Genomic DNA, 144,179 nt, shown 5'->3' on the forward strand with positions numbered 1-144,179 from the left:
ATTCTCTTGGTCTTTGCTTATTTAGTGGCTACACCTTTAATCTCCTTTGTAGGTTTCCCCTTTTCTTCTTGATTTATTAATGGTGGAATACTCCAAAGTTGAGAATGTCTTTAAAAATCTGTTCTTTGCTATCTGTGTTCTCTCTTGGTGAACTCATACAGTCTCAGGGTTTGAAATACCATTTGTATTCTGAAAATTCCAAATATGTCTTCAGATCTCTCATCCTAAATTACAGACAGATATACAACAGCCTCCTCATCTCCATTTGCATTTCAAATAGATATCTCAAACTTAATATGTCCTAATCTCTTCCCCAAACCTGGCTTTTCCCTCTCTCTTCCCCTTTGGTGTTAATGGCAACTCCCTTTTTCCAGTGTTAAATATCAGAAACCTTGGGGTCACCCCTTTACTTCTGTCTTCCTCCTACATCCCAAATATGTTTCTTCAGAAAATACTGATGGATCATCATATATATTTAGAAGCCAACTACTTATGCTACTACTGCAGTCCAAGCCATTATTATACCCCACCTGTACTTCCCCAATAGCTTCCAAATATTTGTCCACAGAAAGTCATTTCTGAACACAGTAGCCTTAGGGATCTTGTTTTATCAGGATAATGTCACCCCTCTGCTCTAAATCTTCCAAAGGCACTATTGTCTAAGATTACAAGCCAGTGTTTTTATAAAAGCCAATAAGACCTTACATGATATGAATGCTTTTGCTTCAAATGGTACTACTTTCCCTCTTTTTCACTCTCTTCTGGCCTTGTTAGCTTCTTAACCCCTATGGACCACTCCAATTTCAGAGTCCCTGTGCTAACAGTTCCTGATGTCTGGAATGCTCTTCTTCAGATATGTGCAAGTCTCACTCCCTTAATTCAAATTGTGAAGAAACTATTTGTCGTAGTCTGTTCAGGCTGCTATAAAAATACCATATATCAAGTTGTTTGTAAACCACAGGAATTTATTTCTCTCAGTTCTAGATGCTGGAAGTCCAAAATTATGGTGTCAGCATGGTCAGGTTCTGGTGCAGGCCCTCATCTGGATTATAGACTACCCACATTGCGTTGTGCCCTCATTTATCAGAATGAGGGTGAGAGAGTTCTCGAGGGTCTCTTTCATAGGACCCTAATCCCATCCATGAGGCCTCTACACTCATGATCTAATCACCTCCCAAATTCCCACCTCCCAATCCCATCACATGGTGGGGTGAGGATTTCAACACATGAATTTTGGGAGAACACAGAGATTGAACATAGTGACCTGTTCGGAAGCCACTGACATAATCGAGGCTAAAAATAAAGAAGGTTGACTTAAGCAAGGGCAGTGGAATTGGAAAGAGAGGGTTGATTTTTAGATACTGTGCAATACATCATACATCATTTCTTATTTTAGTGTGCATGGTACAGAGAGTAGAGGAAAAAATCAAATTAACCTTCATGAGAGCCTGACCATGTTGGTTTTTGCTTGTAATATGCAAACCTTGTGTCTGTTAAAGGGACTGGCCCATAGTTCACTCTCCAATAAACATTTGATAAATAAGTTATCATATCAATTTTAACACACTAACTTTTCATAAAATAAAATAGGTCTGGTCAAGCCCTAAATCATATAAATAGACTCTTGTATCACCACGACTCTAAACAAGATCTCAAAACAGTAGGTACTTAACAGTCCTTATAAATAATGATGAAAATTCTTTACTAATTTTCTCTCTAGATTTAGTATGATAAGCAATCTGGAGTCACTATGTTGAAGAGCATCTTAATCTACTCTAACACTGAAAATTATCATACCCCTTTTGAGTGCTTTGTTGAAAGGACTGTACATGTGACCCTGACCATTATTTACCCTAATGATTCTAGCATTGATTACCCACTCGGTACACAGCAGATTCCTTCATTTTCTATCCACAGGAACTTTTGCACCAGGGTGTTTCCCTGCTCTGTGATACAGGCAGGGAAGCTAGGCTAAGCTCATGGTTGCTGCCTTGATGCTTTGGTGGAGGAGGAGATTGGCTCCCCTGATATTAGGGTATTTTTAGCACCTTCCATTTTCCTTCCTTTCCCTGGTTTTAATTAGCATTGGTGATTTAAGGCTGACTACATTTTTCATCCAAGTTTTTCTTTCAAGTCACTGATCAATAACTCATTAATGAAGCCAGAAAAAAGAGAACAGAGCGTTCTGAAATGTCCACTACCACTCCCAAAAGCAAACAAATAAACACGCCAGTTGCTGCACTGAGGAAATCATTCAGCTAGCTAAATCATGCAGCTGCTCCGAGAAAGGATAACTGATTTAGTGAGAAGGGTGCTAACATCCCTAAATATTCAATTCGATTCATAATATTTAAAAGATAGCTTTAATGGCTATTAGTATTTGCATTATCATTTTCAATTTAACTTTCATGAAATGTTATACAGTCTTAATAATACAGTTTTCAAGTTATAGTTCATCTTAAGAGCCATTAATTCACCCTTCTCTAAATAGAGTTCTTTAGAAGACCATTACGTTTTGAATCTCCAAAGGAACAGAGCAGTGTGTGATGCATATCCTCAGTATTCATGCAGAGACTAGAGAAGGTCATTTACACTTGTGTGCCAGACATTTCAAAAATAAAGCGAAAACGTGGAACAATACAGGGCATTGACCACTAGGTGGCAGAAGTGCTCCTTCAGCTCTTCTGCTTCTCCTGGTGTGGGCTGTAATTAGGTCAGTGTAAGTTAAAGTAGGGCTGAGAGATGAATAAAGTAGATTTTCTCCTCTGGAACACACTGCAGTTTAATTTCACTTCTTTCTACATTGTGCGATGAAGGTGGATTTAACTTTTAAAGGCAAAGAGACAAACCTCTGCCAGGATAAATGAAAAGACTCAGGGAGGGCAACTGGCACAAATCATAAAAGGAAGGAAATGCTTTCTGGCTGTTTTCCTAATTTTGATATTCGTGTCATCGTCAGAAATCATTTTCAGAGGTAAAGTGCTATATGTATTATATAAGGAGGGGGGTGACTTCTGAATCCTAAAGGGGCATGCTTGTGGGTGTAGATGTTAAAAATTTCTCCTACTGGTAGCATTAAATAAAATAAAACTATTTTATCCTTGAAGCTGTTTTTCTAATTTTGCCAGCAGCCAGAAGCATTTTAATCTGAAGGGAAAACTCCACACCCCAACACAGATTTCCCTTTCCTGCTTGAATGAGTCACTAAGGAGGGAAGTGGTCCTGAAGGTGAAAGTTGAAACTGGGTGTTCTATTGAATGTTGTGTGTCAGGGGCTCTGGGGAGGACAGGAGCCCCTCAAAAATGGGATAAGGCACTGTGTGTTGAGCAGCCCCAGTAGTTATCAGGCCACAATTGGGTAGCTTCATTATCAAAGAGCATCAGGGGTCGCTTAGGTAGAAATGGTGAGGAAAGGAGAAGAACAATCACAGGAAGATTTCTCCTTTCCCAAACTGCTGGTCATGGCCTTGAATAAGCAAAAGTCAGATTTTTTTAAAAAGAAAATAAAGGCAAATAAGATATAAGAAGAGGCGTAAATAGTCATGTTTCCTGATTTTAAATTCTCTAGAGGTTGAGAGCATTCAGCTAATTTAGACTGTATTTTTTTTTTTTCCTTTGAATTACTGGTCATCTCACAGCAATGAGAGGAGGAGAGATTGGCAGCCTTTAAGCTGCTCCAGAGGTAATTGAGGAAATAAGCTCAGATATGCTAAGATTCTTCAAGTAATTCTTGGATTTTATAGAAAATGTTTAGGGTTGGACTTGAGAGTGCTTTCTCCTGACACCTCTTCAACATTGCCCTGTTGCTAATGTCTTTGTGTTTGTTACCCAAAGATTTGTTCAAACATATTGAAACTGGAAATCCACCTGGTTAGCAATACCTACTGTTTGTGCAGGCTGTTTTCCATCTGTAGCCACAGATGATATGACTACAGACTTTGTGTGCAATTCAGGGTTATTATGTTTGCCTACGGAATCATAGACAATCACATTAAAGCTATGTGCAAACATGGTACATGACTAAATTCTCCATTCTTGAAATGATGTTCTGTGTATGTCTCAATATTGTAAGAAAGGAATATGAATGGAAGAGAGCAGAGAAGAAGGCAAAAAAATAAAGAACCTGAAAAAGAGACTCTTGAAATCTTGTTTCAAGGGCACAGTCACTGTATTGTAGCTTCTTATTCCACTTACACTGTTTCATTTGCTGACAGACACTAGTCAGATATGGGAAAACTAAATATTGATAGAATGGAAACAGAAAAGACAGGTGATGAATCGTAATTATACGATTATAAAGACAGTGGACTGATCCCTTATGTATATCTCAGAAATCAGATAGATATTTTATCAAGGTCTGGAATTTGGAGACAAATGTTTGAAAAAGATTCTGTTAGTTAATCAAAATTTGTTGAAAGGATACAGTGTAACTAAGAAAGTAAACACACCCTCCTACATAGGTACACACACACAGATTGGGTTTTAATTGAAACCTGTTAGAAATCTTCATTTACAGTCACATCATATCAATGTCAGATTCCTTGTTTTTGTTTTACACTGTAATCATGTAAGATGTGACCATTTGGGGAAATTGGGTTAACGGTACATGAGACCTTTGTACTGCCCCTGCAACTTTCTGCAAATCTCTATTTTAAAATAAAAAGTTTAAAAAATAAAAAAAAAATTGTTTTAGAATACAATTATAAAACGAACTTTGGGAAGCACATATTTGGTTCATTTGTCAACCTCATGAGAATAGTCTAACTATTCAGTCTTTTTGAAGCATAAACTGTAATCTCACCAAGTTTATAAATCAGGAATATTTGGAAGCAGCATGAACAGTCATTGGATGTGGTATAGACAGGATCAAATTCTTCTCTAAGAATATTTCCAGTGACCTGTTGTTTAGATGCACAGCATGAATCAGAATCCAAGACACTGATCTAGGAGTAAAGAGTCACAACTGGGCTTTGGCTATCACCCTATTGTTATCCTCCCATGTCTGTTCTCGTGGATGTTTCTGCAGACCCTTCACTGTTATCCATTTCATTTAATTACTCATTTCCATGTCCTGAGTCTGTGAAAAAGCAAATGAATAGTAATTCTATTTATTTTAAATTCTCAGACTGAGAAATGCCTAGCATGTAGTGGATATTTGATCAATATTGGTTGAACTAATGAATAAATAGCTAGTTATGACATGCAAAGCTATCAAAGTTCTATATACAGAACTAGAACTAAATCCCAAGTTTCTAATTTCTCTGTCCCATAGGTGGTCATTGTTTGTTTTGATGTTGTTGTTTTTGTTTTGTATTTATCAGAAAACATTGCCTAGTGTTTTTGTTTTGTTTTGCACAGACTTTTTTTTTTTAACATGTTAATTTCTTTTTTTTTTTTTAATTTATTTATTTGTGGCTGTGTTGGGTCTTCGTTTCTGTGCGAGGGCTTTCTCTAGTTGTGGCAAGCGGGGGCCACTCTTCATCGCGGTGCGCAGGCATATCACTATCGCGGCCTCTCCTGTTGTGGAGCACAGGCTCCAGACGCGCAGGCTCAGTAGTTGTGGCTCACGGGCCTAGTCGCTCCGCGGCATGTGGGATCTTCCCAGACCAGGGCTCGAACCCGTGTCCCCTGCATTGGCAGGCAGATTCTCAACCACTGCGCCACCAAGGAAGCCCTGCACAGACATTTTTAATATATGTATTCTTTATCCCTCTTTGGAGAAGTATAGTCGGTTGTCCATAGTGTGAAATATTCTCAAACTCAAACTTCTTTTTATTAACTAGGTTAATCCCCCAAAACTTTTACAGTGTCAATTCTGCCACTAGTTACATAAAGGTAATCTTTAATTTGTATTCATTCTGCAGAAGTATGTTACTCAGTTTGAGATATGATGTATTTCTTATTTCTTTTATTCAAGCAAAATTTTGGAAAAAAATAACTTATGATCTCTATATAACCATCATTATAACAATACAATTAGATGTGTATGTCAATTGATTACAATGGGAAACTTCTGTTATTTACTGGTAGAAGAAATTATGATATTCTTTATTGATCCAAATTACAGAATGTTGTCTTCTGTAGAAACACAGTTATTGAATAACCTAGGTCTTTATTAGGCTATAGGGTATAAATATAAATACATATATTTTAGCAAATTTTTAATAACTGTGTTTATATTATTTTAGAGTAGTACATATATACTTAATTACAATGAGGCTCATTTAAATTTCTCTTTTTATGCAAAGCTTTTGCAAATATATTATATATACACTAAAGACAAATATACAGTTTGATGAATTGTCATACACTGAGCACATCTGGGGGATCAGAATCCAGTCAGGAAAAAAAATCACCCCTTAAGCTTCATCATGCTCCTTTTCAGGTATTATTCACCAACCTAGAGGTAATCACTACCCTGACTTCTGACTTCATAGATTAGCTTTGTCTCATTTTAAATTTTATATAATTGGAATCATACAGTATGTATTGATACTTCTAGGACTGTAGTTTCTTTCACTCGACATTTATTTTTGTGGTTCATCTGGGTTGTTGTGTAGTTGTAGTAGTTGTAAATTATTCATTCTCCGTGCTGTGTAGTGTTTCATTGCATAAATATAATACAAATTATTTGTTCATTTTATGTCAATATTTTCCAGCTTGGGAATATTAAATATAGTGCTGTATAAACATACTTATACATGTCCTTTGTGAAGATTATACAGGCTTATATTTGGAAAGTTTATATGCAGAAATGTTGGATAAAATATGTACATTTCCATTTTTTGACATACTAAAAAGAACTTAAAATAGATGCATAAACATAATTTTATTAGTGGTACATAAATATTAAAATTTATCTATGTCTTTGCCAACACTTGTTATTCTCTGTCCTTTCCATTGTAATGATTCTGTTTTTACCTCTCTTTCCATAGAAATAGCGATCAAACCAGGAGATGTTTACAACCATATAGACAGTAGAAGCAGTTAGTTGACTCAAAATCATTTATTTGTTTTATTTCAGTTAGTTGGCCAATTTTTTTAACCTATATATTAACCTGGCATATTCTTTAGGGTATCACTGTAACTGCAAAAAGAAGAGTATAATTATGAATATTCTTTATTTCAGAAATCAGAAAAGACCTTAAATAAGGAAGGCAGTGTTTGACCTTATAACCTTCAATATGTGAACATCAAATTAAAGAGCAAATGAACAATTCCCTTGTTATTAAAATAATCATGGTTAAAAAAAAGGTTGTAACACAAAGTCCAAAAAAATGTTCATTATGCTTTTACCACTTCTGTTAAATTAGGCCCCAAGAGTGAAATCTGTATGAGGCATACTAAAGCATTTGCCAATCATGAAACAGAAAAATTTTTGCCAGAAGATTCTGGGAAAACTAGATATCAACCTGAAAATTATATATCCTGCAGAATGTGTCAAATACAAATATCTTATTTATATTAAATTAATGAAAACATTTTTTTCTTATATAAAATTTATCTTATGATTTCTTTCATAAAATCACTAAATACCTCCCAAATTCTATAATTATAATTGAAGCTACTCCTTTTACTTTTTAGTGTGATCAATAAATTTTATTTGATATGTTTTCAATAGATTGTTACATGGCCAAAAATGTGATATTTATAAAGCTATTCAGCATGCCAACACAGTTCTCTTCAGTCAAAATTGGCAAAAGATATTATAACAGTCATGAGTGATCTAAATTACAGATATTGTTTCTTATATAAGCACAGGCACTTGATTAATAAAAGGTTTTGATTATTAGAGTATCAGGGCAAAATCTTTAATATGTATGTTGAGAGAGCTTTTGGCGAGTTTTTATGGAAATAATTCCAAATGACTTCCTTCCAGTTGATTCATTGTATATTATGGAAATATAAAGTCCCATATTTAAGTAATTAAATTTCAAACGTCTCATGTTCCATAATTTAATTAATATTTAGTCAGAATTTATTACATTCAAGTAACTGTGCAAAGTGTTATCTGTGCAAGGGATAATCTTTCCTGAGAAAATAATATTAATTTTAAAAAGGATTGGTACCATACCTAAAACAATTGTCCTTTTATTTATTTAATGTCAGTTTCTACTGCTTTGTTAAGAATTGTAAATCATTCCATGACTTTATCTTTTTATATTTTTAAGCACTTAAAATATTTGGATCTGTCATTAATTTTTAGACACAATTATTTTATATATTTAGAAAATTGGAAATTACAGTGAGGATTTATGGAAACACAATGAATACTTAGAACACTGTCCTACAAAGCTATAAGGAAAGGTTTTGTGGTTTTTGGGGGGTTTTGGGCAAAGTTTTTAGGGAAGTTGTAAATAACAGGCAATATTTATTATCCTTTGCAGATTCAAGTAAGGGACAAAGTTAAGTGCTCAGTGTGGGAAGCAGTGATCTTGGTTGGTCCTTTCAGCTGAATCTAAACCCACTATCTAAAATCACTGTCAGTATCAATGCCTTCCAAAAAGCAGATTTATAATATAAAATATTTTTGAAGAAAAACTGCTGATTCATTTCATAGCTTCAGAACAAATTCGGAGAATTTCAGTAAATCTCTCATCTTTCTTCCCCTGTGTTTTCTCTGATAACATGTCCAATATCAGGAGACTGAACTTCTTATTGCTTACTAAGTTAGCACTTTAATGGAAATTATGTGTAATTAAAATAACATATACTTTTTTTAGTGGGGAGAGAATTATCTCTTTCTCTACAAATTCTTATAGTACAAATGATTATCAGCATGAGCATGTGTGAGTGCGCACGCATGCGCACATGTGTGTGTGTGTGTGTAAAAGGAAGGTGAAACAGCAGGGGGCAAAGGGCCTAAAGAAAACGATCTGTTCTCAGTGAAAAATGTCAAAGGGTTGGACATTATCAACCATTTTATCCAAAGAGCAAAAGTACATTTATGCGTTTACTATCTATCACCTTTCATGTCTCTTCTTTACCATTTTTATAAATAAGATATTACAGCTTTAAATTACTGATTGAAGGAACACTTTTTTGACCATTGAAATTTCAGGAATTTGGTTCTCCTATTTCAATGAAGTGTGGTCACTCTAACAAATGTCTCCTATGTAGGTTTCAGTGTTCCTTTGAGATTAGAAAAAGCTTTGGCAGACAAACATCAAATGAAATATGATATCCAGGCAGTCAATCTTGTCTGACCTTCATTCCCACATGGTCATGATGATTATTAAACAATTAGGCCTTTGTTTTACAACAAAGCATTTTCTTAAAAATACAGGTTTACTGCATCTCTATATTGGTCAAATTTTAAACTATTTATCAATGACGTTTTGACTTTCATATTTTTGAGCAATTTTGGTCATAATCTGGTCTACCACAATTCTCTTTCTCTGGCTCTGTCTCTCTCCCTCTCCCTCTCCCTCTCTAATTGTACACTGCAATTCTCAAAGTTCTTCTAGATTGACTAAAATCACAAGCTCAAGAGGTCAGTTCAGATAATTCAGTCAATGCTTTACTCTTTTATATGTATTTTTATAAACTCTGAAGCAAGTATTTTCACTGAATTTTATGTTCTGGGTTATTAGAAACTAGAAACCATAGAATACAAATGACAGAGTATTATGGAAAACCATTTATATTAGAAAAATAGAGAAATTAATGTAAATTTAGATTGCAACAACTATTAATATGGTATGAAATAAGAATTAAATTTGCTATACTGCTTACTTGGAGTGGCCCACTTCTAACTAAAATTTCATAATTCTGATAATATGTTCACTCTACTTCATAGATTAGGGAAATTCAAATATAAGATGTGAGAACCACTAACTTAGATAAACACTTTGATTTGATATTGCAATACTAAGGATTAAAGAAATGCAGATCCAAGAGACAATTTCTGGTATATTATTTCATGCACATGTACTTGCATTAGTATTTCAGTTTCATCTTTCAACCTTTTTTTCTGCTTTTGATATTAATTAAAAAAAATGCTGATAAGCATTGCTTTAGAAGGACATGTGTAAGGAATGTTCTCATCATAAGGACATTTTTTTTTCTTTTATTTTGTATCTATATGAAATGATGGATGTTCACTAAACTTACGGTGGTAATCATTTCATGATATATAAGTCAAATCATTATGCTGTATAACAAACTTATACAGTGCTGTATGTCAATTATATCTCAATAAAACTGTAAAAAATAACCCAGTTACTCTCTATAATCCACAAAAATCTTAGGAGTTGTCAGTATTAGATATCAATGGAATTGAAAGTAAAGGTGAACCTAAACACTGAATAATTGAAAGTCTGTCTAAAAAGCAACTCAGTTGTTAGGTATATATACCACTCTGTGCAATACCTAGGCAGCAGATTAGAGTTCTTTTGCAGGAGAGCGTAAAACAGCCAGTCAATAGGCAAATTACAGTCCAGGGTACTGTGGTGATAACAAAGTGGTTAAGGGACGCTTACATATTGAATCACGAGATCCTCAGATGTTTTAATCCACAGAGTTCCCAGAACTTTGTCAGTTTAGCTTAACATGTTACCACATCTAATATGGGATAAGTCTTCTTTGGGAAACCTAAACACACCAAGAGCTAAAATCTATAGACACTGAAGTCAGGGAATCCCTGGTGAAATGGCTTATCCAGATCTTACTACCATGAAATTCACATTTGGCAATCCTTATTTATGCATGTAGAGCTTCTGATAACTTTTGTTTAGACCTTTTCTGGATATTGTTATATAAAACATATATAGACATATATAGGCAGGGAATATCATATTTAATGGAAAAACAGGTAAACAGTAATTGTTCTTTTAGAAAACACATTTAAACATCATTTGCTTATATTTATTTTATTAATATCCTAGTATTAGTATGCTTAAAGAAGATGAAGGAGGAAGGAAGAGGAGAGGAAAGAGAAGAGAACAAGGAAAATAAAATAACAGCAACCCTTTTCGGACAATGTGATAGGAATATTTTATCTTATTATTTGCTCACGTCAAGAGTAGATGTTAAAATCATATCAAGTTTTGCTTGAGCCAGTATCTTTAAAAAGCCACACACCTGATAAAATGGGACATCTCATAGTAAGGGTTATACAGAGTGGAAGTTTTTTCAAAGTAGTAATTTATAACTTTTGGACAAACTTTTTTTTTTTTCAAATACAGATTTAGGTGTATTTTCAAATACATGCAGTACTCTGGTGGAAATAAAAGCTTCACTAATAAAGAAGTAAACACATTTGATAGCTATCTCTATTACCATTAAATTTGTGATATAAAACACTTTGATCTAATTAGTTAAAAAGTTTAACGCAAGCAACATTTCTGTAATTTAGCAAGACATGAATTAATTTTTTAATGGTTATGATTTTTATTTTAACAATAACCTATTTTTGTTTGTTTTCTTTTAAATATATTTATGAGAACTAAGAGGTGGCTTTTAAGGTATCGTACTTATGAACACAGTATCTATACTATTTATACTAGAAAATTCTTGAAATAGGTTTTATTATGTCTGAACAACCTTCTAGGCACATTAGGATATATTAATCAGAAAAGAACATAATGATTATGGATGACTTACCTTTCATCTGAACTTGTTCTTACTATGGCCATGTAACTTTCTAATTTTGATGGACTATATGTTAAGTTTGAGTGAACAATTTCAATTTCAGTATACTGAGAAATAGCATGGATTGCTACATAAATATGACCCTGGGTAAATAACTTATTGATTATTACTTCCCAATTTCTCTGACATGAAACTTAATATACTACTGCAAAGGACAAGCTAAATTGATCAAGTTTTTGTTGTTGTTATTGTTGTTTTGTGTTTTGTGGGGGTTTTTTTGTTTGTTTTTTTAGTAGTAAGAAATATACACTGAATACTTACTATACCTTTGGGTTATGAAATAGAAACTGCCATTTATTTAATACTTAACACTTTATAAAACTCCTCTTACACATATCTTTTAATTGTTAGGTACATTATGAAAAGACTGTTTCCCTTTAGTGGTTCTACTCTCTTGAGAAGAAAATGTTGGTATTATTGATATTATTTAGAGAAGAGGGCACTTTGGGTGTTTAGATATCAGAGTTAAGTCCCAAAGAATCTTGTATGGTGATTTCATGAGAATAAAATTGGCCATGTAACATATATACAATAAATTATAGCAGAGATATAGAAACAAAGAGAAATAAAATACTTTTTAAGAATCTTCATTAATTTCCATACAAGAAGTGATTTAAAGGGAACACTAAACTACAAGAATAATGTATACATTTCAGTTAAGGGAAAGAAAGATAGCTGTTCATGGCATAGAATCAACACCGATTCTTGGTATATAGATGACATGTTCTTTACTGGCTCCTTTTTTGCCATGTTGCTTTCTATGGATTCCATACACAGCTATGATGTATGGAACTGGAGAGCAGAAGGTGAGCCTTATTGTGTGAATAAAAATGTGCCTTTGGTTACAAGTACAGGAAAGAGTAAGATGTCAGTTCCCTCTGAGATGAGGAAGAATGCCAGTTGAATAATTTCATGGACTCTTTTTGTGTCCAAAAGGTTTCATATCATGCCTTTCTGTGTCACTTCAGGGAAACTAAGAGACATTAAACTTTGTTGAATTCTCTTTTTTTGAATAGCTATGTTAACTGTACATTTGAAACTCCAGATTGTACCATGATCTACATAGATAACTCTAGACTTCTTAAGGCAAGAAAAATTCCTTCACTTATTTCAAAAGATCCCATTATAACCCCTATAAAAACAGTTCAAGCCCTGAAGCATGAAATTTGATTGCCAACTCATCTACTTACATTGCTCCCTACACAGTATCATGATAATGTATCCTTGAATTTTAGTGAGAGATTTATTTCCACTACAGATTAAAAACCAGCTATTCCCTTCAGAAACACATTTGCCACTATCTTTTTAGATTAGAGAGAACTTTGTTACTAGCATTTAATGTTCCTGCATCTGCATACAAGTTTGTTTATGCATTTGGAAACCAGGAATACCACAATTATACTTTCTGGAATTTGTAAAACTCCACGGAACACAGAGCTATTTGTAGAACTGCACAGCATCCCCAAGAAACATATGAATATCATATTTGTGCAGCAAAAATGGATCTTTTGTATTGTGTCCACATTGATAAGTCTACTCTGGTCCTAGTCATGAAAATCTAAGCCTGCAGATGCAAATTCAGATATATATGGTTTAAACTGGGACTAGTTTGCCTACCTTCTTCACTAGAGGAAAAAAAACCTTTTTTTTTTTTTTTCAAGTGTAAGAATAGAAGCCATTGTTAATGGTGCACACACCCAGAATAATCAGCCACCTTGAATTTGTAGCAGAAGAGATTTGTATTTGCCCACAGGAAGAGATTGGAAGTTTTCAAGACTCTGTATTTCTCCATTACTGATAATTGGTGAATAATTTGGTAGAAAGTTAAAAGACAAACACATATCACTGACACTAAATCTTGAATTATTAGAATGACTTTATATTGACTCGGTCACATATCAAAGTGTTTATAAAAGTAAATTATGATAGTAAATTGATATAGCAAATTGATAGCATGTCTGCAGATAAGAAAAATAGAATTAAACAAAGGAAACGTTGAATTTGGTACTCTGACTGTACACCTTTACAAGATACAAAACTGCAAAGAAAATGTGACCTTTACTCAGTAAGTTTGCTATTGATTGTATTACACATGAAATAGTTCCAAAATTTTTTTTTGTATTTATCGTAAGATTAAGAAAATGAGTAAATATACTGATGCTCTTGAGAAACAGCACTTTCACTATGGGAGAAAGACAAATACATATGTCGAATGTGGGGGCAGGGGGAGGGCACTGTACTTTTAGATTAGAATTTGAACTACCTGTTCCAATTCCATATTACAAAATTCAACACCTATTCATGATAAAAACTCTCAGAAGACCAGACATAGAAGGGAATGTCCTTAACTTGAAAAATGGTATCTAGGAAACACAGCAAATTTATTCTTAACTGTTAAAGGTTGAATGTTTCCCAGGAATATCAGGAACAAGGCAGGGTTTTTCCTAGAGTTCCTAGTTACTGGAATAAAAACAAACAAGAAACCTAAATAAAACCCTGAAAATTAAAGAGGAAAATTTATAAGCAACATGATATTGCCAGTAGAATATTTTGAATTTGTAAAAAGATACCAGAATTAAAAAATTATTTTAGCAAGGTTATAGGATGCAAAGTAAAAACATAAAAATCAGTTATATCTCTGAACTCTAGACATGAATAATTAGAAAATAAAATAAAATTAAAACAATTTCATTTACAATAGCATCAAGAAGTATGAAATACTTAGGAATAAATTTGACAAAATATGTGAAAGACCTGTACCCTGAAAATTACAAAACACAGCTGAGGCAAATCAAAACTAAATAAATGCAGAGTTATACCATATAAATGGATTGGAAGGCTCAATATTATTATAATATAAATTCTTCTCAAATTTATCTATAGATTCAGTGCTATCTAATTACAAAATCACAGTGGATTTTTCAATAGAAATTGAGAAGTTAATTCTAACTATATTTGCAAATACAAAAGACCTACAAGTCAAAGTATATTTAGAAAATAACTGAGTTGAAGGACTTATACTTCAGAATTTATAATTTACTATAAAACAACAGTAATAAATGCAGTATGATATTTACATAAAGATAAATGAATAGATCAATGGAACAGAATTAGACTGATACATATATACCAATTGATTTTTGACAAAGATGCCAAGGTATTCAGTGGGGAAAGGATAATCTTTCAACTAGAAATGCTGGAATGGTATTTGGTCACAGTGCCACATAGTTACCACTGGACAGATCTGAGAGAAAGAAAATATGAATTATAAAATAAGGTAAGATCTATGATAAAGACAAAAACTATACTCCTGAACCCTGCTTATAGAAACAGAATAAAATATTGCTGGTAACAAAGTGAAAGAACGTTGAATCAAAGATTTTAAAAAGTGAGATGTGAAACTCTTCTTCATACTTCTTTGGTATTTAGAAAGGAGTATTACAAAAAGGAGTTAAACATAGATTAAGAGAAATAGAAGCAAATCTGGACTTTAAAAGTAGACAGAATAATAAATAATTTTGCAGTCAATTGCTAGTTCATTAAATACAAAGTCAACTTATAGCATATATTATGCAGTATCTTACAGCTTCTTCCACAGTTATTTTAAGTCTGTATTTCAGTAGAAGCTCAGAGCCTATTGCTAAATTCTTGAGCGCCTAAGGGCATATTTTGTGCACCATGTCTGTTGTTTTTCATAGTTTTGATAGGGATTTTAAAAGTATATATAGGCTTTTTCGTAGTTTTGATAGAGCTCTTCATTAACTCTAGGAGAGAAAGTTGTCTTTGTTTTTTCTGAGTTAAATTCATAGCGTACTCAGAGACTGAATACATTGATACTGCATGCAATGTCTTAGAACAGGGGAAGGGAGGCATTAATTACAAGAAAGTGTAATTCTAAATAAAATAATTTCTTTGTCACTATTTTAAAATGACTACTGAAGAGTAGTTCCTAACACAACTTCTCCAGAAGTTATGCTAAAATCCCTGTGAAGATAGACAAAAAATAAAATAAAACTGAACAGTGAAGAGACTTTTATTTCTGGGAAGATGGAGTAGATATCTTTTCCCTTTTATTCCCACTATATAGATAAAATGCCTGAACATTGTGTATAAAACAAACAAGATTTTGAAAGGCAGGGAGAAGAAAATAACCAGCTAGGACTTCAGAATCTGAGGAACAACCTGGGGGAATTTCCCTGGATTTTCCTTTTTTCTCATATAGCCCATAGCAATTCCTGGAGAAGCCGACGACCTGGAAATGCTAACAGTTACAGACAAAAGAAAAAAAGCTCCTAGGGAACCCTGCTGTCTTTAGGCACACAAATCTTTAAAAAAAAAAAAAAAACTGCTCCACTCCAGATAAACAATATAAAATAACTGTGGCACACCACCTGCACCAGAAGACAGAGAATCCAGACTTCCACTGTCACTAGGTTGTAGCTTCCATTCCAGAGTGGTGTCAGGGAAGGAAGAGTGGAAATCAAGAACATTCATCACCAAGCAAGGGTTCTCCCTCTGCAGCATCAGGGGAGACTATCTGGAGAGCCTGGAAGTCCCCACCTGGAGGTAGTGAGGTACTTCACACCATCCTCCCTGAGGCGGTATCAGAGGTAGCCTAGTGCAGAGTCAGGATTTTCATCAACTTTCAGCTGCAGTGAGTGCATTCTTCACTTCTGAAGCGTCAATGGAGCCATGTGGGAAGCAGCAACGAGACACTCATTGCACAAACAGCCAAGGTAGTATTAGTGAAGGCATTGTGAAGAGCCTGAACCTGACTCCAGGTCTAGTTGTAGCAAAGGGCCCCTTTTCCTCAGAGGCAACACGGAGAACCTGGACTTTTTCCCCCACCTGGCAGTAACAAGGTGGCAGCACCCTTCCCCAGCTGGAGCAATGCCAGAAATAGGTGGCTAAGACACAAGAGTCTCGCAGCAGATTACTTAAATTGTTCAAATTTCAGTCAAGGTCACATTATTTTTAAGAACCAGGGAGATCTCAAATAAATGAGAAAAAATAACAGATGCTGACACTAAGAAAAAAATGGAAATTAGAATTATCTCAAGGACTGTAATATCAGCTATCAATAAAATGCTTCAGTGAAAATTACAAACATATTTTAAATAAATAAAATATACAAAGCTTCAGAAAAGAAATATAAGATATAGAGAAGAATAAAATGGGAATTGAAGAACTGAAAAAATACAATAACTTAAATTTTAAAAATTCAGTGAGTAGGCTCAACAGCAAAACTGAAAAGAGGAGAGAATCATTGAACTTGATGATTTAACAATAGAAAGCACACAATCTGAATGACATGGTAAGCAAAAATACGAGTAAGCACAGTGTTTCCCTTTTCTTCTTAGAGAGTTTTTGAAATTTTGTTTGACAGTTGAAGGAAAAATCATCATAATGTCTGACGTGGTTCTAAATGTGTGTAGAAAGAAATTTTAAAAATAATTCTATTATAAATGGGGGAGGGTAAAGCCATGTAAAGAGATATCATGTTTTTATAGGTCACATGAACTGGTAAAATGGCTACAATAATAGACTGTGATAAGTCATGCATGTATAATGTAATTCTAACAAATTCTAAAATATGTTTATTCAGCTCATAGAAAAATAAAGAAAAAAGCAGTGAAATGAAAAACAAAGAGAATAATGAGAAAACATATCAATACAGATGATATTTGGGTCCATAAAACAATATTCAACACATTTAAAAGAATTGAAATCATGCAGAATTTTTCTCTTAACCACAATGGAATCAAACTGTAAATCAATAAGTGAAGGATTAACAGAAAATCCCCAAACACCTGAAAAGACTCTTCTAAATAATCCACAAGCTAAGAGAATAAAAGGGGAATAAAAACAATACATTGAACTGAATGAAGATGAAAATATAACATCAAAATTTGGGGGGGCAGAGCTGAACTAGTGCTGAGATGGAAATTTATAGCATTAAATTCTTTTTTTTTTTTTTTTAATATTTATTTATTTATTTATTTATTTTTGGCTGTGTTGGGTCTTCGTTTGTGCGCGAGGGCTTTCTGTAGTTGCAGTGAGCAGGGGCCACTCTTCATCGCGGTACGTGGGCCTCTCACTATCGCAGCCTCTCTTGTTGTGGAGCACAGGCTCCAGACGCGCAGGCTCAGCAGTTGTGGCTCACGGGCCCAGTTGCTCCGCGGCATGTGGGATCTTCCCAGACCGGGGCTTGAACCCGTGTGCCCTGCATTGGCAGGCAGACTCTCAACCACTGCACCACCAGGGAAGCCCCAGCATTAAATTCTTACTTTAGAAAAGGGGGAAAGTCTCAAGACAATGTTCTAAGTTTCTCCCTCAAGAAAGTAGGTGAGAGAGCAAAATAAACCCAAAGCAAGCAGAAGAAATGAAATAGTAAAAAACTGGTATCTATGAAACTGAAGCAGATGAAAATAGAGAAAAATCTTTAGCTCAAAATAATCTTTACACTAAAGTGGTGTATTTTGAGGTGGAATATTCTGCTACCCTCCATTAGACATATATGTCAATTAAACAAGATAATGCTTGTAAATATCCCCAAACAAGTACGGCCAAGTGCTATTTGCAAAGACGTGAAGCAATTCAATGGTAGAAGGGTAGTTTTTTGAAAAAAATGGTGCTGGAGCAGTTGTATATCCATAAGCAAAAAAATGAACCTAGACTTAAACTCACACCTCATACAATGATAACTTAAAGTGGATTATATATTTACATGTAAAATGTAAATTATAAAACTTTTAGAAGATGACAGAGGGAAAAAAATCTTTGGGACCTAGGTCTTGAAAAAGAGTTCCTAGGCTTGACACCATGTACACCATTTGTAAGTAGAAATTTGGCGGAATTAAATTTCATGACAATTAAAAACTTTTGCTCTGGAAAGATCCTGTTAAAAGATGAAAAGGCAAGCTACAGCTAGGCGAAAATATTTGCCAACTTATCTGACAAGGGACCAGTATCCAAAAAATATAAAGAATTTTCAAAACTCAATAGTAAGAACAGAAGAATAGTAGAACTCCACCATATTTTCTCTGAATTCTCTGAAAATCTAGTTAAAAATGCCTACAGTGAAACTTGATTTTAATGATTAACAATAATATATGTGCAATGCTGCAAAAATAGGTTGTTATCCAGTTCAGTTGTTTTTCTGTTTTTTCAAATAACAATAATGCTCTGTGTTACCTTTGAACAAATACTAAAATACATAAAAAGTCATTAGGAACCATTAACATAATACTTTATTTTTAATATCTGGTAGAACTGAAATATCTTTCTTGTAGCCATCCAATATAAACCCCAGAAGTAACCATAATTAAAAATTGTGTGCATTTTTGTTTCACATATGTTGTTATACATTTTGCAGGAATGTATAACATCAAATAAAAGGGTTTCCAGACTTCTATTTTAAAATATACACTGAATGGTTTGTCATAAATATAGGTTCTTCAAAAGTTATGCTAAAACTTCCATGAAGACTCACTAAAAATTAAAATTTAAAGAGTAAGTATTTCAGCTATAGTCAGCCTTCCGTTTTCAGGTGTTCCACACACAGGCGAATACAGAGGGCATTCTGGTATCCGTGGGCATCCTAGAACCAATCCACCATGGATATCAAGGGGCAACTGTAATTGATTAATCATACATATGTATAGTTACATATTTTAAATAAATTAAGCATCTTTATTTATCTTATATTTATATATGTATGTCTGTATGATATTTTTATTCAATTAATATACAATTTACCACTTCCCTGGTTAGTGCATATGGATCTACTTACTTCTTTTTACTGGCTACATGATTTTCTAATAAATGGATGTATCCTATTTTATTTATCCATCCCCTTAGCTTCTTTGCAGTGTATACAAATGGTGTTACAATAAGCATTCTAATATATTACCTCTACAAATACACTGAGGCTGAATTTTCATAAGTGATTTTGAATTTTATACCTAGTCAAGTAGATTTATTTTTTTATTTTTTATTTTTTGGCAGTGTTGGGTCTTCGTTTCTGTGCGAGGGCTTTCTCTAGTTGCGTCAAGTGGAGGCCACTCTTCATCGCGGTGCGCGGGCCTCTCACTATCGCAGCCTGTCTTGTTGCGGAGCACAGGCTCCAGACGCGCAGGCTCAACAACTGTGGCTCACGGGCCTAGTTGCTCCACATCATGTGGGATCTTCCCAGACCAGGGCTCGAACCCATGTCCCCTGCGTTGGCAGGCAGATTCTCAACCACTGTGCCACCAGGGAAGCCCTAAGTAGATTTTTAAGCATGAAAATCATAGAAATATATTTTTACATATGCTGGGTCTCACAAAACCTGCCATCCATGTGCCATGTTTAAAAATAATTTTAAAATAGTTAAAAGTAGAAAGGAGAAAGACATACCTTATTATAGATTTTTAAGACTACCTATAATTGTAATTCTTTTTAGGGAATTAAGGAATTACATTATTTAATGTTAAATTAACAACAACAATATTAGAAACAAAATTAATTTAGCAGCTTCTTGGTAAACAATTAATGGAAGAATACATTCTTAATATTTTAAAAAAATTGTCTCAAACCAAAAACCTGTATTGTATTGACTAGTAAACCGTAGAGTCATTCCCGTTAAATTCAATACAAGAATGGTATTTTTACCTTTTATCATTGGAAGTTGATACAAATTCAATAAGGAAATCAAGATATAAACATTAGAAATAGGCAAATCAATATATTGTCGATTTCAGATGGTATTTGTACAGCATGACAAACTATATCAGTTGTATCAGTTGAAAAACTGTTAAGAATTCTATCAAGTTTTTGGTTACAGAAGACAAGAATGCAATGGTTTATAATATAATGGCAATAATAACTTAGAAAATATAATGAAAAATAACTATTTACAAGAACTATTGGAGTTTAAGTGGGTCCAGTATGTAATGCCATTCTTTTCTCCACCTGACTTTTTAATATATAAGACATAAAACAAAGACATTGAATGGTTAGAGTATGAACATCAGCCTTATCACTAAGATGATGTTTAAAAAATGAGATGAGTCTGAAGGAAATTGGTCTTCTTAAAATAGTGAACCCAAGAATTAAAGAGTCTTACAACCTAAAATAGTGCTGGATCTCTGCACGCCTCCCAACATGTTGGCTTGCCCCTGTAAAACATAGTCTGGAGGATTACAGCAGAACATGCTGGCTCTATGGACAGTTCATTCCCAAGAGGCAATGGAGAAGAATTCTTGGATGATTGCACCAAGTTTCCCCTTGCAAAATCATCAGTCAGATTAAGTCACTCCTCTTCAAGTTAAGCTTAAGGGACAGAAAGGAAAAAGAAGTGAAATGCTAGTGGAGCTTCTTCCATTTGGAAGGAAACAATAGAATGTGAGGGAGAAGCAATCCAAACTAACAATAAGCAAGCATAGGAATATACTGTATAGGATAGATATGTTTTGTGTAGTAGAGATATGAAGACATCTGTAACAGTTGAGAGGAAAAAATAATTTGATTAAATGTTGAGAATTATCTAGTGTTTCTCGAGGGAAAACATTTATTATAATGCTGTTACATCCCCAGTAGGATGTCCAATAGGACATTGCTTTCAGTTAACTCTGTGGTATGTCTGGTTTAGCATTTAGTCTGCCATCTCTGAAGAATGACCTTTCTGCCACTTACATGCACTGGCTGCAAAGCAGTTTGAATCGGGCCATAGGTCAGCCCCCAACATGTGAAGTAGAATCATGAGACATTTTTGTAAATTGATCTCCAATTTTGAGTTATTTCACACTTCTGATTTAGAGATTGCATTAAGTAGTATATTTTAATAGAAACCATCATTTAAAAATAGTGTATATGCTTTTATTTTCCTCTGCCTTCCTGCAGTGCTATATGATAAAAAATTACAGGGCTTAATTATATATTTAAACTGAATGATCAGAAGGTCTTGCTTGAGCAAAGAAAAACAATTAGGGTTATATTAATCAATGGAAATATCAGTATGCTTTAAAAATTACAATTCTTGGTGGAAAGTTCAAGATAACTCTAACTTCAGCTAGTTGGAACACTTAAAAATATTGAGAAATAAATGCATCTGATTGAACTGGAGTCGTACGTCATTGACTGAGTGTGGAAGAGAAAGCAATCAATGCTTTCCACAGTTGTGGGAGTTGTTGAGTATTCTGTCTCTGACTTGGGAAATATATCTAATTAAGGGAAGTTTGCCTTAACGATTTGCCTTAGGATCACAATTAGTGGAGACCTCTAGGGACTGCGCTTTCTACTTAGGGTCTTCCAATTTGACTACATTGCTCTCCAATATAGGAAATTAATGAAAGCTTCATGAAAAAGATACATTGTCTGCTCTACTGAATCAGTTCCTTCTAAGACTATGTTTCCCTTCTTAAATATTTAAGTGCCTTTCTACATCTTAAAAGGAAAAGTTTCACAAATACTTCTATTTATATATAAAGTATGGCTTTTTCATTTTAAGTTATGACAGATGGCAGCTGTCTTTAATGGCCAATGTGAAGATTAATGATTGCCTAGAGGTTCATTTTTTATTGAAAAAATTTTTGACAGCCAACTAGGCAAACTGATTTTTCATAGAAGAAGGGCAACATGGTGTTCATCTAACTCATGTTTTCAATGGTAATGTGTGTTATATAATAGTACTTTATATAATATACATTGAAAAAATTGTGATAGGCAGCTTATAAAATGGCTCCTCGTGATCCCCATGTCTTGGTATTCACAACTTTCATTATCTGCTCTCCATGAGAGTAGACTGGGTCTACTGATACACTTTTTTTTTTTTTTAACATCGTTATTGGAGTATAATTGCTTTACAATGGTGTGTTGGTTTCTGCTTTATAACAAGGTGAATCAGTTATACATATACATATGTCCCCATATCTCTTCCCTCTTGCATCTTCCTCCCTCCCACCCTCCCTATCCCACCCCTCTAGGTGGTCACAAAGCACCGAGCTGATCTCCCTGTGCTATGCGGCTGCTTCCCACTAGGTATCTATTTCATGTTTGGTAGTGTATATATGTCCATGCCACTCTCTCACTTTGTCCCAGCTTACCCTTCCCCCTCCTCGTATCCTCAAGTCCACTCTCTAGTACGTCTGTGTCTTTATTCCTGTCTTGCCCCTAGGTTCTTCATGACCTTTTTTTTTTTTTTTTTAGATTCCATATATATGTTAGTGTACGGTATTTGTTTTTCTCTTTCTGACTTACTTCACTCTGTATGACAGACTCTAGGTCCATCCACCTCACTACAAATAACTCAATTTCGTTTCCTTTTATGGCTGAGTAATATTCCATTGTATATATGTGCCACATCTTCTTTATCCATTCATCTGTTGATGGACACTAAGGTTGTTTCCATGTCCTGGCTACTGTAAATAGAGCTGCAATGAACATTTTGGTACATGACTCTTTTTGAATTATGGTTTTCTCAGGGTATATGCCCAGTAGTGGGATTGCTGGGTCGTATGGTAGTTCTATTTTTAATTTTTTAAGGAACCTCCATAATGCTCTCCATAGTGGCTGTATCAAGTTACATTCCCACCAACAGTGCAAGAGTGTTCCCTTTTCTCCACACCCTCTCCAGCATTTATTGTTTGTAGATTTTTAGATGATGGCCATTCTGACCGGTATGAGATGATATCTCATTGTAGTTTTGACTTGCATTTCTCTAATGATTAATGACGTTGAGCATTCTTTCATGTGTTTGTTGGCAATCTGTATATCTTCTTTGGAGAAATGTCTATTTAGGACTTCTGCCCATTTTTGGATTGGGATGTTTGTTTTTTTTTGATATTGAGTTGCATGAGCTGCTTATAAATTTTGGAGATTAATCCTTTGTCAGTTGCTTCAATTGCAAATGTTTTCTCCCGTTCTGAGGGTTGTCTTTTCATCTTGTTTATGGTTTCTTTTGCTGTGCAAAAGCTTTTAAGTTTCATTAGGTCCCATTTGTTTATTTTTGTTTTTATTTCCATTTCTCTAGGAGGTGGGTCAAAAAGAATCTTGCTGTGATTTATGTCATAGAGTGCTCTGCCTATGTTTTCCTCTAAGAGTTTGGTAGTGTCTGGCCTTACATTTAGGTCTTTAATCCATTTTGAGTTTATTTTTGTGTATGGTGTTAGGGAGTGTGCTAATTTCATTCTTTTACATGTAGCTGCCCAGTTTTCCCAGCACCACTTATTGAAGAGGCTGTCTTTTCTCCACTGTATATTCTTGCCTCCTTTATCAAAGAGAAGGTGACCATATGTGCATGGGTTTAACTCTGGGATTTCTATCCTGTTCCATTGACCTATATTTCTGTTTTTGTGCCAGTACCATACTGTCTTGATTACTGTAGCTTTGTAATATAGTCTGAAGTCAGGGAGCCTGAATCCTCCAGCTCTGTTTTTCTTTCTCAAGATTGCTTTGACTATTTGGGGTCTTTTGTGATGAACAAATTGTGAAATTTTTTGTTCTACTTCTGTGAAAAATGCCAGTGGTATTTTGATAGGGATTGCGTAGAATTTGTAGATTGCTTTGGGTAGTATAGTCATTTTCGCAATGTTGATTCTTCCAATCCAAGAACATGGTATATCTCTCAATCTATTTGTATCATCTTTAATTTCTTTCATCAGTGTCTTATAATTTTCTGCCTACAGGTCTTTTGTCTCCTTAGGTAGGTTTGTTCCTAGATCTTTTATTCTTTTTGTTGCAGTGGTAAATGGGAGTGTTTTCTTAACTTCACTTTCAGATTTTTCATCATTAGTGTATAGGAATGCAAGAGGTTTCTGTGCATTAATTTTGTATCCTGCTACTTTACCAAATTCATTGATTAGCTCTAGGAGTTTTCTGGTATCATCTTTAGGATTCTCTATGTATAGTATCATGTCACCTGCAAACAGTGACAGCCTTACTTCTTCTTTTCTGATTTGGATTCCTTTTATTTCTTTTTCTTCTCTGATTGCTGTGGCTAAAACTTCCAAAACTATGTTGAAAAGTAGTGGTGAGACTGGGCAACCTTGTCTTGTTCCTGATCTTAGTGGAAATGATTTCAGTTTTTCACCACTGAGGATGATGTTGGCTGTGGGTTTGTCATATATAGCCTTTATTATGTTGAGGTAAGTTCCCTCTATGCCTACTTTCTGGAGGGTTTTTATCATAAATGGGTGTTGAATTTTGTCAAAAGCTTTCTCTGCATCTATTGAGATGATCATATGGTTTTTCTCCTTCAGTTTGTTAATATGGTGTATCACATTGATTGATTTGTGTATATTGAAGAATCCTTGCATTACTGGGATAAACTCCACTTGATCATGGTGCATGATCCTTTTAATGTGCTGTTGGATTCTGTTTGCTAGTATTTTGTTGAGGATTTTTGCATCTATGTTCATCAGTGATATTGGCCTGTAGTTTTCTTTCTTTGTGACATCTTTGTCTGGTTTTGGTATCAGGGTGATGGTGGCCTCATAGAATGAGTTGGGGAGTGTTCCTCCCTCTGCAATATTTTGGAAGAGTTTGAGAAGGATAGGTGTTAGCTCTTCTCTAAATGTTTGATAGAATTCGCCTGTGAAGCCATCTGGTCCTGGACTTTGGTTTGTTGGAAGATTTTTAATCACAGTTTCAATTTCAGTGCTTGGGATTGGTCTGTTCATATTTTCTAATTTCTTCCTGGTTCAGTCTCGGAAGTTGTGCATTTCTAAGAATTTGTCCATTTCTTCCAGGTTGTTCATTTTATTGGCATATAGTTGCTTGTAGTAATCTCTCATGATCCTTTGTATTTCTGCAGTGTCAGTGGTTACTTATCCTTTTTCATTCTAATTCTATTGATTTGAGTCTTCTCCCTTTTTTTCTTGATGAGTCTGGCTAACGGTTTATCAATTTTGTTTATCTTCTCAAAGAACCAGATTTTAGTTTTTTTGATCTTTGCCATCGTCTCCTTCATTTCTTTTTCATTTATTTCTGATCTGATCTTTATGATTTCTTTCCTTCTGCTAACATTGGGGTTTTTTTTGTTCTTCTTTCTCTAATTTCTTCTTCTTTTTTTTTTTTAAATTGTTTCCACCCTTAGATTTTTTTTAATAATGTTTTTTTTTATCTTTAGCATTTAATGTTTATTTATTTATTTATTTATTTATTTTTGGCTGTGTTGGGTCTTCGTTTCTCTGTGAGGGCTTTCTCTAGTTATGGCAAGCGGGGGCCACTCCTCATCGTGGTGCGCAGACCTCTCACTATCGTGGCCTCTCTTGTTGCAGAGCACAGGCTCCAGACGCACAGGCTCCGTAACTGTGGCTCATGGGCTTTGTTGCTCCGCGGCATGTGGGATCTTCCCAGACCAGGGCTCGAACCCGTGTCCCCTGCATTAGCAGGCAGATTCTCAACCACTGCGCCACCAGGGAAGCCCCCTTTCTCTAATTTCTTTAGGTGTAGGGTTAAGTTGTTTATTTGAGATGTTTCTTGTTTCTTAAGGTAGGATTTTATTGCCATAAACTTCCTCTTAGCACTGCTTTTGCTGCATCCCATAGGTTTTGGGTCATCGTGTTTTCATTGTCATTTGTTTCTAGGTATATTTTGATCTCCTGTTTCATTTCTTCAGTGATCTCTTGGTTATTAAGCAGTGTATTGTTCAGCTTCCATGTGTTTCTATTTTTTACAGATTTTTTTCCTGTAATTGATATCTAGTCTTATAGCATTGTGGTTGGAAAAGATACTTGATATGATTTCAATTTTCTTAAATTTACCAAGGCTTGATTTGTGACCCAGGATATGATCTATCCTGGAGAATGTTCCAAGAGCACTTGAGAAGAATATGTATTCTGTTGTTTTTGGATGGAATGTCCTATAAGTATCAATTATGTCCATCTTGTTTAATGTATCATTTAAAGCTTGTGTTTCCTTATTTATTTTCATTTTGGATGATCTGTCCTTTGGTGAAAGTGGGGTGTTAAATTCCCCTACTATGATTGTGTTACTGTTGATTTCCCCTTTTATGGCTGTTAGTATTTGCCTTATGTATTGATGTGCTCCTATGTTGGGTGCATAAATATTTACAATTATTATATCTTCTTTTTGGATTGATCCCTTGATCTTTATGTAGTGTCCTTCCTTGTCTCTTGTAATAGTCTTTATGTTAAAATCTATTGTGTCTGATATGACAATTTCTAATCCAGCTTTTTTTTTGATTTCCATTTGCATGGAATATCTTTTTCCATCCCCTCACTTTCAGTCTGTATGTGTCCCTAGGTCTGAAGTGGGTCTCTTGTGGACATCATATATACAGGTCTTGTTTTTGTATCCATTCAGCCAGTCTATGTCTTTTGGTTGGAACATTTAATCCATTTACATTTAAGGTAATTATCAATATATATGTTCCTATTACCATTTTCCTAATTGTTTTGGGTTTGTTATGGTAGGTCTTTTCCTTCTCTTGTGTTTCCTACCTAGAGAAGTTCCTTTAGCATTTGTTGTAAAGCTAGTTTGGTGATGCTGAATTCTCTTTGCTTTTGCTTGTCTGTAAAGGTTTTAATTTCTCCGTCAAATCTCAGTGAGATCCTTCTAGGTAGAGTAATCTTGGTTGTAGGTTTTTCTCCTTCATCACTTTAAATATTTCCTGCCACTCCCATCTGGCTTGCAGAGTTTCTGCTGAAAGATCAGCTGTTAACCTTATGGGGATTCCCTTGTGTGTTATTTGTTGTTTTTCCCTTGCTGCTTTTAATATTTTTTCTTTGTATTTAATTTTTGATAGTTTGATTAATATGCGTCTTGGCGTGTTTCTCCTTGGATTTATCCTATATGGGACTCTCTGTGCTTCCTGGACTTGATTAACTATTTCCTTTCCCATATTAGGAAAGTTTTCAATTATAATCTCTTCAAATATTTTCTCAGTCCCTTTCTTTTTCTCTTCTTCTTCTGGGACCCCTATAATTCGAATATTGGTGCATTTAATGTTGTCGCAGAGGTCTCTGAGATGGTCCTCAATTCTTTTCATTCTTTTTTCTTTATTCTGCTCTGCAGTAGTTATTTCCACTGTTTTATCTTACTGGTCACTTATCCGTTCTTCTGCCTCAGTTATTCTGCTATTGATCCCTTCCAGAGAATTTTAAATTTCATTTATTGTGTTGTTCCTCACTGTTTGTTTGCTCTTTAGTTCTTCTAGGTCCTTGTTAAACGTTTCTTGTATTTTCTCCATTCTATTTCCAAGATTTTGGATCATCTTTACTATCATTATTCTCAATTCTTTTTCAGGTAGACTGCCTATTTCCTCTTCATTTGTTAGGTCTGGTGGGTTTTTGCCTTGCTCCTTCATCTGCTGTGTGTTTCTCTGTCTTCTCATTTTGCTTAACTTACTGTGTTTGGAGTCTCCTTTTCGCAGGCTGCAGGTTTGCAGTTCCTGTTGTTTTTGGTGTCTGTCCCCAGTGGCTAAGGTTTGTTCAGTAGTTTGTGTAGGCTTCCTGGTGGAGGGGACTAGTGTCTGTGTTCTGGTGGATGAGGCTGGATCTTGACTTTCTGGTGGTCAGGACTGCATCCGATGGTGTGTTTTGGGGTGTCTGTGACCTTATGATTTTAGGCAGCCTTTCTGCTAATGGGTCGAGTTGTGTTCCTGTCTTGCTAGTTGTTTGGCATAGGGTGTCCAGCACTGTAGCTTGCTGGTCATTGAGTGTAGCTGGGTCTTGACGTTAAGCCGGAGATCTCTGGGAACTTTTTGCCATTTGATATTACATGGAGCGGGGAAGTCTCTTGTGGACCACTGTCCTGAGGTTGGCTCTCCCACCTCAGAGACACAGCCCTGACACCTGGCTGGAGCACCAAGAACCTGTTATCCACAGTGCTCAGAATAAAAGGGAGAAAAAAAAAGAAAGAAGAAGATAAAATAAAATGAAATAAAATAAAGTAAAATAAAGTTATTAAAATAAAAAATAATTATTAAAAAAATTTTTTTAAGTAATAAAAAAAAAAAGAAAGAAGAAAGTAACCAAACCAAAAAACAAATCCACCAATGATAATAAGTGCTAAGAACTATAATACAAAAACCCAAAAACAACAGCAAAAAAAAAAAAAAAAAACGCATAGACAGACCGTAGGACAAATGGTAAAAGCACAGCTATACAGACAAAATCACACACAGAAGCATACATGTACACACTCACAAAAAAGGAAAAAATAAATATATATCATTGCTCCCCAAGTCCACCTCCTCAATTTGGGATGATTCATTGTCTATTCAGGTATTCCACAGATGCACAGTACATCAAGTTGATTCTGGAGATTTAATCTGCTGCTCCTGAGGCTGCTGGGAGAGATTTCCCTTTCTCTTCTTTGTTCGCACAGCTCCTGGGTTCAGCTTTGGATTTGGCCCCACCTCTGCATGTAGGTCGCCTGAGGGCATCTGTTCTTCACTCAGACAGGACGGGGTTAAAGGAGCAGCTGATTCGGGGGCTCTGGCTCACTCAGGACGGGGGGAGGGAGTGGTACGGATGTGGGGTGAGCCTGTGGCCGCAGAGGCCGGTGTGACGTTGCACCAGCGTGAGGCGCGCCGTGTGTTCTGCCGGGGAAGTTGTCCCTGGATCACGGGACCCTGGCAGTGGTGGTCCGCACCGGCTCCCAGTAGGGACGGTGTGGAGAGTGACCTGTGCTCGCACACAGGCTTCTTGGTGGCGGCAGCAGCAGCCTTAGCGTCTCATGCCCGTCTCTGGGGTCCGCGCTGATAGCCAGGGCTCGTGCCCGTCTCTGGAGCTCCTTTAAGCAGCGCTCTTAATCCCCTCTCCTTGAGCACCAGCGAACAAAGAGGCAAGAAAAAGTCTCTTGCCTCTTCAGCAGCTCCAGACATTTTCCCAGACTCCCTTCCGGCTAGCTCTGGTGCACTAGCCCCCTTCAGGCTGTGTTCATGCTGCCAACCCCAGTCCTCTCCCTGGGATCTGACCTCTGAAGCCTGAGCCTCCGCTCCCGACCCCCGCCTGCCCTGGCGGGTGAGCAGACAGGCCTCTCTGGCTGGTGAGTGCAGGTCGACACTGATCCTCTGTGCGGGAATCTCTCCGCTTTGCCCTCTGCACCCGTGTTGCTGCGCTCTCCTCCGTGGCTCCGAAGCTCTCCCCCTCCACTACCTGCAGTCTCCACCCGTGAAGGGGCTTCCTAGTGTGTGGAAACCTTTCCTCCTTCACAGCTCCCTCCCACTGGTGCAGGTCCCGTCCCTATTCTTCTGTCTCTGTTTTTTCTTTATTCTTTTGCCCTACCCAGATACATGGGGGAGTTTCTTGCCTTTTGGGAGGTCTGAGGTCTTCTGCCAGTGTTCAGAAGGTGTTCTGTAGGAGTTGTTCCACACGTAGATGTATTTCTCATGTATTTGTGGGGAGGAAGATGATCTCCACCTCTTACTCTTCCTCCATCTTGAAGCTCCTCTACTGATACACTTTTAGAAACAGAATATGGCAAAGGTGAGGGAATGTCAATTCCAAGATTATTCTATTAAAGACAGTGAGTCCCATCTTGCCTGCCATCTCTCTCTAGATCAGTGCTTGCTCACTATAGTGAAGTGAGCTGATATATCATGAATGGCCCTGTGATTTTATGGAGTAGCCCACATGTCTTGGGACTGAGGGTATCTTTCAGCTAATGACCAATGAGGCACTGAAGTCCTCTAACAGTCCACAAGGTGCTGATTCTTGCCAACAACCACGTGAATGAGCTTTGAAATCAGATCATTCCCCAGAGGTTTGAGATGTCTCCAACCCTTTTTGACAACTTGATCACAGCCTCAGAAAAGAGTCTGAGAAAGAGGAAAAAAAAAAAAAAATTGAGCCTGGATTTCTGACCCAAAGAAATTGCAAGAAATAAATGTTGGTTTAAACCATTTGGTTTTAGAGTAATTTGTTATGCAGCAATAGATAACTCATGCAAACATACATGCCTATAATATTTAAAATAGATGACATTATCCCAGAGAATAAGCAACAATGAAGGGAAAATGGTATTACTGGTATCACCAAAACTTCCTCATAATCATTTGAGTTCAGCAGCTATACTGAATATTGCTGTTCTTAGAGTGTATGCAACTATGATGTATACACTAGTGGATGCAAGTGTCATTCTATAAATATAGAAGCTTAGTAAAATTCAAACAGCTGGCTTCCCTAAAATAATATTGAGTTAGAAAATAATGAAATCAGCCTCCAGATACTTTTTGAATTAATGAGACTCTGTAAATATACAAACATTCTGGTATTCAATAAAAGAGCAATTTATAACTATTTAAAAATAAATTAAATCAGATTCTTTAGATTAATGATATAAGCCTGTTGTTTGCAGTTTATGCTGGAAGTTTTTGCCCCTTTTTTTTATTCAGATAGTCTATTTTTTAAAGCAATTTTAGGTTCACAGCAAAATTGAGTGGAAAGTCCAGAGATTTCCTGTATCTCCCCTGCCTCCACACCTGCACAACCTCTCCCATTATCAACATCCTCCACCAGAGTTGTACCTTTGTTACAACTGATGAACCTGCATTGACACATCATTGTTGCCCAGAGTCCATAGTTGACATTAGGGTTCAACAACTTTTGGTGTTGTACATTCTATGGGGATGAAGAAATGAATAATAACATGTATCCACTATTATGGTATCATAAGTTAGTTTCACTTCCCTAAAAATCCTCTGTGTTCCACCTATTTATCTCTTCCCTTCCGTAACCCCTGGCAACCAGTGATCTTTTTACTGTCTCCATAGTTTTTGTCTTTTCCAGAATGTCAGATAGTCAGAATCTTATAGTATGTAGCCTTTTCAGACTAGCTTCTTTTCACTTAGAAATATATGAAGTTTCCTCCTTGTCTTTCCATGGCTTGGTACTGCAGCTCTTTTTTAGTTTCAATAATACCCCATCATCTGGATATATCACTGTTTATTTATCCATTCAGCTACTGAAGGACTTCTGTCTAAAATTAATATAGCTCTTCTTGTTCTCTTTTGATTAGTGTTAATGTGGTATTTCTTTCTCAATTTGCTTTTAGTCTATATGTGTGTTTATATTTAAAGTGAATTTCTCATTGACAACATATATGTTGGGTCTTGTTTCTTGAATCACTCTGACAATCTTTGTCTTTTAATTGGTACATTTAGACTATTAACATTCAAAGCAATTATTGATATAGATGGACTGATATCTACCATATACACTACTGCTTTCTATTTGCTCACATTTGTTCTTTTTTTTCTATTTTTATCTTCCATTCCTTTTCTGCTTTTTGTGGTTTTAATTGAGTATTTTATATGTCTATTTCTTTCCTTTCTTAGTATAGAAGTTTTCCTTTTCTCTTTTTTTTAGTTTTTATAGTGGTTGCCTTAAAGTTTTCAATATACTTATACACTTTTACAACTAATCCAAGTCTACTTTCAAATAATACTATACTGCCTTACAGGTAGTCTAAGTACCTTGTATAATCAAATAATCCTAATTTCTCTCACTTGTATCATTGCTATCATTCATTCTGCTGATACAAAAGCATATATAAGCATACACACTCAACCACATAAGCATACATAACTAAATACATTGTTACTATTATTTTGAACAAACTGTTGTCTGTTAGATCTAGTAAGAATAAGAAATATAAAAGTTTATTTTACCTTTACTTATTCCTTCTCAGATATTCTACTTTCTTCCTTTGTTTGTTTTTTTTTATTATTTTGTTTTGTGTTGTTTAAAGAATAGTAAGTGAAGAGAGCGATGAAGCCAGAGTGAATCTATTATTAGTGATAAGCTTGATTGAACAAATTGGGTGAAGCTAGATTTTGCTGAGCTTTGCTTTGAAGGGTAATAGTTTTTATTTTATCCTGAGGTCAATACATTCATTTAAGATATTTAATAAGGAAATAATATATTGAAATTAATGTTTACTTTTCCTTTCTTTATGAAGACCCAAGTTTCTGACTTTTGTTATTCTCCTTTTCTTGAAAGAACTTCTTTTAACATTATATGCAGGGCAAGTCTACGGCAACAAATTCTCTTAGTTTTGTTTGAGAGAGTCTTTATTTCTCCTCCACTTTTGCAGAATATTTTGCAGGACACAGAGTTACAGGTTGATGGGTTTTTTCCTCAGCGCTTCAAATATTTCACTCTATTTTCTCTGTTTTTGATGACCTTGAAAGGTTTGAGGAGTTCCAGTCCAGTATTCTATGGGATGTCCCTCACTTAGTATTTGTCTGATTTTTTTCTCATGATTAGATAAGGATACTGTGTTTTAGGGAGGAAGACCATAGAGATAAAGTGCTATTTCATAACATTACGTTATATTAACCATGATCACAAGGCTGAGGTAGCCTTTGTTCACTTCCTCTACTCCAAATTACTCTTTTTCATTCCACTTTCATGCTGTATTTTTTGGATGGATGTCACTATACGTGGTTAACTAGTTATGTTCAATGCCCTTAAGAGCAGAATATTTACATAAATTATTTGGAATTCATTTGCACATGAGATATTTTAATTATGTATTTATTTACTCAATTATTTATTTATATCAATGTGGGCTTATGGATATTTATTGTATACTGAGGGTTATAAACTAATATTTCTTTGATTCAATTGCTCAGTGTGTTCTAACTTGGCCTTTAAGAGCTCCTTCATCGGTTCCTGTGTTCAATTTACATAACCCATTCATTGTGAGTTTTATTTGATTTATGTTTTCAGCAGATATTTATTGTCACTAAAAGAGGCTCCAGGCTCATCTTGTATATTTCCTGCCCCAGTTCTAGAATCAACCGTTTCTATCTGGGGCCCTATTTCCTTTTATTGAAGAATGGCATTAGAAACCAAGCTCTGGACATGAGATATGGTCTTTATTACTGGGGCATCCTTATTTCCATGTCCTTTCAGCTTACAGGTAAAGGAATCGACATATGTGTGTGGATTACCTCATGCATATACACATAGATATTTCTCTATGTAAACCATCTGTGTCTATATTTAGTTAAAGGGTTCATACTAACGTCTCCAACTCTAATTCATTAACCCATGGATCTCTCTAGTATTGTCTCCTTGCTTACATATTACCTCCCACTCCAAGAGTGAGATGCCTGGCTCCATCATTAGCCATTCATTTCTTATTTATTTTTGTTGATTTCCATATACATATATAATGGTATAAAAATTAATATGTAACCCTTGGGAAAACTATCAGCTAGAGTACAGTGCTTATGTACACTTCCTTTGCCTTTAACCTTACAGAATTCTCTCATTTCCAAAGTTACTTAGGTCAGCACCTTCACCCCCACTCCTTTCAGCAAGGTACTTTCATACATTTGTAATACAGTTAATATACTCTTGCCAATTCTACATCCCCTCCTGGAATTTCCTGACTTTGAAATGATTTTCCTTTAAATTTGAATCTATTAAGAGTAAGCTTTTGTGCTGTAAAGTTCTATGGCTTTGGATCTATGCATAGGGTCATGTATCCACCATTGCAGTATCATACAGAAACTCTGCCCAAAAACTTCCCTTGTGCTCATCTATTCAACCCTTGCCCCTCTTCCTAAAACCAAGGCTAACATTGATTTGTTGCTTTCTTTATAGTTTTGCCTTTTACAAAATGTCATATACTGTCAATTCTTGTTATTCATGGTAGTGGTGTTCTAAAAAGTCATTGCAAACACTTGATTAGTGAATACCAAACCGAACCACTGCTTCTAGGGGAAATACAAGGCTAGGTTCTTATGAGCCTTTGGTCAAAACATTTTTGTCAGCCAATCTACATACAACCTTATTTTATGTGTGTTTCAGTTTATAAAGATACATTATTTAATATATATTATTGCTTCATTAACATTGAGCTCACAGCTAACAGCTGTAACATGTCTGAGTGAACTTAATCTAACATATTTTCTCTGTAAGACACATCACAGCCTTCTTGAACATAGGAACATGAACCAGCACTTCAGTGTTACATTTGGGGGCCATTTTACATAGAGAAATCATGAATGAAGAGCACAAACATGCAAAAAAAAGTGGCACTAAATAGACCGCAGATGGGATACTTGTATACATTTTGAGAGCAAAAATAAGAAAGCAAAATGTGGCCTTGTCCAACATCAGCTGGGAATATGCATGTAAAGGGACTACGCACCTATGTTCAAATAATCACCAAATCACTGCAAGTATTGATTTCGGAGTTACAAATGAATTTTAGCAAGTAGGCAAATTAATAAATAAGGAATCTTTGAATAACAAAGATCAACTGTAATTGTAATCATATAGTATGTAGCTTTTTCAGACTACCTTCTTTCACTTAGTGATATGCATTTAAGATTCATTAATTCATTCTTTTTTTTTAATGGCTTGAGAGCTCATTTTTAAAAAATCACTGAATAATATTCCATTGTATGGATGTACCACAGTTTGTTTATCCATTTAACTTTCAAGAGACATTTTTGTTGTTTCTAATTTTGACAGTTATATGTAAGTGACTGTAAATATTCCTGCACGGGTTTTTGTGTGCACATAAGTTTTCACATCAGGTGGGTAAATTTCTAGGAGCATGATTGCTGGCTCATATGGTAAAACTGTTCAGCTTTGGAAGTGTGATGGTTAAAACTTGTCAACTTGGCTAGGCTACAGTGCCCAGTAGCTTGGTCAAACACTGTTGTTTGATGTTGTTGTGAAGGTATTTTGTAGATGTGATTAACATCTACAATCAGTTGACTTTTAGTAAAGGAAAGGAACTTGATACTGTGGGTGGGCCTCATCCAATCAGGTGAAGGCCTGAAGAGCAAAAACTAAGGTTCCCTAGAGAAAAAGGAATTCTTCCTCAAGATTGTGACTGAAAAATCCTTCCTGAGTTCTCAGCCTACTGGCCTGCCTACAGATTTTAGACTCACCACCCCCCACAATAGTATGAACCAACACTTTGAAGTAAATCTCACAATTTGTACACACACACAAACACACACACACACACACACACACACACACACACACACACACACATATATATCATATTGGTTCTGCTCTCTGGAGAATCCTGACTGATACAGTAAGAAACTGTCAAACTGTCTTCCAAAATGGCTGTACCATTTTGCATTCTTATTAGCAGTGACTGAGAGTTCTGTTGTTCCTTATTACAACAACAGTTGGTATTGCCAGTTTTTTGAATGTTAGCAATTCTATTAGGTGTGTAGTGGTACTTCATTGTTTTAAAAATTCTCTAATGAAAAATTAATATTAGCATTTCTATGATTTTTTATCATCTGTACATCTCTTTTGATGAGGTATCTCCAGATCATTTGTCCATTTTTTAATTGGGTAACCACTGCTCTTATTGTTGAGTTTTAAAAGGTCTTTGTTTATTTTGGGTATAACTTCTTTATCAGACATGAGTTTTGAAAACATTTTTACCCAGTCTGTGGTTTTTCTTTTAATTCACTTAGCAGTTTCTTCCACAGAGCAGACTCCTAAAATTTTAATAAGGTCTAACTTAACATTTTTTCTTTCATTCATATTGTTTTGATGTTATATCTTAAAACTCATCACTAAACCAAAGATCATCTAGCTTTTCTTCTACATTTTCTCCCAGATATCTTATGGTATTGTGTTTTATGTTTTAGTCTATGAGATCATTTTTTTAAATTCTGTATCTAGATTTTTTTTTTTTGCGTGACATTTTGTTTTTCCAGCACTGTTTGTTCAAAGAACTACCCTTTCTTCATTTTATTGCCTTTTCTTCTTTGTCAGGGATCAATTGATTATACTTATGAGTCTTCTTCAGAGCATTCTATTTTGTTTCATTGATCTTTGTGACTATTCATTTGTTGGTACCACTCTGTCTTGATAACTGTAGCTTTGCAGTAATTCTTAACACTGAGTTTTTTAAGTCCTTCAGCTTTGTTGTTCTATATTGTTTTGGCTCTTCTAGGTCTTTTACCCTTACTTAAAAACTTTAAATTATTTTGTGAATATCTCCAAAATGTAATCCTGACATTTCTATTGAGATTTTGTTCATTCTCTAGATCAAGGTAGTAAAAATTGATATCTTAACGATATTGAGTCTTCCAATACATGAACACTGAATATCTCTCCATTCAGTAGGTGTACTTTGAGTTCCTCCATCAGAGTTTTGTATTTTTCTGCTTAATGAACTTGTACATATTTTGCTAGACTTATAACTAAGTGATTCTTAGGTAGTATTATAAATGGTATTTTGTTTTTAGTTTAAAATTCTAATTGTTAATTGCTAATATAAAAATTTGACTTTGGTATATTAATCTTGTACTCTGAAATCTTACTATACTTGCTTAAGATCCAGAGGGCTTTTTTACACCCTAGTCTTTGGTCAATAATCATTTAATCTGTTCATAAAGACAGTTTTAGTTCTTCTACCTCACCTGTCTAACTTTTATTTTCTTTTCTTTATTTTTTCACTAGTTTGGACTTCTGGTATGATGTTAAACAGGAGTGGTGAGAGAAGACATTCTTGTCTTGTTGTAAATCTTAGGTGGAAAACATGTAGTTTCTCACCATTAAGTATGATGATAGCTCTAAGCTTTTTGTATCTCTTCTTTATCAAGTTGAGTAACTGCCCCTGTATTCTAATTTGCTTAGAGTTTTTAAAATCATGAATGGGTGTTGGATTTTGTCCTATGTACTTTCTGTGTGAATTGGAATAAATATGATTTTCCTTCTTGAATTTGTGAATTTGATGGATACATCAGTTGAATTTTGAGTGTTGAACCAGCCCACATACATGGAATAAACCCCACATGGTAGTGGTCTATAATTATTTTTATACATGGTTGAGTTCAATTTGTGAATACTTTGTTCATGGTTTTTGCATCTATGTTCATGAGGGATATTGGTCTGTGTTTCATTTCTTGCATTTTTCAAATCTCGTTTTATTTGTAGTATAATGCTGGCCTCAAAGAATAAGTTATGAAGGATTTCCTCTCCCTTTATATTCTGGAATAGATTATGGAGAAGTGGTCATTTTTTCCTTTAATGTTAGTTAGTATTCACTACTGTAACCCAATGGACTGGTGGATGTTTGCCTCTTCCCTCCCTCTCTCCCTTCCTTCCTTCCTTCCTTTTCTCTTTCTTCCTTCCTTCCTTCCTTCCTTCCTTCCTTCCTTCCTTCCTTCCTTCCTTTCTTTCTTTCTTTCTTTCTTTCTTTCTTTCTTTCTTTCTTTCTTTCTTTCTTTCTTTCTTTCTCTTTCTTTCTCTCTCCCTTCCTTCCTTCCTTCCTTCCTTCCTTCCTTCCTTCCTTTCTTTCTCTCTCTCTCTCCCCCTCTTTCTCTCTTTTCTTCTGGTTGGTGCTTTCTTTTGAAGGCTATTAATTTAATTAATTATTCAATTTCTTTGATATATATGCCTATTCAGAGTATCTGTTTCTCCTTGTATGAATTTTGGGAGTTTGTGTCTTTCAAAGAATTTGCCTATTTCATCTATCTTATCAGTTTTGTGGACATCAAGTTATTCAATTTATTTCTTTAGTAGTTCTTAGTATCAATGCAATTAGTAGTGATGAACTGTTTCATTTATTTTATATATATATATATATATATATATATATATATATATATATATATATAATTTGCATCTTCCTTCCCATATTAGTCTACTAAAATTCCATAACAAAATACCACAGTGGCTTAATCAATAGAAGTCCTGGAGTCTAGAATTCCAAGATCAGTGTTACAGCAAGGTTGATTTCCATGAGACCTCTCTTTCTGGCTTGCAGATGGCTGTCCTCTCAGTGTCCTCATGTTGTCTTTCCTCTGTCTTTACATGTGGCGAGAGATCTCTGGTGTTTCTTCCTCCTGTAAGGATACAAATCCCACTAGATTAGGGCCCTACTCTTATGACATCATTTGACTTTCATTATCTCCTTGGTAATAAGGAGGTAAGAGACATAAGGCCCTTGTCTGCAAAAATAGTCACATTGGGGGTTAGGGCTTTAACATATGAATTTGGGGGGGGTCAAAATTTAGTCCCTATTTTTCTTGGTTAACCTGGCTAGAAATTTATCAATTTTATTAATCTTTCCAAAGAAATCAGCTTTTAGTTTTGTTGATTTTCTCTGTTAATTTTTTTATTTTCAGTTATAGATTTATGTTCTAGTTTTTGTTTTCTTGTACTTGCTTTAAATTAAAATTAAGTTAAATTAAATTAATTGCACTTCTTACTCTAGTTTTCTAATGGTGACGGTTAGATTGATTTTAGATCTTCTTTTTTAATACCTACATTCAATGCTACAAATTTCTCTCTTTGCGCTGCCTTCAGTGCATTCTGTGCTTTTTTTAAAATACTGTATTTTCATTTAGTGTAAAATTTTTTTAAATGTTCATAAGACTTGTTTATTCACATGTTTTTTATAAATATTTTGCTTCATTTCTAAATATTTCCGGATTTTCTAGCTATCTTTCTGTTCCTGATTTCTAGCTTAATTCTATTGTGATCTGAGAATATATTTTGTATGACTTCTCTTCTTTTATGTTTGTTCGTTGGTTTTATGGCCCAGAATGTGATATATCTTGATGTGTACTACAAGCGATCTTGAAAATAATACATATTCTGCTGTTGTTGGAGGAATTATTCTATAAATGCCAATTAGATCACATTGGTTGATGGTGCTGTCCAAGTCAACTCTATTCTTATTTTTTGTCTGCTTGAACTATCAATTACAGAAATTATGAACTATAATAGTGGATTTATCTATTTTGTCTTGAAGTTCTATTAGTTTTTGCGTCATGTTTTTTGATGCTCTCTTGTTTGGTGCATACACAGTTTATGTTATGTCCTTTTTGGAGAACTGACTCCCTTTTCATCATGTAATGTTACTTTTTATCCCTGAAAATCCTCTTTATCTGAAATTAATAGACCTATTTCTAGTGTTGTCTGATCAGTGTTAGCATGGTTATCTTCTCCATCTCCCAGAGGGAGAGCATGTGAAGACACAGCAAAAAGGTGGCCACCTACAAGCCAGGGAGAGAAGCCTTGGAAGAATCCAACTCTGCTGACACCTTGATCTTGGAATTCTTAGTCTCCATAATTGTGGAAAGATAAATATCTGTTGTTTAAGCCACCAAGCCTATGGTTTTCATTTTGTTAGTCCTGGAAAACTAATATATTGATACATGATATTATTATTTCAAATATTATAGATCTCTGTAGGATGTGAATTCAAATTAATAACAAAATTTTAAATTATTAGTAATTTTTATCTCTATTTTACTGTCTTGCTTGCAACCTGTTATAATATTGTTTTGTCCAACTTTACAATTTTTTACATGCTTTTATTTGTAATTTATTACAGCAATTTATCGTAACCCAAGTAATTTTTTAAGTAAGATACGGAATGTGTGATTCTTCTGTACTGTTTTTCTAAATAGATCTTTCTGTTGACTTCTTAAACAAATTACATCTTGTGTCTGAAATCATTTGGAATTTATGCTGAAGCTACCCTGATTTTATAGTTAGTTTGTTGTTTGCTCTGTTTTCGCTGTAAGAATGATCATAAGCTTTTCTTCTCATGTCTTGTAAGACTATGTTATAATTTATTCACAAATGGTAAATTTTTCTTATCAATCTACATATTATGGATTCTCTTCACTGCAGAAAAAATGTTAGATCTAAAATCTAGATCATCTAGGTTTTAGATCTAGGTGATCTAACACTAAAATCATAGATCATAGCATCTGTTCCACATACAATGGTCTTTTCTCAAGAACAGTAATTGCCTCTGTGTTTACATATTCATCTCTATCTATGTCTTCCCTGTACTTCACTTTCTCTCACATTGTGTTTTTTCCCTTATCCTTGCCATGTGTGATTTTATCAAATTGGTTCACATAACTGATTTAGGTCCTTCGTGCCCTTCATGAATCTAATATTTACTTAATCCTGTTTTTGTGATAATTTTTAAAACTTTAATCATCTTCTTTTAATCCCTTCTTGTTGCCTTTTTTATCCCATTTTGTTGAAACACAATCTGAATGCTACATATTACTAATTTTTAAAATGTATCATTAGATTTTTATGAAAATTATGGCATTTATTTTGGTCTTCTAAGCCCTAGTCTCATTTTTGTTTTGTTATATTTTACAAAGGTCCCTATGACTATTCTCTGTTTTTATAGATATTTGATTAAATGTGGTAAGATTCTATTTTGAGCCCACTAGACAGGAAATATTTTAAATTAGAAGACTCCTTAAAAAGCGGAGTAAAGAGGATTGACAACCCAGAATCTCCAAAGCAAGATCATTACATTTTGTCAAATGAGGAGTAGTTATAAATATGACAGTTGTTTAGTTGGAGAATAAAGGAGATGTTGAAAAGATGTAGCTGTCTAAATATTGGCAGGGCTGTGGTTAGGAAAACTAAGATATTTTTCTGGATGCAGCTAACTGCAGATTTCATCTCAAAGTACAAGAAATCTGTGTTACAAAAAGATCTAATGCACACCGATTTAAATTGCTGAGGATATTAGTTCCCTATCATAGGTGTTCATATATAGCCAAAATGACCTATTGCCGAAGGGCTTTTTGAAACAGATGCTTTATTTTGGAGGATATTTGACTGGATGGTTTTTCCTACTATGACATTGTGTGTAAAAGGCATAAAGAAACATTAAGCAAAACTTGATTTTATCATTCATATGGCCTTAATGTTTGAAAAGAGGCATTTAAAAATTTATTTTCCTTTATTTGAAAACCCACACTTCCAAAACGCTAGAGTGTGATTCTAATGATATAGTTGATGAATGCAAATTGGATTCTAAAGTAATTATGCTTTCCAGTCCAATAAACATAAATGGCTTTAACAACTTTTCTTTTGCTCTAGATCAAAGTAAACTATATTTAACTCAGTTATTTAGAAGTAAAAGGCATGCATAAGGGATGTATGTAAAAGAAAATAATGTCTTAAAAATTGAAACTTTATTTGTTAGGCAGAGGCAGATCATTTCACATGAGCAAAACATGTAGCTGTCAGATTATTTATAAAAGTATTAACTGTTTTCCTTGTTTTCCAAATATCTCTTTCTGGTATACAATTTTTAAGTTGCTACCTGAATTTCTAATCAAACCTAATATATTTCCCCCCTCTTTATAATATTACTACCAATTTTCCAGGGTAAGACTTCTAATGTTCATTTTATAGTGACTAATTTAAAGTAAATAAAAATTATACATATCAATGAACTAACTGTTAGCAAAGTAGTTAAATTCTCTGTGCTGTACTTCCTTCCAACTTAGAAAGCATTCCCATAAGGTATCATTTGAGGTTATCCTATGAGGTATTACTTCTAGGTACTCAGAATAATTTTCCTTTTATGTCAGTACCACAAGTGGCATTTTAGCTATTTTTTTTTAACACCTTTACTGGAGTATAATTGCTTTACATTGTTGTGTTAGTTTCTGCTGTATAACAAAGTGAATCAGCTATACGTATACATATATACCCATTTTTCCTCCCTCTTGCATCTCTCTCCCACCCTCCCTATCTCAGCCCTCTAGGTGGTCACAAAGCACTGAGCTGATCTCCCTGTGCTATGCGGCTGCTTCCCACTAGCTATCTGTTTTACATTTGGTAATGTATAGGTCCATGCCATTCTCTCACTTCGTCCCAGCTTACCCTTCCCCCTCCCCTTGTCCTCAAGTCCATTCTCTATGTCTGCATCTTTATTCCTGTCCTGCCCCTAGGTTCTTCAGAACCATTTTTTTTTTTTTTTTTTTTAGATTCCATGTGTATGTGTTAGCATACAGTATGTGTTTTTCTCTTTCCGACTTACTTCACTCTGTATGACAGTCTCTAGGTCCATCCACGTCACTGCAAATAACTCAATTTCTTTTCCTTTTATGGCTGAGTAATATTCCATTGTATATATGTGCCACATCTTCTTTATCCATTCATCTGTTGATGGACACTTAGGTTGCTTCCATGTCCTGGCTATTGTAAATAGAGCTGCAGTGAACATTGTGGTACATGACTCTTTTTTGAATTATGGTTTTCTCAGGGTATATGCCCAGTAGTGGGATTGTTGGGTCGTATGGTAGTTCTATTTTTAGTGTTTTAAGGACCCTCCATACTTTTCTCCATAGTGGCTGTATCAACTTACATTCCCACCAACAGTGCAAGAGTGTTCCCTTTTCTCCACACCCTCTCCAGCATTTATTGTTTGTAGATTTTTTGACGATGGCCATCCTGACTGGTGTGAGGTGATACCTCATTGTAGTTTTGATTTGCATTTCTCTAATGATTAGTGATGTTGAGCATCCTTTCATGTGTTTGTTGGCAATCTGTATATCTTCTTTGGAGAGATGTCTATTTAGGTGTTCTGCCCATTTTTGGATTGGGTTGTTTGTTTTTTTGATATTGAGCTGCATGAGTTGCTTGTAACTTTTGGAGATTATCCTTTGTCAGTTGCTTCGTTTGCAAATATTTTCTCCCATTCTGAGGGTTGTCTTTTGGTCTTGTTTATGTTTTCCTTTGCTGTGCAAAAGCTTTTAAGTTTCATTAGGTCCCATTTGTTCATTTTTGTTTTTATTTCCATTTCTCTATGAGGTGGGTCGGAAAGGATCTTGCTGTCATCCAAAATAAAATTAAATATGAAAACACAAGCTTTAAATGATACATTAAACAAGATGGACTTAATTGATATTTATAAGACATTCCATCCCAAAACAACAGAATACACTTTCTTCACAAGTGCTCACGGAACATTCTCCAGGATGGATCATATCTTGTCTTACAAATCAGGCCTTGGTAAATTTAAGAAAATTGAAATCGTATCAAGTATCTTTTCCGACCACAATGCTATGACACTAGGTATCAATTACAGGAAAAAATCCGTTTTAGCTATTTTAATGAATAAAAAGAAGCTTCTCTCTTTGCTTTAATTTCTACCTGTATATGGTTTCAAAATGACTTAGTAGATGCTCTCATTACCCTAACTATGCCTGCATGCAAAGAAAACTTACCACACAATTCTCCAGTGAAAATTATAAAACATTGATTATATTGAAGCTGGATCTATATTATTCCATTTTGTGGATAATTAAAGTTATATTTGAACATATGTATGGTGTTTTCACTTAGCTCTAAGCATATGTATATTTGTTTGCATTTTAATTTCCTCATTTCTTAGTGAGTTAAGTTTATAGTGCTACTCAGTATAAATTCAAATGCAAAATGTTGTTCTATTTGATTAGATGTGGTTTTATATTTCTTCAAATAAAACTATTAAATGTGTTTTATTAGTTATTAAAGGTTTTGACACAAAGCATTCAGAAGGAGGACATGGTAGATTTGATTATGCATTTATCCCATGTCCACATAACCATTAATCTCAAAGCTGTACTAGAGAAAATGCCGGCATCTGGAGCATAGTAGGGACTTAGTATTTCTGTGAATAAACCGAAATGATGAAAATAAACTCCCTGATCAGCAAATTGAATGTCAGAAATTCCATATACTAATATTCTGCACTTTTTAAATATGAGAGGCCCTCAAGTCCTCAATTACAGCTTATGTACAATTAGTGGAAAATTAATTTAACAAATTTAAATAAGTTGTTAGGGTCCTCTGGAGTTTAGGAGGAGCATAAATTTTAAAGAGGCTATGAGGTGAAGGTTTCAAAAGGGAGGTTGTCTAAATGTAGACACATAGCAACCCTGGGGAACAGAACCTGATATGGTTGAAAGAGATAGAAAGCCTCCAATATAGTTCCTGATAATTATAAAAACTTGGCATCATTGGATGGGAGGAAGGGGGGCAATGTAAAGAGTCATATATCGTTAGAGTTCCAAATTATTTCACTAGATAAATGCTTAAATTTAACAAATAATGTTTATCAAGCTATATTAAATTTCATCATACTATGTTTGTGAATGTAAGAACAAGTCTAGCAAATTAAAATATATCCTTAAAAATACTATAAAATATTTGCAAATGATGGATATAGTTTCCTTGCCTTTGAAACTTTCATTTGACAAATACCTCATTTTTCAACAATGCTAAGCATAGCAGATATATATATTTTATCACCTGTAAAGTATGCTTTAGCCTTTCTTCTTTTCCCAGGGTTAAAGAAAAGCAATGTCTGTCATAAATACATATTAGTAATGCAAGTAGTTAAAGACAAAGTATGTAATTTGCATTTTTTATTCTCCTTTAGTTCTCAGGATACAAATTTATTTTGGCTTTGGGGAGTTCCACTAATGTTCATGATTTCATACTCATTAGATAAGCCAGAAGATATCATTTAAAAAATATTTATTCTTTTTTAAAGTCTGGCACTTGAGATATCTGTCTCCTAAACAAATTTAGTTTTTGCTTCTATACCACTGCACATAATATCTGTGTACACATACTTCCAATAAATATTAATTTTCACAATGTTTTTACTAACACTTATAAATGCTTCTTTCTTTTTGGACACCTTTATTGAGTGTAATTTACATAATATAAACTCACCCATGTTAATTGTAAACATCAGTGATTTTAGTAAATGTATACAGTTATACACTCTTCGCAAAAACCAGCTTTAGGACGTATCTATCACCCCCAACTTCCTCCATGCTGTTGCAGTCAATCACTGCTCCCATCCCTATCTCCAAGCAATTCTAATCTTGTTTTGTGTGTGTGTGCTCATGTGCATGCTACATTTTCCATTTTCTAGACATTTTACATAAATGAAATTATGTACCATATTGTCTTTTGTGACTAGCTTCTTTTTCTTAACATTATGTTTTTTTGAGATTCACTCATGTTTTGTGTGTATTTACACTTAGTTCAAATTTACTTGTAAGTACACATATACATCATATTTCACCCATTCACCAGTTGAAACATATTTTGCTTGTCACAGTTTTGAAGTATTATGAATATGTTGCTATGAGCATTTGCATACAGGTATTTCTGAGGACATGTTTTAATTTCTCTTGGATATATTCATTAGAGGAATTGCCAGGTCCTACAGTAAGTGTATGTTTTTCTTAAAACACACACACACACACACACACACACACACACACACACACATCAACCGCCAAACTATTTTCTCAAGTTTCTGGACCATTTTTCATCCCCAGTAGCAATGTTTGAGAGGACTGGTTTTTCTGTTTCCTCCCTGACACATGGCAAAATCAATTCTCTTTAATTTTATCTATTTCATTGGGCACACAGTGGTATCACATTGTTGTTTTAATTTCTATTTCCCCAATAACTAGGATTTTGAGCATATTTTTATGTGTTTAAACATCTCCTTTGGCTATGTGTTTATTTAAATCATTTGCATATTTACTTATTGGGTTGTTTATCTTATTGTTGAGTTGTTAAGAATTCTTTATATATTTTTGATACAAGTATTTACTTTCTGAGATTTATATTTTGAAAACATTTTCTCCCAGTCTGTGTCTTGCATTTTAATTTTTCTAACAGTGTCTTTTTAAGGTCAAACCTTGAGAAAGACAGAGAAATACAAATATCATATGATATCACTTATATGTGATCTAAGAAAATGATACAAATGAACTTATTTGCAAAACAGAAACAGACTCACAGATATAGAACACATATTTCTCACTACCAAAAGGGAAAGGTGGAGGGGAGGGATAAATTAGGAGTTTATATATAAAATAGATAATCTACTATATATAAAATAGATAATGTACAAGAACCTACTGTATAGCACAGGGAACTCTACTCAATATTCTGTAATAATCTATATGGGAAAAGAATCTGAAAAAGAATGAGTATATGTATAACTGAATCACTTTGCTGTACACCTGAAACTAACACAATACTGTAAATCAACTATACTCCAATATAAAATAAAAATTAAATTAAAAATTAAAAAAATAAACAGCCATGTCTGTGAGATATTTTTAGTAATTGTCATTTGTCCGGAAGAGACATGAATGTTTTAGTTGGCTTTGCAACATTTTATTTATTTATTTATTTATTTTTGGCTGTGTTGGGTCTTCGTTTCTGTGCCAGAGCTTTCTCTAGTTGCGGCAAGCGGGGGCCACTCTTCTTCGCGGTGCACGGGCCTGTCACTATCGAGGCCTCTCTTGTTGCGGAGCACGCGCTCCAGACGCGCAGGCTCAGTGGTTGTGGTTCACTGGCCTAGTTGCTCCGTGGCATGTGGGCTCTTCCCAGACCAGGGCTCGAACCCGTGTCCCCTGCATTGGCAGGCAGATTCTCAACCACTGCGCCACCAGGGAAGCCCTGCAACATTTTAAATTACATTCAAAACTTCTTGGCAAAGACACATATATATTGCCTTTATGATGAAGTTTATATACTTAATTATGTTTTTCTTATTTTCTCTGGTATAATATGGAGTATTATTAGTAGTGCATACACATGCTGCTTGTGGACTTGGATGTGAATATTCTTTTTCAGTGTTGAGGCAGCATGCTTGTTTTGCATTTTATAAGGCTGTTCTTAAAACAAAACAAAAATTTAAAGGATTGCATCTTTTCCCTACATTAGAAGCAATAAATTAACTTCTGTGTACGCTTTTCACCACCATAAGCATAGGCTTCGTGATTAAATAAAGTTGGATAGATTTTGTGTGATAAAAAAAATTGTTAATTTTGACAAAGTACAATTTTTCAAGATTTCCTTTTTTATGGTTCCAGCTTTTGTTTCTGTCTAAGAAAGTTTGCCTAACCCCAAAACACAAAACAAATTTATCCTATGTTTCATGCCAGAAGTTTTATGACTTTAGTTATTACATTTATGGCTATGATTTATCAATACTATGATGTAATTATTGTGAATAGACTGTGGTGAGAGTTTTTTTTTTTTTTTTTGTCATTTGTGTATCCAGCTGTTTTACCACTGCTTATTGAATATGTTATACTTTACCTATTGAATTTCCTTGGCACCTTTGTGGGAAAATCAATTGACCATATGTCTTTGGGTCAATATCTGACTCTACTATGTTCCATTTATCTATAAGTCTAGTCTTGAACTAATAACACACTGTCTTGACTACTGTGGAACCCCAAAGTACATTTTGAAATCATGTAATATAAGTCTTCCAACTTTGTACTACTTTTTCAAAATCGTTTTGGCTACTGTAGGTACTTTGGATTTCCATATAAATAAAAAAATCAGCTTGTCACTTTCTGAATAAGATCCAGGATTTTCACAGGGAATATTTTTAATCAACATATCAGTTTAGAGAAAATTGCCTTCTTAACATGACCGAGTATTCCAGTAGATGAAAAGGGTATGATTGACACCTTATGTAGATTTTCTTTATTTTTTCTTAGCATTGTTTTACAGTTTTTAGCATACGTGCATAGCACATCTTCCATTAATTTTTTATAATTTATTTTTTCTTGTTTTGTTAATAGGACTTTTGTAAAATTGTGTCTTTAGATTGTTTGGTAATTGTGTATAGAAATATAATTGATTTTTGCATATTGATTTTTATCCTGTGACTTTGCTAAATTCACTCATTAATCATACCACCTGTGAATAGACAGCTTTGCTTCCTCTTTTCCAATTGTGTGACTTTTGTATTTTTGTTCTTTTTACTTACTTATTGACTAGAACCTCCTTTCCAATGTTGGAAAGCAGTGTGACAGCAGATTTCCTTGTCTTGTTCCTGCTCTTAGCTTTCTAGTGGTTGCCATAAAGTTTACACTGTATATTTTTAACTTACATAACCTATTTATGTTATTATTGACTTACACTGGTTAAAAAACAACTTTTCCCTAGAATATCTTTGTTTGCTTAGTCTCCTCTTTCTGCTGATGTGTGGTGTGTGTGTGTGTGTGTGTGTGTGTACACTTTGCTTTAAACAGTCACATGGATTTTAAGAAATCAAGAGAAAAATAAAATTGTGTATATCAATATTTTATAACTGCTCTTATATGTACCATTTCCAGTGTTCTTCCTTGTTTCTTTTCCAGCAGTTATAAATCTAACATCATTTCCTCTCAATCTGAAGGGCTTTATTTACTATTTCTTGTAGAGCAGTTCTTCTAAACATAAATTCTCTCAGTTTATTATTTTCTTAAGTCAAGAACTGGTTTTATTTTACATTCATTTTTGAAAGATAATTTTGCTGAATGTAGAATTTCTGATTGGTAGTTTGTGTTTGTGTGTGTATCAGTTTCAATTTATCATCCCTCTCCCTTCTGTTCTCTATTGTTTCTGATGAGAAATTAGCCGTTAACAGATTGTTGTTTCCATGTGTGATGCCATTTTTCTCTTTCAGCTTTTAAGATTTTCATTTTAATCTTGGCTTTCAGCAGTTTGATTAGGTTGTGTCTATCCCTAATTCACTTTTTTTTTTTGATCCTTCATGGATTTTATTGAGCTTATTGGATTTATGAATTAAAGTTTTTATCTAAATTTTGGAAGTTTTCAGCTATTATTTTTTTCCAGTATATACTTTTAATTCTTTCTCTCTCTCCTTTCTGGGAGAGTTACTTATATGTTGGTTTGCATAATATTTTCCCACACCTCTCTGTCTCCATTCATTTTTCTTTCAACTTTTATTTCTCTCTGATTTTTGTATTAATTACTACTAATATATCTTCCAATTTAATTCAGTGATTCTTCTTCCATCTCCAAAATGCTGCTTAACACATCTAGTGAAGTTTTTGTTTTAATGATAATACATTTTGCCGCTAGAATATTGTTGCATCATTCTTAGTATATTTCCATTGGTGTTGAAAATATTTTTCCTTTAATTATTTAAAAATAATTAAAATGGTTGTTTTAAAATATTTGTGTGCTCAATTCAACATGTGCCCACACTGAGTCAGTTTCTGTTGACTATTTTTTTCTTCCTGAGTATGAGTAATGCTCTAATTTTTTTTTTTTGCTCTTCTAGTAATTTTTGGTTGAAAACTGTATATTGTAGATTATACTTTGTAGAGACTCTTCTTTGTTTTATTTTTTAAGATTATTGGTTTTTCGTTTGCCTGGACTCAAATAGCAGAATGTCTGCCTTACCTTGTGTGAGTCACTAATGTCACCATACATTATTTTTTTTAAGCCTGACTCCCTAAAGGTCTTCCCTGTGCCTCTTTTCTCTGCAAAGTAGTCAGCCACCCTGAGTCCCTAAAGCTCTGCCGATGGAGCTATATTTGCGTTGAGAAACAGTTTCAATATTGGGCAGGTTCTGTAGTTTCTCTTGAATTTTGCTTCAAAGGGCTCTCTCAGGCCCTGTCATGTGGCAGCAAGGCTACAGTTCCTACAACAGCTTAGCCAGAGTAAACACTTCTAAATTTGTTGTTTACTTTTTTTTTTTTTCAGTGCTTTGAAAAGTCCCTTTTGGACAGTTTAGTCCAGTTTTATATTTGTTTTCTTCAGAGGAGACTCGTCCAACTATCTTTGTGCTACAATTACAAGAAATAGCTCCCTGCATAAAGTTTTTAATCAATACAGTACAAATATTTTGAAGAGAATGGAAACATATTTTCATTTACAGATGTTCTGGGCTAAAGAAAGTATGGTGCTCACAGATATTAAATAATTTTGAGTTAATAAATTACTGTAATTTCCGTTCCTTAGTCTTTTTTCATGCACAATTTTATACCAAAAAGAACCTTTATAATACTAATAAAATTTCAGTTTAGTCTCTAAATAGAATTTCAAAATCACTTCATTCACACTATGTAATCTTTGCATCAATAGTGCTCTCCTCAAATTACCTAAATATTTATTTTTTCTTCAAACTTGTTTTTATCATATTGTAGTATGATGAGATATCTTTACTTTCCCATAATATTGTACAAAAATATCCCCCAAATTCTCCCATTGTTTCGATGTAAGAAAGTGTCTTTTAATCTGCAGTTTATCTAGAGAGATTCCTTGATTTGTTGCTCCTATGGTGCATAGTATATAAAGATAAAAGCTTTCCTACTCTGTGTTTATTGCCAGGAACATATAAGTGATATGTAAGTTAATCTATATCTTAAGTATTCTGAAGAAGTTTTCACAATTAACTGCAATATTTCACTGATTGGCAACTTGATAGTGTCAGAAAAATTTCCATTAGATCTTCAATAAATCTCTTAAATGTTAGGTTTACTTACTTTTGCCATAATATCAGTACCTATGTTTAGTTGGTTTCCATCTTTGAATTAAATTTAATGTATTGCAAATTAATTTTGCTTTATTCTGATAAGGAGTTATTTCCCTAAAATGTATTTTGGATACTAAATGATCAAAATCTCAAATTAAATACCTTTTTATCAGTGCATTTTTAAAAAGTTATGAATTGCTAGGAATATTTGAAAGTATGTTTCATGAAGAAGGACACAGTACTAGTATTAAAATTAAAACTAACCTTGGTTCTCCCATGAAAGGATCTTTCCAGTGAAATAATAACTTGTATGTATTGAGCCAATATTAGTCTATGAGAAATGGTTTCTCAGATGCCATGTTTCAGCTGTGATTAGATCACATCCCCAAGGAATTTGACTATAATTTTCTTCTACCAGTGTAGAGAGTAGAATAGTTATAATCTCAGTAGAAATCTATGAGACATTAAGAATTTAATCTTAGAGAACTAAAAGCAATCTGGGACCCCAGGGTTATCTAAAGATACAATCTTGGGGAAAATATTATGCTTTCACTATTAAAAGACTTAGTTATTCAGATAACTTTATATTTTAGTATATTAAGCTTATTTGGAGATTTACTTAAACAACTTATAATTAATGTCAAACTTATAAATTAATTGAAAATAAGATCTGTCTCTCAAATCCATTTAAACAAGCAAGCCGTATTTCCTGTTCTGACTTGGTGTTCCCCAAAGGCTAGTGACTGATCAATTTTAAACAGTGGTATCCACCTATCAACTGATCTTCAAACCGAGATGTAAATTGGTTTACTAGAGATCTCTGTCTCAGTGTCCTGTAGGAATCTCAAGCGCATAGTATAAAATACCTCCTTCCTGAACTATTAATGCCCAAGCTTGCAAACCAGTGATGCATTCTCCAATTCCCACTTCCGATTTATTTTCTTCATTGACTTCAGAATTATCTACCTAAAGCACAAATCTGAGCAGTAACATCAGACTGGTCACCATTCCTTGCACATTGGGTGCTTTTTTGTGTCTCCATTCTTTTATGTTATTACTTCTATCTCTACATCCCTTCTTGGCCCTCTGTATACCAGAAGACATCTCCTGTTATTCAAGACCCAGTTTAAATGTCACTTCATCTGAGATTCTGTATTATTCATGCTCTTTAAGTTTTCAAGGAAAAGACATTCTCATATTACTACCAACATTGTTAGTTTATGGTAAGCTTACCTGGAGGGTTTAGGGGCATTATTTATTTATCTGTATAGTCACCCTAAATGTTACTGTTTCCACATAGAAGGTGTATGGTTAATGAATGGAATTATCAACCTTTTTATAATCGTAAAACATTTTGGTATATTTTCTTATGTCAATTTCTATAAATCTTACCTTAGATAAACCAAGAGTAGTTTATATGATCAAATAAAATTAAAGTATAGTACTTCATTCTTAATTAATATATACTTCAAGATGCTTGAGGGATGGTACGTTCATATTTCATTAATTCTCCAACACATGTATGTCCTCATCCAGTAACTCTTCAATTTCTGCTTAAAGTTGGAGAAAGATGTTCAAGGAGGGAAATATGAAAATGACATGTGCAAAGACTATAAAAACACAGTAACTGAGCCCCAAACTTATGTAGAATAAGTGTCCTAAACCTGATTTAACTGACTTGACTGATGTATTAGTTAGGGTTTGACCAGGGAAGTATACCAGGATGAGTAATATGACAATATGGGGTTTACTATAGGGATGGAATTACATGATTGTGGAAACCATTGAAGGATTCTAATGAGGACTTACACCATTGTCTGCTGTGAGCCTAAAATTGCTGTAGCTCAAAACAGCTGACAGGCAGGATAAAGCTTGCCCTGAAGAAAAAGGAAAGCAAAAGCAAATTGGAACCTATAGGGAGAAATTGAAGCATGTGTGTGTCTTTAACTGCCTTCAACCTCAAAAATGCTAGTTTCTTCCAGAAGTTGCTGGCATCAGTTACAGTGGGGCTGCACATGTGCCATGACTTGGAGCAACTAAAGTAGGAGAATTGGGATCTAGGGTAGTGGCCCACACGACAGGGTGAATCAATATTGGCAACTTGAATAAGCTCAAGTGAAGCTTGGAGCATCATTAAGGACATTTCAGCTTCAAATTTGCAAACAGTTCTGTTGTGCCCCAACTCTAACCTAGAATCACAGAGGGAAGAGAACTGAGGGGAAATTAGTTTGGGCATAGCTAATTTCTTACCTGTTGGGAGCCTTATAAGATCTAGATTTATTGAGCAGTTTAACTTTATAAAAATTAGTACCAGATCAAAATTACATGATGGGTTCAAATACATCCAGAGTGTAATCAGAGTTTCGTGCCACTTTATTGTGGCCTAAATTCCATACTTATGTTTTCTAATGCCAAATAAGCAAAAGCACAATTTGTATTTATGTGACCAAATAAGGAGAATTACATTTGTTTTTAATAAAGATGCTATATTATTTAAGAGTAGAACAAACTGAGTATAATCTGATAATGACTTTTTTCTACAAATTGCTGATCTAAAATGTAATTTTGTATGAAAAAATATCCAGCTGTGCTGTCTTTTGTTCCCATTCTGAGAATCCTTTATTTTGTTATTATTTTAAGTGAATTACTAAGCTTAACTGTTTAAGATTGACTTTGTTTTAAAATCATCATGAACTGAAATTAAATATCTCTCAATATTATACATTTACTAACAGTTCTTTATAATCAGAGAGATCAGTTAATTGGAATATTTATTTCTACTTTGGTATAATAATAAAGATAATTTTCATTTATTGAAACAAAACATTTTGTGGGAGTGTGTAATGTACCAGTTATCTCAAAAAATAAAATCAAATTTTAATTCCTACTGTAGCCTGAAGAAACAGCAACAACAAAAACTCCATGTCTGTGTGTTGAATAATATGTCTTTCCCTAAGCTTGTTTGGTACAGTAAGCTCAAAGTGGACACAAAACAAAGACACTCAGACTGCCTCTTAATTTAAAAAGTACTAAAAATTCAGATAAGTTCTTTATATAAATGAGGATAAAAATCTTAATTTCATAATCATTGATTATTCAGGCATGTGTATGTATATTGTATATACATTTATGCTTGCAGGCATCACATATAACATACTTTTTTTCCTCCTAAAAAGTTTGAATAGTAAAATAGTAAATATTTTAAAATATTTAAATATTTAAAAATATTTAAAAATAAAATAGTAAAAATGCAGATTGTATTTTAATTTTTTCAGTTTTATTGAGCTATAATTGATGAATAGCCCTGTATACATTTAATGTGTACAGCAAAATGACCTGACTTATATATAGGGCAAAAAGATTACCACTCTTTTTAGTTAATATTCATCACTTCATACATAGTTAACAAAAAAAAAATTTTTTCCTTGTTACAAAAACTTTTAGGATCTATTCTCTTAGCAGTTTTCAGGTATAGCATACAGCAATATTAACCATACTCATCATGTAGATTCCTTTTTTCAAAGATAGCTAAAACAGTATTTCCCATTATACATTCTCTTTTAATAATACAATTTTGACAGTAGTCTCATTGTGAAGTGGTGTCTGCTTTTTCCTCTTGGATTTGGATAAGTTTGTGAACATGACAAAAATAATGCTCTGTGACTTTTAAAGCTGGGTTGTCAAAGACAAAATAGTTTCCATTTGATTCTATTGAGACACCTTTTCTTGGAACTGAGTCATTGTGCTGTGTGGAAGTCCAAGTAGACTATGGAAACGTTCACATGGAGAGAAAATAAGACACCCCCCCCTTCCCCAGACATGTGCACACAATGGCCCTGCTTGAGCTTCCAGTCTGCACCCAGTATCAATTTACCAAGTATGTAACTGAGTTTTCTTGAAAGTGGATAACCTGGTCCTCTGTTAAGTTGCTCCAGTTGAAGACAGAAAGAGATGAACCAGCCTCACTTGTCCCTGCACATACTCAGATATTTCAACAAAATAATTGTTTTTGTTTTATGTCATGATATTAGATCATAAAAGGCAATTGAGTTTCCACCCGGTTTACTTGGAACACTTGCCTTTAAAGTCCTGGGTGCCTCATGAGAAATCCAAGGCTACCATGCTGTCACGATGCTCAAGTCACATATAAGACTGTTTGTAGATGTAGACAAATTATCATCTGCTTGACAGTCCCAGATGACATCTCCAGTGGCAATCACCATAAACTATCAGACATGTAAATAAAGAAAACTCTAGATGAGTCTTGCCTCCCTCTGGCCAGTAATTGCTAACCTATGACTTCTTCCCATTGAGTCCTTACATAACAAGTTGAAGAGAGAAACCACCTTACTGTGCCCATTTTCAATTGGTGTCGCACAAAGTATGTGAGCATAATAAAATGATTGTTTTAAGCCATTAGCTTTTTGGGTAATTTTTATAATAGGTAAATAGATAGCCATAATAGACTGTGGTACCGGTAATGGAAAGCTACCTTTACAAAATCTAAGATATGATGCAGTGCTGTTGGTATGGGTCGGTAGGAAGAAGCTGAAAGGGCACTGAGGAAACCATTAGTGAAATCCTAAAGGGCATCAAAGACAGTGTTAGTAAAAGTATAAAGCACTGTGAGGAGGCTGTAAGTGAGGGTTTAAAGAAAAGAGGAAAATGTTACTGGAAGCTGGAGGAAAAGAGACCCTTTTATGAAGAGGCAGAAAGTATAAAACTGACAACTATAGTAATGTAGAAAATAGAGGATATACTAAGAACTTGATGATCTAAGGTAAAGGGATTAGATTTCCAAGCAAAGTTTTGAGTGTGCTGTCTATCATTTTCTAGCTGCCAAATATAAAATGAGAGAGGAGAAAATTTAGTATAAATATAAATGATCCTAGACTTGCTGAGTTTGTAAATGAAACTGTTTCTCATTCCTAACCTCCCCTAGAAGAAGAGTCATAAAGTAAGAAATAGCCATAGTTCATAGATCAACTCTCGGGCACTGTCAGAAAAATGTCTCATGGTAAAGATGAAACTAAGGGTGCAACTTTAAAAGTGTTTGTTAAGACCTCAAAAGTGCCTCATAGACCCTTTAACACACACAAAAGGCCTTCCAAGTATCTTAATGGCATGTTCTGTGGCCATCGCTGTTTAAAAAAAAAGGCTTTCTAAGAATCTTGAAAAGCTTATCACGTGGTAAATTCAAAGGGAGCCCCTGGTGAAAGGTTTTTGTGGATGTGGCCTTTGTCTAATGGAGTATATTATAAATGGATACCACAAAACAGAGATTCTTTTTAAAGAAATGATATCATATTGAGTCGAAGGCAAGAGAGACTATATAAAATAAAGGAAGGTTTTCACACTCCTTTAAGGAATACAGGCAGGAAGCAGGCTGAGAAAACCACTCATCTGCAACCACAGGCCATTTCTTATGGAAAAAGAAAAATGCCTCAGAGGGCAAAACCAAGATCTCAGATCATAGAGCCTAGGGCCACCACGAAATCCCAGGCATGAAGATTTAGCCCTAAATAGTTAACTGACCACATGTGCCTGGCTGGATTCAGATAATTTTACAGACCAGTAACTGTTGTGTGTCTCCTGTTTTTGAATGGGAGTGTCTATATCAGCTATTCTATGCCTGTCCCATCATTGTGTGCTGCCTATGTGGGGAACGTATAATATGTCTTTAGTTCACAGTTTATCAATTTGAGAGAAATTGTATTCAAAGAGCTCTGCACAAGGTACAGGACCTGAAGAGCCTCAGCTGTAGCTGAACCAGATTTACCTGAGGAGATCTTAAACCTTGATGGACTGATGTTGTTATAGGAGAAGGCTTAGGGGCTTTAGGGGCAGGCATTGCTATATTTTGTATGTGAGAGGGAAATGGGGAAATGGATTGTTTTAGTTAGAAGGCAGACTGACAGATTGTATTTTCCAGAGATGGTTACAATAATATCTCCTCTGCCATATGCTCATCTTATGATGTGATTTTGACATCTTTCCCTCCCACTGAGAATTGAGGTCTATATTCTCTTCCTTTTAATCCCAGGCTTGTTAGTATGGTAGCAATAGTAAGACTATGGTACATCCAAGGATGGGTCATAAAAGGTAATATGGCTTCCATCTGATTATCTTGGAACACTCGCTTTTATAGACCTGAGCAACCATGAAATATATGTTGTGAAGAAATCAAGGCCACATGGAGAGGCTGTATGTAGGTGAAGCCCTCACCTTTTACATCATTAAATTTAATTGATTTATATTTTTTATAATCATGAGTATATTTAGATTTATGTCTCATTTTATATTCAGTGCATTTATTTTTTTCTCATTTTAAGAAGAGATAAAATTTTCTTCCTTTGATTTGAAAATATTACATATTTTTTAAATCTGGTGGTTGTTTATAATTTATTAAAACTCTGGATTCCCTTGCAATTTTCAGTAATTGATTTCTTTATCTTTCTCTTGAGCCAGAGTAGACATTAAGATTCTCTTTTGTCTCATGCACCTCTTCATCTCACAATATTAATATCCTCTGTAGTTTTAGTCTACAATAGTAGGGATAAAATTTGTATTTCTTTTCCATTTTTATTCTTGCTGTTTTTAGATGACAATAATTTTTACTAAATTGTTCACTCACCCTTATCTTACATATTTAATTAAGCATTTTCTTTGATTTGTTAATATCCATTCAATAGGATATCCTCCAATAAATATTTTTGTATCATAAAATTCCTGAGGTATCTTAAATTACATATTTATTTAATATATTAGTTTAGTTTGCCATAAAAATAATAGTATAATACAGTCCTTTATCTTGTACACTTTGAAAATATTTTTCCATTGTGCTCTTGTCCTTGGTGTGGTTTATAAATCCAATAATGGGTTGATTAGAATTTTTTCCACTGTTCTAGAAAATCTTAGTTTCACTGTTATGTGTCTGGTTGTGGCTTTTTAAAAGATCTTGTCTTTATACTATGAGACTTTTTAATATGAGATGTTTCATCTTTCTCTAATATTTGGATCTGTTCAATCCTTACTGCTTCAATATTTCCTCTGCTCTGTATATATTTTAACTCCTTCTAAGATTCTTATTTTAGGGAGTTTCATGTCTTTCTATCTTATAGATACCTCAGGTTCTTATTCCTTCCATGTTTTTTATTATTTTCTGATGATTTCTAGAAGGCTTTTTAAACTTAATATTCCACTTCAATAAGATAGCACTTTTGGCTGTATTATTCAGTTATAAAATCCTTCTACTGAATTCTTTATTTCTAACACAGGTATTATATTTTTATGAAAATAATTTTCATTTGGTTTTACTTTATAATTTTCTCATCTTCATTTACCAATAATTTGTATAGTAGTTTTGCTTTCCTTTTTCAAATATTTGATTTTTCTGTATATGATACCTTTTATTCTTTAGGGGATTCACAACATCTAGATCAGAAAATAGAATACAGAAATAGAGGCTGAAGCCCCAAACTTTTGAATTTAATAACTAGGTTGAAAGTAGTCAAAGACAGACAAGCAGATGCACTGAGATTTTCTACCTCTAGATTTTCCACCCCACCCCCCAAAAAGTGAACTGCTTATCAGTTCTCTTTATCTACCTCTTCATTCAATTATGAAGTGAATGTCTCCCCTGTTAGTTAATCCTCTAGCCCTTGAGAAATGGAGGGAAGCGGGAGACAGCAGGGGCTAAAACATCAGGAGGCCCATTTTGATTTGGCTATATATATGGGGGAGGGGAGAGAGGGGCGGGCGAGGATTGACATAACATTATATTACTTTCAGGTGTACAACATAATGGTTTGATATTTGTATATATTGCAAAATGATCACCACATTCTCTACCATCTTCTCTACATTAGGGTCAATTTATATTAAGCAATACTAAGCACCAGTAAAATATATTTTCTATTCACCTCACCCAGACTATTATTTAAGTAGAAAACTGCATTTTTAAAAATAGCGTATTTCAGCCATTGCCATTATACTCTCTATTGGATTATTTTTCTCTTTAGATTTGAAGAGCAATATGCAGAAAAAGGAGAAACTAAGAGAAAACTAAGCCCTGGTACCTCATGTTTGTTTCATTGTGGACTAATTCATTCTTTAATTATCCCAGGTAATCACTCTTCTTTTAACTCTGTCCACAAATTTTTTGATACTCCTCCCTTCAAGAGGTGTAGCCTAATCCCACATCCCTTTTTTGTGGGCTTGATTTAAGGACATGCTTCTAACAAATAGAATTAACTGGAAGCAACAATGTATGCCTTTAGGGACTAGACCATAAAAGGCACTGTAGCTTTCTCCTTGCACTCCTGCTTTCTCTCTGTCTGTGTCTCTCTGTCTCTCTCTCCCTTAGATTGCTCTCTGAGAGGGTGAGTTGCCAGGTATGAGGATAGTCAAGCATCTTATGAAGAGATCCGCATTGTGATGAAATGAAGACTTTTTCTACTAGCCATATGGGTAAACCATTTTAGAAATAAAACTTTCAGCCCTAGCCAAGGCTACAAATGACTGTAGCCCTGGGTGAAGCCATGCCTGCTACTTCTGGAGAGGCCCTGAGCCAGAACCACCCAGAGAAGTTGTTCCTGAATTCCTGAACAACAGAAACTTTGGGATAATAAACGTTTTCTGTTCTAAGCCACTAAAATTTTGGGTAATTTGATAGGCAGCAATAAATACCTAATACAGCTTCTTGAAACTTAATAGGCCAGTACAATTGGGTTTAATTTCTCTATTTTTATAATATTTGTTTTTCTCACTGTTTTTTTGAATTAAGGTGAATAGTAAGAGTATGCTTAGTTCTATAAGAAACCTCCAAACTGTCCTCCAAAGTGGCTGTAGCATGTGTGATTCCACCAGCAATTAATAAAGTTTTTGTAGCTCCACACCTCACCAGGATTTGGTGCTGTCAATGTTTTGGATTTTGACCATTCTAATAGGTGGTTAGTAGTATCTCATTAATTTTCATTTCTCTAATGGCATAGAATGTTGAACCTTTTCATATGCTGTTTGCCATCCGTATATCTTCTTTAGTGAGTTGTCTAAGATTTTTTGCCTATTTACTCATTTTCTTATTGTTGAACTCTAAGAGTTCTTTGTATATTTTCTACACCAATCCTTTATCAGATAGGTCTTTGCAGATATTTTATTCCAGTCTTTGGCTTATCTTTTCATTTTCTTTGACAGATCAGATGCTTATAATGAAGTCCAGCTTATCAATTGTTTATTTCATGGATCATGCCTTACTTGTTGTATCTAAAAAGTCATCTCTGTATCTAAGTTTGTCTAGATTTTCTTCTATGTTATCTTCTTGAATTTTACATTTAGGTATTTATTCCATTTTGAGTTAATTTTTGTGAAGAGTGAAATGTCTTTTTCAGGATTCATTATTTTGCATGTGGATGCCCAGTTATTCCAGTACCATTTTTGAAAAGACTAACTTTCCTCCATTTACTGACTTTTTGTAGCAGGCCTTTTAAAAATCAGTTTTATTTAGGTATAATTTTTATGGCATGAATTTAATCAGTTTTAAGTGTAAGATTAGATGCCCTTTGACTAATCGTTGCAGTGTGGAGCTACCACCGTAATCATAATAGAGATTATCTTCATCACTTGAAACAGTTACCTGAGACCTTTTTGTAGTTAATTTCATACCCCAGTCCCAGTCTATGGCAAGTAGTGATTTTATTTCTGTCACTATAGATTTGTCTTTTTGCAAATTCCATATAAAAGGAATTATACATTATCCTCCTTGTATGTCTTTTCACTTAGAATAATTCTTGGAGATTCATCTGAGTTGAGTGAATTGATTATAGTTTGGGGCTTTTATGTATATATCTATGGGTTGACCAAAAAGTTCATTCGGGTTTTGTCATACAATGTCATGAAAAACCCAAATGAAGTTTTTGGCCAACCCAATACTCTAAATATTTGAAGACAGAACTTTCTGTGAGCATACACTCATTTTCTTCAACATACACCTACAGTGGAATTTCTGCATCACATGATAAGTAAATATAAAACTGTAAGAAATGGTAATTATCTTTTTGCATTCTTACCAACAGTGTATGAGAGTTCCTCCTCTTTCTCACTCAGCCTTACTATCTTCAGACTCTTTACTTTTAGCTATTCTGCTAGGTATGTAGAAGTATCTTACTGTGGCTTTAATTTGTATGTACCTAATGACTAATGGTGCTGCCTACCGTTTTAACGTACTTTAAGTATTTTCTTCAGTAAAATGTCCAATAGAATATTTTACCTATTTTTACTGTTTGTTCAGTTAATAAAAGCTATTGTTTTTGTTATTGAATAATTCTTTATATATTTTGAATAGAAACCCTTTATTGGATATATGATTTGCAATATTTTATTCCAGTCTCAGGAGTGATTTTGTATTTTCTTAACCATTTGTTTTGAAGAGAAGTTAATATTTTATGAAATCCAAATTTTATACACTATAATCATTTCATAGACCAAGGACTTTATTCTTCTCTCTTCTAGAAACTTTATAATTTGACCTCTTACATTCATTTCCATCATTCATTTTGAGTTAATTTTTGTCTGTAGTGTGAGTTATGGTATGAAGTTCATTCTTTTAGATATAGATATCTAATATTTTCAGAACTTTTTCTTTTCTTTTTTTTTTGTAAAGGTTACACTTTCCTCTTTTCTCATTTTTTTTGTAAAGACTACACTTTACTTGTGGAAAATAAATTGACCATATATATCTCATTTGGACTCTATAATCTGTTCCCACTTATCCATATGAGTCCCCTATACTCCAAAACCACACTGCAGGTTACTTTAAACATATGAATTATTTCTTAGCTCTTACTACTGTATTGAATATTCTTTCTTTGTAAAGCAAAAGAAAACTCAAAAAAAAAAATACTGAACTCACATATACATACATAAAGATCTGCAATGCATATTTGGAAGTGTTTAGGGAAACTACGAACTTTTTCCCCATAAATGAAGAGGGAGATGAAAAATCATTTACCAGATTTTAATGATTGAAAATATATAATCATGTAAGAACAAATATTTGGCTCATTTGTATTTCCACCAAGAGAGTTACAAAATATAAAAATCTAAGTATGATGACTGTAGTGGTTCACTGTGAATATTTATATTAGATATAAAGATCATTTTGATTTTACAAGCTCTTCAAAATTTTAGTCATACTTCTCAAAAATAATTTGTTATAAAAGTCATTAAAATATATGATGGCTTTTTTTTCACACCAAGGAAATATAATGTCACAACATCACTAACATTGAAATTTAATACTCTCAGATATTCCACTAAAATCCTACATGTTTCTTAAAAGTCACATCTCTGTTTAATATAAGTACAAAATTAAAGACTTGATTCAATGATTTCCATATATATTTGTCTTACAAAACCCCATAATTAACAGAAAGAGTAAAAGGAAAATGAGATACAATCCCATTTGGTATGTATTATATTATATTGGGATTCAGAAATCTTGGATTCTGGCCTTGTTTTCCCAATAACTAGCCAAGTTTTTTTTGTATATAAACTCTAGAGCCTTAGTTTTCTCACTGGTAAATGATAAAAATTGGACCCCATATAATATCTTAGTAATTTTTTTTTTCAAATAATGATCAGTACTCTAGTTTCAGCTCAGACATGTAGAGGGATAAAAAGAGGATAACTCCCACACTTACAAGAGAGTGAAAGAACAAATTGAAAATTAATTACTTTCCTTGAAACTATAAGAGACTGAGATCACAGGATAAACAACGCATCTGAAATCTAAAGACAGATCTGCAGGGAGACACAGAACCTGAGTATTTGCCTACTTGGCAAAGACACCCCCTATGACACTATAACCATCTAATCCAGTGAGAAGATACAGCTAGAAATTTGTAATACATTGCTAAAAGCCAGATGGGAACCCACAGACAGAGAAGAATGTACATCATTTTGCAAGCTTTTCCTTCAGGAATACCACAAAAAGCTCAAAAGAGTATTTGGGAAAACCATGAGAAAGATTCCTTCATGGTGCTAGCTAGGGAATGGGAATAGCAGCCACTATCAAATATGGCCTGGAATCCATCTCCCTAACTTCCCTATGGAAGAAAATATTTAATCTTCAGGGTGGAAGACAACAAAATTGTAGACAGAGGGCACTGGTGGGAACCCACTGCAGCTGGTGGTTGGGGAACAGAGGTATAAAACAAACAAACAAACAAAAAATCTAACTCTGGAGGAAGGAATGGCAACCTACTGGAGCCAACATATATTTGGAGGAGAGGCAGGAATGTTTCCAAAGGCCATATCCCTGAGACCCATGTTCAGAACGTCAGAGAACTCTCATCTCTTCTCCCTCTACCCTGAAAGGGACAACTACCACCACAAGTGTTGAGTACACATAGTATTGGAATACAGCTGGGATAGTGGTAAGAGCGTCTCTTGAGGAGCAACACAGAGAGGAGAAGCAAAGTCAGACAAGGATACTCAAATTCTAGCGAATTTCCAACCATGGCTAAATTTTATCTAGGTGAAAGCACACTACACAAGAAAAACTTAAAGGCCTGAAAGAGAGGCTCTCGTTGCCTCCCCCCCCCCCATATATATATACCTCATTTTTGACTGGCCTATCCTATGCGGCATTTTCAGATGCCAACTAAATGTATGTGGCATACAAACAGACAATAAAACTCACAATCTAAAGAGGCAAAACGATTATCAGAACCATAGTTAGATGTGATACAGATTTTTAAATTATTAGAAAGGCATTTAAAATAACTATGATTAGTATGTTAAAGACTCTAATGGAAAAGGTAGGCAACATGAAAAATTAGATTGGTGATTTTAGCAGAGAAATGGGAAATGTAAGAAATAATTAAATTGAAATTATAGAAAATTTTTTTTAAAAACCACACATAAAGAAAGAAAGTTAAGTATGTGTTAGATGGGCTCATCGGTAGACTTTGACTAGATTAGGAAAACAGCCTAGGAAAGATCCAGCCAGTTTGAAGATAGGTCAGTGGAATTTCCAAAGAGAGGCAGAAAACTAAATTAAAAGGAAAAAAAAGTACAAAAAAAAAAGATAAACCAAAGGATCCATGGCCTGAGGAACAATATTAATATCATGCACTCTAACATATATCTAGTTGGAACCCCAGGAATATAAGAAAGAGAGAACTGGGATGAAAATATACTTCAAGGAGTAATGGTCAAGAACATTCTAAATTAGTGACAGATACCAAGCAAAATACCCAATTTTCTCAGAGAACAAGTGTTTAGCAAGCAACACTAAGCAAACAACAAAAACCTATGTATATCACATTCAAACTGCAAATAAGAAAGATAAAAGAGAAAAATTTAAAGGCAAGTAGAAAAAAGAGACACATTGCTCAGAGATAAAGTAAGAATATATCAGACCTCTCAACTGAAAGCATGCAAACAAAAATATAATGGACTGATATTTTTAATGTGTTGAAATAAAAACTAACTTACTTTTGATGGGAATGCAAAAATGACGAAACCACATTTTCAGTTAGTCTGGCAGGTTCTTTTTCTGTCTTTACTTTCTTTTTTAAAAATGTTTTATTTTGAAATAATTATATTTTAACAAGAAGTTGCAAAGATAAAGGATAGTACAGAGAGGTTCTGTGTATCTTTCATCCAGTTACCCTAAATGGTTATATCTTACCTGCTTATAGTACTGAACTAGGAAATTGACATTAGTACAATATGTGTATATAGATCTATGTCACTTTATAATGTGTAGAGTCATGTAACCATCACCAAAATCAGGATAGAAAACTATTTCGTCCACAAAGATCTCACATCCTCCTCTCCAATATCCCTAACCCTTGAAAACCACTAGTTTGTTCTCCATCTCTATATTTGTGTCATTCAAGGATGTTATATAAATATAATAGCATGCTATGTAATATTTTGATGCAAGGTTTTTTCACTCAGCATAATGCTCTTGACATCTCTCCAAATTGTTGCTTGTATCAATAGTTTTTTGTTTTAATCACTGTTTACTATTCCATAGTATGGATTTACCAGTTTGTTAAGCCATACACACATTGTAGGGCATTTGGGTTATTTCTGTTTGACTATTACAAATAAAGCCACTATGAAAAATCACATACAGTTTTTTGTGTGCATATAAGTTTTTATATCTTTAGAATAAATGCCCAGAAGTGTGATTGCTGAGTAATATCGTAAAGTATGTGCAATTTTTTCTTCCAGAGTGGCTGTACATTTTACATTCCTACCAGCCATAAATAAAGACAAAAAAATGGAAAGACACTGGAAATTTAAGGTATATAAATCACTAACAAATTGATGAGAAAAAAGAAAAACAACTCCTGCAAAATGGAAAAAACAACTGGCAAATCAGAAAAGAAAAAAAATACAAATGGCAGTTAAACATGTGAAAATATGGTCGGCTCACTAGTAATAAGGGAGTTAGTTACAAGCCAACATATAGTAAGACATTAATTCACAATAACAAATTGGCAAGAAATTTAATATTCTCATAATGGCAAATATTGGTGAAAAGAACAAGCCATTGGAACTTCTCATATTTTTTTGCAGAATTATCTTTGGGCATCACCACTTTGAGGAGCAATTTGGCACTATCTGGTACAGTCAAAGATGAAGCTATAACACAATTCAGTGGAAGCATCACTAGGTATGTACCCTAGAGAAACTCGTACGTGAATGCATAAGGATTTAGCAGATGCTGTTGATGCCTGGCCCATGTCCCTTTGGCCTCGCTGAGTTCACCTACTGCTTCTGTAAACAGCTATTGACCTGCTACCAGACCCTAACCTTGTGTGTCTGGGTCTTCCTTCTCTATTTGAGCCCTTTCTCTGGAAACAAATGGGACCTAAATGGTGGACATGGGAGCAATCAGGAAGTGCCTGTGTGAACACTGCTGAGGGCAGCTCTCAACATAGGGAATGGGGAGCAGAAGCTAAATGCTCCAGCTTCCTTGTACTCTGGTAGAGTAATCCTGAGACATGTATCCACACAATCCCCAGTGGAATCACACCCTGGTTGCTCACGGTGGTATTTATCTTGTTAAAACATACTTTATTGCCCATTTTCTCTTTCCTGTTTTTCTTTTCCTGATTCTCATTTGTGGTGCCTGGGATACCCTGTGAAATAAATTGTCTGTCTCCAAATTCTTGGCTCAGTTGGATTTGGGAGAGGGGTACTCAAACTGAAACAGTATAAGAATGTTCATTGAAGTATGGTTTGTAATAATGAAAAATTAGAAAAAAATGAGTTTGTTTCCTCTTGTTGTTTCATACTATGGTAGCAAAAGAAATCAAGAATTTATTTTTCCATCTAGAAGAATAAAGAGTTTGTATCAACTTAATACCCTCTGAATTGGGAACATTAATTCCTAAATTTATAAGATCACCTTATATGGGGTCAATAAAAGGAATGTCATAATTTGGTATAACTGTAGAGCACACATTCAAGTGAAATACCAAGTAATGGGATTAAATGCATGCTTGGAAATAAATACAGTTATCAAGTTCTGAGTGAGTGACCATGGGAATGTCCGTTCCCAGACAATTCCAACAAGCCAAATAGATAGTAATTATTGTATTTTCTTTGGTGAATCGACAATTCAATTTTATTATACCTTGTACTAGTCTGCTTAGGCTGCCATAACAAAATATCACAGACTAGGTAGCTTAAACGACAGAAGTTTATTTTATCAGGGTTCTGGTGATTGGAAGTCCAAGATCAAGGTGCCAGCAGGGTTATCATTTGGTGAGAGCTCTCTCCTGGGGTTGCAGACAGCTGCCTTTTTGCTTTATGTTTACCTGACCTCTTCTTTGTGCATGCTCTGAGAGGGAGAGAGAGCAAGGGGTAGAAATAGAGCTCTCTGCTGACTCTTCAATAAGGATACTAATCCCATCAGATAAGAGCTCCACCCTTATGATCTCATTTAACTTTAATTACCTCCTTAGAGGTTCCATCCCTGGTCACAATAGAGGTTAGAGCTTCAACATATGAATTTTAGAGGACACAAACATTTAGTTCATAACATACTTTCTATTCTCAAGATTTCTTAAAATAAGTTACAAGGAACCCATCTCCCACCAATTACTAAGAGGCTTTTGAAATTATATACAAATAAATTATTTTTCAATCTTGATTTTGCTTCTAAGAACTTATTACAAACTGTAATCATATAGAATATAAGATTTGGATTAAAACTTTGAGATTATCCACGGTAAATACCCAACATAAATTGCTATGTGTTCTTGGCAAGGTGCCAAAATCATACTCTTATATCTAGATACAGGAAACAGTGAATTATATTTATGTGAATATTGAAAAAAACTTCTTAATATTGTCCCATAGTATATATTCTTAAAATAGTCACACATTAGACCTAGATATTCCATCTGGAAAATACTAAACATACATGTTCTCTGCTTTCACATGTAATTCATCTTCATGGTAACCTAGCCCCAGAACAACTCAGGTGCCCAAACTGAACACTGTGATATGTATATCGGCTGTCAATTAATAGGTATTTTTTTATATGATTTTCTCATAAAGAGAGTTAATACAGTATAGACACTTTTTCTCATTTTATGTCATCTCAGACATACTGCTTTTTCAAAATTGAAGTTGTGTGGTGGTTGTTGTTGTTTTGGTAAAAGAAAGAAGAGGAGGAAGAGCAGAATCAATTATATGATTTTATTATCCACTTCTCTCCTTTGGGCTGTATTGCAGCTGCTATTTTTGAATAGTAGATATAGAGTTAAGTCTGGAGAAAAGAAATTGATATAGTATGGTAAGGAAAAATTCAATGATTATCACATTGAACATCTGTACATGAGATATCATTATTGTGGCTATTACTTTATTACTTTCAGGTACTGGATTCCTGTTGTATTCAAATGTAGTTCTTCTACATATTGTTGTTATATGATCATCTCTGACTTTCTAAGATATTTCCTATTCCTCAGGGGCATAAAGATTGGAAACTACATATCCTGACCTTTGGGGTTCAGTTATATTAAGCTGGTGAGAGGCAATCTCATGAGATTGTGTAGGAGTAGAAGCCATTGTTCTCAGGTGGTAGTGGAAGGTAAATGGGTGGGCTTTGGCAGATGGTAGATATGGTTTTTTTTTTTTTCAATAGATTTTGGGTTATCCTGTTGATAACTGTCTTCTGAGGTATGGTAGGCAACTGAAATCATGAATGACTTCCTGAGATTCCTTCACTTAAGAATTTCTTGAAAGCAGACTTTTTGACCTTCATTCCCCCACCTCCCAGCAATTGTATTGGCCTCTAATTCTGTTTATTAAACCCTTTCAGATGTGAAATATTTACAGTGTCTTCAATTTTAATAACCGAATACTGACTATTTGGTAGTGTATATTTGGCATTCTCTGATGCTGATAGCAAATGCTTTTTGTTTTATTAATGGTTTTATGGTTATGTAAGGAAAATCCCAGAATTTTAAAAAATTGGTTTTATTAAATTAGCTATGTACCTCCATCATACCCAAAACTATCTTTGTTTTTCCTCATTGTTTCAAAAGTTCTTCTTTAGATATTAAAAAACTCGATGCTAATGGTTTTCATCTTTTGTAATGTCAAAAATGGAGAAATGGCGATAAAATAAAATTAATATAATGTCAGTACATTATGACAAAGACTCTCACCTTGACCAAACTCTTGACTGGCTCCTTGGAGCCTGACTAGGTCCAACATTGGTCGTGTCCTCAAGAGTCCAGTTTAAGCAAGAATCCTGTTAAGTGAGAATTCACCACCCTGGATATCTGATCAAATTCTTCATCTCCTACTATCCCCAAGGGATAGCTGATCACCCTGCCCTGCCTTTAGTAAGAATTGTGTTGAATCTATTAAGCCAGAATCACCACTCACCCGTGAGGTTTCCAACCATTGATGCCCTTAAACTGTCCCTTGGATATAAATCCCCACTTGTCCATGTTGTATTTGGAAATGACCCCAGTCTATACTGAGGTCTCTTTTCCTCTATTGTAATAGTTCCTGAGTAAAATCTGTTTGTTTCTGCTTTATCTGTGGTCTGGCTCTGGGTTTTCCTTAACAATTTCTTTTATATTGTTTTATTTCTTTTTAAGCTTTATTTATATTATAAAAGTCACAAATGAAATTTGTCCAAACTTGGAATAAAAAACATTGAAAAAAAATGAGATAAAAATATCACCCTAGTCTTCTTAATCTTGTCAAAAGATACTAAGATAGGTTAGACCATGGAAGACTCTTTGAGATTTCCAAATAAAATAGCAAATGTCAAGTTACACTGCATCATTCCAGGAACTACAGAGGTTAGTAGACCTCATTCAAGACTAGAAAAAATCACAATCTAGTGAACAGGTTTGTGGTTAAGATTACCTCAAAGTTGGAGGGCAAATATTTAATAAATGACAACAAAGAAACCAGATCTTGGTACAATAACATTAAAAAGTTAAATGATTTTTTTTTTTTAATTACATCATTGAGAAAAACTTTATTTTGATATTTCATTTTATTCTCGTAGAATTGTTAACATTGCTGATTTTACCTAAATTATGGCAAGGATTAATTAGAGACCTGAAGCTCTGAAGGAAGTAGCTTAACTTTTTCCAGAATTTCCTACCTGCAAGTCCTAGAAAACTCCCAAGGGCAAGTTTCACATGTCTGGCCTCGTTTAAGACTGAAATCATTTTTAGGAGAAATTCTGAAGGGCTTAGAGGAAGCATCCAAAATTTCAATTGCTTCTCTGAAACCTTGGAATCCTGCCTGTTAATAATCTCCATACTCTTTGCTTAGAATTTACCCACAGAATCAACTGACAGGAAACTGCCTGTCACCCTCCACCCTCCCAGCAAGACTGTGCCAAAACACTCGTCAGAAACCACAATGACAAAAATAGATCCATTGACGACTATGCATTGATTAAGAAATAGATGTACAGATTCAAGCTATCTTTATTCTTTTTTCCTTGTTTTGATGATGGTGGTAAAAAGAAAGAGAAAGCTACGTAATAGCATCTGGGCAGACAGCTTGTACACTAAGTCCAGCCCTATGTAAATTAAAATATTTGAGTTCTTATAATATCCCTAAAAAGCATGGCATTCAATACAAACACCACAGACATTCAGTACAGAACATCTCACTGCAGTCATGCTGCTGGGTAGAGCTTGCAGCAACAGCAGCAGTAAGAAAAGAAAATTCTCTTGTACAGCTGAATGGCTGCACTAGAATTTTCAGTGTTCAGATGTAATTAGAAAACAGCTGTGAAGGAAAATCAATTGTTCCTGGTAGTCAATGGCGAATTTTCCACAATCAAAATAAAGAATGCAATATGACATATTTGTAATGAACAAGTAATTGTTTCTCTTTTGTTTATTGTTTTAACATTTTTCCCTTTATTTGTGAGAGCTGTCACTTGCTTGCTTCAGGACAACTTCTCCCAGTCTCTGCTTCTCCCATCCATATTTAAAAACTTGCAACTGCCAAGCAGGCTACATAGTCGAGCTCAGTTTATTCAAGATTACCTTACTTATGATGATGATTTGTGGACTAGCAAGGAAATGTTGTCCTTGCTTTTATGAATTCACAATAAAGCTTCCATAAATGTAATGATTATTAAACACTAGCATTTATTCATGGGATTTAACTTTGATTCATTCCGCAAAGGTCTCATGTGTCAAAATGATGTAGTTCCCAGAATTCATTGACCTGCTGCTCCAAGTGCCTCTGCATTGCAAAACAACAAAAAACTAAAACAACCACAGGGCCCTTTTTTATATCCTTCTTCTATCATTAGCATAGACAGGAAGGGATTGCTGCAGCAGATGGATAGAAAAGTAAACCTCTATGGTGCACAATTGGAATGTAGATGGATGGGAAATGAACTTAAATGTTACAATAGAACAATGAGAGTAAAATTGTTTTATCATGCAAAAGAGTCTGGTTGAGAAATACCAGGAGGAATAACACTCCTATGCTGCTTTCAGCATTAAAAAAAAAGAAAAAAATACTTACATTAATTGGTGAAATTAACCTCTCTTATTACTTATTTTCTATACTTACATTTTTTCTAGAACATTATTTGATAGCTACTGTAGTGACAGTGGAAGAGAGTGAAATGAATAATAAATAGGGCTTGACTCAGTTGTTGTGTAATCTTGGGACCATGCCTTAATTTTGGTTTCCCTTCTATTTCTTTATAAGAGAAATATGATAATAAATAAGTGAATATGGGCTTTTTCTTTTCCTAATAATTATGACACAAAGTACACTAGTACATTAATTAATATTTGCAATTAAAGTTCTGGAGGAAAGGCATTCCTCAACTTTTCAAAAGTGCACATTTAGCAACCAATAGCCAATAGTGATAATTAGTTTCATAAAGTCTGTTTATGCCTATGATTGACACAAAAGGTTGAAAGTATAGTTGAATTTTTCCTCAGCTTTTATCTTCAGAGAGCCTGCTCCAGAATCTGTGTGGTGTTTGTTACATACCATTTACTGGGCCCAAAAAAGACATTATGAGCCAAAGTAACAGGTTATAAAAAAAGGAACTCTATATTCTTATGAAGCAGTCTAAATTATTGACTGGGAACTCAAGTTTGAAAACCACTGGTACAATTCAAATTTTGTGGCTAATAAATATTATAAATTTTAAACTGAAATACATTTTTCAAATGGCTAAGGTACCATGTGATTTTTAAATGAAATTTTAGAAGGCACTATCCTACGTGATTGTCTATCCACCTTTATACTTCACAATTTGGGGTAGAATACTTGTAATTTAATATTCAGAATCATCTTAATGAACCTTATATTTTCACTTCTTTACCTATGCTTTTCTTTACCCTCAGCACAGAATGCTCTCTTTTCCCACTTCCCATTTTTTTTGGAGAAGCAGCACAGGCAATGTCAAGAGATGTCTGATTGATTTTAAATGTATTTGTTTTAAGAGTAGAATTTCATATGTACAGTTTTAGACTTTGTGCAAGAAAACCAATGGAAATTGGATAGAAAAATGAAATAATAGAAGAGAGCTGACACTTGTCATCCCAGGACTATAGGAAGAGGCAATGTAATTGAAAGCTATTTAGGTGTAATTATATATACATTATAGGACCAGACAACCAATTTAAGTGAAGGAGAAAGAAAATAAACAAAAGTATGATGAATTATCTACATTTCCAGGATGATAGCTATTAAATTATCATATATTATATATATGTGTATATATATAAATATATATATATATACCACATACTTTCTCCATGTAGCCAGAAACCTGTCACCTACCACCCTGACCATATATCTGGTAAAAATATTTTCTCATCTGGTCACAAATACAATCATATGACAGATGCTGTGTCAATTATAGTTTATCTTTTAGAAATTTTGAAATTGTAGAACAACATACAGAGAGTGAAGGCTGTAAGTTGGAGTTACCTTGTGACAACCTTAAAGGTTTCATAACATCAAACTCCTGCTGCTGAAATTCCCAGATCTTCCCTTTTCCTTGCTCTTCTCGGGAATTGTTTCGTCAGCTTTTTCTTTGATTTTATGATTAACCCAAGAACTTTTCTAAGAAGTTTTTATCACTCAGCTATCCCTTTTATTTATTCAGTTGGTTTGTGGTACATGACACTCAAATACATTAAAGCAATAAATAAATAAAAATAACACAAAAGTTTGTACCTGAGAATGGGTCACAGGCAACAGATCTTGAATGAAAAGGTGTGGTTTTGGAATTCTTCAGACCAAGAGGGGGCAATAAGGAATGAAACACCCCATGCATGGTAATGTAATAGCCGTAACTGGTACTGGTAAAATACCTAATCAAATTTTGATTTCTAAATCCTCTGAGACTGTCTTCCCACAGACAGAATCTCTGTGGAAAAGGTAGCTGCTTCCATAGATAAATTTTATAGGGTATAAGCAATGGCAAAACCGACGAGAGAGCTAGTTGCTTCAGATACAATGGAATATTTAACATAAAGTGTAACAAGCCCAAATTCTTCCATTAAATAATGGAATGAAAATTAAGTTGGACTCTAAGCAGGGCAAAAAACCCCGAAACCAAACCAAAACAAAAAACTGACTATTCTGACAATAGGAATAACAGGGATAAAATCCATATTCAGAGGTTGACTCTAAATGTTCCTGAAATTTTGCAGAGGTTGGAGTAGTACACAATTCAACCAGATTTGTTATGTAAAAACCAGGGTGTTGGTTAGAATACACTATGAGTCAACTACATTGGGGATATCTTGGAATATACAGACAATTTGGAGTGACCCCCTAACCTCCGAATATCTTTCTTCTCCATCTGAAGAAGTTTCTATTTTATATTCTTTGCTAACAGAAGATGTGATTTTATGCTGGGAGGAGATAATTATTCTCTGAAATTCCGCATTCAGGGCCACATCTGTCATTGAAGCTTTCCTTGCTGGATTAATAAATTTACTTTCAACAAGGTCATAAAAATAGCATATGTAACTGACTTGGAAAGAAGAGTTACATATATAAGTAATTACAGGAATTTGGTACAGAATGTCATCAAAAACCTTATGGGAATTTTCTCAGTGAGTGTGAATATAATTTTCAAACAGGTTGGATTTTTTTCTGCATATGCACTCAGCAGATAATTATCTATTATTTGCTTGGGAAACCATGTGGCTAAAACAAACTTGAAAAAAATAATGATCTACTCTACATTCCAATTTTTAAATTTAAAACTCTCCATGTAATACAGAGAATGCAAGGTAATGACAATGGGAAATAAAAATGTTGAATTAATTCTATCTTCTACATAACTCACCTGGTCTATATTCAATTCCTTCATCCATAGTTACATATTCTGACTTCTCTTCTGTTACATAAGTTGAAATGTTTCTGATCCTACTTAACGCTAAATCCTCTGCAAGTACTCTGGATTCCCTTTAATCTACTCCTGCGATTCACCTTTCTCATTCCATCATCAAGCTCTCCTGTCTACTAAATCATTTTTGTAATCTATAAACTTTTACAGTCTTGAAAAATTAAAAGTAAACCTCATCATGTACCCCTTCTCCCCATTCAACCCTGATTCTTAGCTTTTATTTATGGCAAATGATTAAAAAAATTGTTTTACTCATTTTTCAACTTCCTCTTCTCCCACTTTTTCTAGCACTCTCTCCAATTCGGACTTTATTTTCACCACTCAACATGAACAACTCTTGTTAAAATCACCAGTGATATCTGTATTGCCAAATTCGAAATTCAACTCTCAATACCCATACTAGTAACTTAAAAGTTACTCCCTGAAACAGGAGATTGCACACCCCTTCCTGAAACGCTTTATTCATGTGATGTCTGACGTCACTCTTTCTTGGTTCATCATTCCTTCTAAACCTTTGCTGGTTTTTCTTTATTGCATTGAATCTAAACTTAGGAATGCCCCAAGCTCAATTCTTGGCCATTTTCTCTCTCTACATTTATCCTCTAGCTTTTTGTCAGTTGTGTGATTTTACTACTGTGTAAAAAGTGATGACTTCCAAATTTACATCTCAATTACCAATTTTTCTCCTGAAATTCAGCTTCTTACAGTCAAATAATGTTTCCTTGGATGCCTAGTAGGTTTATTATTGTTACCATGTACAAAATCAAATCGTCTATTTCTTTTCCTATGTCTCTAAATATTTTCTGAAGAGTTCAATGTTCTCATTGTTATACAGTATTCCAATGTATAATTATACCACATTTGTATACCCACCTATTATTTGGCTTTGTTCCAGGTTGGGGATCTTATAAATAGTGCTAGTATGAACACTTTTTGCACATATTTGGAAACTATATGTGCTTTTATTCTAGGTATATATCTAAAAGTGAACTTGAAGGGAATGTATGAGATCAACTTTAGTAGATAAAAGCCAAAAGATTTCTGAAGTGGTGTGCAAATATACATAGCCATCAGCAGTGTATGAGGTCTTCACCTAAGGCATGTTATGACCAATACTTGGTACTTTGTCTTTTTTATTTTGCTCTTATGTTTGGTGATTAGTAGTGCTTCGTTGTCATTTTATGTACATTTCTTTCATCACTACTGAATTTGGGCATCTTTATATGTGTCCATTCGCAATTTGGTACCCTTTATTTTAAGTGCCTGTATCAGACTTTTTCCAAGTTCCGTAGGATTGACAGGTTTTTTTGTATAGGTTATTTAAATATTCTGGATACAAGTTCTTTATTAGAATTGTGTATTGCAAACATTTTCTCTCAGTCTATGGCTTGTTGTCCTTAAAGTCATAAATATGATCAAAATTATGTTTTTTCTTTATTGTTATTGATATTTATGTCCTTTTTATCAAATATTTCATACTGTAAAGTCAAAATATGATTCACCTATACTTTTGTGTAATAGCTTTACTGTTTTAACTTTTATATTTAGATTTCCAATCCATTTAGAACTAATTTTTTGTGTATAGTTTGAGAATGGGGTTAATACTAATTTCTTTTGATTAGGATTATACTGACTATATATTTCAATTTAAGAAGAGTGGAAATATTAACAAAATATATTGTCTTCAAATCCATGAACATTTACCCCTCCCTTTGAGTCTTTTGTAATTTCTGTATTTATATCAGTTCATCTTTCATTAAATTTATTACTAGATATTTAATGACTGACAAGCCCATTATAAATTGGTTCATTTTCAAATTTTAGTTTCTTTTTGTTTATTGCTGGTATAGATAATTCATGTAAATTGGCCTTCTATCTAACAACTTGCTAAGTACACTTATTTATACTGATAATTTGTAAATTTTTAGTAATGTCTATATTTACTACCATATCCTTTGTGAAACATTAATTTTATTTCTTTCTTCCCAAATTTTATACATTTTATTTATTTTTATTGCCTTATTGTACTAACAAGGATTGTACAATGGTACCAGAAAATGGTGATAGGGAGTATTCTGTTGCATTTCTGAGCTCAGAGTAATGCTTAAAATTTTCATTATTAAGTATAATATTTGAAATGTTTTCTGTTCTTATGTTTAAACAGAATTTTTAAAAATCCTTCTATTGCCTGATTTCTAAGAGTTTTAAAATGAATTCATGTTGAATTTTATGAAACCCTTTTTTGTGTAGCTATTCAGATGATAAAATGACTTAAATTTATATTTTAATTAAAAAGAGTTGCATTGATTGAATTTCAATTTTTATGCAACTCTTGTATTCTTGGAATACAAGCAAATGGTATTTTCTTTTTATAGGTAACTGGATTTGATTTGCTAATATTTGTTTAAGATTCTTGCATTTATAGGGATATTTGCCTTTGAGTTCCTCTTTTTAACATTTTTAATGATATTTGAGCAACAAATATATCCAGTTTCAAACAATGACTTGGGAAGTGCTTTCTTCTTTCCTAATCTCAGAAGTTTATTTAAGATTGCTGTTACTTCAACCTTTAAATATGGAAGCATTCTCCAATAAAACTAAGTGGTTTTGTGGATTACATTCTGGGACATTTAAAAGATTCAATTTCTTTGATAAATAATGCCTCTTCAGATTGTGTCTTTTTGTTAACCATATAGAATCATGTTTTTCTAGGAATCTGCTCATCTCATGTAAATTTTACAATTTAACATACGTACGTTCATACCTCCTTATCCTCTTTTTATGTTGTTTGAATATGTAATGATATGCTCTTTTTCATGTCAGTTATTTGATTTTTTTAAAATTTGTTTTTCTTGATATGGTCTATAGTTTTTAAAAAGCTTTCTTTAAATAAAATATGATGTTTTTAAATTTCATCAGTGTATTTTATCATCCATTGTTATAGACTGAATATTTGTGTCCCCACCCAAATTCATATGTTGCAACCTAATACCCAAAGTGATGGTATTTGGAAGGGGAGTGTTTGGGAGGTGATTAGGTCATGAGGGTGGAGCCCTTATGAATGGGATTCGTGCCCTTATAAAAGTGACCTCAGGGAGCTCCCACATCCGTTCTGCCATGTGGGGACACAGTGAGAAGATAGATGTCTGTGAACCAGGTAGCAGGTCCTCACCAGACACTGAATCTGCCAGTGACTTGATCTTAGACTTCTCAATGTGCAGAACTGTGAGAAATAAATTTATGTAGTTTATAAGCCACCCAATCTATGATATTTTTGATAGTAGCCCAAACAGCCTAAGATACTCATTGAGAGGTATGTAACAAAGTTTACCAATATGATAATAGATTTGTCTATTTAACTATTGTGACACTATGTTCTCAGGTGCATATAAATTAAGAATTGTTTAATATTCCTGGTGAATTAACTATTACTATTACAAAGTGTCCTTCTATATTACTTCTTCACTTAAAGTTACTGTGTTTGCTATTAATATAGATTTTGCTAGATTAGTATTTGTAATGTCTTTTACCTTCAGACTTTTTGAGCTCAAGTGAAAAATCTGCAGAGTTCAGGGCTTAAGCTTACTTCTCTTTGACTCCTCATTCCTGAGAACTTAACTTATTTCTATGTCCTATCTTTATTGGCAGCTCTTACCTACAATTTTTCCTATTTAGTCATCTGAAATGTCCAAAAATTATTCTGGCTCTGTGACTCTTAGCATTGGCCTTTTGCAGCAGATTTGCTGAAGAATCAGTAAATTTACTTAGAGAAGAAACAGATGTAAAATGTCAGCTCACCTGTCTATGATTCCTTTATCTCTGGAATCTTGATTCCTCAAGTTCTGTGAAACTCATCAGTTCTTTTATGTCTCCATTTTTTTCCATTTTATCCTGCTTTTCTTATAGCTCTTGCTTAGAATATTGGTCTGGTGCTAGCAATTCCATTATGGTCAGAAGAAGTGTTACAGTAATCATTAAAAAATATGTATATTGCATCAGTCCTGTGCTCAAAACATTCACATCACACTTAAATCAAAGCCAAAGTCATTACCAAGGCACAGAGTCCCTATATGATCTTAACTGCTCAGATCCAATATTCTAGAGTTCATCTCCTATTTCACTCTTCATTGCGCTTCAACCATTTTGATTGACCCTTTATTACTATTTTTTTGTATTCCAAGATTAGCACATATTACTTGTACTTCCTGGAATATTCTTCCCCAAATATTTGCATTACTCATTCCTTCTCTGTATTTAGTTCTCCTCTCTAAGGCCATTTTATACAAGCCTGCTACATCAGTCCGTGTCCTACTGATGCTATTTTTCTTTTGTCTTAATAGCCATTATCTCCCTCATTATAGTATTTATTTGTATTTATTAAGGGTTTGTCTCTTTTTCTCTACAGTAGATTATATATTCCATGAAAACAGGGACCTTGTTTGCTTTGGTCACTACTCAATATCCAGCATTTGCAAAATTTCCTGGAAGTATATACAAGGTATTTAATAAATATTTGTGTACTATGTCAGCCCACACTTACACCTTGATTTGCATTGATGTGCCCAGATAATTTTTCTTTCTCTCTAGACATGGAAGAATAGATTGATGCGGAAATCCTGAAATCTTTATTAAAAATAAGAAAAGGAAACAAATGCAAAACACACAAGAACAAAAACAAAAACCCCAAAACTAACAAATAAACAAACAACCTTTAATTTAGAATATAATAGAAATTCTGGTATATAGATACTTCAATTAAATTTTGAGTTCCTGAACAGCACATGTGATAGATACTACCAATCACATATATGATAGTTTGAATTTCTTAGGAAAAAAAAAAGACATTTAAGTGAAATCATACAGTATTTGTCTACTTAGCATGATACCCTCTAGGCACATGCATGTTATCACAAATGACAAGACTTCATTCTCTTCAATGGCTGAATAATAATAATATTCAGCCATTGAAGAGAATATATATATATATATCCATATATATATATATGGATATATATATATCACATCTTCTTTATCCATTCATCTATTGATGGGCATTTAAGTTGCTTCCATATCTTGGCTATTGTAAATAATGTTGCAATGGACATAGGAGTGCATATATTTTTTTAAATCTAAAAATCAAATGAACAAACATAACTAAAAAGAAAGTGAGTCATAGATACAGAGAACAAACAGATGGTTGCTAGAGGGGAAGGAGGTGGCAAGAAGAGAAAGTAGGTGAGGGAAATGAGAGGTACAAACTTCCAGTTACAAAATAAATGAGTCACAGCTATGAAATATACAGTGTGGGGAATACAGTCAATAATTATGTAATGTCTTTGTATGGTGACAGATGACAACTGGACTTATCTTGGTGATCATTTTGAAATGTATAGCAATATTGATCACTGTGTTGTGTACCAGGAACTAACATAGTGTTGTAAGCCAGTTATACTTCAAAAACAAACAAATAAATACATGAGAAAAGAAATCAGATTTCTGGAGAGGGTTAGGAGGAGGGGGAACTGGATGAAGGTAGTTAAAAGGTACACACTTCCAGCTGTAAAATAAATAAGTACTAGGGATGTAATATACAACATGATAAATATTATTAACATTGCTGTGCATTATATATGAAAGTTATTAAGAGAGTAAATCCTAAGAGTTTTCATCATAAAAAAACCTTTTTTTCTATTTATTTAATGTTGTTTCTTTAGGAGATGATGGATGTTCACTAAATTTATTGCGGTAATCATTTTGAGATGTATGTAACTCAAATCATTATGCTGTACACCTTAAACTTATACAGTGTTGTATGTCAGTTATATCTCAATCAAACTGTAAGAGAAAGACATTTAAAAGTGACACAATATTTGAGGCATGAAGGGGAACTCTACAGAAAATAGATACTATTGTATATAGTTATAAGAAAAACAGTCACCAGAATTATTTGTAAAAATGAAGACATAATTAGATAATGTTTAGAATGAATTTTCTCAGCATAGAATGTAAAAGCCAGTGAGTTAAGAGTTAAATAGAAGGTGCAGATGCACAAAGATTGAATTCAGAGTACTCTCTTAACACGCTCAGGAAAAAGAGTGGTGAAATCATTTTGCTGGAGGAGGGGTAGAGGGAAGTTCCATGGAAAATTTTTATTAGGATGATGGACAGGCATGTGTTATAGACTGAATCGTGTCCCTCCAAAATTCATATGATGAATCCTTAACCCCCAATATGTGACTCAGTATGTGACTGTATTTGGAGATAGAGTTTTTAAAGTGATAATTAAAGTTAAAGGAGGTCATTAGAGAGGGCCCTAAACCAATATGACTGGTAACCTTTTAAGAAGAGGAGATTAGGATATAATACATGAATAGATGGAAGATCATGTGAAACATAGGAAGAAGATGGCCATGTACAAGCCAAGGGAAGAGGCCCTCAGGAGAAATCAACCCTGCTGATACCTCGATCTTGAACTTTCAGCCTCTAGACTGAGAGGAAATAAATTTCTGCTGTTTAAATCACCCAGCCTGGGGTACTTTTCTTTCAGCCTTAGCAAACTAATATAGCATGTTTTCAAGCTAAGAGAAAAATGTGGAAGAAGCAAGATGAATAAAGCAGTGAAGAAATGGAGGTAATTGTTGTAGCAAAGACAAAAAAGGAGGTAGAGGGGTGTGTCAAGAAATAGCTTAGTGAGATAATACCAGAGAACTTTATTAAACCTTATCATAACAATTTTTTAGCAAGGGTAGTTAAACAGCTGTATCAAAACACAGACTAAACTTCAGCTGAATGTCTCAGGTTAATTTCCAACACTTCAGAATCTACTCAAGGAGTTTGGACTCTAGACTCTCTAACATGTATATGGATGCACCCACAGGGGAATTTCTTTTGTCACTGAGGACCTCTTGGTTACTTTCACATATATCCAACCCAAATCCATTATCATTACATACATAGCTTTGAGTAGGAAATATGATCAATAATAGTGAACTGACATTTTTAACAGTTACATATATTTGCAGGAGAAAATTTACAAATTTTTAAAGATAACAATAGGAGTGAGAAGTGCTAAAGAAACCAGAAGGACAAACAAACAGTGGATAATTTAAATAAATTCAGTGAGCTTTAACAATTTGTACACCAACACCGCCATTACAACAACAAACAGATTTCTAGGTATTTAGCAGAATTTAGAAGAGGGCCAGAAAATAATAGCCCAATAGAGCAAAGAATATGAAAAAATTTAGAAAGAAAATACTATAGCCTTGTGTTTTGTTAGAAGAGGGTAAAAAGAAAATCTGAGGATCTGAGTATTTGAGTCAGTATGGACCATTTCACTGCATGGGCCAGAACTGTGTGGACCGGAACCCTCAATCTCAGCAATGGGTTAAACGCCAGCTGCATCGACTAATTTGGGAGCTGGACGTAGTTACACACACACATGCAGGTTCATCAAATCTCTAGTTTTAAATCATATTATGATATTCCTTTTTGTCATATGGATTATTCAGGAATATTTGGTTATGACTTAAGAGTTCTTAAAATCCCTATCTTACTATAAATTTTACATGCAAAACTAAGACGTTTTCTCCCTTTATTATTTACTTTCCACACTGCTGGTTTACGTTTACTAATCTGTTAAATAAAGAGATGTGCCATTGGTTTCTGAGTAATTACTTTTGGAGAAAAAAAAACCTTATTGTTTACAGAAATGTTTGAAAAATATTATGTCTTTTTAATTAATAGCAATTTGCATCAGCCAGAAATTCCAAGTTCAAAGTTCCCTAACTCCTTCACTTCTGTTTTTCTTCTGTTTCTTATAGAATTTTGACCTCTCTGTCTTTTGCAGGTGATGATATTAAGATTTCAGTATGCACAAGAGGGTATTGTAATTCTCTGCAGGCAGTAAATCTCTAGCCATTGATATGTGTGTCATTTCACAAGACTCTCAGGAACAGCAATGCTATAGTCTGGCAATAGATTACAGACCTAAAACAACTTCCCATTCTGATTAAAACAAAGTTAATACTTTAAATCTGCTTATTTTGTGTTAGAGGTAACCTGTAGTTGAACATATATATTAAATTTTGAAAATGAACAAAAACATTTAGCTTATTCCAGTAGCATTTGGAATGGTGGATTCATATACAGAATATTGAATTAAAGAAAAGACCCCAATCATCTGAGTATGAACATTGAAAATGGTGCAAAATGAGGAAAGTAGGGGCGGGGGTGCATAAAACAGACACTTGAGAAATTTTTGAAGCATGATTCTTTGTCTTCTTGAACTCGGATTTAAAGGTTGCTTAGCAACAGTGGCAGCAACAGCTGGGATACCCTTGATCTTGTTGTGTAAACTATTAAAAATAGGTGATGGAAAGTGGCACCATGGAAACAATGACTATACTGAAGCAGGTGTCTGTAATGTTGCTTTTCAGTTTAATGTTGGAGTGTAAATTACAAAAAGAAAAAAATAAAATAACTATGCCTTTCATTCCCTTGGACTTAGGTAACAGATATATTTCTTGCTTTTTTATTTTTCTTGCAATTTCTCAAACATGTTGGTTCAGTAAATTGTTGATATTTTAACTGATTATTTGATATTTTATTTATATTTCTATATTTCTAAAACCATTTCAGAATGTGATGAATTCATTTCTAAAGTCTTTTAGAAAACAGTCCATTTTTTTAAATAACCAAGTTCTCATGGAATCTAGATTCTAAGTATCTATTTAACATGAATCAATACAGAGTGCTATATAATTGTCGTTGTGCATGCATCTTTCAGGTCTCTCATTTATTAACATTAATTTTCAAAGGCTGATCATCTTGTACTTGTTTATTTTAGATTGATAGGAGTCACCCTTGAATAATTCCTGGATCTTGTTTTATAATTAGTAAATGTTTCTAATAATAACAATATAAAAATATACTCCTGTTATCTATCTCTCATGGACTTACTCTCTTATATTGATAAAGATAGCAGTAAACAACACCTCAGTTCTTCCTTTCAGATAGCTTTGTAAGATAACCACATTTGATGACCTAAACTGTCAGTGTAAACCTCAGTGTTGGTCAGAGTGGAGGGGGCACTTTTCCAACAATGTCACTTAAATCAAGCTTTTCCTGTCCTTCAAGTCAACTTGTTTTTCCAGATATTCAATTGATGCACCATTTAAAAAGGAATAAATATTAAGAGATTATATTTTTAGAGCATTTAAGTAAAATATATAATGATTAGAAGAACCTTTTTACTCTTATTTCACAGATAGGAAACTGAAGACCTGAAAGGTATTAATCTTAACAAAGGACAGAGACTGTAATTTGTAAGGTAATATATCTAATTAGTGATAAAACTGAGATTTGAACCAGAGCTCTTTCCGCTGTATTAGGATGCTAAATTTAGTCTCTTATACTACAGATTTTAGAACCTTGGGAAGATTTGATTATTATTGAATAATATTTAAGTGATAATACATTTCATGGGAATTTTTACTCATTTTAGTTTTGTGAACTCATGCATTAAATCTTTATCTTCATAAAACTCATGAAAACAAATATAAGATGTATAAATAAAGAATATTAGAGAAATCATATCCCATTCAAACACAAGAGAATCCATTGGCACTAAATTGAAAAGAAACACAAAGCAGTGAGTGGTGCTCCTCTCTAGCCTTCTGTACCCCAAGTTTGGAAGCAGGCAGATGTGTCAGGAAGTTTGAATTCTGCAGAACAACGGCAAACATAATCCTTCCATATGAGATGGGTTTTTGGAGCCATGCTCAGTGTTTGAAATCAAAGCATACAGTGGGACTCTTCTCATAAGAATGCAGAACTCACTGCCTATGAGTGTGGCTTATATTATCCCTATAAAAATCCACTAAAAAAAGAATAGAAATGATCATTTCATCAAAGTTTCTAGATGAAATATTACTATTTAAAATTCATACAATTAAAAATTAGAAACTGAAATATAGTATATGAAAATTATATACTTTTAAACAATAAAGCACAAGGAATAAAGAGATAAATATAATATAAATATAATTCAAACCCTGTATAAAGAAAATGATCAAACATTACTGAGGACCATTAAAAAAGTCATAAATAAAAGGTGAGAAAATATGATTTTATATATTGTAAGATTCAGTACCATAAAGTTACCAGTTCTAAAAAATTAGCTATAAATTAAATGGAATTCCAGTTAGCCTCTCAATAGCATTTTTCCTGGAACTAGACAAGCTGACATTACTAAATCATATGGAAAAGTAAATGATCACTAACTGCCAAGAAAATTTTGCAAAAGGACCTGATGTGTGTAATGGCCCTGCCTTACCCCATATCAAGGGAATTCTGATTTTTATCAAAAGAAGTGCAAACTATCAGAAAAGTTATTTGACGAATATAGTTCTCAAATTAATTTATTGAAAAATAGTCACTGAACCCATAATTATATTTTAAACTATTCATTGAAGTTGTCAGTGGAGTTAAATTTAAATACTGAGAGAGACTGGCTTGGCAAAATTTAAGTTAGCTGTCTATTCTACTGCTGCTTATTCCTATCACGTTGTAAAGGAAAATTTCAATAATCTTTACAGAGTTAAGTAAGTCAGAAAGAGAAAAACAAATGCCGTATGCTAACACATATACATGGACTAATTTTAAACTTATTTTGAGGAAAAAAATAATGTAACAATACATTCCTTTTGAACTGTTTTGAAAAGTGTTGGAGTATTATCCTGCCCTAATTGTGAAGGTGTTTCAGAAGAATCATTTTTGTTCTATGTTACTATTTTCAAATGTAGCAATCTTGTTAGCTTGTGTAAATTTAAAGGGCATTTGCAACTTCTGCTTCTCTACTTCTCACATAGGCAGAATCTCTAAGTCACCTAAGGAAATCAGGCTCAAGTTCTTTCTTTTTTGTTTTTTTTTAATTGAAGTATTGTTGATTTACAATATTGCGTTAGTTTCAGGTGCACAGAAAAGTGATTCAGTTTATATATATATATATATATATGTATATGTGTATATATATATATATATATATATATATTCTTTTTCAGTTTCTTTTCCATTATAGGTTATTACAAGATATTGACTATAGTTTCCTGTGCTATACAGTAAATCCTGGTTGTTTATCTATTTTATATATAGTGGTGTGTATCCATTAATCTCATACTCTTAATTTATCCCCCGTTTCCCCGTTGGTACCCATAAGTTTGTTTTCTATGCCTGTGAGTCTGTTTCTGTTTTGTAAATAAGTTCATTTCTATTATTTTTTAGATTCCACATATAACTGATATCATATAATGTTTGTCTTTTTTAGTCTGGCTTACTTCACTCAGTATGATAATCTCTAGGTCTATCCATGTTGCCGCAAATGGCAATATTTCATTCTTTTATTATGACCAAGTAATATTCTATTGTATATACATACCACATCTTTATCCATTCATCTATTAATGGACACTTTGGTTGCTTCCATGTCTGTGCTATCGTAAATAGTGCTGCTATGAACATAAGGATACATGTGTCTTTTCAAATTAGACTCCACACAAAAACTATCAGAGCTAATAAATGAATTCAGCAAGGTAGCAGGATACAAGATTAATATAAAGAAATCTGTTGCATTTCTTTACACTAGCAATGAAATATCAGAAAGAGAAAATATTTTAAAAATCCCATTTAAAATCACATAAAAAATAAAATACCAAGGAATAAACCTAGCCAAGGAGTGAAAGACCTATACGCTGAAAACTATAAAACATTGATAAAGGAAACTGAAGATGATTCAAAGAAATGGAAAGATATCCCATGCTCTTAGTTGGAAGAATTAATATTGTTAAAATGGCCATACTACCCAAAGCAATCTAGTTTTAATGCAATCCCTATCAAATTACCCATGAAAGTTTTCACAGAACTAGAACAAATAATCCTAAAATTTATATGGAACCACAAATGACCCAGAATTGCCAAAGCAATCCTGAGGAAAAATAACAAAGCTGGAGGCATAATCCTCCCAGACTTCAGAAAATACTACAAAGCTACAGTAATCAAAACAGCTAGGTATTGTTACAAAACAGACACAGATCAATGGAACAGAATAGAGACCCCCAAAATAAATCTGCACACCTAAGGTCATTTAATCTCTGACAAAGCTGGAAAGAATATACAATGAAGAAAAGGCAGTCTCTTCAGCAAGTGGTGTTGGGAAAACTGGACAGCCTCATGTAAATGAAGTTAGAACATTCCCTCACACTATACACAAAAATGAAGTCTAAATGACACCATAAAACTTCTAGAAGAGAACGTAGGCAAAAAATTCTCTGACATAAATTATAACAATGTTTTCTTAGGTTAGCCTCTCAAGGCAAAAATAAATAAATAAATAAAAGCAAAAATAAACAAATGGGATCTAATCAAATTTAAAAGCTTTTGCACAACAAAGGAAACTGTAAACAAAAGTAAAAACCAACAAAATATACAAACAGTTCATACAACTCTATATCAAAAAAAAAAAAAAAACCCAATCAAAATATGGACAGAAGAGCTAAATAGACATTTCTCCAAAGAAGACATACAGATGGCCAGCAGGAACATGAAAAGATACTCAACATCGCTAATTATTAGAGAAATGCAAATCAAAACCACAATGAAGTATCACTTCGCACCAGTCAGAATGGCTATCATCAAAAAGTCTACGAATAATAAATGCTGGAGAGGGTGTGGAAAAAAGGGAACCCTCGTACACTGTTGGTGAGCAAGTAAACTGGTGCAACCACTATGGAAACAGTATAGAGGTTCCTTAAAAAACTAAAAATAGAGCAGCTAATATATGATCCAGCAATCTCACTCCCGGGCATATATCTTGAAAAGACGAAAACACTAATCCAAGTCCTTTCTGATTAACCCTTTATGAATCTATGGTCCATTTGATATTTTTAATATATTAATGGGATGTTCATTACTGAACTAATTTTTTAATTCATCTGAGCTAAATTTATTTATCTTCTAAAACAGGGGTCCACAACCCCTGGACAGTGGACCACTACTGGTCTGCAGCCTGTTAGTAACTGGGCTGCACAGCAGGAGGTGAGCAGCGAGGGAGCAAAGCTTCATCTGCCACTCCCCATTGCTCCCCATCTCTCTCATTACCACCTGAACCATCCCCCGCTCCCCGCGGTCCTCCCCACAGGTCTGTGGAAAAATTGTCTTCCATGAAACCCGTCCCTGGTGCCATAAAGTTTGGGGACCACTGTTCTAAAAGAGTCATCTCCATGGGACCATGTTCCAATATGCAAAATATGTAATGATAAATAACAAGTAAAGGAAAGAAATCGTGTCTTTCAATGTTACAAATGTGTTTTTAAAATATCAGTGGCTCCTGTGATTGTCCATACATCTGAGCTGAAGTTTTTATTAGGTTTTAGCTGCTATCAAATTGCTTAATTAGGCAAATGCTTGAGCAAAAATTAAAAATTTTCTAGGGAATATTTTAGTTGTTCCTGAAAAATAAGTGACTTTGTTCACAGTTGATGTAGAAATCTACTTTTCTGTGTGAGTCATTGTTAACTGGATTTGAGAACCAGATTAGCTTGCTTCACATCCTGGATCTACCACTTATTAGCTATGTGACATTGGGCACATTTTTATTCTTCAATTTTCTCATTGATAACTGCTTCACATGGTTCTTATGAGGGTCAAATGAGTTAGTACATGTAAACCTCCTAGAAGGAGTGTCTGACACAGCCAGCACTAGCTGGGTGTCAGCTGTGATGATCTGGTTGACTGAGTTGACAATCCCAGTCAAGCTCCAGGCGTTCCCTTCATAAGCACTTGAGATTTTTAGGATAAACATATGAAGCCTAATGAAACAAAATCAGAATCTCCCTGTGGTCCAAATGCCAAATATTTATTTTATTGAAAGGGAGGGCTAATCTATGTCCAAAATACATGAATAAATTTTAATCATGCCAAAGAAACCATTTTTAATATAGCTGTTACCCTTTTAATTTGCCTGAAAGTCTATTGTTAATTTATATCAATTCTTTTTTTTTGACAGTAACTGAGTTTAATAGATTAATGAATCTACTATATCTATAATTATATTTACAATAAACAACAGAATCTTTAATTAATAATAGCAATGAAGTGAGATCTGATTAAAGGATCATCTGGTAGAGAAATAAACTCTATGTTACATGTTTATAAAGACAAAATCATAAGTAAATTGCTCAGTTTTGCTCATTCCTTAAAATACAGAATATGATAATACACATTATTTTTTTAAATGTTTGACCATATTAGCAATGCATGAACATATGCTCAATCAAAATCATTCAAAATCTCACTCAAAATGGACTATTAACATCCCAGTCTTCTTTTCAAAGACCAATAATCCATCAATAGTCTGCATATCTTTACCAAAATACACACAAGGTTATATGAACCTGAAGAAAAAATATTTAACGTAAATTGTAACATAATGGACATTTTCCCCACTAATTTGCATCTTAGTAATCTACTAATTTATCTAGGTAGCTTATCCTTTTTATATACTACTACAAAGTATGGATATAACCATCATTTTCATTGTTAATTTCTAGTCTCTGGACATTTAGGGTGTTTCCACTTTCTTGATAATGTGAATGGTGTTAAGTGAATGTCAGTATATACACTTCTCTATTTTATAATTGTACCTACCCAGGGTATATTCCAAATGATGGAATCCATATATTTATTTTAATTTATACTAAAAGATTGTCCTCTAAATTAGATGTTCCAATATAAAACATGTACTAAGAGGCAAAACCACATTTTAAGGGTATTGTCTTAAAATAATACACTAATGCTTATATAAGCTACTGAATCCAAGTAAGAAACAGGTAGTAATATTGATAATAGTAAAATAGTAATTTTGGTTCACCATAAACTTCAGTTCAAAAAAACCACAATATTTTGTAATATGCTTGTGCTTCTAGTTTAATATTGTATTGTGTATTTTGTCCAGTATCCTTTTCACAATGATTGCAATGATTTTTTGATAACTTTCCATATGGATATGTTAATTTTACTTTAAAATCTCCACGGACATATAATGATATATTAAACCAGGGAATAACATTTCTCCATCTTAAAATTATTATAAAGACATTATGATGCCCTTCTCCCTTATTAGAAACATCCTGAAGAATAACATAGTGGCTTGGAAAACCTAAAAATCCTTGAAATGTCTACTGCTTTAAAACAAGGCCCTGAAACGAATTCATCAACTTTACTTTGATGGTGTGATTAGTTGCTTTCTAAAGCAATAAAGGATGTTGTTCACTACTTCTTGTTCAGAAAACTGTCACCACTTAGCTTCCAGTTATCACTTTCTCTTGGCTTTCGCTGGCCACTCTATATATCTTACTGATTGGTCCTACTTCATTCCCCTAGTATCTTAATATTGAAATTTCCAAGAGTTGAGTCCATGGAATTCTTCTCTTTTCTTTCTATTCACTCTCCCTCTTTTTTTTTTAAACATCTTTATTGCAGTATAATCGGTTTACAATGGTATGTTAGTTTCTGCTGTGTAACAAAGTGAAACAGCTATATGTATACATATATCCCCATATCTCCTCCCTCTTGCATCTCCCTCCAACCTTCCCTATCCCACCCCTCTAGGTGGACACAAAACACCGAGCTGATCTCACTGTGCTATGCAGCTGCTTCCCACTAGCTATCTATTTTACATTTGGTAAAATGTGGGGGCACAGCCTCACCCACACTTAACCAGTAAGGGTCAGGGTATGATGGATATAAAATTCCCATCTTCCATGTTTCAGGAAGAAACTTCTCAAGTGTATTCTATCTGATTGCTTCATTCTATTCTATTATTCTATTCTATTCTATTCTATTCTATTCTATTCTATTCTATTCTATTCCTTTCTATTCTATTCTATTCTTTCTATTCTAGTGTATTCTATGTAGTGTCTATAGAAGGATGAAGCCTTTGTGGATCAGAGTGGTAACTAGTTCAAAAAATACTCTTGGATTAACTTTTCTTCCTTGTGTACCTCCCTGTTTCCAGTTCTCTGACTCCAGTTCCCTTGTTACAGACCTTTTTTTTTCTTTTTCCCCTGGGGGGGGGGGTGGTAACCCAAGCTTAGACACAATAAAATAGAATAATTATTAAATTGCATGTGAGTTCATCAGACATTATGAGTAATATCCTGGGTCAGGACTCATGTTATTTTTTCCTAACATTTACTGCATCTTTTTTTGTAGGCATAGGAGGATAGATTGGAAGAAAGAAAAAATTATCTGATGCTTATTAAATTTATTCCCTTAAAGACCTATTTAGGGAAACTGGAAAGATTAGAAATTTGACCATTGAAATTAATTAAGCACAGTGAAGTCTCTTGAGCCCATAAAATTAGATAAAGTAAAATTGGAAGAAGCAAAATCTCAGTAGACATATTTGTCTAAATTTTGGGCACTAAAATTCATTCATAAGGACAGGAAAACTGTAGATTAGGAAGATAAAAATTGGTTTTCAATCTCTATTGTGTTTTTGTATTTGCACCATGAGACTGTTGGAGGAAATAGAGTTGTAACAGATTATTCTATTAAACACAGCATCTTTGTCTTTTGCAATTGGAAGAACTAAGCAATTGCACAAATAAGGATAAATATTGGAACTTAGGTAGGTGATAAATAATTCTGAGGTATTTCCTATGCAAAAGAAAGTAACAAATGAAGGGTAGGGCTTTTACCACTATCATGACACCCAATGCTCATTTATTTATGGAAGACATCTTTTATACCCTGTATGAGGAACTGTGATAGACCCTGGATAGATAAGTGTGGACAAAACACACATGGTCATTGAGATCATGAGCATACAATTGGTAGGGAAAGTGTATATTGAACAATTGAAAACTCAAATAAATGATACTTACAAAATGTCATACATGGATGAGGGAAAACATTAGTGTACTATAAAAGAGAAAAATCTGTGTGGATTCTTAAGAGTTAAGATTTAAGCTGATACCTGAAGAATAGTTGACTTTTTCAGTGAAAAACAGGACAAGGACTTCTAAAAATGAATAAAGGAAAATTTGAGAAGTAAAGAGAATTTGTAAAACATCTTTTTGTAATGAGGGGTTACTAGAAATACTGTATAATTGCTGGAAAGTGTTGCATTTATTAGAGATTACTGAGGTCTTGGGTGTTTTGTTCAATTGATAATAAATTTTGATCTTTTTGTTTTAACATCTTTATTGGAGTATAATTGCTTTACAATGGTGTGTTAGTTTCTGCTTTATAACAAAGTGAATCAGCTATACATACACATATATTCCCATATCTCCTCCCTCTTGTGTCTCCCTCCCACACTCCCTTTTGGTGGTCACAAAGCACCGAGCTGATCTCCCTGTGCTATGCGGCTGCTTCCCACTAGCTATCTATTTTACATTTGGTAGTGTATATATGTCCATGCCACTCTCTCACTTCGTCCCAGCTTACCCTTCCCCCTCCCCATGTCCTCAAGTCCATTCTCTACGTCTGCATCTTTATTCCTGTCCTGCCCCTAGGTTCTTTAGAACTTTTTTTTTTTTTTTTTTAGATTCCATATACATGTGTTAGCATATGGTATTTGTTTTTCTCTTTCTGACTTACTTCCCTCTGTATGACAGACTCTAGGTCCATCCACCTCACTACAAATAACTCAATTTCGTTTCTTTTTATGGCTGAGTAATATTCCATTGTATATATGTGCCACATCTTCTTTATCCATTCATCTGTTGATGGACACTTAGGTTGCTTCCATGTCCTGGCTATTGTAAATAGAGCTGCAATGAACATTGTAGTACATGACTCTTTTTGAATTATGTTGTCTCAGGGTATATGCCCAGTAGTGGGATTGCTGAGTCATATGGTAGTTCTATTTTTAGTTTTTTAAGGAACCTCCATACTGTTCTCCATAGTGGCTGTATCAATTTACATTCCCACCAACAGCGCAAGAGGGTTCCCTTTTCTCCACACCCTCTCCAGCATTTATTGTTTGTACGTTTTCTGATGATGGCCATTCTGACTGGTGTGAGGTGGTACCTCATTGTAGTTTTGATTTGCATTTCTTTTAATAGAATGAGGTGATATATTTGCAGTGAAGAAAAAAAATAGGAAGTACTAGAAGTGCAAATGTGTCTCTTAAATCCAATGAGTGAAAAAAATGAGTTTGCACAAAAGATATTGGAGTTGTTTTGCTTAAGGAAAAGCAAACTTTTAAATAGGATTTATAATATCAATTAGCTTTGCTTCTGTAGAAGCTGTACTACAGTTACATATAAATATGATAAATATTCAGCAAAAATTGTGTAAAATATAGGAATTTGTTAAAATGCACAGTTTTTCTTCACTGTGTGGCTTTCAGAAGTTGAAGCACTTTAGCAAAGTATTTATCCCATGATTTATATTTCTATTAAGAATATTTATGTATTCCTCTATAAAGGCACACTTCCCATTGATATATTTGAAAGAGGTGTTTTATTTTTACCCACATCAGAGTTATCCATTTGATAATTGCTTCTGTAAGTTTCATATTCAATTTTTAAGTTAAATAATATTTATATACAATTTTGCTAATTTGTTACCTACTCTAAAAAGTAAGCTCCCAAATTGTGCCCTTCTCTATTTTGTTCATTGCATCTGTCTAGTGTCTTTAATAGGGATTTATAAATATTTGTTGAAGAAATAAATTAAAACATTACTTTTTAAGATTTAGAATTGATTTAACAATAGATATTCACAAAATAGAAGCAAATATATGTGCACGTGTTAACTTAAAAAATTCAATTTCAGAATGATGTGGGGAAAGACTGTGTACTTATGACTTGAAAAAAGGTGGTTCAATTCCTGTTACACAGTTAAAGAAATTAAAATTTTAAGACAAATGACCCACTTAAGGTCATTCAGCTTTAAGTGCTAAGGTTAGGAGCAGACGGAGAGTATTCTGTCATAGACTAGGGCTTTCTATTATATGATTGATCTTCATTCTGTGAATTGAGTTTATGTGGATTCCTATGCAAACTGATATAAGTAAACTACTGATTGTTTTCATCAAGTAGATTCAAGACTAGTTATATACATTTTCTTTTTACGCTGCCTTTCCTAAATCATGAGGTTGCTGCATACTTGAGTTATAATTATTATAATTATTCTTCTTTCCTGAACTATCTTAACTGTTCCCTTGATGACTGTTGCTTGATCTACATGATGAGGCTTGTCTAATAAACTCTGCCTCTTGACATTATATCAATAGTTAGGTTCTCAGTGGAGTACATTACAGGAGTTAAAATTGTAGTCTCTGGCACTAGACTTCATGGATCTTACTCCTGGCTCTATCATTCACCAGTTGTGTAACTTTCAGAAAGTTATTTAATCTGTCTGAGCCTTAGGTCTTCACAGGTAAAAGGAAGATATTAAAAGTATATAGCTCAATTACTTTAAGTCAGAAAAATTTGTGGTAGGGCAAGATGTTTTTGTTTGTGTGTGTTTAAGCCTCCCTCCCTCCCTTTGAGGCCACATATAATTCATTTATGAACCATTTATCTTCAGGACAATGACAGCATTTAAAATTGTATATTAAAAAAATTAAAAAAAATATATAGCTCATATAGTTGTTGTAAGGGCAACATAAGATAATTCATCCTAAGAACTATACGAATTTCTGATATATATTAAACATTACATATATTGTTAGGAATTAATAATTTAATTCCTCAGGAATACTCCTCTGTTCTTCCAACAAGATTAAATAAACTGTACTACAAGCTCTCAAAGCATAATATTGCTCTCTTTTACAACACACATAACACTTGTACATTTCACATTTATTTGGAGAATTTTTGTTAAGTGTTGGACATTTCTAATATATAATTTCCATGAGAGCACTATGTCTTTTTGTCTTTTTTTCTGGCTTATCATTACGTACATGATAGCGATTACAATGACCACCACCTAGTACATACTCATTATGTAAATGTTGAATTATGAAATAGATGAAAGGAGATGAATGAATGAATGAATTACATATTTGGTAGCATACTGTAATTGTACTGTCTCACCTATTCCATCTTACTAAGACCAGCTTGTGCTGTACAGAGTGCCAATTACTTCCTTTCCCCTTCCTGGTGTCATGCTGCTTCTATTGTTCTGACTTGCAATTGTATTAAACTTCAATTGAGTAAAAGGATGAATATTTTTAATATTTTGATGTAGTTCTGAATTACAAATATGCACAAATAATTTGCATTCTCTCTCAAATCCAGGTATAAGGGATATTTGATAAAATTGTATCCAATGAAGGCAATAAAAACTATTCTTTTTTTCTGTCATTATAAGAACAATGAACTTTGGTGCTACAGAATCTATTCCTCAGAAATAATTTTTAGGAAGTTAAAAGAAGATGTTCTCAGAGGACATTAATTTAATTGTAGACCAAAGCTTAATTTTTAGACTTGAAAAGAAACAAATATCCATTTCCTTTCTTTGGTTTATTTATGGTTGAATGGAATTCCTTAGGTTAAGTCACATTTCAATCAATTCTTAACAGAGTTTTCAAAATAATTCTGTGTTCCTTGGTAGGTAGAAGTCCTTATGGACATGCTCTATTTTGAAAAATCTAAAAATAAAAAACAGTGTAACATAATTAGGCAGGTGTTTATTGCTTTTTCTAATTGAACAATAGTAAATATATGTTTCCTTTTAACTGAGGAAACGCACGATCTATATTTAAACCTAACTGCCCTTGTGATATTAAATAGAATTAAGTAAGAGAAAAAACATATAATTTCCTTAAGATATTTAAAAAATTAACATTTAAAACCCTCAAATAATTTTTTTTTTTTTCCACAGAGTAGTCATATATCAAAAACTTTAGTATGTTTTGGAATGGGAACGAAGAAAGCATTTTGACACCAAAATTGTACCCAAATATTTCTGATTCTTATTATAAAAGAAAATATCTTTTAGATTTATTCAATTAAAAAATTAAAATAATAAATTTTAGAAGTCAAACAGTAAAATAAATCAACCTGATAGTTTATTGCCAATTTTTGTTGAGATCCAGAATGCTGTGAAATAGAGGCTCAATAACTCTATCCTAACCAACCGATCATGAAGAGAATAAGGCATTAGAGGGGTTTTACTTAGCAAAACTTTTAAATGTTATCAGTTTTTTTCTCCAAATAAAAATTTTCAAAGCACTATGGTTTTAAATAAAGTTCTTTCAAATTCTAAGGGGACATGTACTACCAATTTTATTTAAATTGCGAATTACGCTTATTCCAGATTATGGTAAAATTATATAAGTTTGCCTATTCATTTTATGTAGCCAAAATAGCTGTTAACAACAACAAAAAAGACAGATTGTGTAATAAAAAAATCTTAAAAATTTATAGACCAATTTTATTTTATTAACACAAATGAGAAAAGCCTAAATAAAATTTGAAAACTAAATTCAATTGTTTAGTAAAAGAACTAGTAATTTCTTTTAGATTTTAAAAGTAAAGATCTTTTTTTGTGTCCAGGGCATTTCTCCAATAATATATATGACCCTACCTTAATTATTTTTGCTCATTCTTAATAACATATGATACATTATGGATTTTTCAGAACTTCTTTAACTATTCTATTGAATGACATCCATGTAGTTTTAGAATAGAAGGATATTTCTTTCATATATTTATCAGCTGGCTTGCTTTCATATGCAAGTAAGAGAAAAACCAGCACAAATTATGGAACTTTATTGTCTTATATAACTGAAAGCTCAGATACGCAGATTAATTGCATAATTAAATTAATATGGAAGCTTCATTTCTCTGAGTTTTTCATGACCTGCACTCCTTGTTGGTAGGCTGTCTTTCATCATGGTACCATGATTACTGACAGCTGCTGGAAGAAGATGCATCGTTATTTATGTCCAGTAGGGCATCACCTTCTAGAGTTTCCAACTGTAGTCTAAAATAGCTTCTCTTCTGTTTGGATAGAGTCGGTGTCCCCTAATTCACATCACTTACATAGAAGAAAATTAGATATTTGAACAAATTTGTGATTATCTTAGGAAAGATGATTGTGATTGAAGTCTAGAGGGGCAACCCACCTAGGTCAGAATAGCCACAGCAGCAGCAGCAACAATAATGATGACAACAACCACATCATTATCATTATCTTGATGAAACTGCTTACTTTCGTAGAAAATATAGGCTCAATACTGTAATATTATCATTATTCTTTTAGAAATTAGAGTGTACAATACTGAAACTAGCATTTACCATTGTTCTAGAAGTGCAAAGTAATATAATAAAATGTAAAATAAAATTTAGTTAAACTATTTAAAAGAGAAGACAAGTGCAGTCATCAAATGGAAGTTAATGTGACCCATGGAATTTTGAATATTCTGGGTAATGATCTTTCTCAAGTTTTCACACTTTCATTGGTGAGTCCACATATCTACCTGCTCCCAGATCCTTCCTCTGTTCTCTAAGCTGACATTGAGGAACTGCAAGTGGACTTTCAGTGCATTCAGGACTCCTGTTAACATCACCCTTCCCAATACTTCAAATATCCATTGGTTGAATTGGAAATAGTCCGCTGAATTCAATGGCTTCCTATATTTTAAAATCTGACATCTCATACTAAGAAATAAAGAACGACCCTTCACATCAGCAGTACTGCTTATGAAGAACCCACATCTCACAAACCCACACTCATGCATAGATGTTTATGGAAGAACCGTGGGCAATTTCTGGAGCTGGGAACTGTCACAGTGTGTCCTGTAACTCTAAACATTCTTCCTCTTGAACAACATGGATCAGGCTCCAGGGAAAGTCTTCTTCATATTTCTTGCCCTATGTCGTGGAAACAAATTGCAACTTCATCTAAATGCTATGAAGTTTTGTGGATGGTGCCTCCAGGAATCTTGAATATGGATGCTGACATGAAGTGCAGGGAGAATTTTGAACAGCAGAAATGCTTATGTAAGAAAAAAGATTAATTAACTTTCGAATCCTCTACTCAGCAAGATTGCAGTAGATTCTTGTATAAGGAAGTATCGTTTCCAAGTAGTGCTGAACATCCATTTTCCTATTCTATTCTTGTTTCAGTTGTGGTTATAGAGGTAGTCACAAATTAATAAGTTATTTGCAAATTAGTAAATGATTTCCAATAATTAATAGATAAGAATTCTTTTACAATATTAAGTATTTCATATTATATATAAGATTTATATACAGGAACCTAGATGAATCATCCTGTAAAGCATGATTCTGATTCTTTCTTTTGGCAACTAGATGAGTATTACCTGCTAGAAATGTTATATTTTACAAATGGATTTGACACATTTGGAATAAAATATTTTTAAATTAAAAAACTTTTTATGAAATGATTTTGATTTATAATCTTGATTCCTTATTTGTTTTTTCTTCAGTCTTAATGGGTAATTTTTAATAGTTTAAAAAATAGTTCTTTTGAAGACACATGAAATGTATTTTCAAAGTTTTACATTGTCATAGTTTACATTCTTGTAAAAGTATATTGCCTTAGTCTGCTTGGACAGCTATAACAAAATGCCATAGAATGGGTGGTGTAAACAACAGAAATTTATTTTCTCATAGTTCAGAAGGTTGGAGGTTCAATATCAGGGTGCCAGTGTGGTCGGGTTCTGGTGAGATCTCTCTTCCTGGTTTGCAGACAAGCCGCCTTCTAGCTGTTTCCTCAAATGTTCTTTGCTCAGTGAATGCTCAGGGAGGGAGGGAGTGAGGTCTCTTCATATAAGACCACCAATTATATCAGACTAGGACACCTTTTTTTAGACCTCATTTAACCTTAATAACCTCCTAAAAGATTCATCTTCAAATACAGTCGTTGGAGGTTAGGGCTTCAACATATGAATTTTAAGGAGGACACAATTCACTCAGTAGAATATATTATTTCAATCACTTTTGTTAACAGCCACAGAACTTATATGAAAATTTGATTAGAACAGCATAAATAATAATTTGCTTGAATGAGGAAAATAAATTTAATGAAATAAATGTACAATAATATAAGAAAGACAGATATATTTATTTCATTACTCATGCAAATATGTCCCATCAACTGAACACATTCACAGAGAATAATTATATTTTATCATCTTTGATATTTTATCAACTTTTAGTCATTTTAACACATTTTACACATTTTGTCATAATGAAAATATATTTGTAAAGGTAAGAGCTTAGAATATAATTTATTTATAGTTTATGAGCTTGATTTAAACATTAAAAATATTTAGATATATGATATGAAGGATCCCAGCTGCAGTATTTTCCTGCTAATTATAAAGTTAAGGGTAGGCCTGATTTCACCTCATGGCTTTAACTGAAACCTGGCTAACCCATGAGGACACTCCTTTAACTACAGTACTTTCAAGCTATTTTCCTCCCATACTTCCAGTACCATGGCTTCTGAAACAGGATAATTGTGCTCCCTGCTCTTTTCATTGCTACTTTAAGTCACCCCTTTCTCTTCCTCCACAATTCTCCAAAAGAAACAAACAAACAAAATCCACCACCAACAAAAACCAAACACTTCATAACCTCATGATACTAAACTATACTGTTTATTACTTGTTCTTTTGGAATTTTAAAAACCAAACACCCAGTTCACAATCTCTCACACCTTAAAGATTCTAGAAACTATTTTATTTCTCTCCATCACTATTTGTCACAATTCTTAGGGATTTAATACTGATGTAAAAGATCCTATTTATAGTTTGATTTCCCTACCTCAAATGATCCCATTTTCCATCCCTTTTTAGTCACTATTCTGAGGGTCATATTGTAGACCTGCAATCGTGCTACAATCTTAAATTCAGTGCCTGACCACAACATCTTAAAATTCCGACCTGTTTATTCCAGTTATCCAACTCAATATTTTCCCCACACATCTAAGACTTCTGATTGTTTGACTTAATAACATTTTATTTCTAGCCTCATCCACTAATAGCCTTACTTCCTACCTATATTCTATTGCCTTATATTATAGTTTAGCAAATCACACCTTACATATACCATCAATTGCTTATACCCCCTTCTCTTTGTCACATATGCCCAATAAAATAGACCTTATTTAAATTGAACTCTGCATACACCACACCAGCAGCCCAGATGTTGAACATGGCTAGAGAAGATTACAACTCATGGTGATTTGTTTCATGTTCAATTATGACCACAAGTATTAAGCAGATCCATGGTGCTGACAAACACACTGTGGTTCCCTTGTTAACCAACTAGCCACTCCCATTGATGACTGTCATTTATTCTCTTTTTCCTCAAACCTCCAGCTCCATGTCTATTCTTATGAGCATCAACTGATAATCTTTCTTCTCATTTCACTAGGAAATTCTTCTATATTCCTCTACCTTCTACATTCTTCTACCACCCACTCCCACACTTCATTATATCGAAAAATGTCCATCTATATCCATACACACTTCTTATCCTCTTTTCTTTAAGTAAGTTAAGGTGAACTCCTCCATTTGTACACATGATTCTATCCTTTCCTGATTACTCACTTCTGAAGTTATTCCTTCTCTCCCACAAACCAACATTTTTTGCTTTCTACTGAATTATTTCCATCACCATAGAACCCAAGGATAATATCTCCCATCCTAAAATAAATATGCCCTTGTGTTCACACTTCCCTCCAGTGACCATTCTGTTCCTCTGTTTCATATTAGAACAAAAAACTCTTTGAAAGTATTTTCCATATTTTCGGCCTCCACTTCTGATTTTTGGAGCATCCTTTGACCATAATTCTTTAAGGCTTTTATCTCAAGACTTAATTGACATTGCTCTTTTCATATCCTACTCCACATCTTACTGGTCTTACAATACTACAAAATTGACCCCTCACTCCTCCTTGAGGTACATCCTTCACTTGACCTTCACACCAGCATTCTTCTTTGAATACCATTCAATAGCTCCATTTAACCTAGACAAATAAAATCCAAAGTTTTTGTAAATATTTACTAGTATTTAAGAGATTTAACCATCCTACTAATTCCCTGACCTTACATCTGTTTCTATTCTCAGTTCACAGGCTCCAATATGACCTTGCCTCCTTTCTCTTTTCTGGAATATACCTACAAGCTAGCTACAATTTTAGAGTCACTCACTTACTGTTCACTCTGCATAGAAGCCGTCTCTAGGAGAAATCTGTATAACCCACACCATTACTTACTTACACCCCTATTAAATTTTTACCTTACTAGAATGGTTTTCCCTAATAAGCCTATCAAAAAGCATTGCTGACAGGTCGCTCTTTCTACATACGCTGCTATATTTTTATTTTCTTCCTAAAGTTAACACTCCCTGTCATCTCATTTTTGTTTTTTTTATTTTTTACATTTATATCCTAAGTCTTCCTGCTAGAATTTATGTTCTAGCATGTCAATAAAGTTTTGAATAAATGTATGAGTGAATGCATGTTTGAAATTAGCATACTCTTAGACAATCCACAATCATTAACTTAACATTTAGAAAGTTAAAATATAATTGAAAAAAAGTCAACCAGGATGTAGGGGGATACCGGGATGATATACAGAGGACAACAACTGAATCTAACTGTACTATAGATGTTTTATACGACCATACTGAAGGAAACAAACAAACAAAAGAACCCAAAAAGGATTTTACCTATGTACCTTTGGAAAACAGTGTTTGACAGGAAACTGTGAAGCTAAAGATAAAAGGATTCATACGTAAACACTGTACCCTACTTCGTAAATTTGTATTTTATGGAGGTATGGGTTAACAATCTGAAACCATGTACATGTATATTGAGGTTGAACAAATAAGTAAATGGATAATGTATGTTGGGAAACAGGTTTCTCACTTTCAGAAAGGGAAGTTACAAATAGGCATGAAAGGAAGACTAGAGTAAACCTCAAGGTACTTCATTAGAGTTAGAGACCTCTAATGAATTTATGTTTAGCTTAGTATGCATATAGAGATAATTATATACTAAAACAATTATAGATGTCTGTGTATATGTAGATTATTACACATGTATATTCTCTGACCACAGAGAGGTCCTAGAAGCCAGGCCTCCCAGTAGCCACAAGGACACCAGTGCCCAGATCTTGGTTTCCAAATTACACTCTCCAATAAAAGGAACTAGCACAACTTGGAAAAAATTGCACATTCTAGGACTGGGACAGGGAAAATACAAGATGAGCCTTGAGCATCATATTGCCCCAGAAAGTAACAAAGTGCTCAAACAACAAAAACAACAGCAACCACGTGTGATTAGAAAGGAGACAGAGGAGGTAACATAAAAGTGTTCCCAGTGGCCAAAGATGAACAAAAAATTTGAGCAAAAAAAAAAAACATAATGTATATTGGATTATAATCCAATGTATAAAATAAATATACGTGACTCTATACTGATATAAATATATGATTGAATAAATAAATGTGGGAGAAGACACAAATCTTCCTTAGAACACAAATCTTCCTTAGATAATTTTTCCAGTAATATATCTAGATAGTCCCCCTCCAAGAGGTAGAGCTTAATCAACTCCCAAGGTGTGTGTACTTGAGGGGAATAAACTTAGTGACTCACTTCAAAAGAATGTAGAAAGGTAAAAGCAGTAGCTTCATTCAGAAATCTGTAAATATTTACTACCTTAACCATGTGATTAAGTTTAATATCACCTGTGACACCATGTGGATGTCATGTATCCTCTGAAATAATGTAATGAGAAGCACACATCATCTCTGTGCTTTTCCTTCCAAAAACTCACAACCCCAGTCTAATCAAGAGAAAAACATCACACAAACTCAAACTGAGGGACAATCTGCAAAAAACATGACTAGTTTCTTTAAAACTGTCAAGGTTATGAAAAACTAGGGAAAACTGAGATACCATCACAGACCAGAAGAGAGTAAGGAGTCATCACAGCTAAATGCAACGTGATAAGCTGTATTGGATCATGGAACACAAAGACAAAATTACTGGACAACTAGTTCTATACAAATAAACCAAGTTTAATTAACAGTACTATATGAACATTGGTTTCATAATTTCATAACTTCCACAAGTGTACCATGAACATATAAGATATTAACAACAGGAGAAATTTAGTGAAGGGTATCTGGCAACTCTCTGCACTAACTTTGCAACTTTCATGTATATAGAAAATTATTTCAAAATATAAAGATTAATAAAAGTAATTTAGTGAAAGATTAAATAAAATTATTCAAATCAATGATCAAATTTAGAAATTAGGGAAAAAATCAGCAAATTAAATAAAAATAATCAGAAGTAAATAAATATTATAAAGCTGAGAAAAATAAATGATATAGAAAATAGGAAAAGTAAGTTATATCAATGAAATCAAAAGCCAGGTCTGAAAAAATAATTAGTAAAATCTATAAGCCTCTAGGTAGACTTACCAAGGCACAATGGGACTTAGAAGATTCAAGAAATAGAATGACACAGTCAACTGATTTTGGCAAAGGTACACAAGTAATTCAATGGAGAAGAAATAGTCTTTTCAAAATAAGGTAGTGAAAAATTGTGCATCCGTATAACAAATAAAACTCAACTCTGACCACAGAGCATACCCCAGAATTTACTTGAAATTGATCATAGACAAAACATAAAAAGTAAACCTATAAAACTTCTAGAAGAAAACCACTTTTGGAAACAGTTTGGCAATTTCTCATTATGGTAAATATTTAATTATTATTTGACCCAGCATTTCCAACCCTAAATGTTTATCCAAGATAAGTGAAACCATGTGTCTGCACAAAGACTTGTACATAATTGTTCAAAGAAACTTTACACATAATTGTTGAAAATGGAAACACCCCATTGTCCATCAAGTGGAGAAAAGATGAACAAATCATGATATATCCACAAAATAAAATACTAATCATCAATCAATATGAATGAGTTATTGATACTTGCAAAACCTAGATACCTGTCACAAAGTTTATACTGAGTTAAATAAACAAGGCGGAAAAGTACATACTGTATGATTAAATGTATACGAAATATTTGACATTACATTACATTACATGAAAATCTAGAGATAACTAATTTAATCTTTATTTGCAGAAAGCAGATCAGTGTTTGTTAGCATCAGTAAATGAGTTTCTTTATTGTGAAGTTATGGGAGGAATACTTACATTGTAGAGATCTAATCTATTTAATCTATTAACTGATTAAACCTAATTTATTAAATCTAATTATAGAGATTTTCATGTCCAATTTTAAATTTGTTTGTATTAGTTAATTACTACAACAAATTGTGCTATACATGCAAAGAACTTATGTGAGGTTTGTTTGTGAACGTCATTGATTTTTGAGGTTATCGAGAAGACAAATTTACACATTTGTGACCTCATTGTGCTAAACAAGGATAGGTTATGTGGGTTAGAGACATCATCCATAAATTGAACTAATTCAAGCAGAAGTGGGAGCTCAGAATTGCAGGTCATTAGGCAAAACTTCTCCCTTCCTGAATGTCATGGGTGATAGCGTGGCCTTCAGGGAGCTCACTATGCGTATGATAGAGAGTAAGTCAGTTTTATTTAGGCTCAATTGCATTTGAGAAAAAGAAATCCAATGGCAGTAGTACTCTCTATACACAAATTAAACAGGAAGAAGACACAATCCTCCCAGTTTCATTACCTAATTAGTAAACCTTTTATCTATTTTTTAAAAAAATATTTAGCTTTTGATGAGGGGTGCTAACTTGACACAACATTGTGTATTGGTATTATGTGTCACTTACATTATTCAATTTGCACTTATCTATGTTTTCTATATACTCAACAATATTCATGTATTTTTTGTAAGAGAACTAACATTTTGTTATTTATTATTGAAAATATTTCAAGAAAATTACATTCATCACCATTTTTGCTTGAAATGCAGGGCATACATTGTGGAGTGCATCAAATCAATTGAATATAAAATGTGTAAATGAGATATTTTCTATAATTAACAAATGAGTAGGCATGGTTTCGTAAGTGACAAGATTCTAGACTAGATTAATACCTGATCAGTTCCAAGATCTACCACTCCAGATGAGAACACGCTGATTCGTTAAACATTTTTCGAATGACTGCTACGTTCCAGGCTCTGTAGATATGGAGAAAACCGCTCTTAATATATTTCTTTACAACGAAGGTAAATCTCTGATTTACCCAAAGGATAAAATGCTACAGTTTACATTCTTAATCTGGTGCCAAATTTATATTAGAATAATTCTTAAGTGAATTTACGCAAACTAGGAGACAAATTCCTTAAACAGTTGATTCTCATTTATCTCCTTGTTTGTTCTAGTAATGTTCAAATTAATTAAAAATTTAAACTATTCTGTTTTAAAGCACACACTTATTTTTAAAATGCCAAAATGTCACTTAAGGTTTTGCAAGTAAGGAAAAAGATCTGGTCTCTGATACTTACAATAAATTCCTTCAAATCTTTCTCCCCAAAGTAAAAAACCTGAAGCAGTATACTTCATAGTTTCATGTTATTTTTTTCAATAACCTACTATTTCAATATCATTTACAACATATGAAACTGTATTTGATCCCTACCATTTATTTAAAATTATGTATACTTGTTTACTTTGATTCATGAATATTCATTAAGCATGTAAATTAATTTTCAGCAGATTATCTGGTTTACAAACTATTCTTTAACTCCCAGAACTGAGTTTTTTGACAAGACAAAAGTATTTTCTCGTTATACCTTACAATTCTAGTATACCATATTGTATTGGTTTTTATTTATGCCATGACAAATTACCATAAACTAAGTGGTTTAGTACAATAACATTTTATTATTTATTACCTTAGAGTTCTGGAGTCAGAAGTCCAAAATGGGTCTCCCTAAACTAAAGTTAAGTGTCAGCAAGGCTGCCATATAAGGTAACATATTACTGGTTCCAGGGAATAAGGGATGAACATCTTTGAGAGTCCATTATTCTGCCTATCATACACACAACTGAAAATCATTCTAAAAAGCAATCCACACTGGGAGAAAATACTTGAAAAACACACATCTGATAAAGGATTGGTATCCAAATTTTGCAAAGAACTCTTAAAACTAAATTATAAGAAAACAAACAACCCAAATAAAATATGGGCCAAAGACCTTAACAGACACCTCACCAAAGAAGACATACAGACGGCAAATAAGCACATGAAAAGATGCTCAACAGCCTATTTCATTAGGGAATAGCAACTTTAAACAATGACATATCACTACGTACATATTAGAATGTCCAAAATCCAAAACACTGACAACATCAAATGCTGATGAGGATGTGAAGTGAAGGAAATCTCATTCATTGCTTGTGGTAATTCCAAATGGTACAGCTACTTTGGAAGACAGTTTAGCAGTTTTTTAACAAAGCTAAACATACTCTTATGGTCCAGCAATCACACTCCTTCGTATTTACCCAAATGAGTTGAAAACTTAGCTTAAAAAAACCAGCAATGAGTGTTTATAGCTGCTTTGTACATAATTGCCAAAACTTGGAAGCAACCAAGATATCTTTCAATTGGTGAATGAATAAACAAATTATGGTACAACCGTGTAATGGAATATTATTCAGCAATAAAAAAAGATATGAGTTACCAAGCCACAAAAAGATATAGAGGAACCTTAAATGCACACTGTCAAGTGGAAAAAAGCCAGTCTTAAATGGCTACAAACTGTATTATTCCAACTACATGACATTCAAGAAAGGGCAGAACTATGGGGACAGTATAAAGATCAGTAGTTTCCAGGGATTTCCAGAGGGGAAAGGGAGAGATGAGTAGGTGGAGCACAGGGAAATTTTACGGCACTGAAACAATGCTGTATGATAGCCTAATGGTGTAAACATGTCATTATATATTTGTCAAATCCATAGAAGGTGCAACAGAAAAGCTGAACCCTATTGTAATCTATGGATTTAGTTGATTATTTATCAATATTGGCTTATCAGTTGTAACAAATTACTTCACTAATGCAAGATGTTAATAAAAGGGCATAAGGGGTATATGGGAACTCTGTAGTTTCTGCTCAATTTTTCTGTAAACCTGAAACTGCTTAAAATATAAAGTCTAATAATAAAAACTAAAATTGCAAAAATCATTCTAAAAATAAGTTAAATCACAAGGTAAAAATTGCAGAATCTTTTTCAGAAGACTAAGTATTTTTACACACATTATGTGGCAGAGAAATATTTCTCAGAGTTATCTGATCATGAATATCACCTGGTATGTTTGATAAAGATAATGTATTGGTTGTCCATCTCAGGTCTGCCAAATCAGAATCTATTTTGCAGAGGACTAGAGGTCTATAATTTTATTACGTGCCTACACATGATTATTGTGATTGAACACATTTTGAAATTGGTGGGAGAAAATTTTCCAATACTGTAAATCAGTAGCTACTATGCTCTTCCTAACATTTTTTTTTGTAAAGATCAAAAAGTCAAAAGAACTTAAATATGTATAAATAAATGTGAAAAATCACTGGAGAAAGACAATAGAGAGCATTAAAATTTTTAGCTGGGGTACTATTCTCCAAAATTTCTGTTTTTTCAAATCTATGCATGTGATAGGATGATACATTCTTAACCTTTTTAACTTAGGTTAAAAATGTGACTGATGTTGGCCAAAGGGTTTTTTTATTTGTTTTTAGATTTATTTTATTATTTATTTATTTATTTTGTTTATTTTTGGCTGCATCGGGTCTTTAGTCGTGGCACGCAGGATCTTCACTGAGGCATGCGGGATCTTTCATTGCAGCGCGCGGGCTCTTCATGACGGTGCACAGGCTTCTCTCTAGTTGTGGTGTGCGGGTTTTTCTCTTCTCTAGTTGTGGCGTGTGGGTTCCAGAGCGCGTGAGCTCTGTAGTTGAGGTGCATGAGCTCAGTAGTTGTAGTGCGCAGGCTTAGTTAACCCGCAGCATGTGCTATCTTTGTTCCCTGACCAGGGATCGAACTTGCGTCCCCTGCATTGTAAGGCAGATTCTTTACCACTGGACCACCAGGGAAGTCCCTGGCCAGAGCGTTTTAATTGAAAGGGATATGTGCCAGGGCCATGTCAGAGCTTTGAAAGCCAGTGGGAGATTTGCCATTTAATTTTTTTACCATCTTAGAAATTGTATCAGTTGTGTACAAGGTTGAACTGAGTAGGTATAATAAGCAGACAACCCTCTGAATGCAGCAGGAATGAAAAATAAACTGTATTTTGTGAAGCCACTATGATTTGGAGTTGTTAATTAGTGCAACATAACTTTGGCTAATATAATTAATTTAGAATTTGGTACCAAGAGTGAGCTGCTTTCATAACAACCACAGAAAACAGATAAGAAAAACAGAAACAAACCCTGAAATATGTAGTGGCATTGGCTTATGCAGTGAGTGAAGCATCTGTTATTTAAGTCTGAATAAATAGAGATCAATATTCTGCAATGGGCAAAACATTTGGTAAAACTGTAGCTTAAGATCACTTGGAAGGCTCTTCTTGTACATTTTGAACTTGAATTCCTTAATTAAAAGGTTGGAAAATAAAATTATTAGCAAGAATTTGTTGGTATTTGATACACGAAGCAAGGTATTACATATGAGAGAAATTCAAGAAAGAACTGGACAGTTGCTAGCAGTTATACAGAGCAGTGGAGAGAGACGCAATTTGAAGAAATTTTAGGATTAGATAAGGCAACTGCTTTTCAATCCTAAACAGAGAAAGTTAAAATTTTAAGATATTTTCAGTGTCAAAGACACATTAAAACTACTGAACGGGTTAAGCTGGTTCCAGTCATGTATTATTGTTGTGGCTTTTTTTTATATATATCTTTATTGTAGTATAATTGCTTTACAATGTTGTTAGTTTCTGCTGTACAACAAAGTGAATCAGCTATATGTATACATATATCCCCATATCCCCTCCCTCTTGAGCCTCCCTCCCACCCTCCTTTACCCACCCCTCTAGGTCATCACAAAGCATCAAGCTGATCTCCCTGTGCTATGCAGCAGCTTCCCACTAGCCATCCATTTTACATTTGGTAGTGTATATATGTCAATGCTACCTTCTCACTTCATCCCAGCTTCCCCTTCCCCCCCTGTGTCCTCAAGTCTGTTCTCTACATCTGCATCTTTATTTCCTGCCCTGCCACTAGGTTCATCAATACCATTTTTTTTTAGATTCCGTATATGTGTGTTAGCATCCGGTATCTGTTTTTCTCTTTCTGACTTACTTCATTCCGTATGACAGACTCTAGGTCCATCCACCTCATTACAAATAACTCAATTTCATTTCTTTTTATGGCTGAGTATTATTCCATTGTATATATGTGCCATATCTTCTTTATCCATTCATCTGTCGTTGGACATTTAGGTTGCTTCCATGTCCTGGCTATTGTAAATAGTGCTGCAATGAACATTGTGGTACATGTATCTTTTTGAATTATGGTTTTCTCAGGGTATATGCCCAGTAGTGGGATTGCTGGGTCATATGGTAGTTCTACTTTTAGTTTTTTTGTCCTATGACCTGACTGGAATCCGATGGATAAGAATCTCAGTAGGTTTTTAAGAAGGTTGTCCTGTCAAATAAAATATATTCCTGAAGTAGAAAAGCCTTTAACTCTTTGATACAAATATCCCTGGGATCCCAATCTTATAAGTAAAAATAGGGGGCTTCCCTGGTGCCACAGTGGTTAAGAATCCACCTGCTAATGCAGGGGACACGGGTTCAAGCCCTGGTTTGGGAAGATCCCACATGCCACGGAGCAACTAAGCCCGTGCGCCGCAACTACTGAGCCTGCACTCTAGAGCCCATGAGCCACAACTACTGAAGCCCTCCCGCCTATAGCCCATGCTCTGCAACAAGAGAAGCCACCACACTGAGAAGCCCGTGCACCACAAGAGTAGCCCCTGCTCACCGCAACTAGAGAAAGCTCGCACACAGCAACGAAGACCCAAAGCAGCCAAAAATAAATAAAATAAATTAATTTTTAAAGACTTATTTAAAAAAATAGCAGAAATAGGCTTAAAAAGTTGCTTACTCCTGAATAAAAGTTTATTCTCTAGTGCCTGGCTTACATATGTTCAATGTAAAAAAATAATGGATAAAAGAATCTTTCAGAGAATAAAACAATAGCCTCAGGAAAAATTCAAATAGGGAATCCCTCCCAAGGAGGAAATTTGGATCATTGTCAAGGAATAGTCTCCGTACTTAGGGCAGAGGAATTCTAAACATTTTCCCAATAGGTTTCAGAATTGTTACATATCAGCATCTGCTGTGTCTATTCCCTTTTAAGATGGAAGACTTTTGTGAGAATTCAGGGGCAGTTAACTTTACTTACGTACTTACTACTTAATTAATTAATTAATTTTAGGTGATCAAGAGAATGCTAAATTTGTTTTAGTTCATCAAGAGAATGCTTATTTATTCCACTTTTTTGATGTCATTAATTCAGAGGAGTCATTACAACTTGAGATTTGTATAGCATGGGAAGATGTGAAAATGCACTGAATACTTGGTTTTAAAAATGCAGACTCTGTTCATTATGGCTGTTTCTAGCTCTCCCACTTTCAAGCATATGGTGGGATTACACTTCCCTGTCTGCTCGAAACTCTTTGTGATCGCATATCTTACTTTGATCAATGTAAGGTGAGCAGAAGTGATTTATTTTACTTCTGGTTGGAAACTTTAAAGCTGGTATGCAATTCAGCATATTCCCTTTATCTTGACCAAAGTCACACTAGATGCATGTGCTAAGGTGGAGGCTCTATCAGCATCCCTTCCATAGTGACTGGAGTAAGCAGAATTCCTTTTTAACCCACATTGGACATGTGGAACAAACATGCAATTTTTTTCTAAGCCATTGAGATTTGGGGGCTCTTTCTTACTGCAGTATAACTTAGCCCATCCTGATCAAGTATTACCAAATTAATTGTTCAAGACAGAATACTCACTGATATGTCTTTTCAATATTTATTCTCTTAGTTCATCTAATTTTTCGTAGGCAGATTGCTTTTTATCATGAAGAAAGGGTGAGGGTTGAGGGGGAAATATGTGACAAGCAAGTGAATATTTTAAAAAACACATCACTGACACTTAAATATCAATCAGAAATTAAGATTCAGCCTTAATGTTAATGCAATTAAATTTTAATGCAATGGTCCTAGAAAACATAACTGAGTTTAGGTAGCTGATTTTTAAGTATATACATACTTAAGTAAATATATATATATATATATATATATATATAGTAATCAAATCAGTGTGTATTATTTTCCCAGTAGAGTGCCAAAGACAAATACAAAATTAATTGTATAACATGGTTCCCAACAAAAAGAAAATAATAACTTTGTAAGGCGATGGAATACCATGTGAATAAAGCAGACTTTTTTAAAAATTCAAAGATACATGTGATATATTCTGAAGGCTCTTTTATAAGTATAGTTATCCTCTACTCCTAGTTTCCAACAATTTCTTATGAATGGTTACTAAATTGTATCAAATTATTTTTCTGAATATTTTGAAGAATTATATCATTTTATTATTATTATTATATTAACATACTGAACTGCATTGATAGATTTTCAAATAGCAAGCCATTCTGGAATTCCTAAAATTCTGCTTCCTTGGTTCTTGATGTAAACACTTCTTTAAATCATGGAGTTTTATTGGGTGATATTTATTTAGGATTTTTGCTTCTAAGGTCGTGAATAAGATTGGTTTGGACTTTTATTATCATGAACTGGTCAAGTTTTAATATCAAGGTGCAGTTGATTTCATAAAGAGTTGAGAAATATTTTTTCTCTTCTCTTCTTATTCACGATTAGAGCTTATGTAAAGAGAGATGCTATATTTTTTTATGGACTGCATATTTGCTACTTTTCTCTGAGTGTAGTAGATATATACTATTTTTCTATCTTACATGATCCTGGTGATATTTGAGAAAATGCATTCCTCCAACTTTTTTCTTAATTTAGTACTATTCAAAAAGACGTTCTGTGAAGAAACCAACTTAAAAAGAAATTGAGTATGTGGTATATTTTTATGATGTATATATTTACTTTTCTTCCCTATCTTATGATGAAGAAGTATTTTGTTTATAAATCTAGAAAGATTTGGTCCATTTAAAAGCCACATTCAATATAATAATAAAATATGAAAATACTTGTTAGTTCTACCTTTAAACTTTATAAAATCATGAAGTGCCCTGAGTGATCCAGATATTAAGATGATCAATACATAGTGCTGCACATTCCTATGTAATATTGTCATATCTATAAGACATGTCTACCAGCCATCAGCTAATATGCTATGCTTCACAAGAAAAAACATTTAGAAATATTTTTTTGTATATCATTTCCCAACATTGATGGATGAAATAGCTAGGCATAATTAATGTAGTACTTTAAGAATATTTGTATGTATTAGTTCTGTCATCTTGCATTTTGTTAAAATAAATTTGGAAGAATCATATTAGAACAAAAGAAGGAAAGATAAAGTCTGGCATAAGAAATTGAACAGGTGTTACCTTTGAAGTCCTTTAAAAAATAGTGGCAGAAGGTTTGTTAACACCTAGAGGAAAATACTATTAATCATGGTCACAAGTCTCTTAAGTTTTAGTCTCAACTTATGAATGTTAAAAATTAAAAGAATAAAACTAAAATTATGATGGATGAAAAGAGGCCAATTACTGTGCTTATTCATTAGGCCAAATTAAAACATGGAGGTGCCTTAAAATATGTTCTTGGGGAAACATATGTTTCAGGCTGAATTTATATATATAAATTCATAGCTATTTCATATATATGAGAAATAAATATATATATATAAAATATATGTATATAATGTTTACCCCCTTTCCTAGTGTTTGGCCTTTTGTATTACTAAACAAAAAGCTTATGTGATGGAAAGGGAGATAAACTGTAATTGTGAAAGCACCAATTTGTAGGAGGGAGTAAAGAAAAGACCAATGCTATTAAAACTCGGAAGCTTAAGTATATGTTACTCAGCCTGCAAGTGCTCTCCTTTAAAAGTTGTTTTCCCTAAGATGTTTGAAATCTTTTGTTGGATTTTATTTAAGTATCTCTGCAGATATCAACTCCATTCACTCTTTAAAAAAAAAATCTCACCAGTTTGTAAAATGAATTGCATACTTGGCTCCTTGCTAGAAACAGAGCAGGTGCAGTTTAAAGGCAAATGAAATTCAGAGTTAGTAAAGAATATCATAATTTAGTGTATTGTAAATATGACGTTTCAAATCAAGGATGAAGAGAAATTTTACTTGACAAGTGGTTTTCTAAGAACTGGATAGTCAACTAGGAAAAAAAATGACTTTCTTCTCTGTTTTACTTTTAAAAGTAAGTTCTAGGCAGAACAAGTTCAATGTAAAAACAATGAAATCACTAAATTACTAGAATTCCAGTATGGGATATCTATTTTCTATGTTTAAAATAGGGATAGTCTTTCAGGTAAGGCACAGGTAAAACCCAAAACCCTTTTGAAAAATCTAACACACACACAAGTTTCACCATGTACATATTGAGATAGGGATATGGCAGCATTGACCTAAAAAGGAAATAATTAAAAACATCCCATGCCCATGAATAAGAAAATGGTAAACAAAAGATAAATACACATTTACAAGGTTTTAATATATGTACCATATATGTGTATATATGTGTATGTGTATATATGTACATATATACATATACATATATATATAGTGATATATTGAATTTTCCAACATATGTTAAGTGAAATAAGTAGTGTTTTATTTTTTATAAACTTTTTTAGAGTAGTTTTAAATTTATAGAAGTTACAAAGACAGAACAGAGAATTCACATATATTTCACACCCAGTTCCCCTGGGATGTTAACAGATGTTAACATCTTATATTACCTTTGTACATTTCTCACAGGCAGCAAACCAATATATTATTGTCTAAGTCCATCCTTTCCTCAGACTTCCTAAGTTTCTTCTTAATGTAGTTTTTCTGATCTCATCTAGCATGCTATATTATATTGTCGTTATGCTTCTTTATGCTTCTCTGTTGTGACAACTTCTTAGACTTTTGTTGTTTTTATAACAACAGTTTTGAAGAATACTAATCAAGTATTTTGCAGAATGTCCCTCAATTTGATTTTTTTCTGATGTTTTTCTAATTTCTAGACTGGGCTTATGGATTTAGGGGAAGAAGACGCCACTTTCACCACAAATCAGTGATACTTGCTACCAATATGATTTACCAATTATGATGTTAAGCCCATCTGGCTAAGGTAGTATTTGTCAGTTTTCTCCATTGTAAAGTTACTCTTTATCCGCTGTTGCATTCTGTATTCTTTGGAAGAAAGTCACTATGCACAGCCAATACATAAAGAAGGGAAAGTCGGTTCCACCTTGTTTAGGTAGGAGGATCTATGTAAATTATTTAGAATTCTTCTGTACAGGGGATTTTTCTATTCTTCCCAGTAATATCTTTATTCCATCATTGAGTTCCATATGAACTCAAGGTTATTTATTTTATACTTTGGGATATAATCAATACTATTTTATTTATTGTGTTGCTCAAATTGCTACAGCTTTGGCCATTGGGAGCTGTTTAGTTGATTCCTGTGTGCCTTTGACAAACTCCCATCCCTACTCTGTGTGTGTGTTTGTGTTTCACATTCCCTTACTTTCTGGAACTGTGTGATGCACCAGGCTTATCTTGGATATTCCCTGCCAAGCTTCAGAATCATCCAATTCTCCAAAGAGCCCACAACCTTTTGTCACAATCTTGGTGTTAGAAACAAAGATCTAGGTGGTAGATGTGCTTGTTACTACTGTTGTTTCTTTTAGGACATCTAAACTGACAGAACAAGGAAATATATGTGTGTATACTAATTCATGTATATATATTATCTATGTATGAAGTTAAGCGGGAGTTCATACTCATGACTCCAACTCAAATACATTACCACATGGATCATTCTAGCCTTCTGCCCTTGCTTCTCTATAACCTTCTCCTCCAACAGTGATAAACCAGGCTCTCACCGTCCACTGTCCATTAATTCATTGCTTGATTCCATTATACACAAATAGTGGTTTAAGAATTGTTAACCTGGGCATCCATGTGACACAACTTTATCAACAATAATACAGTGCTTATGTACTGTTCCTTTTGCCTTTAGATTTAATAGTCTCCATTCCTTTCCAAAGTTGTTTTGGTCAGTGTATTTTCCTCTGCCCTCTTCAGTGTATTTTCCCCTGCCCTCTTCAGTGAGGTTATTTCATGCATTTTTGTGTGATTTTTTAAAAATTGAAGTTTAGTTGATTTACAATATTATATTAGTTTCAGATGTACAACAATGATTCAATATTTTTATAGATTATACTCCATTTAAAGGTATTAGAGAATATTAGTAGTTTGTACCTCTTAATCCCCTTCCCCTATTCCCTTATCTTGTACCTACCTCCACCCCTCTCCCTGCTGGTAACCACTAGTTTGTTCTCTGTATTTGTGAGACTGTTTTGTTTGTTGTATTCATTCGTTTTATTTTTTAGATTCCACATATAATTGAAAACATACAGTATTTGTTTTTCGCTGTCTGACTTACCTCACTAAGCATAATACCTTCAAAGTACATCCATGTTGCTGCAAATGGCAAAATTTCACGATTTTTTATGGATGAATAATATTAATTGTGTGTGTGTATATATATATATATGTGTGTGTGTGTGTGTGTATATATGTGTGTGTGTGTGTGTGTGTATGCCACATCATTGTCCATCCATCCTTTGATGGACACTTAGGTGGCTTCCATGTCTTGGCAATTGTAAATAATGCTGCTATGAACATTGGGGTGCACAGATTTTTTTGATTTAGTATTTTCACTTTGTTTGGATATATACCTAGGAGTGGAATTGCTGGATCATGTGGTAGTTCTATTTTTAGTTTTTTGAGGAACATCCATACTGTTTTCCATAGTGGCTGTACCAATTTACATTCTCACAAACAGTGTACTCGGGTTTCCTTTCTTGCATATCCTTGTCAACATGTATTATTTGTTGTCTTTTTGACAATAGCCATTCTGACAGGTGTGAGGTGACATCTCATGCTGGTTTTGGTTTGCATATTACCGATGATGATTAGTGATATTGAACATCTTTTCATGTGCCTGTTGGCCATGTGTTTGTCTTCTTGGGAAAAATGTCTATTCAGGTTTTCTGCCCATTTTTAATTAGGTTGTTTATATTTTTGATACTGAGTTGTGTGAGCTCTATATATTTTAGATATTAACCCCTTATCAGACATACCATTTGCAAATATTTTAGGCCATTCAGTAGGTTGTCTTTTCATTTTTGTTATTCATTCCCTTTGCTGCACAAAACCTTTTAAGTTTAATTAGGTACCATTTCTTTGTCTTTGCTTTTGTTTCCCATGCCTAAGGAAACAGATCCAAAAAAATATTGCTAATACTTATGTTAAAGTGTCCTTGTATTGTTTTGGTATCAGAATAATGGTGACCTCATTGAATGAATTTGGGAGTGTTCTCTCCCCTTCAGTTTCCTGGACTTTTGTTTTTTGGCAGCTTTTTTGATTACTGATTCAATTTCAATTACTAGTAATTTGGTCTGTTCAGATTATCTATTTCTTCCTGGTTTAGTTTTTGAAGGTTGCTTATTTCTAGAAATTCATCTATTTCTTCTATGTTGTAAAATTTCTTGGCATATAAATGTTCATATTATTCTCTTATAATTTTTTGTGTCTCTGTTATATGGGTTGTAATTTCTCCTCTTTCATTTCTTGTTTTGTTTATTTGGGTCTCCTCTCTTTTTTTCTTAATGAGTCTGGGTAAAAGTTTATCAATTTTGTTTGTCTTTATGAAAAATCCTCCCTTGGTTTCATTGATCTTTTCTATTGTTTTGGGGCCTCTATTTTATTTATTTTGGCTCTGATCATTATTGTTTCTTCCCTCTGCTGACTTTGGGCTTTATTTGTTCTTCTTTTTCTAATGCCTTTAGGCGGTAGGTTAGGTGGTTACTTGAGATTTTTTTTTGGTTTCTTGAGGTAAGCCTGTATCAGTATAAACTTTCCTCAGAACTGCTTTTGCAGTGTCCCATAGATTTTTGAAAGTTGTGTATTTATTTTCATTTATCTCCAGGTATTTTCAGATTTTCTTTGATTTCTTCCTTGACCCATTGGTTTTTTAGTAGCATGTTGTTTAGTGTCCACATTTCTGTGCTTTTCCTATTTTTATTCCTATAATAGATTTCTAGTTTCATACTATTGTGGTCAAAAAAGTGCTTGATATAATTTCTATCTTCTTAAACTTGTTGAGACTTTTTTGTGGCCTAGCATGTGATCTATCCTTGAGAATGTTCCATGTGCACTTGAAAAGAGTGTGTATTCTACACTTTCTGGTAGGAGGGTCTTGTGGGTGTTTATTAAGTTCAACTGGTTTAATCTGTCATTTAAAGCCACTGTTTCCTTATTGATTTCTGTCTGGATGATCTGTCTATTGATGTAAGTGGGGTTAGAGAGGGTGTTAAAGTTCCCTGTTAGTATTATATTATTGTCAATTTCTCCCTTTATGTCTGTTAATATTTGCTTTATGTATTTAGATGTTCCAATATTAGGACCATATATGTTTATGAATGTTATATCCTCTTCTTATATTGATCTCTTTATCATTATACAATACCCTTTATTCTCTTTTGTTATAGATTTTGTTTTAAAGTCTACTTTGTCTGATATGACTATTGCTACCTGCAACTTTCTTTTTGTTTCCATTTGAATTGAATATCTTTTACCATCTCCTCACTTTCTGTGTGTATCTTTAGTTCTGAAGTGAGTCCCTTGTAGGCAGCAGAAAGATAGGTCTTGTTTTTTTTATTTTCTTTATCCAATCAGCTACACTATGTCTTTGATTGGAGCATTTAGTCCATTGACATTTAAAGTGATTATTTATAGGTATATACTTATTACGATTTTGTTACTGGTTTTCTGGTTGTTTTTTAGAGTTTTCACTGTTTTCTTCTTTTAGTCTGTTCCTTGTGGTTTGATGATTTTCTTCAGTGTTATGTTTGTGTTCCTTTCTCTTTAGTTTTTGTGTATCTATTGTAGGTTTTTGGCATGTTATTTTCATGGAGTTCATATATATTGAGCTGTAACTATATCTACTTGTTTTAAAATGATAGTCATTTAAGTTAAAACACATTCCAAAAGATGTACACTCCCCCAGATTTTCTGTTTTTGATGTCATATTTTGTAGTTATAGTTGATTTTACAATTTCTGTCTTTTAACCTTTGTATTCGCTTATTTAAGTGGTTGATCCGCAGTGTTTACTATATATTTCCTTTACATGTGGGATTTTTCCTTTCCTATAATTTTTTATTTTTTGTTCTAGCCTTTTCTTTTTCACTTAAAAGAGACCCTTTAATACTTCTTGTAAGGTCAGTTTAATATTGATGAACTCTTTCTCTTCTTCTTTTTTATTCTTCCCTGTCTGAGAAGATCTTTATCTCTGCTTCAGTTCTAAATGATAACTTTGCTGGGTAGAGTATCCTAGGTTGTAGATTTTTCCCTATCAGCACTTTAAATATATCATGTCACTCACTTCTGGTCTGCAAAGGTTTCTGCAGAAAAATCAGCAGATAGCCATATGGGGGTTCACTTGTATGTGAATTTTGCTTTTTTCTTGATGCCTTCAAAATTATCTTTTTATCTTTAACTTTTGTCATTTTAATTAGTATGTCTTGTTGTATTTCTCTTTGGGTAAATCTTATTTGGGACTCTCTGTGATTCCTGTACCTGGATAGCTGTTTCCTTCTTTAGGTTCAGGAATTTTTTAGCCATAATTACATCAAATACATTTTCTATAACTTCTCTCTTCTTTTTCTGGGGTCCCCTATAATACAAATGTCAGTATGCTTGATGTTGTATCAGAAGTCCCTTAAACTATCCTTATTTTTATTTTTAATTTGTTTTTCTTTTTGTTGTTCTGACAAGGTGATTTCCATTATTGTATCTTCCAGATTGCTTATGTGTTTTTCTGTATCACCTAATCTGGTGTTAATTCATTCTAGTATATCTTTCATTTCAGTTATTGTATTCTTCAGCTTGGATGGGTTCTTTTTTGTATTTTCCAGTTTTTTGATAAAATTATCAATGTGTTCATATATTCTTTTCCCATGTTCTGTTAGCATTCGTATTGCTATTGCTTTGAACACTTTGTCAGGTAAACTATTCATCTCTGTTTCATTAGGGCTTTTCATGTTCTTTCATTTGAAATACATTTGAAATACAAATGAACATTATTTATATGACAAGTTGGGAAACCTCAGATGTCACAGAGAAATGTTTTCAACAGATAAGTTGAAAATAAAATAGTTGAAAAAGGTATACAGGAGTTATTATGGGAGACAGAAATACTTCATAAAGATAAAAGGTTAAGCAATTATAAATTTATATGTTCTTTATAACTTGGCTTGAATTACTGCCAGCTAATTCAATGCTGGCAATAATAATGAAAAAGTTGACTAAAATAAAAAGTAGAGATAGACAAATCCATGATAATAGTTTGGAATTTTAACATACCTCAATCAAATTACAGAACCAACTGTCATATTACTAATTGAAAGAAGGCTATACACTGTATGATTCCAACTATATGACTTTCTGGAAAAGACAAAATTATGCAGACAGTAGAAAGATCAGTAGTTACCAGGACTTGGAGGGGTGGCAGGGGAGGAAAGGATAAATAAGCAGAGCACAGAGGATTTTTAGGGCAGTGAAAATAGTTTGCATGATAGTATAATGATGGATATATGTCATTATTCATTTGTCCAAACCCAAAAGGATGTACAACACCAAGAGTTAACCCTATCCTTTTTGACCCAGCTCCTAGAGAAATGGAAATAAAAACAAAAATAAACAAATGGGACTTAATGAAACTTAAAAGCTTTTGCACAGCAAAGGAAACCATAAACAAGACCAAAAGACAACCCTCAGAATGGGAGAAAATATTTGCAAATTAAGCAACTGACAAAGGATTAATCTCCAAAATTTACAAGTAGCTCATGCAGCTCAATAACAAAACAACAAAGAACCCAATCCAAAAATGGGCAGAAGACCTAAATAGACATTTCTCCAAAGAAGATATACAGATTGCCAACAAACACATGAAAGGATGCTCAACATCACTAATCATTAGAGAAATGCAAATCAAAACTAAAATGAGATATCATCTCACACCAGTCAGAATGGCCATCATCAAAAAATCTAGAAACAATAAATGCTGGAGAGGGTGTGGAGAAGAGGGAACACTCTTGCACTGTTGGTGGGAATGTAAATTGATGCAGCCACTATGGAGAACGGTATGGAGGTTCCTTAAAAAACTGAAAATAGAACTACCATATGACTCAGCAATCCCACTACTGGGCATATACCCTGAGAAAACCATAATTAAAAAAGAGTCATGTACCAAAATGTTCATTGCAGCTCTATTTACAATAGCCAGGACATGGAAGCAACCTAAGTGTCCATCATTGGATGAATGGATAAAGAAGATATGGCACATATATACAATGGAATATTACTCAGCCATAAAAAGAAATGAAATTGAGTTATTTGTAGTGAGGTGGATGGACCTAGAGTCTGTCATACAGAGTGAAGTAAGTCAGAAAGAGAAAAATAAATACAGTATGCTAACACATATATATGGAATCTAAGGGGAAAAAAAAAAAAGTCATGAAGAACCTAGTGGTAAGATGGGAATAAAGACATAGACCTACTAGAGAATGGACTTGAGGATATGGGGAGGGGGAAGGGTAAGCTGTGACAAAGTGAGAGAGTGGCATGGACATATATACACTACCAAACGTAAAATAGATAGCTAGTGGGAAGCAGCCGCATAGCACAGAGAGATCAGCTCGGTGCTTTGTGACCACCTAGAGGGGTGGGATAGGGAGGGTGAGAGGGAGGGAGATGAAAGAGGGAAGAGATATGGGAACATATGTATATGTATAACTGATTCACTTTGTTATAAAGCAGAAACTAACACACCATTGTAAAGCAATTATACTCCAATAAAGATGTTAAAAAATAAAATAAAATAAAATAAAATAAATAAAAAATAAAAAAGAGTTAACCCTAATGTAAAATATGGAGACTGAGTGATTATGATGTATTAATGTAGGTTCATCAGTTGTAAAAAATGTACAACTCTGGTGGGGGATGTTGATGGTGGGGGAGGCTATGCATGTGTGGGGGCAGTGGGTATATAAGAAATCTCTGTAACTTCCCATCAATTTTACTGTGAACCTAAATCTGCTCAAAAGTAAAAAAGTCTTCTAAAAATCATTAGGGAAATATGAGAGCTGAACAAGAAAAATTAAGAATGAGTTTGATCTGGTGGTGGCACATATAGAACACTGCATCCATTAACTATAAATTGCATATATAATATCAAAATAGACTATATCCTGGTGCATAAAATATGTTTGCAAAATAGTAAAAGGTTAAAATCAGTATAGTTCATGTTATCTGACAACTGTGTATTATATTTTGGTTCTAATACTGAAAGAAGGCAAAAATATGCAACCATTTGGAATATTTCCATGACAAAGTATCTCATGAGTCTGACAAGATCTTACAATGGAAATTAATAAATTTTTAAGTGATTATCAATAACAATATGACCTATCAGAGACTATGAAATGCAACTACAACAGTATTTAAAGAAAAATTTTAGCTTAAATGTACACATTAAAAATAGTAAAAGTTGAAAATTAATTATTTATACTTCCACCTTAAAAGCTAAAAAAAGAGGAACGATTTAAGGTCCAAGAAAGTTTTTACTTTGTTTTTCTACTTTTTTTTCAGAAATAAAAATATATGCTAAAAAGAGAGTAATAGGAAACGTATACATAATGAAGATACTCGACAAAGCCAAAAGTTGGTTCTTGGAAAACATTAGTATAGTTGTTAAATTTTAGCAATAGTGACCAAGAGATAGAGACACAGGGAGAGAAAGGGAGTCAGAGAGAAGGAGAGATAGGACACAAGACTAAAAGACCAATATGCAGAAAAAAAGGAGAAAATCTATACGGATATTATTCCTGCTAAACTTGACAACTTCTTTAAAATGAAAAATGATGAAATATATAAATTGCACAAGATATAATAGAAAAACTTAATAGTCCTTTATATAGTACTAATGTAAACTACTAGTAAAAATATATCCTGACATGAAGAAATCCCCAAGTATAGATGGTATCACAGAAGAATTTTTATAAATATTAAAGGAAGAAATTACATTTTATATATTTTTTTAGAAATTGAGTAGGAAGCTTCTCAATTCATTTTATCAGCAATTACTATATTAATGCATAAATCTAAAATGATACTGCAAGAAAAAAAACAATTGTAAGCCAATGCTTCTTATAAAGAAAGACCCAAAATCATAACTTTTTTTAGCAAATGGAATGTAGTGAGGGACTTCCTTGGTGGTGCGGTGGTTAAGAATCCGCCTGCCAATGCAGGGGACATGGGTTTGATCCCTGGTTTGGGAAGATCCCACATGCCGCGGAGCAACTAAGCCCGCGCCACAACTATTGAGTCTGCGCTCTAGAGTCCACAAGCCACAACTACTGAGCCCACATGCTGCAACTTCTGAAGCCTATGCACCTAGAGCCCCCACAACAAGAGAAGCCACCACAATGAGAAGCCTGCGCACCGCAACACAGAGTAGCCCCCACTCTCCTCAACTAGAGAAAGCCTGCGCACAGCAAAGAAGACCCAATGCAGCCAAAAATAAATAAATAAATAAATATTAATTAAAAAAAAAAGAATGTAGTGATGTATAGAAAGGATAATACACCATGATCAAAGTGGAGTACATTTTAGGAATGCTAGTTTGTTTAACATGGATTGAAAACCATTCACCATAATTCACCATATTAACAAAATAAAGGATGCTGTAATATTTGGAAAACACCATAACTGTTACTGAGAAAAAAATTTTAAGACACTAAAACCAAATGGAATAATTCTAGATCTTGTAAAGAATATCTACAAAAACTTATATCATTGTTAATTGTCAAATATTCAGTCCCACCCAATGTTGATATCAGAATTAGGATATTCACTATCTCCACTTCTATTTATTTTTATACTGGAGGTTAAAAATAGCGTAATAAGACAAAAAAAAAAAAAAAACATGAAGTTTAGGAAGGAAGAAATAAAACTTGCACCATTTACAAATGATATTTGTAGAATATTTAAAATATGTGAGAAATTGAAGTAGTTAGTTCATTTAGGAAAAAAATTGGAGGATACAAGATCAATATACATAAATTAATTTTACTTGTACATTCTGGGAGAAAAATCAAGAAACAAAAAAAAAAATAGAAAATAAATTTCAACATAAAAAATCACTTATAATAGCAACAAAATGCATTACATTCCGAGGAACAGATATGGCAAAAGTCATACAAAGACTGCTCTGAAAATTATATAGACATTAATGAAGGATTCTAATGAACAAAAGTTGATGAATATGCCATGTTCACTGACTGCAAGACACAGTAATGCAGAGGTGTAATTTCTCCTCAAATAAATGTATACATTCAACACAATCCAAACAAAATCCTACCACTGTGTGAATGTGTGTGTGTGTGTGGAAATTTACCACGTAAATCAAAATTTATATGAAAATATAAAATCATGAATAATCAAATCAATCATGAAGAATAAAAGTAGAATTGGACAACTTACACTTCAAGATATCAACATGTTTTATAAAGCTATAATCAGGATAGCTATAATTAGGATAGTACAGACAAAATTAACTATAAAATGCCATAGAGAATCCAGAAACAGACCCAAACATATACAACCTCATATTTTATAATAACAGTGACAATGCAGTGTATCTTGCTTACATCTTACATGAAAATTAATTCCAGAGAGATTATAGATGGAAATGTAAAATGTAAAAAAAAAATTAACACTTTTAGAAGAAAATATAGGAGATTATCTTTCTGAACTTCAGGTAGGTCAGTGTTTCTTCAATAGCATATACAAGTGTGGACCAAGAAGAAAAATAAATTGATAAAATGAACTATATTATACTTGCAACCTTCTGTTCTTCAAAAGACACTGTTTTGAAAGTTAAAGAGCCACCCATACAGTGAGAGGTCATATTCACAATACAAACCTCTTATAAAGAACTCTTCATTGAAATATATAAATATCTCCTTCAAGTTAATAAGAAAAATTAACATAACTCATCATTAGTCATTGAAGAACCGCAAATTAAAGGCACCATGCCACACTTAAACGTACCCACAGAATGGCTAAAATGAAATAGACAATGCCAAGTTTGATAAGAAAATACAAATGTCAGAGGCTGCAGGTGAAAAAGTCTATAGAAATATTTGTACAATTGATAAAACCTTTAAGCAGTATTTATTAAAGCTGAACATATGCCACACGTGCCTCAGAACATATGTATTAAAATGTTTGTTATAGAACTATTCATTATAGTTTAAAATGTGTATCCACAGTAGGCTGGATAAATAAATGTTCACTCAATAGAGTAGAATGCAGAAATAAGAATGAATATTTTACATGTATACAGAACAACATTAATCAATCTCACAAATAAAATATTGAGCAAAGGCAGCAGACACAAAGGATTGAATTCTATATGATTATATGTAACTATACATAACGTATTCAAACTAGAAAGAAAAATTTATCTCTTCAAAATCAGGATAGTGTTTAACTTTGGGAGAGAGGTGAGCAGTGAATAGAACAGTATTAAATCTTTTGGGAATTTGCTAGCATCCTGTTTCTTGTTTTGTTTGAACCTAGCCAAGTATGCTGAGTTATTATACATTTATAACGTATGCACTTTCAATTTTCTGGCTTAGCAAATGAAGTTATTTCTGTCCTGATACAGTATGTTTTCATTATTGGTTTTCCTCCAATACTAAATATATATATATACATTAAATAATTTATATTAATATTTCTATTATAGATATTACGTGCACAAAGCCTTCTCATACTGTCATATATAGATGGTTGTTGCAGCCTTTGAGAAGAAATTCAGTAATTGGTTCTGGAAATCTCAGGGGGGATGGCATTTAGTCCAGAACTATAGCTCATATATTTTAAAGAGATAGGAACATCAAATAGAGACAAGCCATCCTCTGATTATAATAAGAAGCTTCAATAAGCATATGTTAACACGGGTGACAAAGGAAAGAGCACTATTTAATTCTACAACTATCATCTTTAATATCAATTTAACCTTCTCTACTTGCTCTGTCTTAGGTCAGAGCTAATCAGGTTTCCTATCTCCTGTCTCATTATTTCAGTTCATCTTCCCAAAGGATCTTTCAAAACAAGTGTGTGATAAATTCATCCCCAATACTTAAAACTCTTCAAATATTCTACTACTGCATAGGGGACAAAGTTCAAATTCCATAGTCAGTCCTAGAAGTGTCTCCATATTTGGCCTTCACTTAACAATAAAGCCTATCTCTGGCCTTAAGTTTCTCTTATGTTCAAGTTCCATGATTCTGGTATAAGTATTGCTAACATTTAAAGGAATCATACGTTCAATATTTTTTCAGTTTATTGAGAAGTAATTGGTAGTAAGTTTATGCCTTCTAACATGTTTGTCTGGAATGATCACCTGTCCACCTTGGAATAACCATTTGAGACATATCAGCTCAAGGGTCATCTCCCAGACCTTGTTTTGTTGTACTACACATTATAGGTAATATTGCTACACTTATAACTATTTACTGCACTAATTTTAATGTTTAAAATTTTAATATTTCTCGAATTCCAGACTATTAGTTTCTTGAACACAATAGGCCATTTCATGTACTTTGTATCCTGAGTTTCCAGCTCCATGTCTGATCCATGGGAGGTGAAATGAGGCTCAGATTTAATAGGATAAGTTTGGCTGGAGGAAGGTAGGACTAAAAATTATAGCATAACAGGATAGACATTTATTTCTTACGTAAAAAAATCTAAGGATAGGTAATGGGGTTGTATGATAGTTATGTAGTACTATGTTCCTTGAATCCTTCTGTCCTACTTCTCTGCTACATGTGGCTCCCGTTCACAGAGTCGCCCCAGGATTCAGGAAAAGGGGAGAAGAGCCTGAAACTTCATTTAAAGGAAACTACCAAAGTGTCAGAGAGCTTTTCCATGAATACTACATTGGCCACAGTTTAGTCACATGGCCTAACCCACTTGCAATGGAGGCTCTGAATACAGTGCTTCTCCTGTCCCCACCCTGTTCTTCCTCAACAGCCCCTTCTTCTACATCCTCTCCTCCACCTCTTACTGTTTAACTTCCTTCCTTTCCTTTCCCCAGTCCCTCCGACTGCCTTTCCTCCTACCCTTCTAATTTCTCTCCACCACACTCATACAGTCTTCAGAGTTCCATTGTTCTATAAATCCTCCTTGAGTAGGAGGCATAAGTGATGCAGACCAACAAGAACATACATCTGAGCATATTGCATTTAAGAAGATGAATATTTGAATTAAACACAATCCACATAAACACATGTTATACTGGTAGATATATTATGATTTATGTTTTATACATGCATATATATTACTATATAGAGTCAGTTACTGCTCAAAATTCAATTCTGTAATCTTTGTTCTGTCAGAACCCTGTAAATACATATATGCATAGAAATCTCTATGTTGATTCCCTTAATCCATATATATTTTTTACCATACAGTAATTTAGTGAAATTATAAAATGGTTTATATTTAATGTTTAGCTCTCTATGCATATAATCCTTGATCAGGTGATTTATTTTTGATTCACCATAGCTAGGTATATATCTTAACTAAATATATGGCCAAGATGCAGTATTATTCCTCTTGTAACATTAATATTGCTGATGGCAATTTGAAGATATTGAATTTGACAGACTTGGACAGATTTGCCCATAGTCAAAAAGATTCAGCCAAAGTATCTGTTGCCATGGTATTTCACTGTAGGGTACCCTGGTATGCTGTCTATTTTATTATTCTTGTGGAAGCAAGGTTACATTTTAAGAAATGAAAAAACATTTTGAAGCATTTGTCTTTGAAAGAAAATAAAAAATAAGCAGCAGCGGGAAAAAAACTTCTTAAATACTGTATTGAAAAGACCCCCTTGATAATGTGTTACAAACACACACACACACACACACACACCCCTAGGAAATAAAAATGACATCTGTTTAGGTGATTTTATTGCACTTTAAATAGCACTCTGTCCTTTTAAGAAATTGAAATTGCCTTAATTCCAAACTACACATATACATGAAATCTTGGAATTAAACATCCCATTAAATATTACAGGCTGGTGATTTAATGAAAAATTTAAGTAAACTTTGTACTGAATACACAGACACACACACACACACACACACACACACACACACACACACACTCATAAGTCCATACCATAACCTTACAATTTTGTTTTCATTTTTTTTTTATTGGAGTATAGTTGCTTTACAGTGCTGTGTCAGTTTCTGCTGTACAGCAAATTGAATCAGCCATGCATATACATATATCCCCTCTTTTTTGGATTTCCTTCCCATATAGGTCATTACACAGTACTGAGTAAATTTCCCTGTGCTATACAGTAGGTTCTCATTTGTTATCTGTTTTATACATAGTAGTGTATATATGTCAATCCCAATCTCCCACTTCATCCCACTCTCCCTCCCCCTTGGTATCCATACAGTTGTTCTCTACATCTGTGTCTGTATTTCCACTTTGCAAATAAGATCATTTATACAATTTTTCTAGATTCCACATATATGCATTAATATACAATATTTGTTTTTCTCTTTCTGACTTACTTCACTCTGTATGACAATCTCTAGGTCCATCCATGTCTCTGCAAATGACATTATTTTGTTCTTTTCTATGTCTGAGTAATATTCCATTTTATATGTGTACCACATCTTCTATATCCATTCCTCTGTTGATGGACATTTAGGTTGTTTCCATGTCCTGGCTATTGTAAATAGTGCTGCAATGAACATTGGGGTGCATGTATCTTTTTGAATTATGGTTTTCTCTGGGTATATATGCCCAGTAGTGGGATTGCTGGGTTACATGGCAGTTCTGTTTTTAGTTTTTTAAGGAACCTCCATACAGTCTCCATAGTGGCTGTATCAATTTACATTCCCACCAACAGTGTAAGAGGGTTCCCTTTTCTCCACACTCTCTCCAGTATTTCTTGTTTGCAGATTTTTTATGATGGCCATTCTGACTGGTGTGAGGTGATAGTTCATTGTAGTTTTGACTTGCATTTCTCTAATAATTCGTGATGTTGAGCATCTTTTCATGTGTTTGTTGGCCATTCGTATATCTTCTTTGGAGAAATGTCTATTTAGATCTTCTGCCCATTTTTTGATTGGGTTGTTTTTTTGATATTGAGCTGCATGAGCTGTTTGTATAGTTTGGAGATTAATCCTTTGTCTGTTGCTTCATTTGCCAATATTTTCTCCCATTCTGTGGGTTGTCTTTTCTTCTTGTTTATGCATAACCTTACAATTTTTAAGTAGTGAATACACCCATGGAATAAATACTCAGATAAAGAAATAAAATAATACCTGTACCCTCTCAGCCACCACTCCCCCACAAAGGGAACCATCATCTTGCCTTCTGTCGACATTGATTGGTGTTCCTGCTTTTTAAAATTTACATAAGTGGGATTATGAAATATGTATTCTCTGGTTTATTTTTCTCAATCTTATGTTTGTGGGATAAATCGGTGGTTTACATATAGCGTTAATTTGTTGATTCTCAGGAAAATATAATATTTATTGTAAAAATCATGATTTCTCAACCTAGGCACTATTGATATTTTTGACCAGATAATTCTTTGTTGTGAGGGTTGTCCCATGCATTCTATGACATTTAATGACATCACTGACCTCTAGCCCCTGCATGCCTGTTAACACCAACCCCGTCTCCTCTAGGTTATGACAATTAAAAATATCTCACAACATCACTGAATGTTCCCAGGGAGCCAAATTGCCCCCAGTTGAGAATCAATGGGCTAGAACAACCAAAGTATTTATTCAATCATCTGTTGATAGGCTTATAGTTTCTAGTTGAGTTCTTTTTATAAATAGTGATGCTATGAAATTCTATATTTTTTTGTTGGCCATATATACATGCTTTTGTTGAGTTTATATCTAGGACTGAAATTGTTGGGTCATAAGATATTGATATGTTCCAAGTAATTTTTTAGAGTGATTATACCAGTTTACAACATCACAAGGAGTCCCAACTGCTCTAAATCCTCACCAAAAATTGTTTTAAAATTTTTCCTGAAGTAGGTACTTAATGAAATCTTGTTATGGTTTTATGTTACATTTCCCCGATGACTAATAAACATTAGCAGCTCTTTCAATGTTTATTAACTACTTGAATATTTTCTTTGTTTGTTTTAAAATATTGAATTAAGTTCCTTGCATGTTTTCTCTGTTGGGTTACCTATCTTGTTCTTTGGGGAGTGTGTACATATTTTGAATATAAAATTCTTTATATTCATGTTATAAAGGATACATGTATAGCAAATATCTTCTCCCCATCTGTGATTTGCCTTTTCATGCTCTTCATGGTATCTTTCGACTTGGCTTTTTCTGCCTCTGGTTTATGCCCACTTCAACAATGTGTCCTTCCAGGTTCCAAACTGAGAGCCTGTGGTGTTTAACCAGGTGAGTTGTGAACTAATTTTGTGACACTTGTAACTCTCAAATATTGCAATCAAATGTTCAGCCCCTTTCTAATGTTCACACTGCATGGCTTAGGCAAATGCCTCATGCCAAAAACTAAGGCAGAGCATTAGTCTCACTTCACTGGGCTTCTCTTATCTCTGGAATCTTAGCCCCTAAATTTGTGTTTACCTGGCATCTCCAAACTCCCATTGTTCTCTCCCCAGCTAGCTTTTCTCCATCTTAGCTGCTTTCTGCTAAACTCAGCTTCCTACGGGGAGCAACTTCAATATTACCAAATGGCTCAAGGGCAAAAGTGTAGCACAGAAGTTAACTCACTTTAATGAGTTTCCCTTTTTATGGATCCCTGTCTCCTCGAATCCTGGCTGCTTCAGCTTTCTAACACCATTAAGCACCTTAAAAACAATTATCCAGATTTCTAGTTGTTCTTATAGGAAATGTTGTTTTTCTACATTGAAGTGGAATTCTATCAATGAGCAGTTTTACAACAGAGAAAGTGTAGATGTGAGACAGTACTTAATGAATTTCATAAAAATTCAACCACGTTGTTTCTATATTGGCAACCATTTTAATGTCAGAGAAATGAGTGATTGTTAACAGTCCTCTACTTAATGCTCCCAAACGGATATTTTGGATTTGAATTTTTACAATCTTTTAAATTGTTTCTTTTTAGCATCATATGAGTTTTTTGTTGCTGTTTTATTTTGTTTTGTTTTGCTATTTTGGCAATGGCTTATTTGATATTTCCAACCTTGGATTTCTTGCAAACTATCTTTTCTAATATAAGAATATGACACTATTAAAAGTGACAAATTATACTGTGACAGTTATAAGGAAAATATTCCTCTTTTATTAGGATTCAGCAAAGAACTATTTGTTGTCTTTTTGATATTTGATGCTTTTTGTTAGAACAAGTCAACCCTCTGCCATGAATTATGATTAAGTACAAAAATAAATAGCAAGAGAAAGGAACGTGAATGAATTTCCAGTCCTCCAAATTAGCAGCAGAGCTACAAAGCTATGTGAAATAGATCATTGTATGACTAATTACATTTATGCCTTGAGAAAGGAGTCCAGTGTAGCAAAATTGTATATATTTCCCCTTTTCCTTATCTTTTAGTTTTTAATCATCATTCTTTTTTTTAAGTAAATGGGAAGTTATTCCATGCTCATGGATTGGAAGAATTAATATTTTTAAAATGTCCATATCACCTAAAGCAATCTACAGATTTAATGCAATCCCTATCAAAATTCCAATGACATTTTTCACAAAAATAGAACAAACAATGCTAAAATTTGTATGGAACCATAAAAGATCCTGAATAGCCAAAGCAATCTTGAGAAAGAAGAACAAAGCTTTTTAAAAATTTTTATCAGGAAAACAACCTTCACTGAGCTTAAGGTGTTCATATCCAATTGTATTAGGTGTACATTTGAGATTTCTTATAATCATTATTGTCACATTACAATTAAAATGAAATATGTTAATATGTTATAATTTTAACCAATGTACATTAATATCTATTACCTAATAGGAATCTCATAATAATATGAAATATGGGCAAGCACAATTTATTATAGATTACCATTTTATGGTAAGTGTTATCTCAGTTTTAAGCAAGATTGGAAGTTAATACATGCAAAAGTAGCACTTGAAGCAAAAGCCTCTGAGTTATAAAAAGGGAAAAAAGTACCCAGGAAAAATATTACATGGCTCAGCATGTGATCAGAATACTTATGCATGCATTTTTCTTATATAGTGAAATAAATCATAGATATTTTAAAGTATTTTTCTAAGTCATGTTAGCACATCCAATGCCCTGTTTTACTCTGTACGTTGGGACACCTAATATGTTAGGCTAAGCTACGCTTTCACAAATGAGGCAAACCCTTTCTGTTTGTTACTTTACTTGCTGGGAGAGAAAAAAGTACTAATAGAATGCATCTAATAGAAATCTGAGTTTATAAAAACATATTTTTATTGTATATTGTTGAAAATATGATGAATTAAAAATAAAAACCATGTAATGATAAACTCTGTTATAAATACTGTTAATGCTTTTGTATAAGCTTTCCTACCACATCCAACTTACTCATTTATTTTAATCTGCTCCAACCACCTCCCACTCCAAAGGAAAGCATTACATAATTCTTGATTCCTCTTCTTGCCCATGGTTAATTAGATTAAATGTTGGCTCAACTTATGACAGATTCCATGCTAAAATTTTTTTGACTAAGCTGCACAAAATTGTAAAAGGAGGGCTGTGATCACTTGAAATAAAAATCTTATAGCCTTGCTGTTGGAGTGGGCATATCTGTTATCTCCGTGTTGTGCACAAATCAGGATGATGTGGGTACCAAACATATAACGACAAAAAATAAGCAAGGGCATCTTGGACTATTAAAATCCATTGAAGGCCATATTTATTTAAAACACTCTGCAATGTTCTTTTATGGCTAAGAACCACAGAAAATTCCTTCATATCCAGGTTTACTTGCTCAACTTATTAATATTTCGTAGTGTGACATAGTTAATTTTCGAAAAGGAAAGTTACCTGGTGATGATGGTTTTAGTTATTGCATAATCTTCATCAGTCTTTCTGATAACAGAGAGTTAAGGGTTTTATTGCAACAGTATAGAGTGAGTAGGTCTAAGTTTCTCTGAGAAATTAAGAATAACAGGTTGTACTAAATTCTGTTTGTTTGTTTGTTTTTCACAAATAGCTTTGATTCACATACACATGTAAAATCAGGACCTACTTTAATATTTTAAAATCGTAAGTGAAGCAAATGTCATGACACTAAAATAAAAGATACATAAATGAATGAGAAAATAAAACCTAAATTTGATTCCAGAAAACTAAGCAAACATGACCTAAATTATAGCTGGCATCCTGCATTAATAACCCAGAAAAGAGGAAAGATATTTGATTCTTTTGTGACTGAAATAAGATGGCATATAAATTCTGTCTCTTAGCTAAAATCTTTTCTGTGGAACATAAAGTACAGCATATATGTGCATACTTTTTTTTCTAGCATTAAGTGTCCCTAATAGCATTTTCTTATAAGCTCTAAATTCTAGTGTTCTACCTTCTTCAGTTATGTGTTACCTTTATTTTATGTACTCGTATCTACAAAGTATTTTATTGAAATAATAAATATGTCAAAAGATTCATTTGTCTAATTTACTTATCAAGTTATTGAAAGAAGAAATCTGACCATTCCCCAATTCTTCCCTCCAAAATGAGAAAACACAACTTGATTTAGTTTAGGCTTAAATAAGTAAGCGAAAACAGAAATCGTGTTAAGGCAATAAATGGAATTACTCAACACTTGAATGGCCCACAAGTGACAGTGTAAACATCTAAGAATGATCTTTCATATAGCGTATTAGTTATAGGTGATCCAAGTGAAACAGAGTTCCTAGTTCTATAAAGAATTAATTCCACAAGAATAAATACCATTCAATTTAAAACATCTAACTTCATGGAATTATTTAATCAAATAATGACAAACTATTGATGATAAATATAAAATCACAAGTATACTGGAATAAGCAATAGGATTTTTTTGTTCTTTGATATTCCTGCCTCATTCATCTTTATTTTAGTCGATAAAGCATATTGGCATGTAGAATATAATGCTATTTCTCTTTTCCAAATATGCATGTGCATATTTAATACATAAGTAAATGATAAATGTATAGATAGGTGGGTGGATGGGTGTGTAGATGAGTGGAGGTTAGATAGACATAAAGAACTATTTGTTTTATCTGAATCAAAAAAAAAAAACCCAAAATTATGATTAAACATTAATACACCATTTTTTAACACTTAGGATTTAGTTTTTGGAACATAGTTTTGTAGCATATAAATTTCACTCTAAGTTAGTTCTCACTTCAACAGTGAATAGATAACAAAGGTGCTGCACTTATGGTCAATAGCTGATGTAACTTCTATAGTTCAAAATAGCAATATTATGGTGATTAAGAAAAATATTGTGTATTATTTATTTATAAAGATAAATACACAACTTTTTATACAGAGAAAAAATAACAATAAAATACATCATTCTAAAAGCATACATATTTTATATTTATTGCATGACTGAGCTTTAATACACATTTCTAAAACTAGAAATATTTTTCAAATAAGAAAAGTAACTACCCTTAAAGTGTTTTAAATAATAACTTGGAATACTATTATGCAACTCTACACATTGATTATACAGATTATGTAAAAATATGGAAAATGTTAATGATATTATGTTAAGTGAAATAAAAATGTATACATTGTGTTTGCACACACCATGCTAATTCTAGCGTCCATTTTTTGCTTTTAATTTCATTACACCTGGAATCCTGCAACTGACACTTCGTTCAGCCTAGATAATTCCCACTCACACTTTTAGACTTTTCAGGAATCGATCACTCTTCCTGAAATATTTACACATTTTATGCTACTATAATACCTGGTAAAGAATTTACTATTATACTTGTCACATTGCATGGTAATCATCTATGTAAAATCTCTCTTGCCTCTAGAATATTACTTTTCCAAAGGCTATAATTGCCTTTTTTCAGATTCGTAGCCCCAGTACATAACACAGTGTTTGACATGGTCCTGAGCATTGTGAAGATTAATCCATTAGGTAAAACAGAGTTGCCCTCTGCAATAAAGCACCAAGCTTCTGGCAAGTAAGGCTACCACTGTTACTGCACTTATGAGTGATGTTAGAACACCTAGAGAAGACAAAAGTGATCACCCTCTACCCCTACCATCCTCTCTCAGTGCATTCCTAGAACAATTCTTTTGAAAACCATATAGTTAACTAACCTCACAGTGTATGACACCACTACAGTTTTTCCTTATGTCCCAGAATGTAAGACAAGAATAGAACCAATGAATAGAATAGATTACTTGAAAAGATTAATGAATTGACAAACATGTATTCATACAAAAAATTTTTAAAGGAATGTTCATAGAAGACTTATTTATAAAAGTCAAAAAACAGAAACAGCCCAAATGATCATTAATAAAATAATGGATAAACAAGTTGTGTTACATTCCCAAAATGGCCTCCTACCGACCAATAAAAGGAGTGGATCACAGATACACAAATCAATATGGATAAATGTCCAAAACTGTACACAAACCAATATGGATAAATGTCCAAAACTGATGTATGAACTGAGAAAAATAAATTGACAAAAGGGTACATCCAGTATGAATATATTTATGTAAAAATTAGACAAAAATAAAACCATCTATGGTGACATAAATCAAGATATTGATAGCATCTTGGGTTTGAAACAGGAATTGCCTGGGAAAGGGACTAGTGAACTTCCTGAGGTAATAGAAGTATTCTGTATTTTGAGAGACTTGTGGGTTACATAAGCATGTGAATTTGTCATGCCACCAGTTCTCTGTGACTTTAATATCTGTGCAATTCACTGTATGTAAATTACACCTCAATTCAGTAATTGAAAGTGAAATGCAAATGTGCTTAATACGCAGAACTTGAGAAGCTTATTCTAAAGTGTATCCAGAAACATAAAAGATATAAATAGCCAAAACAATCTTAAAAAATAAATTTGTAGAACTCACACATGCGATTTTTAAGAAATGCTGTAAAGATACAGTGATCAAGACAGTATAGTATTGGGGTAAGGACGGACAGATAGATCAACGGACTATAATAGATAATAGAGAAAAAAGTCCACACAAACAGGATGAATAGATATTTGAATAAATTCCAATGGGAATTTAAAGGGGAAAAGAACATGTTGTATTTCCTTTAAATCCCAAGGAATCACCTGCATATTTCTGTAAGAAATAAATATGAACCTCAAGTCTTACATCACTACACACACAAAATATAATTCAAATCTGAACCTAAGAACAAGACACTGAAACATTTTAGAACATAATTTTTGCAAATATCCTTAATACTTAGAGTAGACAAGGGTTTCTCATACAATACAAAACAAAATATTAGACATAAAAGGAAAAATGCTAAATTGAGGTTTATTAACATTAAAATTTCTAATTTCTAAAGGATACCAGAAGAAAAATGAAAAGGGCATTACAGATTGGGAGAAAATATTTATATTGTGCATATCCGACAAAGTATTTACACACAGAGTATATGGAGGCTTCCTATAACTCAAGGATTGAAATAAAACAACCCAATAACAAAGGGGCTAAAGACATGAACAAGCACTTCACAAAAGAAGGTGTAAGAATGAAAAGGTGATCAACATTAGTAATCGAAAGGGAAATTTCAATAAGATATCATTTCATATCTAGAATGGCCAAACTAAAAAAAACTAACAATGTATAAAGGATATAAAGCAACTGAAAATTTCACAAATTACTATAAAATTTGTGAGTGTAGAGAACTTTTGGAAGTTCATTAAAAAGTTAAACATATACCTACCATATGACTTAGCAATTCCACAGCTACTTACTTAACTAAGAAATAAAAGCTGGCGTCTGCAAAAAGACCCCTACAAGAATAGTTATAGATGCCTTAATCATAATAGACAAAAACAGAAAAAAAATAAGCACCAGAGAAAAAAGTCAAATGTCCATCAGCATGAAAATGAAGAAATAAATTGTGACTAAAATGAACACTTTTCTGTTGTAAAATGGGACAGTATATTGATGTTTGCCTTATATGGAAGCATTTCAAAAATATGATGGAAAACAGAAGCAGGCACAGAAGAATTTGATTGTCTATATAATGTCATCAAGAACAGGCAAAACTAATCAATGATAGTAGATATCAAAATTGTAGTCTCTCCTGATAATGGTGGAAATTGACAGGGAAGGATAGTAGGACAAATCTTGTGACCAAGGAAAAGTTCTATATCTTGATTTGAATGGTGGTTATTTAGGTATACACACTTATGAAAACTTAATAGACAATATGCAATTATCTGTACATTTTATCATCTGTAAATTATATCTCCATAAAAATTAATATACTGATTACACGTGTTTTTTTTTCTTTTATTTCTGCAGAATATGTTGAGTCCCTATTTTTTTCAATTACTTAAAAAAATAGGTACAGTCATGCTGAGCATTACTTTCAATTAAAAGGATAAGTGAAGTTTCCTTGTTTCCCATCATTATCCATCTTGTTCCTGTTAAAGGTCACTTTTATTTTTTTTTTAAGATAATGGTTTTAGTTGATATATATTAATGCTGCTATTTTAGAAATCTAGCTAGAATAACCATAGTCAATCCAGGGTTAGTTTTTCTCTGTGCTTTTTTTGGTGATTTTTTTTCTTTGGTTAAGTATTATTTTTGTCATTTAAGAGCCATAGTGTCTGCAATCTCCAAACAGAGTAAACTTTTATTTATTCCTTTCTCTGCTTCTATAATGGATTTGCTTTTGGAGAAACTAATATTTCACATAACTAATCAGAACCAAGATGACATGAAATTTGGGGTGAGTTAGTTATATGAGGCCTCTCTACAAAAGAGTTACACGGTGCAGAAAGGAAGTGTGGAGGAACTAAACTATTCATGAACCTAGAAACAACTCTGACATGAAGCAAATTTTGGAAACTGAAAGTTTTTACCTAATGAGGCTTGAATGATTAACAAGTAGTATAAGGTTATGGAATGAATACATGTTGTCTGTGCAGTATAAAAGACTAAGATTTAACCTTAGTTTTGTCATTTATTAATTGTGTAACCTCTCTACCTTTCAGATATATTGACTATACATTAAGGCTAATAATATTCCTATTTGACACCTGTGGATGTTAAATGCAATACTAAATGTAAATGAATTGGCACATAGTAGAATCTATATAAATATTAATTCCCTTTTCCTTTACCTGGATGAGGTAGTCAAGAGTCAGTGGGAAGACAACCTGTAGAGGCACAGGGTGTGGATCTGATGTTTAAGCTGAATATAGATTGGTCCACATAATTTAGCCTGAAGTACAAATTGACAGTAATATAATCAGATGGGATGTGCAGGAGATAAGTGTACCAAGTCTTTGGCTTAAGGTTTTCCCTTCATCTCTGGTTTCTGACTTTTAAAATAACACTGAAGTTTTTATTTTAGTATAAATTTAGACTAAGGAAAATACAAACTATAAAATATTCAATAGATTAGTTGAAGTGCTTGAAATACATGCCAAAGTTTCTGAAGTAAATTATGGCTTTCAAAATAAGCTTAGGTTTAAAAATAAAGATATTTTGCACCAAAACTTCCAAGCAAGTCTCAAAAAGCCATAAACCTTTTCACTGCAGAATTACTTCTGGCCACATTTGCCAACACCGTTTTCTCTTCTTTCTGGCCATGCCAGTCTCTTCCTTGTGATTCTTAGATAGCTTTCCACATTAGAGAAATATTCTAATTTGCTTCGTAAAAATGAGTTCCCAGAAAAATGGAAATCATAGAACACAGAAAAAGTAAGGTTATAAGTTTACTACAGTAATTTGAGTTGGTGCAGACATCAGTCATTCTTGGTCCTTAAACAGTGAGAAAGGGAAGCAACCAAGGGATTGGACGAGCTCCAGTTTCCATGGAAGGGCAAAAGTTGAAAGTGATCTGGTTATAGAGATGCCAAGGAATGGGGACTACTTAAGCACCATGTCTGTAGCAGTGCATTACCACGTCTGTAGCAGTGCATATTTTTTCCCAATCCATGATGGACTGAAGCATTTGTAAAACTGAACAGAAATTAATTATTAAAAAAGCATCATGCATTTAAATGTATTAATGGCAATGTCCAAATACTCTAAACTTTTCCAAATACTTATGTTCAATTGCTGTACTTAATCTGAGGTAGGAAACAGATCAATGACCGACATTAGTCCATGAACCACAACTTGAGTAATACTGGTCTATAAAACATATTAGTCTGAATCAATGGTGAGTGAGTAAAAAACCTCTTTTAAAAAAGTAAACAAAAAGCAAAACAAAAATTTGATTTGTAGTGTTTGCCAATTTTTATAATAACAACATTCCTCCGTGGTTGATATCTAGCTACCAATATGATGTCACTGAATGCACAGTTGAGAAGAGAAGAGCAGAATGCACTCTAGAGCCTCTTGAAGACTTCACTGGTTTAATACTAATTCAAGTAATGGTCAGCAGAAGTTTTATAGCCCATCTGTTACATCAGTGAGGAATGTGGCAGTTGAATTTCGGGGAGTAAGATATCAAGGCACACATACTTTTGCTGGGGAATGTGTTTGTTCTTACGAGATTCCGTGACTAAGCAAGTTACTCTGTGCTGTATGCCTGGGGAGAGACAGAAGAAAGATTACCAACCTCATTTGGAAGTGGGTAGAGTCAGGGAGTTCAGGGAAACATAGTACTATTAGAAGGGGATTAGAGGTATTCATTAGGGAAGTTGGTTAGAACCAGAGTATTTTATGTGTCAGATGTATTCTACTCTCCTAACATACAGAATCTTGTTTACTTTTACCTTAAAACATGAGTTGGATATTGTTGTCCTCATTTAGCAGAATTACCCAAAACTAAGAGGATATAAATTTGTTCATGATCTCAAAGCCAAAAATGATGAAGCTGAGACTTGAGAAGTCTGACTCCAAAGCCCCAAATCTTGACCTGTAGCTTAACGCTTACTTCTTAGGATGTAGCCAAAAAGGAGGGAGATGTTGAAAGGAGGGTTTTTGCTTTAAGTGTCTTTAGTTCTCACGGTTCAGTGAAGATTCTTTAAGGGCCTTATGGAAACCCAACAAATAATAGCCTATTGCAATTCACCAAACCCAGGTTAAGTCAGTTGCTGATTGATGTGGTTATTGCAAACATCTCTATGCCTTATTCTTCCAACAGTAAACTGGGAATGATAAATAGTAACTATATTAAAGGGTTGTTTGGATTTAAATGAGATAGTAATTGTACACATCCCTTGATGATTGTCAGTAAGTTAATAAATATTATCTTTTTAATCATTATGCTGATTATCAGCTTAGAAATTAGGCCGTCTTGAAAGGTAGGGAAATGAGTGCTGCTATAGCTTTGCCTTTCATGTCTTTAAAATGGAGTGTTAGATGTATTCTTCCAGTGTTCTTTGTGCCTAGACCATCCAAATCATGTTCAGATCAATACGTACAATAGCCGTAGGAAGATAGTAGCTGTAATTTTATAGGTCATTCAGGTTTGCTTCTTATTGTAAATTGTTGCTCATAAACAGAATTTTTAAAACTAAAAATCAAGACATATGGAATTATATATCATACTGGTTTATTTAAATTTTGATTGTAAACACATGACATAACGAAAGCATTCATATCCAATATTAGTGAACAATTCAGATTAAGTTAAAATAATATATGAAACACCAGGATCTTAGAGCTACAAAAATATAAATATTCTCAAAAAATTACTAGTTTTATGTTGTTTTAAGCCATTGATGAGTTCGTGGTAATGTTAAGGAGAAACCAAAAACAATTACAGTATAGAAATTCCAGTCTATCTGCTAAGCTCTTTACTAATATACTAGCTAAAATCAACCCTACGCCTTATATTAAAACAAAATAACATTGCTTAATTTTAAGCTTCTTCTTTTTCACTTTAAAAAAAATGCTCTTTTTCAGGTACCACGTGCTTTCTTGACAAAATATATCATTGAGGGAAGTTTTCTTTTGGAAAATGATTTTCAAAGAGCTTTTGTTTCATATAACTAGCAAATATTAGGTTATGTCTTTCTTGGTGTAGTTAGATAACATTAATTTTTGATCCCTCTGTCAGTCCATAAAAGAGCCAAAATCTACAAAGCCCTCCATTACCATCATTTGCTTTTTTTGTGGCTTACTTCAAAAATATCATCAGCATGGTAAACAAAGCTGACTCCTTTTTAGATGTGTATATTGGGGTAAGAAAAAAATGGTATGATAACTGCAGGTACCATATATTTTCCTAGAAAGAATTATTTTGGTTGAAAAAAAAATCTTAGTAAACTTTTTAGTATGCAAGTCAGGCCTCAAAAGGCAAGGCTGGGAGAATGGATATGGCCACCCACAGGGGCAGTTTTCTTACGTAGAGGGATGTAATAAACATATGGAAACCTAATAAGGTGAGAGTTCAGCAGAACAAATACTCTGATTTCTCACTTTTCCACCTTTTGATTTCCTGCTGGTGTCTTCCACTGGTTGAAGCCAGCTTGATGTTGGAGTACAAAGAAGCCCTTGCAGGCAGCCCATACATATCAGACTCCTGGGACACAGAGCAGGGTGAAAAAGATGAAGAGTGGATCAAGAAGAAGAAATGGAAACTACTGCACAGATTGAGGGTTAAAAACTCCGCATGAGAAATTAATAGGAATACACAGATTGGGGCAAGTAGTCCAGAAAATAGAAAAAAGAAACTACAAAATGGAAGGTGGTTCTGAGCAACATACTCAAAGGCTTTGGGGGGGCTGCTGAAAACTTTGGCCAGTAAGAAATGTCTAATGGTAAAATGGCCAAAGGTCTTTTAATAATTGGGATGCATGAGATTAATTTTTGCATTATCAACCTAGTTATGTAACCTACCCTCCATATGTATGATGATACTGCTACCACCGTATCACCATATATACCTTCAGTTAAATTCTGCCACATAGACTTTTATTTTAAATAGCTACCAATATGAAGCAACTTGAGAAGGAGAAACGATGGCAGTGGATGGTGAGAGGATACAACATTTTTTTAAAAAATTAGTGAATGTAGGATCCCAGAGTTCTTCCACATTTGTAAAACAAATTTCTTCAAGAATTCTCTGAGAAATTGAGAGAAATACTGAGTAATCCTTTTCATGTGGAAGGGAGGTTGAGCTACAGTTTCATTTGAATGTCAGGGGACAGAGAACCCAGTTGACTTCTAAGGTGAACATGGATCGTGAAAATACACATCGGTATTTTCAGGTCGTCTCCATATCCAGATGGTTAAAGCACTATCATTTTTTAATACAGAAGAGACACTATAAGTAAAAGTTTCTAAAATAAAATGCAATCATACTTTTTTTTTTAATATTTTTTTTTTATCATGAAAATTCTGTTAAACCCTAAAGATAAATAAAACATTATAAATATCTGGCCTGAGAAAGGAAAATTCACCTTTGGATTTCCCTTTTGTTTCCAAACGCAGGGAAATATAGCTCCAGGTAAAACAAATTTTATCCACACAAGTAAGTTTTCCAGAGCTTGTAATATTGATAACTTTATTTGAAAAAATATATTTATAGTGTTGGTGACTGTGATTTTTTCAAGATCATACAACTATGCATTTAATATTGTTATACAGTTGATGATAAATGACATGATCATAATATTATTGTATTTTTATTAGCTCTTAGAGAATAAGAACGTTTCTAACATAAGATACATAAAATACCCACAGATACTTCTTAACAATTAGTTTACATACCTGTTGGTAGATGTAATAGAAATTTTTGTCCTGTGTTCCTTATTATGAGCCTGATGTTTTAAGTAGATTTAACGTAAATAACTGAAGATAATATCAATATAAGGCCAGCAGACTCTGTAATTCACTCAGAAAACATACTGCTTTAATGATCATTTCACACAGGTGCAGAGTAATCAAATATAGAGGTACACTCAATAGGTTGGCAAGTTGTGGCTGTTTCTAAAATTGTAGAATTTGTCTGATGAAATAGTATCTCTTCTCTTGAGAATTTATTAGCATAAAGTGATATTCAGGAGGTTTTATGTCTAAATCATCACACCAGTGATACAGAGTCCAAGTAAATTTTCAAAGGAAAAAAAATTGTTTTCAAAATCAGTGTTTACCAGAGGAGTTTATAGAAGTTTAGATAAGTAGTAGCATTTAATGTCTTATTTTATTAAGTAGTGAAAAATTTTTCAAATGCTAAAAATGTCTTCCTTTTTGGTTATTCTAGGAATATAGACTTTTAATCTGGTTTTTTTTAAAAAAGCCATCCCGGCATCAGTTACTGAATGTAAATGTTATAAAGATGGTGACAGCTTTATTTAGAAAATATAATTTACACTCAAGGATGCTAGAGAGGAAATTCTGAGAATGGTGGTAATCATAATTTTTCTTCAGCTAACAAAGAATTCCATACTTACATAAATCTGTGTGGGAAACATTGGGAAGACAGCCATAGGTGAGAAGGCAAAATAACTCCTATAAAATTCTTAAAGAATTGAATGACAAAGTAGACCCACTTGTAAGTTCTAATGGTGATGACAGATAATCAGAGGGACTTGTACACTGGTTGTGAGTTGTCAAAAAGCTTATAGAAATAAATAATTTCTACTCTTTTAATGATATCTAAAATTTTATTAGGAAAATTTCTTCTGTAGTTTCTGTTAGACCATAGAAAGTGGTTATTTATCATTTTTGTTTGAGTGGTAAAACTCTTCAAGAAAAGGTAATATTTGATGTGAATAAAATATTATCATTTATATGATTTAGGTTTCTAGAGATAAAGACTATAAGATAGAGACTTTATTTTCCTCTGTTCTCTAAAGAAATGTTCTTTTAGAATAATATGGAATTTCTCCCTCTACTGAATCATGTTTTTAAATTCATGCAATTTGGCTTCTATCCCACTTCTAATAAAAAGCATCAGTGACCTCTTGTTTATAAAATCAATCACCCTAATAGTAATAATAGTTTTTTCTTTTTCTGTTTGGGATTCTGTGCAAAATGCCTTACACACATTATGTAATTGTGAATGATTTGCATTATTTAAATATTAGATAGAATTCTCCAGTAAAGCTGTATATACCTAGAGTTTTCTTTGAGGGACTATTTTAAATTGCTATTGAATTTCATTTTTTTTGTCATAGGTCTACTTAAATTTCCTATTTCTTCTTCAGTCAGTTATGGTAATGTTTTCTAGAAAATTTTCCAGTTAATCTAAGTTGTCTATTTTGTTGGCCTCATAAAGTTGTTCAGATTATTTTGTTATAATCCTTTCATTTTTTATAACATCAATAGTGATGTCCCCTCTTTAATGCCTGATTTTTTTTTTTTTTAATTATTAGCACCTTTAATTATTATTTATTTATTTATTTATTTATTGGGCTGCGTTGGGTCTTCGTTTCTGGGCGAGGGCTTCCTCTAGCTGCAGCAAGCGGGGGCCACTCTTCATCGCGGTGCGCGGGCCTCTCACTGTCGCGGCCTCTCTTGTTGCGGAGCACAGGCTCCAGACGCGCAGGCTCAGCAGTTGTGGCTCACGGGCCTAGTTGCTCCGCGGCATGTGGGATCTTCCCAGACCAGGGCTCGAACCTGTGTCCCCTGCATTAGCAGGCGGATTCGCAACCACTGCGCCACCAGGGAAGCCCTGCCTGATTTTTAATTACTGTCTTTTTTATCTTTTTTTCCTTAGCCGATCTAGTTAAAAGTTTCTAAATTTTATTGCGTTTTTCAAAAAACACATGTTTGGTTTCATTGATTTTCTCTCTTGGTATATTTCTTTAATTTCTGTTCTAATTATATTATCTCTTGCCTTCTGCTAGTTTTTGCATTAGTTTGCTCTTTTTTTTTCTAATTTCTCGTGGTGGAAGCTTAAGATATTTATTGAGATCTTTCCTCATTTCTTTTTTTTTAACTGAGGTATTTAAAGCTATAAATTTTCCTCTAAGCATAATTTAGCAGCATCCCATACATTTTGATATGTTGTGTTTTTGTTTTCTGTCATCTCACAGTATTTTCTAATTTCATTTTAAATTTCTTCTTTGAACCATGAGTTATTTTTAAAAGTGTTTAATTACTAAATATATGTAGATTCCCAAATTTCTTTTTGTTGTTGATTTCTAATTTGATTCTACTCTAGTTGCATAATATTTTGCATGGTTTTAATCCTTTGAAATATAATATATTGGGTCTAAGAAGAAAAAGGAGAAGAAGAAGGAGAAGGAAGGAATTATGGGGAGGAGGGGGAAAAGAAAATGTAGGAGAAAAATAATAATAAAGACAACCTTAATGGAATAATAGAACAGCTATATAAAAAGATGGAAAGATAACTTTTTATGAAGGATGTTCTTAATGCCACAAAACAGGTGAGATTTAATGTTTTACATAACTGAAAGAGTTAAATGCATTAACTGTGTTTTAATACACTATAAATATGACATTTTGGTGATGTCAAAGGCCATACTAAGTGAACATGTGGAGTTTAACCCAATTACAATGAATTTATTAATGTCAAGGTATATTTTAATTTATATAATTTGAAAATATTTTCACTTTATTATAGGATAAAGATTCAACCTCACTAATTAAAAAATGAATAACATTTTAATAATATTCCAAAGAATATTAATTATATGGAATGATTATTCTTCTTAGGAAAGAATAACAGTTTATTCAAGTGTCTGTATTCACTTTACAGTGGGATAGATTTGTTTTCACTGTCTCCAGTAAATATAAAAAACACAGTATCCTAAGGATTGTAAATGTAATGCTTAGTAAGAAAATAGTTTACCTTCCAAATAAAATGATTTAAAGAGCACTGCTACTTTAAATGAATGAGAATGTAGATATAATTGTCTAAAGAAAACCCCAGGGAGATTTTTATATGACCTTCCTTAAAATAAAATATATGTAAGTTTATGATGGCATAATGATTTTTCTAATTTTTTTATTCAATATTATTTAATGACTAAACCTTCCTGACTATACAAAATTGTAATTAGGCAAACTATATCGCTATACAATTTAGCTTCCACCATGATCCCTTTTTCTTTTTGGAACTTACTGCTTTTATTCCATTTCTTTTGAAGCTTATCTAGCAAA

The 144,179-nt window shown here is 33.5% G+C and overlaps 1 long non-coding RNA gene across 1 annotated transcript; it reads right to left on the reverse strand.

The window, feature by feature from the left end:
- Positions 1 to 37,705: 37,705 nt before the first annotated feature.
- LOC309634966 lies at positions 37,706 to 109,903 on the reverse strand. Its single transcript, XR_014248537.1, has 2 exons — positions 91,451 to 109,903; positions 37,706 to 42,616 (listed from the first exon to the last, which is right to left on the reverse strand). It is a non-coding gene; the product is annotated as an uncharacterized lncRNA (long non-coding RNA).
- Positions 109,904 to 144,179: the final 34,276 nt, after the last annotated feature.

Source organism: Balaenoptera borealis (genome assembly GCF_965194805.1).
Source record: "Balaenoptera borealis genome assembly, chromosome: 9".
NCBI lineage: Eukaryota > Metazoa > Chordata > Mammalia > Artiodactyla > Balaenopteridae > Balaenoptera > Balaenoptera borealis.